The sequence below is a fragment of the Panthera uncia genome (genome assembly GCF_023721935.1).
Source record: "Panthera uncia isolate 11264 chromosome C1 unlocalized genomic scaffold, Puncia_PCG_1.0 HiC_scaffold_4, whole genome shotgun sequence".
NCBI classification, from domain to species: Eukaryota; Metazoa; Chordata; class Mammalia; order Carnivora; family Felidae; genus Panthera; species Panthera uncia.
In genome coordinates this window covers 9,961,607-10,105,785 of record NW_026057585.1, presented here as the reverse complement: position 1 = coordinate 10,105,785, position 144,179 = coordinate 9,961,607, and the positions used below count along the sequence as shown (strand labels likewise).

Genomic DNA, 144,179 nt, shown 5'->3' with positions numbered 1-144,179 from the left:
TCCCTTTCCTTGTGTTCATCTGTTCTGTGTCTTAAAGTCCTCATATGAGTGAAGTCATATGATATTTGTCTTTCTCTGACTAATTTTGCTTAGCATAATAATACCCTCTAGTTCCATCCACATAGTTGCAATATAATAAAAATTATTTACTGCAAGTCAACAGCAATTATAATCCTAACTGGCAAAATATTATAACTCTTTCATTTAAAATCAGGAACTACAATGGGGCAGCTGCATGGCTTAGTCGGTTAAGCGTCTGACTTCAGCTCAGGTCATGATCTCACAGTTTGTAGATTTGAGCCCAACGTACAGCTCTGTACTGAGAGCTCAGAGCCTGAAGCCTGCTTCAGATTCTGTGTCTCCCTCTCTCTCTGCCCCTCCCCTGCTTGTGCTTTGTCCCTGTATCTCAAAAATAGATAATAAATATTTTTTAAAAAGTGTTAAATATACCTGTCAGGTCCTTTTTACCTCAACTTTAAAAGTGTATAATATACATATAAAAATGTGGATAAATCATAACTGCACAGATCAATGAGTTATTGCAAAGTAAACACATTTATACCACCACCTAGGTCAAGAAATAGACACTGGTTCAAGAAATAAACACCTCAAAAGCTTCCTCATGCCCCTCCCATTGCTCTCTTCCTCCTTCCTTAAGAGAACCACAGAATAGTTTTGCCTGATTTTGAAGTATATAGAAATAGAATCATGTAGGACATACTCTTTTTTTTGTGTGTCTGGTTTCTTTCCCTCATCGTTTCCTTAGTGAGGTTCCTCCGTGTGACAGATACCAGTAGTTCACTCATTTTCATTGCTGCACAATAATTCGTTGTATGAATAATATACTACAACTAATAACCTGTTGTGTTGTTGATGGACCTTCAGGTATTTTTGAATCTGAAAGCTGTCATCCAATACATTAACCACCAATACTCCCAGATTTGTACGTCAGAAATTTGGATGATCACACCATTTTTGTCTACAGAAATCATTGACATTTATCCGTTTGACAAGACCAGATAGATTTGTATCAGACAATTAGAGATCTCTCTTCAGGTTAATCTTAATGCAGTAATAAATAGTATTCGGGCGAGTCGTTCAAGTAGCTAACACGGAACTGTCTGTAGTGTCATTTAGCGCGCATTTCTGCACCTCATCTGAATTCAGTTTAACAAATATTTATCGAAGGTATACTATGTTCTAGGTATTGACTGGGGACGAAGCAGTGAACCTACCAGATCAGATCCATACCCTCGTGGAATTTACATTCTAGTTGATGAGACCAATGTAAACAAAAATCAAATACTCTGGATAATGTTAGGTAAGTGCATAAGGAAAGTGAAGCAGGGCAACATCATAGGGAGTGCTGAGGAGGGAGGCAGACAACTTTAGAAAAAGCTAGGAATATAACGTGAAGGCCGGGAATAGAACACTGAGGCAAGTACAAAGACCCTGAAGAGGGGATAAGCTTCAAGAAACAGGCAGGCCAGTGTGCCTAGAGCCAATTGTGAACAGAAGCCAAGTGGAGGAGAGGAGGAGGAGCCAGATCATTCAGGGTTTTGAAGTCCTACATGTCTAAATGCAATGCTGACATGGATAAGAAGATGCAACAACCAGATATCCCTTTAAGGAAGTGCTTGATGCCCAGAAATGGAGAGTGTGGTCAGCAAGGAGCCTTGAGCTGACAGCTCTTTCAGGTCTACCTTAGGTGCCGAGAGCCTTGCTGCCTGAGGACATACCCCGCTTAGAACAGACCGTATCTGTGACTGAGTGGGCGGGGATATAAAGGCTCAATCATTTGGATCATTTGGATCTTGCACCGCACAATTCTGACCGACCGCACTCATTCCTGGGCTCCCTGGTGGGTTAGCCCAAGCTTTATTGGGTGTGTATCACTGATTTCTTCCTCTGCCGAGTCCTGCTTCCTCTTCTTTCCATTCAGAGGTGTTAAACCCTGATATACATCTTGGATCCCAAGCTTGGTCCCCACGTCTGTGGAGAGCCCAACCTGTTACAAATGAGAAGCCACTGAAGGATTTTAAGCAAAGAATTCAAATGGTATAATTTAGTTTTTAGATCACTCCAGCTGCTGTACAGAGAATGGATTGCAAGGGGAGGGGGTAAAAGTGAAAACAGTGGCCCAGGAGAGAGATGGTGGTGGCCTCATCCAGGGAGGAAACAGAAGGTAGGGGAGAAGTGGGTGGATTTTGGACCGAATTTGGTTATAAAACTGGTAACTGTGGTTCTTCCCAAGTGCTTTGATCAAATGGCTTGCTGAAAATAAATTTAGTGTGTCTTTGTATTTCTTTAATCTACTGTCCTGTCATTTCAAAAAAGGAAATAGCCACAGGGCTCCTGGCTGGCTCAGTTGGAAGAGCGTGTTACTCTTGATGTCTGGGTGGTGAATTTGAACCTCGCATGGGGTGTAGAGAGTACTCAAGTAAATAAAAACTTTAAAAAAAAGAAAGAAAGAAAGAAATAGCCTGCGTGGTATGGCCCCTAATTACCTGGATAATCTCATTCTTGCACTCACCTCCTGTTTACTGTTCCAGCCACATCAGCTTTTTCTCCTTCCTCTAGAATGCCAAGTTTATTGCTGCCTCATGCATTTTTCACATGTGGTTTTCAGATTTTCTCTGTAGCACTCCCCACACTTTGCCGATCTAAATTCTATTCATCCTTCAGGGCTCTGATTACATGCTGCCTCCTCACAGAGGATTTCTCTAGCATCACCCTCTCCTGCAATGAGGCCAGTTCCTCTAATTATGTGCTCACATAAATCCCTATGTTTTCTTTCATAGCACTTATCACAAGTTGTAATTATGCCATAATTTTTGTTATCATTTGTCTTCCTCAGTTCCACAAGGGGCAGGAATATACCTGTTTTGTTTTCTGCTTCATCCCGAGTGCCTTGCACAGTAACCAGGACCAGTAAATAGGTGCACAATAAATATTTTTTCAGTCAATGAACTTGCCCTTAGTGGATCCATATTGGTTCCTAGAGTCAATTCCTTTAAGTGCTCATAAAACACCTTTAAAAAAATTTTGTTTAAGTTTATTTATTTACTTTGAGAGAGAGAATAAGCTTGAGCTGCAGAGTGGTAGAGAAAGGGGGAGAGAAAAAAATCCCAAGCAGGTTCCACATTGTCATTGTGGAGCCTGATGTGAGGCTCGAACCCATAAACCTGTGAGATCACAACCTGAGCCAAAATCCAGAGTCGGACACTCAACCAACTGAGCCATGCAGGCACCCCCTCTTTTTTTAAAAAAAAATTTTAACACCTTTTAATAATTCACACCAAAATCTCCCAGGGGTCGCTGAAGATTTTCAGACTATAATTTTTAGGATCTCATTTTTTTACACACACAAAAACCACTTTTTTTCTTTTTTTAAAAAAAAATTTTTTTTTCAACGTTTTTTATTTATTTTTGGGACAGAGAGAGACAGAGCATGAATGGGGGAGGGGCAGAGAGAGAGGGAGACACAGAATCGGAAACAGGCTCCAGGCTCCGAGCCATCAGCCCAGAGCCTGACGCGGGGCTCGAACTCACAGACCGCGAGATCGTGACCTGAGCTGAAGTCAGACGCTTAACCGACTGCGCCACCCAGGCGCCCCCACTTTTTTTCTTTTTAAGATTTTATTTCCAAACAATCCCTACATCCAATGTGGGGCTCAAGCCCACAACCCCAAAATCAAGAATGGCATGCTCCACTGACTAAGCCAGCCAGGCACCCCTGCCAAAAACACTTTTTGAGTGAAGAAGTAGTACCAAATATTTATAATGAAAAGAGTAATACTCTTGAGGTAGGCAGCTACTTCAAACTAAACAGGTTTGACCAATCTTCTATCTTTAAAAGAAGACCTTATTCACCCTTGAAAATCAATACATCTCACCTTCTGACATTTTTCCCACTGTCAAAATAATTTTTATATTTTCATTTGTGGTTTATAATCACACTGGCCTTACAGTATTTGGGACTAGAAATCTTGCTTTGTTAAAAGTGACAGAATACTTCATATTATTTCACCTCTGTGGAATTTCAAATTTCTTACCTATGTTTGTTCTTCCCCTTCCAGCATGAAAATTATCTTTCTTTATTTTCATTGAGTTATAATTCACATACCATAAAATTCACCTTTAAAAAAAAGTGTCTTAAAGACGATAGAAAGAAAACCAGACCTTACCTGGTTTATCAGCAGACATTCTACTGTTTTCTAGAAGCCAAAGCCAAAGTAAGCAGGGAGGGCAATAGTGAAAGCAGAATTAGATGTGGATTTATTCTTTATACAGTTTGGAGTGTTATGCTACCCAGGTCTAATTTAAGAGCCTTTTGTGCTCTAGGCATTTGTAGTATTCTTTGCAGTATCCTATATACATAGAGGAGATCCTGTGTAGTATCCTATATACATATTAAAATATATAATGACATCCAGGGCCACCTGGGTGGTTCAGTTGGTTAAGCATCTGACTTCGGCTCAGGTCATGATCTCGCAGTTTGTGCGTTCGAGCCCCACATCAGGCTGTGTGCTCAGAGCCTGGAGCTGCCTCGGTTTCTGTGTCTCTATCTCTCTCTGCCCCTCTCCCACTGGGGGTCTGTCTGTCTGTCTGTCTCTCTCTCTCTCTCTCAAAAATAAACACTTAAAAAAATTTAAATATATATATAATGACCTCCCAAATCAAATATCAAAATACGCTGTAAAATGTTGACAGAATTTTGTATAATTTTTCTTTTGAAATTTATTAAGCTATGAGCAAGTAACATTTAAATTTTTTTTTTAACGTTTTTTATTTATTTTTGAGACAGAGAGAGAGACAGAGCATGAACAGGGGAGGGGCAGAGAGAGAGGGAGACACAGAATCTGAAGCAGGCTCCAGACTCTGAGCCATCAGCCCAGAGCCTGACGCGGGGCTCGAACCCACGGACTGTGAGATCGTGACCCGAGCTGAAGTCGGCCGCTCAACCGACTGAGCCACCCAGGCGCCCCATGAGCAAGTAACATTTAATGTACGTTTGGTTATCATTTCTCAAAAACTGTTATATAATTTTGTGAACTTGTGCAGAATGAAGTAAAATTTACTTTCAAATACTTGTTAATATACAGTGTTATGTTAGTTTCAGTTGTGAATTTAATGAGTCAACACTTGCATGCAACACTCAGTGGTCATCACAACAAGTGCACTCCTTAATCCCCATCCCCTACTTCACTCATCTCCCTACCCACCCACCCCCTCTGCTAACCCTCATTTGTTCTCTATAGTTAAGAATCTGTTTCTTGGTTTATCTCTCTCTGTCTTTAACCTTCAAATACTTTTCAAATGTAATAAACTTCTTTTGAATATCAACTACATAAGCAATGAACTTCACATGTTGCATGTGTAGACATTTAACTGTTTTATTTATTTCCAAAAAAACTGCACAAACATAACTTTTTTTTAGATGGTAGTTATTTTTTATTTCAATACTAATAAATAAACGTTAAAAAAATTTTAAAAAACGGGGGAGCGCCTGGGTGGCTCAGTCGGTTGAGCATCCCACTTCAGCTCAGGTCATGATCTCACGGTTTGTGAGTTCAAGCCCGGCATCAGGCTCTGTGCTGATGACTCAGAGCCTGGAGCCTGTTTCCGATTCTGTGTCTCCCTCTCTCTCTGCCCCTCCCCTGCTCACACTCTGTCTCTCTCTGTCTTTCAATAATAAATAAACGTTAAAAAAAAATTTTTTTAGATGGTAGTTATTTTTTAAATTACATGGTAAACAAATCACTCAATCCAGGAAAGTATAAAGTAAAATCTTTTTTCATATCAGCTATTCCCTTTTTTTAGAGTCTACAAGTAGTGGCTGTTGAATGTATCTTGTATGTCCTCCCAGAAAATTTGCATACCTATCCCAGCATGAGATATATTTATAAACATACAAAAATAGTATTGCATTATAGATATTGTTATACACCATGCTATTTTCACTTGACAGTTACTATGGGAGTTTTTTCAGATGCATAGATTTATCTCATTGTTTTCAAATGTTGCATAACATTCCACAAGATGAACTATAATGTATTGAGCTAGTGCCTTATAAACATAACTTTTAAAAAATGTTTATTTTTTTAAGGGTAGTGGCATTGTGGGTGACTTTTTCTGCCTTTTATGTAGAACTGTATTAATGTTGCTATACTGATCATGAAATTAAAATTTTTTTAACTTATTGAAAAAAAAAAGACCCATCCTTTAGAGTGTGATTTGCAGTAACAAATTGAGTAAGAGACTCTGGATGCCAGTCAAGACTGAGAAGGGACATTTGAATCCACCTATTCCAGAGTAGATAATGACCCCTAATTACATTCTCAATAGAGACCAAAACTGAATTATTGGAAGTTAAGAGCTGAAAATAAATGTGAGTGCAGATAATTTGTCACAGGAGTTTGGCAAAGAAGGGTAGAAACAGGACAGAACCTTTAGCGGCAGAGTTGGGCAAAGCTTTTGTTCTGAATTGGAAAAACACAGACAAGAGAGGTATAAGCTCTGGGTCTTGACTATTTCAATTGCAAGTCTAAGTCTGAAGAAGACCTGATTAATAGTGGAAAGTTGATAGCATGCAAAGAGAGCTTCTACCCCCCCCCCCTTTTTGTTGTTGTTGTTTTACTTTGAAAAATGGAGAAGACTCTTAAAATAGAGAACAAACTGAGGGCTGCTGGAAGGGAGGTGGGGCAGGGGTGGAATAGGTTAAGTTGATGATGGATATTAAGGACAGCACTTGTGTTGAGCACTAGGTGTTATATGTAAGTGATGAATCTGTAAATTCTTCTCCTGAAGCTAACATTATACTATATGTTAACTAACTAGAATTTAAATTAAAAAATTGAAACAAAAAAAAAGGGGAGCAGAGGGTAAGGGTCTTCATAAATTATGCTCTTGGGAGGTCAGGGTCAGGGCACTGGGAAGGGGAGGAAGCTTTTGATTATACATTCCTCACATTTCACCCATAAGCAAAATCTCATTTGTGTCCAGCTGGCTCTTCTAGAAAATGTGGGGCTGTTGGAAGAATGTATCACATTTAAAATCCTAAAATTAGATCTGCCTTAGTGAGGGCCCCTTAAGGCTTCCTCAGTTGAGTATATGTTTTGAGGATGAGAATGGGGAGAACAAAATCATCAGAGAAAATAATTATTGGGTTGATGAACAGAAAGCTCATTAGGCAAAATTACTGAGTTTGACCATTTCCCTTTTCCTGTGTAGTTCTGGAGGTAATATCCCCATATTTGCTTAAAATTTTTCTTTTAAGTTTCATTTATTTATTTTGAGAGAGAGAGAGAGAGAGAGAGAGCGCGCACATGAGCAGGGGAGGGGCAGAGAGAGAGAGAATCCCAAGCTGCACTGGCAGTGCAGAGCCCAATGCGGGGCTTGAACTGTGAGATCATGACCTGAGCCGAAGTCTCAGGTCACCGACTGAGCCACCCAGGTTCCCCTCCCCATCTATGCTTCAGTGAAAAGTGGGTGATGGGTATTAAGGACACTCACGGGGGCGAATTTCCTACTAGTTTGAAGGGGAAAGTGATACCCGGCTGATGGAGATATATTTCAGACAAGGCATCGGATCTTTCCACACTTATCATCACACCATATGAACAGTTTTCTCTTCTACTACCTGGAACCCTCTGTGTTTAGGCTGAATCAAGGTCTCTGGAGACCCTGTGGTGGTCAAGCTGGCTTGGGGGAATTAGAGGTGGGAGGATGACTTTTCTATCTATTATTATTTTGCATCTTTTGAAAATTGTATTGTGAACATGTATCATTTCATTTGAAAGCTTAAGTTGTTTTAAAGACTTGATTGAGACTGAAGGAAAACTGAAGTCTCTGTTGTCTGGTCAGTATAGCCTCCTGGATTTACTGTAGTAAATCTGTACTTGGATTTACAAGTAGTTTCATATAACCTACTTGTTCATCTGATTCACGACTTTGTTGTGTGATCTTTTAGTTTAAGAACCTCTTCCTGAGAACCACACCCCCAACCTGGGTTATCTAATAGAATCTAAACAGGTCAATTTCTGTGTGACATCTCATTTTCTTCCACCCCACTTTTTGTTTGCCATCAGCAAACAAAACATCTTTTTAAGCACAGATGATCTACCTCAAGTTTGAGATCAGGATTACAGGCAGGTGCCAGCCTTGCTATTTACTAGCTATGTGACCTTCTGCAGGGCACAGAAAATGCTCTGGGATTCGGTTTCCTTGTGTGGGGCTGTGGAAGGTGCACCCACTAGATCAGGGGTCAGAGCAGGTGGGATCAACTTCTGGGTCTGCCACTTGGTTGCTGTGTGACCTCAGATATGCTGCCTGGCCTGTGAGCTTTGGTTTCTATGAAATGGGTGCAACTCTTATTTTTGGGAGTAAGGGAGGTTGTGAAAGAGATCAGGGATACGAGGTGGCTGACAAGCGGCTGACGTCTGAGACACAGGGGCTCTCAAGACATATTAGCATCTTTTTCTTCCTCTTCACTTCCTTCTCTCTGTTTTTGTTGCTGTTGTTTCCTTGTTTGTGTTGCTTTGTAAAACCGGCCTGTTATCCAGATCCCCAGCCTCTCATCGTGTTTTATAAACTGCAAAGCAGAAAGCAGAATATGTGGTTGTTTTGGCACCAGGCAGACAGAAACGGGGCCCCAGGCTGTGAATTTCTCTGACCTCTCTAAACTGTGCTTGAATTCCAGAGGAGAGCTCTGTTTTTCTAGGTGGAAGTTAGGTAAACTTTTCTGGGAGCTTGCCCCAGGCAACAAGCTGGGGGCTGGGGACTACCTTCCTGAAGTCCTTCCCATCATTAGCAGAAGAGACTCAGCAGGGTGGGGCCACCTGGGTGCTGGCTCACTGCCTCCAGGTGAGAAGCTGCTCAGGCTTTCGAATTTCTTTCTTTCTTTCTTTCTTTCTTTCTTTCTTTCTTTCTTTCTTTCTTTCTTTCTTTCTAATTTTTTTTTAAGTTTATTTGTTTTTGAGAGAGAGAGACAGACAGAGACAGAGAGACAGAGTGTGAGCAGCCGAGGGGCACAGAGACAGGGAGGCACAGAATCTGAAACAGGCTCCAGGCTCTGAGCTGTCAGCAAAGAGTCTGATGTGGGGCTCGAACTTACTTACGAACTGGGAGGTCATGACCTGCCCCGAAATAACCGACTGAGCCACCCAGGCGCCCCTGAAGCGCTTTTTTTTAATGAGAGTAATCTTTACACCCAACTCAAAGTCTCAAACTCACGACCCCAAGATCAAGAGTCACATGCTCTACTCACTGAGCCAGCCAGATGCCCCTAATAGTGCATTATTAAAAACCTATTCACATACAGAAGACAGATAAGGATGATGATGTTAATAATGCTAATAATAGTAATAATAAACCACACCTGCTGTTCACTATGTATACTGTGCTCTGGGGGAAGTCAGAATGCCTTCAGCCCAGTACTTGATTATTAAAGATGTTATTGCAGGGGCTCCTAGGTGGCTCAGTCGGTTAAGTGTCTGACTTTTGATTTCAGCTCAGGTCATGATCTCACAGTTTGTGAGATCAGGCCCCATGTCGGCCCCATGTTAGGCTCTGCGCTGACAGCACAGAACCTGCTTGGGATTCTCTTTCTTTCTCTTTCTCTCTCTGGACCTTTCCCCCTTATTCACTAGCTCGCTCTCTCTCTCTCAAAATAAATAAACTTAAAAAAAAAAAAGATGTTATTGCATTTGTATCTCCTCTGAGATTTTACTCCTACAAGCCCATCTAGGTAGGTATAAAATAGAATAAAAGTTCTAAGCCAGACACACTAAGAGAAGGGAAGAGAGAGGACAGTTATTCTAAAAATTGGCAATTTTGTCATTTTAACTAGTTTGGACATGAGCCAGGGGTACAGGTGGAAGTTCAGAAAAGTCATTAAGACGCTTGGCTCTGCCACTTAGTGGATTTGTAGTCTTTATTAAATAAGCAACTCTCCCTGGGTCTCAATTTCCCTGTCTCAAGGTGAGGAAAATCGGTGAAATCCTATCTAACACTTCCTAGCTCTAAGTTTCCTAGGCCAGAGGCTTACACGCTGAAATTCTTTGAAATTCTTCTGTGTCAACTCTGTCCTCTTCTGTGGACAAAGAGGGAGGAGAGAAGCCTTCCCAGTTCTGATAGAGCAGCTAACACATGCCAGGCATTGCGTGAGGGATCTTGTGTACATTAATGTATACATTAACTCGTGGGACAGCAGAGCTGTCTTAATTTGACTAGTGATCTTAAGAAGGGGGTGGGCACACACACGAGTGGTATCACGAGGTTCTCTTATTTATGTATTATTAAGAACACAAGGAAATAGGTAATCGACAGAAATGGATAGATGTAAGTATCTATGCATATAAAATCACTCTAAATGGTTTATACAGACATAAATTACATATATATGTGTGGCACATAATTGAAATTTTACATTAGGAATGTAAAAGTAAAGAAAAGAAAGAGTTGTTATCCTAGACACTGGAAGTAAGAACATCGCAGTTAACCTACCAAATAGATACTTTACTTTGGGGGGAATTGAGAGCTCATAATATGCTTAAACAAAGTATAAATCACAGGTGGGCTATTTCTCAATCCATTATTTCCTTTCTTCCCTGGCTAAAAAAAATTACGCATGCAATTCACTAAATCATTCTCATTGTGAAAGAGTCCAGCCATACAGAGCCAAGAGCCCTGGGGCGTTCACACTGCCCTCCTCCCAGCCCCAGCTGCGCTGACCTCTCACCAGAGGTAACCACAATGATCATTTTGGTGTGTGTTCTGCCCACTTTCAAATTACAGTTTCATTATTGCTATCCTTAAGTTGTTGCCTTAAGGAAAAAGAGCCCGGAAAGAATAAGGGGAAAGTGGGATTCAGTAACCTACAAAATATTTTAGGCAGGACACTTTGCAAAATGCAGCGGGCAGAAGTGGAAGTGGAGCCGTGTGTGGTTTCCAGGGCAGGGCTTCGGGCCACGTCCACCTTGGTAAATACCGCTGGTTGGCTCTGGCTCTGGCCTGCCTGCCAGACAGCCAAACACAGGAAACCTGACAAATCCTCACATCCTTCACTTCTTTATTTTTATTCTTTATACTCATCAGTCTCCTGTACCCCGATAATGGCTGGGCATGGCAGTTTCTCTTACACACAGTAGCAAGGACCTACTTTCTCTCCTTCTCTTTCCTTGCTGAAGGACAATGTCAAGGGCATGTCTAGGCCAGGTCAGAGAATGTTACATCAGAGATACTGCTGCTATATTTACCTCCACTTGTCTTTCAAGCAAAGCAATTTGTATGATGAGAAACAGTAGAGACGGGCTGTCCTGGGTTATCTTCAGAGAAGGAAAACATTGAATTTTAAAGCTGTGTATGATTTTATGTTGCAGTACATTTCTCCATTTCTCAGGGAGCAAAATTTCTTTTCCTCTTTCTTTTTGCCTTTTTAAAATTCTCTTTGAGGATGGAGTTAAAGAGACATTACTTCACCCCAGGCCTAGAGACCAACAGTTGCTAGTCACGGTTTAATCCATTCCAGGCTGTCACCGTAGCCTTGAGACAAGAGAGACTAAACAGAATGACAAGCAAAATCATCACTGGGTTTGTTTTGCTATGGACGTTTCCATATTGGCCTCCGTCGCCCTCACACCCCCAACCCCCTCTGGACCAATTATTTTTATTCTCCAGGCCTCAATTTCCTGCTCAGTAAAGTAGGAAGAATCAATTCTGTTTCCCTTGGAGGAGCGTTGTTAGGAGAATAAATATGAAGAGAGTCTTGAGGGGGAAGGAAGGTTATTCAGCTCTGATCCAATTCAGCAATCCCTTCTTGAGTACATATTAAGTGTCAGCAGAGGGGACCATCCAGTCAGACATCTCACCTATGCTTAAGCAGTCAACAATATGATAACTGGTAGAAAACAAGATTTACAGAGAACCTTCCATCCCCCAAGTTTCAGAGGAGGGAGTGCTGGGGGAATTGGGAGAGGATTAGAGGAAGCTTCTAAGGGAGGAGTGGCGTTTGAGATGGGAGAGAACCAGAGGACATTCCTGAGAGAGAATAAAGAATAAAAGGAAGGGAGAGCCTGGGTGGCTCAGTCCGTGGAGCATGGGACTCTTGATCTAGGGGTTGAAAGTCTGAGCCCCATGTTGGGTGTAGACATTACTGAAAAATAAAGGTCTTTAGAGAGGAGGAGGAGGAAGAGGAGGAGGAGGAGAAGGAAGAAAGGTGCAGAGGAGCCAGAGCTCAGGATGAGCTCAGGGGACAATGAGTACCACAATCTGGCACATGACAGGGAGCACAGGTGATAAGGTGGGTTCACACTGGAGAGGCTACAAAGTCTGTGCTTAATTCCGCAGGTGTCACCAGCATTTAGGTGAAGAGTGACATGATTGACCTAGTACTTTAGGGCGATTACTATAGCAGCTGGTGGGGCGGGGCGGCGGCGGGGGCGGGGGGGGGGGGGGACGGCTTGGAGGGATAAAAGGAGCTTCAGTGAGGTGAGGGCACAGCACTGCAAAGCTTTCCTTGACCAGTTACCCACCATGAACCTCTGAGTCCACTGCTGTTAAAGGAAGGATTTCCCTCCTAGCACTTGCACATTCAACATTTATCCTTACCTGAGTCTGGTTTTGATGGGTCTCTCTCTTTTCCAAGCATGACTCCTGGCTCCCCATCAGACAGTGAGCTTCCTGTAAACAGGACCTTTATTTGTCCTTCACCCTCCTCTTTGTGCCAAGGCCCTCTATGCCATAGCCAGCTGTAGTCATCACTTAGGGCGAAAAGATTGCTGCTTAGCCTTCGGACCCAGACTACACTTTCCTTCTGCTTTTGTTCCAAGAGTTTTCCAACATCAGCCAAAATATCCAATGAGCTCAGGGCTTGAAAAGGAAATAGTCAGTAGGCAGATGGGGGAGGAGGAGATGTCCTGTGGCATAACAGAAGACCAATTTGGGTTATAGTCCTTTGAAAAAAATGTAAGGCAGCATTTCTTAACGGTTATTATAGTGTGAGGCACCTTGCACTCCAAACACGTTATGGCATTGCATCCAGTTGGCAATCCGATGAGATGGTTGCTATTATTTTACAGATGAGAAAACTGATGTACAAAGTTCAATAATTTGGTCAATAACTCCTAACAAGTGACAGAGTCAGGATTTGAACAGTGTCTCTCTGCTGTCAAAGTCCATTACCTTAACCACTGTGGTCTATTGCTTCTTTTGCATTATGGACCTAGATATCCAGGTCAATGTATCTTCAGCCTTTCAACCCATACCCTTCTTCTCCAGCACAATGGCAGTGTTGCTTGAATGTTTTACTAAAGAGTTGATCCATTCGGATTAAGACTGTGTTAGTGGAGATTAAGTTGCAAAGCCCTAACCTTTCACCACTCTACAGCTTTCAGGGGGGATCTCAGTGCTTCAAAAGATTTCAACCTGCCAGACAAATATCCTTTATTGATTAATTCAATTTCCCAACTCAGGCCGACTACACTGAGTTGATGGGACACCAGAAAAAACAAAGGAATCTGAGTAGCCTAAAAAGAATTGACAATTTCTCTTTAGACTCCTTTGAAATGGAGACAACAGCTCTCAGACTCCCTTTGGAGCCTCCAAGGTAGTAGTGTGGGGGCAGGGGTGGGGGATTGGGTTGGGGGAGGTAGTAAAAGTCCTGGACCCCTGTTGGAAAATGCTGCTCTGACCTTTTATGGTAGAATGCATTCTAGAGAGCTCTGTTTGATGGTAAGAGAAGAGAGCAGGACACCTAAGTAATGAGGGAGAGAAGGGAGGGTGAGAGAGACAGAAGTTGAGACAGAGAGGGTCAGAAAGCCCCGTTCCGGTTATTCTCCTGCCTTAAGATAATGCTTCTAGCTTTTAGCTAGTTAGCTAAATTAGAGCCTGCTTTGGTTCAGTTGGGAAGGCAGTATTAGGACAAAAAGATCTTGGATTGTAAAGAGAGGCACATTTGGACTTCAATTATTGCTTTTTCTCACTACCTTGCCTAACTTCTGAATCTCATGGAACAAAACAGTTACTTTTTAGGATGGTTATATATGAGATAGGATTTTTTTTTTTTTTTTTAAATCCTGGTATTAACAGGCATTGAATAAAGGTCACTTAGTGAAAGTCTTGAGAACCATCATTTGGTACTGATCTAAGAGGTTTCAGAATCAGACAACTTGCATAATTCAGGCTTTCTTATGAATTTCAAGCTGTCATCACTAAAAAGTAATGGTTGAAATAAACTAGAAAGACCTCAGACATTTTTAGTAGATGATAGTGGTCAGCCAAACAGAAGAGCAAGACCTTAACAGATTTGCTGATCCTCAGGAAGACAATATGTTGAAGAAGCCACAAAATTGTCAGAATTTTTCATTGAGCTTTTCTAACACCGTCTGGATCAGTTTTAGACTGATAATTGATTATTTTCAACATGAAGATCACTGAGGACGTACTAAGTGGGGTTGTTTCAAGTTAGATCTTGAGACATAATTTTTGTTTATTCCTGTATGTAGAGTCCTCATTCCAACATCTGCTGGGTTGGAGGCTTGATATTTCAAGGGTCTAGTTTTAGCTCCCTAGCTTCTTCCTGACTTTCCTGTTTTGTTTTATTTTGTTGCCTGAGGCCAGATGCTGAACCTTAGTGGCAGGCAGAGTCCTATCTAAACAAATGGCCCTATCTCACAATCTCTCCAGGGAATGCAGGGAGGAAGGGGAGTGGGGAGGCTGTCTCTCTAGCACTACTCTAAGTGCCTCTTAAGCAAGGCTATGAATGGGGAGTAGGGAGGGGGCTGGTTTGTTTTTTTTAAGCATCCCCAAGTAGTGACAACATTTGCATATTCAGTGGATATTCTTAACGGATTTCTGAATTCAAATAATTTTTTTTGGGGGGTTAATGTTTATTTGTTTTTGAGAGAGAGAGAGAGAGAGAGAGAGAGAGAGAGAGAGAGAGAAAGAACATGACAAGGAAGGGGCAAAGAGAGAGGGAGACACAGAATCTGAAGCAGTCTCCAGGCTCTGCGCTGTCAGCACAGAGCCCGATGTGGGGCTTGAACTCACGAACTGTGAGATCATGACCTGAGCCAAAGTCGGACACTCAACTGACTGAACAATCCAGGTGCCCCTGAATTCAAATAATTTCAAAAAGTGTAACAAAATAAAATTCAAAGAATGAGCAGAGTAGGTGTGTGCTATCTCTCTTCCCCGCCCCACGAGAGCTCTGTCCCTTCAGAAACTGGTTTGGGCAGGTAGGGCTCGATGGATACCTTTCTCTCTCCAGTCCAGCTGTATTCAGAGACAGGAGTTGAAAATCAGTGTATATTTAGCAGATTTCCCCCAAGTTAGGAGCGCTACACATCAATGTTATGAAACACCAAGACCGTCCCCTGGTCCAGCAGGATTTCTGCCGGAGACCTCCTTCCCTATGTCTTCACCTGGTTGGAGTCAACTCAGCCATCCCCTTCTCAGGGCAGGCCTTTCTAGTCACTTCTTTCTTCATCAGTCTGGGTTAAATACAGGCTTAAACTTCCTTCTCATAAAGCCTTAACCTCTGTGTGGCATTATAATGGGCTGCTTACAAATTTATTGCTTTGCCAGAGTGTGTTTCCCAAGAGAATTTTTTTCACCCTGTCTATAGAAAGTAGCACAAGACCCGGTAAATAATAGGTATATAATATTGGTTTGCTCATGGAAGGGGGGAAGGAAGGGAGGAGGGGGGGAGGGATGGAGGACGGGAGGAAGGAAGGTCAAGGAAATCCCATCCATCCCCCTCTTCACTCCCCTACCCCACTTCTCCCCCAGCGCCCACCACCTGCCCAGCTCTGTCAGATGAGAGGACCATTCTACCCAGCTACTAGCAGGGAGCAGCGGTAGAGGTCTTTGAGCATTAAAAAAAAAAAATTAAAAAAAAAAAGCAAATGCATTTTTGGTTCCTAATTCACCCAAGTTTCTCCATTTGCTAGGTCTCAGTGTTCTGGCATCAAATAACTGAGCATGGCAGAGAGCCCACACAAAAATAGGCAAGACGTTTATGCACCAACATAGCATTTAAAACAAAAAAAATTTTTTTTTTTAAGTAGGCTCCACACCCAGCATGGAACCCAATGCAGGGCTTGAACTCATGACCCTGAGATCAAGACCTGAGCCGAGATCAAGAGTCCCATGCTCAACCCCCTGAGCCACCCAGGTGCCCCCAAGATAGCATATTTTTAAAATTATCCCTTACCAATCAAAGGTGTTGTTCTGAGTGGAATCTAACTCCTTGCAGGAAAAGTTGGGAGTGCTAGCCCTGGTTTTGACGCTGGTGGTGTGACCTGGGGCCTTTCCTTTTGTTTTAATTTGCTCATCTGTAAAATGAGTCTGGGTTTAAGAATGAATTGTGAGCCATTAATAGCCTGTGTTAATTTAGCCAGTGACACCTGACATTTTAACATTGAAACCATTGAATAGTTGTGGTAAAGCAAGGGCTGTTTCCTGAAACTTGGTTTGGTTGTACTCTATGTGCACAGGTACTAGGTCAGGATATAAAATGCACTTCTTACCGTGTTGCCACGGTCCAAATGTTCAAAGAATTGGGTTGGATGGCAAATGAGGCCCTTCCAATGTTAACGTGTGTGAATGTGGCAGGACTGCAGTGAAGTCACCTAAAACACAAGGGAAAGAGGGACTGGCAAGAGTGAAAGAGAGATCAGTTGGAATAGCGGGGAACCATTGGCCAACTGTAGAACAGGATGAGCTGACAGAAGAGCACCTGAAAGGTACAAAATAGAAATCCTTCAGGGAAGTGTGAGTTTGGCTCTTCCCCACCTTCCTTCCCGACCTTAAATCTCTGACCTGTCTGTTGCCTTTATTTCTGTTAGCTGGGAAGAACATTGGCACAGATTTTTATGAGCCGTTCCCTCCAGCCCCACCCTTACTCTTCTCCTCTGGTTATAGATAATTCCTCTGTGCCCCTCCCCCTGACCCCATCCTGGTTTGCCCACAAATATGCACAGGCACTGGGCCTAATTTGCTGGGTGTCTTGCTCTCACCTCTTTCTGTTCATCTTTGGTGGTCTTGCCACACGTACCCTACACACTCCTGGAGCCAAGAAGTGTGTGTTGGAATGTGGGGTCTAGGAGGTGTAGATAAAGGGGTGGAATGTTTCTCTTGGAGGAATCTTCCCAAGGAGGCAGGATCCTCTGCCCCTTCTCTCCCCCCCCCCCCCCCCCCCCCCGCTCATGCTCTCTCTCTCTCAAGAATAAATAAACATTTTTAAAAAATTCTGTTTTCATTCCAAACATTGTGTCAATTTACATGAAAAAAAGGTATAGGACTTTATTATTATTATGTTTTAGTCAAAGGAGATCATGAGCTTTAAAATTTGGAGAATGGAGGCTCAACAGAGTCAGCAGCAGTAGCAACAGTACCTCCACCAACTCTAGTCACCTGTCTTGGTTTCAAGGTGGCCTGGCGGGCCAGCACAGAGAACACAGGTGGAAATGCTTTTTTGGAACCCTGCTGCAGGGTGACTGATGAGAAAGGTTTGGGCCTCAAAGCTGGGACAATCTGATTTCTTTCTTTCTTTCTTTCTTTCTTTTTTTTTTGAGAGATCTTTTTTACAAGTGTATTTATTTTGAGAGAGAGAGAGAAAACAGAGCACACGAGGAAGGGAGGGGCAGAGAGAGAGAGAGAGAGGAGAGAGAGAGAGAGAGAGAGAGAGAGAGAGAGAGAGAGAGAATTCCAAGCAGGCTGCACACTGTCAGTGCAGAGTCTGATGTGTGGCTCTAATTCACAAACCATGAGATCATGACCTGAGATAAAACCAAGAGTTGGAGGCTTAACCGACACCCAGGGGCCCCAGGGACAATCTGATTTCTAAAGTCCCTTTTAGTTATCAGATTCTTAAAATCTAAGATTTGTATGATTTAATGAACAAATGAGAAGTGATAGAAGATTTTAGCAGTTAACTACTCTTCTGTTATGGGGGGAGGGGCACAGCCTGAAGACTTGGAGACATAAGACCTCAATGTGTAAGCCTAGGCCCCCTACTCTGGTTACAGATGCTTCTGGGCGGGCAGAAATCCATGAAAGAATAGACTGTCCTCAAGGCCCATGTTGGGAAAAGATGTTATGAACCGTGCCTCTAGATTCTTAGATGAGCTCTGAGTCACTGCCAGAAAATAGAGGCCAGTAGGCTAAATGCTACCTTTCTAAGGTTCTAGTGCTTTGCAACTGACCTATCAAATGACCTTTGACATCTGGCTTGACCTCTGTTTCTCATTCTTCCTTTTCTGTTAAGTGAGTATTCAGATAAACAACAGTTGCTTCCACTGCCAAGCATTCTTAAGGTAACATACATAAATTAAAAGTAGTGGAAAAAGAAGTAGAAATAGAAGAAGCAGTAAATATCGCTCCCATTTTATAAATTAGAAAACTGAGGTACAGAGGGGTTAAGTACCATACCCAGGGGTATGGCATTTGTGTACGTGACTGAGTCCGCAGCCTCCAGAGGTTATGTGACTGGGAGGTGAGTAACTGGTGTCAGTTGCTGGGAACAGGGGGTGGAAGTTGCTACAAGGGGAAGACAGGTCTGGCCCTGCCCCAGAGGAGTCTCGAAGTGATGCTGAGTCACAGCCCTGCGAGGTCCCCCTCCGGAAATGACATTGGTTGGAGCTGCGGTCCTCTAACATTTTTGCTCCTGTATCTTTTAAAAGAGTTTTGAAAAATCTTGTACCTCCTCGTACATTTAAAGTTGGCATCTAACATTTTTCATCATTAGCTCGAAGAGTTCTAAAAGTTGTAAAATACTGTTGGCCTTTTGTAAATATCAATAAAAACTGTGAAATCACTCTTTTAAATGCATCTAAAGGATTCAAATAAATACCAGAGTAATTTGATATTACCCTTGTCGATTTAGCTAATTCATGATGAAACTCTTTAAAATGGAAGTTTTATATTGTTTCTTTCTCTCTTTGAAGTCACATTATCACATTTCGATTCCTCTTCCATGTAATCTTAAAATGATTTAGTGATAAAAACATTTTATTGGTCTTTGATTACACATAATTTTCTGCAACAAAAATACATAAATTGAAATCATTTTAAAAGATATTTCCAGTGACAGAAGGTTCTAATTGTTTGAAAATATATGATTAGCAACATTTATCACAACAACAGGTATTACAAATTTTTATAATTAGTAAACACTGGTTCACTTCTTAAGAAGTGAAATTTTATTGGGAATTTGTCTTATAAGGAGATGGAAAGACTGGGGAGGTATTTATGGTTCCTTGATTAGAATAATTGTGGAATTGTCCCTTTGATGTCCCAGAGGTTCTTATACCTTAGAGCAATGCATCAGCTAGCAGGATTAGAGAACAATGAGCAGTAAACTTTTTTTGTGTGTGAAATGGGAGGAGGGCAATTGAGGAAAAAAAGGTAAGGAAAAGAGGGGCCCCTGGCTGGCTCAGTCAGTAAGTGCAGACAACTCTTGATCTTGGGCTTTTAAGTTCAAACCCCAAGTTGGCTGTAGAGATTACTTACAAATAAAATCTTTAAAGTGTGTGTTTTTTTTAAAATTTTTTGATGTTTATTTATTTTTGAGAGAAAGAGAGAGAGACGGCACAAGCCAGGGAGGGGCAGAGAGAGAGATGGGGAGACACAGAATCCAAAGCAGGCTCATCTCTGAGCTGTCAGCGCAGAGCCCAACACGGGGCTCGAATCCGCCCCACAAACCGTGAGATCATGACCTGAGCCAAAGTCAGATGCGCAACCAACTGAGCCACCCAGGCAAAAAAAAAAGAAAAGAAAAATGGCGGTCAAAGGAAATCAGGGCTGCAGATGCCCTCTGAGGCACATCCGTTTAGGGAAGAATATGAATGGAAACTGAAGACCTGCAAATTGATCCCTTTGAAACTGACCAGTGTCCCATACCCTTTGGAAAGTATCTGTGTACCTAAACTACCTGCCTTGTTAACACCCGTGCCCCACACCAGCCTAGCAGAGAAACTGGGTATAGCAGTAACCAAGCAGTATTCTTTATTCTCTATCCACGGGGTTTGCACCACATACAGCCCCTTCAAGGTCTTCCTGAGTCATTCTGGAGCCGTTGGGGTGGCTTTCTTGTGCCCACAAGCTGGTCTTCTTGGTTTTTCTATGGCTTCTGCCCATTTTGATCTATCTTCTGTGCAACAGAGCTGCTCACCCCTTAGCTGCCAGATCTAGTGTAGACAGTTGCACTTGAGGAAATTAAGCTTCAGACCCCACACCCATAGGCTTCTTCTGGCTCAAACAGTGGCCCTTCAGAGGGAGAAGTGTCCCCACCCTCCCCCAGTGTCTCTCCCTGGGATGAGGGGTCTTGGCAGGGGAAGCACCTCCAGCTGACAGTTCTTAGAGGGTACTTACTATCCTGGTACATATCTCTTACATATTTGTTAGTCTTTCTCTCTAAACTGTGGGCTCCTTGAGAGCTAGGTCCAGCTTTATCAGAGACTATGTGTCCCCAGAGTCTGACATGGGGTGTGGACAGAGTAGGTGCTCAAAGGATGTTTGTTGAATTGAATGTCACGCCATTTAGACAAACTTAGAGGGGGGAGAAAGGACAATAATTTCGGCCTATGCCTTAAATGGGGATAAGGCGAGGATAAGCAGTGTCCGTTGATACTTTGTTCTGTTATGTTCTGGTGCATGGACAGAAGTGAGTGGCTCTCTTTCGATCACCCAAAGTGCCTTTGGGTGCTCACCTCTCTTGAGGATAACCAGCTCATCCCACTGAGCCCTGGGATCCAGAGGTTCTAGAGTTTGGAGGGTGCTGAGGAGGGGACAGAGGCCTTTGGACATAAGCTGTTACACACAGCAGGGTTCTGTAGATAGAGTTTCCATCTCCTGCCCAGGGGTGAAGGAGGGGCCTACTGTAATTCTCCTGCCAGTTGGGATGAAAAACAGTCAATGGAGAACCATCTTATTATCTGAACTCAGCCCCCTCCAAACAATGCTCTGGTTGATACATTCTCTGCTCCTTTTCCAAGGGGAGGGAACAGCAGCAGGCTGATCCATGAGATCTTCTGGCCTAGATTTAGAAGGATCTGGACTTACGATTCTAGGGGAAATTCATCTTATCAGGATTTTATCCAAGCAAGCCCCTGACCCAGATTTATAAACTTATTCACTGCATTTGGTGTACAACAGGGCTACTGAAAACGTGGTCCACCAGTGATAGCATTAAAATAGCTTGGGAGTGTTAAGAATGCGAATTCTTGGGCCCCGCTCCAGACCTACTAAATCAGAACTCCTGGGTGAGGCCCAGGAAACTGTGTTTTAACAATCTCTCAAGGTCGTTTTTATGTATACGAAAGTACACACACATACACACCACACACACAGAGCGCTGCCTCTAGCTCCTGCAGCTGCTAATGCCACTTGGTCGTTTCCCTGTGGTTTTCCCCGGCAGGGCCCTGGGATTTGTTTTTCTCCACTGTGGACCTTGTTCATTTCCTGCTGCTTCCAAGAGGTTGGGAGAGGAAAGAGAGTGAGAATGAAGGCAGGAGGGAGGGGCCAGGGGTTAGCTAAGGCAGTGGAGCTTTCAAGAATGAAAAGGAAAATGCTTAGTGACAATGTTCCTTTGTCAAGAGTTAGCTTTATGTTGATGGAGCTGCAAGTCATTAGCAATCCGGGCACATGGCAGGAGTTGACCCGGTCATTCTCCAGAGCCAGATCGCCCTCTGCTGCCTACCAATAAATGACACTCTGGGACTCGGGAACTGCCAGAGAAAAGAGTCTCTGGGGCTGAGGTGGGAGAGAGGACGTGACTAAAGCCAAGAGGTCACAAAGTCACCACTTTGGGCTAGAAGAATCTTGTTAGGATCTTGTTTGCAGGGAAGGAAAATGTTGCCAATTCAGTGGGTGTTTCCAGGATCCATCCAACAGTGGGCTTCTGCCAAGCCCTACACTGGCTCCCATGATTCCAAGCTCCCAGCTTGATTTGGCTCTGCAGACACTCTCCCCCTTCTTCCTCACCCTTCCCTCACCTTGAAAAGAAAGGGTGTTTAAAATCAGAGGAAGACAAAAGAAAGACGGAATTTTTTGCTATGGAGGCATCTAGAGGCAGTTAGTCAAGGCTCAGACTTTTTAAAAAATCTCCTTTTCGGAATCTCTTTGTTTCTTCTGTCTCTAGGTCTCTCTGTCTTTATTCTTTTGCCAGGGAACTCTTACCCCGCAGCTGTAGAGTCAGACCTTCTTTATTGCCCCACTTTATTGCTGTTGGGAATTATGGTTCATGTGGGTCACTGGTGAAGAGAGCAAAGATTTGTTCCCAGAATAAAAGTTCAGGCACAGCAGATGCTCCTGCCAACCGCGGGGCAGTGACCCATTTCCTCCTAGTTCTTGCTTTTGCCCCTTTTCAGCTCTGACTGGGGCTGGCCCCTGGCAGGCAGTCATGCCTGTACCCTCTGTCCTGGGACTTCTGCAGAGTGTAGGACTCCTGCTGGGGAGATACCTTTAGAGCCAGGTCTGGAAAATAACTGCCCCAAAGGGGCTGGGATGGAGTCAAAGAAGGGAGGGGAGGAGAGGGTCGGAGATGGGGGAGATGAAGAGAGAGCGGTAGAGATGAGAGTGGAGGTCAAATTTTTCAGAATGTTCTGGTGTCATGAAATACTCTAGTCTCTTCCCAAAATATCCTCATGTACAGAATAAGTCTATCTGTGATGCCAAGCCCCTCAACCAAAACAGTTGTCTTTAGATAAAAGTTTGGTTGTTTGCTTGGTTTTTTTTTTGGTCTACATGGGACCGAATATCTGGATCTTTAGATAAGCACATTTAGATAATTTTATTTATAAGACCGCAGGTATATACGCCTGTTGTGTATTTGTATTACAATCAAAGTTGGATGGTGCCTGGTCGGCTGAGTGTCTAACTTTGGCTCAGGTCATGATCTTGCGGTTCGTGAGTTTGAGCCCCGCATCGGGGCTTGCGACTGTCAGTGCAGAGCCCTCTCCGGTACTCTGACCTCCTCTCCCTCTGAACCTCCTCCGCTCGTGCTCTCTCTTTCAAAAATAAACCTTAAAAAAATCAAAGCACCCTTATAGTTATAAAATAAATAAGACCTGGAGATACAATGTACAGCATAGAGAATATAGTTAATAATAGGTGATAACTTTGTATGATGACAGATGGTAGCTAGATTTATTGTGGTAATCAGTTCCTAATGTATATAAATGTTGAATTACTAAGTTGCACACATGAGACCAATATAATATTATGTCTCAACTACACTTCAATTAAAAAATTTTTTTTTGAAATCAAAGCACCTTTCCACTGCCTTGTGGTTATGATACTTGAAAGACAATTTCATCTCTTGTAACTCATCTACTTGGTAGCCTTCATTGTGAGCAGGGTTGCATCTCTGGAGCCATTTTGTGCCTGGAGTTGGATCAGAACTCCAAGAAGAAGGGGCATAATCATAGGTACTTAGGCTGCAAACACAGGCAAGCTAAGGGTTAAGGAGAAGGATGGTATTTAATAGAGGGTGTGATTGTGACAAGGTATGGTGGCAGATGTTAATTAGACTTACTGTAGTGTTCATTTTGCAATATATACAAATATCAAATTGTTATGTTGTATACCTGAAACTAATATAATATTGTATGTTGATTATATCTCAATAAAAGAAAAGAGGGTGTGAGTAGCTACTAATTTGCTGTGCTCAATACAAAATGAAAACAGGGGCTTCTTGATAAAAAGTTATTAAGAATTCCAAGATGGCAACAGCAGATTAATAAGTATGGGGCCCTTGTAAGCACAGGGCCTGTGTGATTGCACATGGCCCATGGAGACAGCTCTGGTAGAGGATCCTGTAGGGAGCATGTGGAAAACAAATTTAAGGAGGAGTGATATGTCTCGTCCAGTTTAAGTTTCCCTCCATTTATGCGATCCTCAAGACATCTGGCAGGCTTTTTTCAACACCCACTTGCTGGTCCTAGCTGTACTTTGGGGAGAGGAGGATAGAGCCTGTGCTCAAGTTGGGGGAGACACAGCTGGGGGAGAGCAGCAGTAGTCTGGGAGGAGTGAATCCCCAGATGGCTTCGGGTGGCCCCAGAGCTGTGGAGAAGCACCAAGTGTGGCATATGTACTTAGGGGGAAAACCTCCAAAGGCCAGGATTATGTTGGCTTTCTTCCACAAACAAACAAAAGGGGAAATCCAATGAGAATCACAATGCTTCTCATATTCCAGAGGAGACAACTTGGAGTCATTGAAATGTGTCTATTGAAGAAATGCGACCTGATTTTGTAGTCTTGGGCTAATGAAGTCTTGGGACACTGGGTTGCATATATAATCAGGCATAACTGGTATGACATGCTTTGTGGCTTGGGGTATAAATATAGTCTTATCTTTCAGGTTTTCATTAATCACTTGAGCCAGCCAACTGTCTTCATTATTTTTCCAAAAAATTATTTTGCCCAATGTGGGGCTTGAACTCACAACCCTGAGATCAAGAGTCACATGCTCTACCTACTAAGCCAGCCAGGTGCACTCTTCTCCCCCCACCCCCACCCCACCCCCCTGCAACTGCCTTTAGTAGCAGGAAGCCCAACATCTCCCTGGAGACCTTACCATTATCCTTGTGAGTTGTTCAAGAACAGGGAGGGGGCTTCTGTAGGTCTGGCCAGGTCCTTGTCTGGGAGGAGGAAACAGCCATAACCAGTAGCTCAGAGAGTGGAGGAAGAGATGATACCGAGTGTTAACCGAGGTTGAGAAAGCAGCTCCACTCAAGTTCTACTTTATTTCCTTCCCCTCCCGGGCAGAATCAGTGCTATATTTGTGCATGAATGACCTAAGGACATCCTTCCTGACTTCTTTCTCAGAATTAGGAAACCCTGCTGAGTATTCAAATCTCACTGTTCATAGTGAGTCATTTTATCCAGTCATTAAAATATCAAGACCTAGGCATCACACTGATGAAATTTAATATTAAGGAAGATAATGAAATATATTTAAATATGTTTAAAATGTGTATTTTAAAATGTGTTTAAAATATGTATTTGAAATGTTTGTTTCTTTTTTTTTCCAAAAGGTATATGCAATAATATTTATTTATTATTTATTTTTATTTTTTAAATTTACATCCAAGTTAGTTAGCATATACTGCCATAATGATTTCAGGAGAAGAATCCAGTGGTTCATCCCCTGCATATGACACCCAGTGCTCATCCCAGCATTTAGCCCATTCCTCAATGCCCCTTGACTATTTAGCCCATCCCCCACCCCAACACCTCCAGCAACCAACCCTGTGTTTGTTCTCTATATTTAAGAGTCTCTTATGTTTTGTCCCTCTCCCTGTTTTTATATTATTTTTGCTCCCCTTCCCCTATGTTCATCTGTTTTGTATCTTAACTTCTACATGTAAGTGAAGTCATATGATATTTGTCTTTTTCTGACTAATTTCACTTATCATAATACCCTCTAGTTCAATCCACGTTGTTGCAAATGGCAAGATTTCATTCTTTATGATTGCCGAGTAATACTCCATTATATATATACACCACATCTTCTTACTCCATTCATCTGTCGATGGACATTTGGGCTCTTTCCATACTTTGGCTATTGTTGATAGTGCTGTTATAAACATTGGGGTGCATGTGTCCCTTCAAAACAGCACACCTGTATCCTTTGGTTAAATACCTAGTAATGCAATTGCTGGGTCATAGGGTAGTTCTATTTTTAGTTTTTTGAGGAACTCCATACTGTTTTCCAGAGTGGCTGCACCAGTTTGCATTCCCAGCAGCAGTGCAAAAGAGATCCTTTTTCTCCACATCCTGGCCAACATCTGTTGTTGCCTGAGTTGTTAATGTTAGCCATTCTGACAGGTGTAAGGTGGTATCTCATTGTGGTTTTGATTTGTATTTCCCTGAAGATGAGTGATGTTGAGCATTTTTTCACGTGTCTGTTAGCCATCTGGATGTCTTCTTTGGAAAAGTGTCTATTCATGTCTTTTGCCCATGAAATGTTTATTTCTAAGTTTCAATGATTAAAATTGCCATTTAAGACAAGAATTGATTGTTGCTGTTGCTTCCTGCTTAGGGAGGTGATGGAATGCACTTTGATATGGAAATAAATCTCTCTCTTGGTCCTTAGTCCTCCCAGGAGCTATTGAGGAAGGAGAAAGGAAAAGATTTCCAAGTGGCCCTGAGGAGTTGGCTCTGAGAAAAATGCTTGCAGGTTAGAGGAGGTCAGTCTGCAGAGAAGACCTGGGGTTGAGTAGTGGGTGAAGAGGTCAGTTGTTTTGCATAATAGGGTGAATTTCCCAGAGACCAAAGGAAGGGGACGCCTGAAAATTAGATAAACAAGGAGGCTTTCGGGAAGAAATGATGATCAAATTCAGTTTGTGTTGTTTTTCTGTAAAGTAAATCTCTTCCTGTCCCCAAATCTTCAGTAAAGTGTGTTGCACACACAGGTGCCTTGGGCTAACAATGAACAAACAACACATAATACTTACTATGTATCATATGCTATTGTGAGAACTTTACAGACACAAATTTATTTAATCTTCATAATAAAATTATGAAGTTGGTACTATTGTTCCATTTTTTTAAAATTGAAGTATAGTTGACGTACAAGCTTCAGGTTAAAACATGGTGACTTGACATTTATATACATTACAAAATGGTCTCCATGATAAGTGTAGTTACCATCTGTCACCATACAACGCTATTACAATATTATTGATTATATTCCCTGTGCTGTATTTTTCTTCTCCATGACTTATTTATTTTATAACTGGAAGTTCCTACCCTTTAATCCCCTTCACCTATTTAGTCTGCCACCCTCTCCCACTCCCCTTTCATAAACACGTTTGTTCCCTATTTATGAGTCTGTTTCTGTTTTGTTCATTTGTTTTGTTTTTTAATGTTTATTTATTTGTTTGTTTGCTTATTTATTTATTATTTTTGAGAGAGAGAGAGAGAGAGAGACAGACAGAGCGTGAGCAGGGGAGGGGCAGAGAGAGAGAAGGAGACATAGAATCTGAAGCAGGGTCCAGGCTCTGAGCTGTCAGCACAGAGCCCAACACAGGACTCGACCTAGTGAACTGTGAGATCATGACCTGAGCTAAAGTCAGCCATTTAACCAACTGAGCCACCCTGGTGCCTTTGTTTTGTTTTTTTAGATTCCACATATGAGTGAAGTCATATTATACTTGTCTTTCTCTGACTGACTAATTTCACTTATCATTATACCCTCTAGATCCATCCATGTTGTTGCAAATGGCAAGATTTCATTTTTTTATGGCGGAGTAATATGCCATTGCATATCTATATTTATAGCTACACACACATACACACACACGCACCACATCTTTATCCATTCATCTCTGGATGGATACTTGGGCTGCTTCTATATCTTGGCTATTGTAAATAATGTGGCAATAAACATAAGAGTGCATATATCTTTTCTAATTAGTGTTTTAATTTTCTTTGGGTAAATACTCAGTAGTAGAATTACTGCATCATATGGTAATTCTATAGTAATTTTGAAGAGAACCTCCCTACTGTTTTCCACAGTGGTTGCACCAGCTTCCATTCCCAGCAGCACTACACAAGGGTTCTTTTTATCCACATCCACACCAACACTTCTTATTTCTTGTGATTTTGATTTTAGCTATTCTGACAGGTGTGAGGTGATGTGATATCTCATTGTAGTTTTGACTTACATTTCTCTGATGATGAGTGATGTTGAGCATCTTTTCATGTGTCTGTTGGCCATCTGTATGTCTTCTTTGGAAAAATGTCTGTTCATGTCTTCTGCCCATTTTTAATGGGATTATTTGTGTGGTTTTGGTGTTGAGTCATATAACTTCTTTATATATTTTCGATATGGACCCCTTATCCAATATATCATTTGCAAATATCTTCTCCCACTTGGTAGGTTGCCTTTTGTTTTGTTGATGGTTTCCTTTGCTGTGCAAAAGCTTTTTATTTTGATGAAGTCCCAATAGTTTATTCTCACTTTTGTTTCCTTTCCCAAAGGAGGCATATAGAAAAATGTTTCTATGGCTCACGTTAAAGAGATTACTGCTTGTATTTTCTCTAGGAATTTTATGATTTCAGACCCCACATTTAGGTCTTCAATCCATTTTGAGTTTATTTTTGGATATGCTGTAAGCAGGTAGCCCAGTGTCATTCTTTTGCATGCAGCTGTCCAGTTTTCCCAGCACCATTTGTTGAAAAGATTTTTTTCCCCATTGTATACTCTTGCCTCCTTTGTTGTAGATTAATTGACCATGTAATCCTGGGTTTATTTCTAAGCTGTCTATTCTGTTACATTGATCTATGTGTCTATTTTTGTATATCACATCTTCTTATTCATTCATCTACCGATGAATAGCTGGGTTGCTTCCACATCTTGGCTATTGTAAATAATGCTGCAATAAACAGAGGAGTACATATGTCTCTTTGCATTAGCATTTTTGTTTTCTTCAGGTAAATACTCAGAAGTGGGATTGCTGGATTGTATGGTATTCCTACTCTTAATTTTTTGAGGAGGCTTCATACTGTTTTCCATAGTGGATGAACCAATTTACATTTCTTTTTTTTAATGTTTATTTATTTATTTTGAGAGAGGGAGAGTGAATGAGTAGGAGAGGGGCAGAGAGAGAGAGAGAGAGAGAGGGAGAATGAGAATCTCAAGAAGGCTCTGCCCTATCAGCACAGAGCCCAGTGCAGGGCTCGATCTCACGAACCATGAGATATCACGACCTGAGCTGAGATCAAGAGTTGGACACTTCACCAACTGAGCCACTCAGGCGCCCCCACAACTTACATTTCTACCGATAGTGCGTGAGGGTCATTATTCCATTGTTATGGATGAAGAAACTGAGATAGAGAGAGGGCAAATAATTTTCCTATAGTCACACATGGTTAATATATTTTGAAACATCACTAGATATTAATATGCTATTTTTAATTTAAATTCCAGTTATTCAAAGTTACAAAAAGCTATACATGAAATACCTGGTGAATAAATTTTAAATGATCAAATTTGTTATATAGAGAGATACAACAAAAAGGAATGTGTGCCAGGACTGATTTTTATTTATTTGTTTGTTTTCTATTTTTCTTTTGCAAACTAAAGAAGCCCTGAGGACAAAACTCTGGTCACTGCAGAGTAAAAGGGCATTAACATAGCAAGTAAAAGACTTGAAGGTCAATGCTAAGAAGAAATTGGAGTTGGAGAGAGTAAGGAGATGGTAAATGAACTTTTTAAAAATGCCTCCCAAGGGGCACCAGCCTGGCTCAGTCCATAGGGCATGGGACTCTTGATCTTAGGATAGTGAGTTCAAGCCCCATGTTGGGCATAGAGCCTACTTAAAATAAAAAAAACCACATACATACATACATACATACATACATACATGGGCCCTTCAAATCTCTGGGCCCAGAGAGTTATACTCCATAGTAGTAAAATGATTTGTGGATGGGATCATGAATCTACCAGAAATTTTCTATCTTTAAGCATAAAGATATACGCATTTTAACTTTAAATATTCTTGAGACATCGTGGTGAAAATAAAAGGGTGTCAGGAGGATGGAAAACATCATACATTTCATAAATGGGAGAAGGGCAGATTCCAGAAACTCATACCAGGAAGTAGGATGTTGTTCACAGGAAAAAAAAAAAATCCCAAAATAGTATATTAAATACATTAGTAGTATATTAAATAGTGTATTAAATGTTCTGTGGATACTTCATAAAGAAAGTTGTTGACACTTGGAATGAGTTTGAGTTTTCTCGGAATGTTTCATGTCAAATTATATTTTATTTTATGATAAAATTACCAGATATGTAAATTAAGGAGAAGTAATAGTTAACCTTATCCTGGTTTTAGCAAGATGTTTACAGAGTCAGTTGATGTCACTATAGAAATGATGAAAAATGTGACAAGATTCTAATATGGTTTGCTGGGTTACATGGGTTAAATCACTCATGTCAATGTGAACTGATTCAGGGCCTTTAAAACTGTCCTGCGTGGTGTCGAGGACTTAAGAAAGCATTTTTATTAAATTTCTAGATGACAAATTTGGGAGCAATATTTAATGAGTTAAATAACAGAGTCAAGATTAATAATGATCTTCTTATTTTGGAATCATTACCTCAAACCAACAAGAATATTATTTAATCCTACAATTAAGTCTAGGGCTAGATTGAACAGGTATGAGCTTTTGGATAATGGCTCAAAGGAATATCCTATGAAGAACTATGGGCTGGCAAGGTGGTCTTCATTATTTTTACTATAACTACTAAAAACAAATGAACAAACAAACAAAAACAAAAACTTAAAGAACTCTTCCCTGGGTGGTTACATCTGTATATAATTTGGTGAGCTATGCCATTCTATGGAAGGATCCTTAAAAAACCAGGGGGATATTCAATGATAATAACACTGTTCAAGGGGCTTCAGTATACATTTTCTCAATTATTCTTGAAATAGTCTTGTATGATAGCTATTACTACTCTCATTTCACAAATGGGGAACTGGGACATAATAAGATTTGCCCCAAATCATACAGCTATAATTAAGTTTTGAACACAGTCTGGCAGACTTCTCCACCCTTATGCTTAGCCACTATGGATGCTACCTTGCAGAAGAATGACCAAGTCAGTATGATCCTAACTTAAACTGTGCCTTAACACAAGTGGTTAAAGATTGCGGGTCTGCATTTTCAAATATTTTTTTATTTTGTATGGAAAATGTGATTCTAGAGGGCATAATTAGGACAAAAAGTTTGATCAGTATCTGCTTCACATAAAGAAAGACTTTGTAATCATTAGACTTGTCCAAAATGGAATGAGCTGCTCGAAAGAAAGAAAGAAAAAGTGCGCGCGCACACGTGTGCGTGTGTGTGTGCGTATGTGTGTGTGTGTGTCCGTGGTCTGGGTGCTGGAATATGGCACTGACCAAAGTTTCTGTCCTCAAGAAGTTCTTCTCAGTGTTTCAGATTTTTGCAAAATGTGTTAGAGATAGCTGGTGACTCTCTGGATTCCTGTCCAGAGGTGATGACATTTGAGTTGGGTCTGTACTAGGTGGGAATTTGGACTGGTAAATCTAAGTTTGCAATAAATTCAATGATTCTTATTTGTAAATATTTGGGTGATATGATATTTAAGATTTTATACAACTGTTAGCTACACATACTTGAAAGAAACAGCTCACGTTACCACTATCATTTCTGAGGACAGAAACTTTGGTCACTCCTGTATTCCAGCACCCAGAGCACAGACACATACACATACAGCACCCAGAGCACACACACACATGCACACAGGCACACGCGTGTGCACACTTTCTTTTTTTCTTTTTTTGAGCAGCTCATTCCATTTTGTCCCCCCTCAGTCACTCATAGCTGTTGCTATTGTCTCAATAATTATTCAAATCAGACTGCATGATATGTCTTCACAGACCTGTCTGCAAACATTCAGAGCAGTTTTATTTTTAAAAGATAAAAACTGTAAATGGCTCAAATGTCCAGCAGTAATGAATGGAAAACATAATAACATGGAGTATTACACAGTAATAAAAAAGAATGAAATGTGCATACACACAAAAGCATGATGGTTCTTGAAAGTTGGAAGAAGGTAGACAAAGAAAGAGTCCCTGTTGTGCTATACGCTATTTAATTTATATAAAATTCTAGAATATGTAAACTAATCTCTAGTGACAAGACAGATCAGTGGCTGCCTGTGGATAGGGCTGGAGGGTGGTGGAGGGAGGGGTGGATTACAAAGGAGTGTGTGGAGGCTTTCGGGAGTAATGACATACATTCTCTTCGTCATGGTGGTGGTTGCACACGTGTCACAACTCACCAGCCTATATACATTTTAACATAGGCATTTTGTGATATGTCTGTTATACCTCAATAAAGCTGACATGAAAACAAGAAACTGCGTGGAAGGACATACAGGAAACTGGAAGTGGCAATTAGCTCTAAGGTTAGGATTGGGGAAGGGTTGAGTTTGTTTTTCCTTTGTGTGCTGTTTAAATTTTATGAAAAAAAAGGTAAAACAAAATATTTATTTTTATTTTTTTAAGATTTTTTATTTTCAAGTAATCTCTATACCCAACATGGGGCTCAAAGCCATGACCCCGAGATCAAGAGTCACATGCTCCACCTACTGAGCCAGCCAGGCGCCCCTGAAACAAAACGTGTTAAAGATAAAACTGTTCACACGAACAAAAAAATCCAGGCCATTTTGAGCCTAGAAATTAATGGGTTTGGAAAAACTGCTCAAAATTCTTGCGTACGGAACAAAACAGGCTGCTTTAAGAAGCTGTGCAGGGGTGACCTCGTTACTGAGAACCTTAAAGGCTGAGCTGTAAGTCCTCTCAAGAGCTTTCCTCACGTTCCTCTTTCCTTGGGGTCAAAGTCTTTGGGACTCAGCAGTAATCAGAGAATAACATTCTGCCGCCCTGGGATTAAATGAGAGGTCTTTAGGTTAAGAAATCTGGTTATTGTTCACTGTTAACAACACGTACTTAGTACTTAAAACACGCAAGCCACCAGGATGGGTACTAATCGTCTTTGTTGTCGGTTATAAGCCCCACTGTCTCCGCTAACCTGTGCAAAGCATTCTGCCTGAGGACTTTAGATACAGTATCTCCTTTAGTCCTCACAGCCATCTAGGATACGGATATTATTTTTAACCGTCATTTTATGGGTAAGGACATTGAGTCAAACTGAATCTGTTACCCAAGGTAATAGAGTTAATAAGTAGTAGAGCTAGGATTTTAATCTAGGCAGCCTTCCTCCAGAACCAGTGTACTTAACCATGACTTTATACTGCCTCTCTAAGGATACTGAAATGAAAGAGGTAGAGTCCCTGCTCTTGAAGCGCCCATGATCTGGTGGAGGAGATTGGCACAGAGACCATTGACTCCAGCATGTGAAAAGCACTATAACGAAGGTACATATGAGGTAACATGAAAGGACTAAGGAAGGCTCCCTGCCTTGCCTTGGGGAAAATAGGCAAAGTGGCATTTAAGCTGGACCTTGAGGTATAGGTGGGATCCTCCATGGAGAGAAGGGGGAAAGAGTATGCAGGTAAAGGGAACTGCAGGCACAAAAGGCAATGGAAAATGAAACCTGAAAGCATATCGGGTTTGGAGAAAAGCAATAGTTTGAAATGAGAAAAGGGTGGTGCAGCAGGAGGTGAGAGTGGAAGCAGCTTTGAGAGGCTTTGCCAGGAGCTGAGGTGCCACAGGAGGTGGGTGAGCAGAGTAACAGGGTCAGAGCTATGGCAACCATTCTGGTTTAACTCACCTCAACAAGTTAATGAGGAGAGCCTGAGACTTTTGCCACAGTTTCAAAAACCCCTGAGCTCAAACTGGTTCTGCCTAGCTCTGTTTATCGTTGATTTGTTTTTGCTTGGGCTATTGGTTCTAGAAGGGGCAGGAAGCGGCCCTAGCAAAATACTAGCTATTTTCCTGTGAAATAGAAAGAACACCATGTAGCCTCGCTTGTCCATTGTTATTGCTACCCACATGAGAGGTACTCTGTTGGGATGCCTTTAGCTGCAACTGAGAGAAAAATCGAGTTGCATAAGGAATTTATCAGCTCATGATGTTAGAAAGTCCAGAGGCGGCTAGTTTCAGGTGAGGCTCGATCTAGCAGCAAAAACAATGCCTTCTCTTCTTCCCTGCTCTCTTCTTAAGAAAGCTGACTCCCTTTGGGGTCCCAGGATGACTTAACACAGCTCCCAGGGCTACCTGCTTTCTCATTCACACTCAGCAGGAAAGAGAGCATCTTTGTCTTTGTCTGAGAGTCACCCTGATTACAACAGCTTTGGTCACATGCACCCTTTAAATCAATCATAGTGGCAGTGGACAAAATGCAGTGATTACCTTAGCTTTCAGGGGTCTACTGCTTGACCTCTGAAGTCAGGAAAAGAGTTGTCTTCCCTAGGGCCACACAGACTTCCAAATGTAAATAAAACAGGACTACTGGAAAAGTGAAAAGGGGTCAATGAACAGCCATCTTCGGCAGTCAGGTATTAGAGGTTCAGAGGACTCGCTCAGTTAAAGCCTTGGTTTTCACATAACCTCCTTCATCGTTGTTAGTGCCCCCCCCCCAAACTTCATACTCCCGGCAACCTCTATTTAATCCAGTGATTCCTAACACCCTCAGAGATTCTGAGTTCATTGGCCGAGACATCAGTATTGTGTTTTCAGCTCACCAGATGATTCCAGTGGACAGCCAGAGCTGAGAACCACTGCTTTTATCTTTTATTAATGCCACTTCTCCAGTCTCAGGTTCGGTTTTATGTACAGCTGAAGTGGGCTGAATCTAAACATATAAGAAGAATATAGGCAAACATAATAAAAATTAGTAATAACTAACACTAATTCAGATTTACATGTTCCTTGCACATTGCAAGGTGTTTTACCTGCATTATCTCATTGTATCCACTCAACCATCTTATTGAGATAGAGAATAATATCTCTTTTTCACAGGTGAGAAAACTGAGACCCAGAGAACTTAGCTTAGTTGTCCAAGGTCCTGCATCTAGGATGTGGTTAAAATAGGACTTGAACCCAGGTAGATCGGACTCCACAGTTCCATGCACTTAACCTGTTATACATTGTTTGGAGCCATGAGTATGAGAGATCTCATTTATGGTTCATTTCCCAACCGTTTTTAGGCCCTGATACATTTTTTTGTCAGGCCCTGCCAGGTGACATTTGGGTGGGTTTTATTTTTAAGCCACCTCTTAGTGTCTCTTATGCCACCTACCACATTTTATATACCTTGTATTACACACACACAGATTACACCCAGTGTATATCTGTAGGTATAAAATGGGGTGTGACCTAAATATGTGTTCACAAATTACACACTGTGCATTTGGTGTTTATATCTGTACATACACCTATATTTCATACACATATAAAAGTTGTCGATATTGTGTAAGGGAGAGAACAGGACTAGCACTGTGACCTTAGGCAAATCAACCTAAATTTGTTAATTCCTTTTTCTCATCTCTAAAATGGGAAAATGATGCTTGCTTTTCTTTTCTTAATTTTTTTAATGTTTATTTATTTTTGAGAGAGAGAGAGAGAGAAAGACACAACGTGAGGGGGGAAGGGTCAGAGAGAGAGGGAGACACAGAATCCGAAGCAGGCTCCAGGCTCTGAGCTGTCAGCACAGAGGCGGTCATCGAAGTCACAAACCGTGAGATCATGACCTGAGCCGAAGTCGGACACTTAACTGACGGAGCCACCCAGGTGCCCCAATGCTTGCTTTTTCTAACTGCATGATTATCTGAGGATCAAATGGGATCCCAAATGCAGCAAGGAGTCTTGGGCGTACATATTTTGCTGGCTAATGAGCTGGAAATACATATGATGGGTTGGCATCGTCTTTTACAGAGTAATACTGCGTTTCTGTGTCTCCCAGTGATGAGCCGTGAGGTCCCCCTCCTCTTGCTTTCTCGTCTACTGACAAACCTTTGGATTCTGTATAATATGCATGGATCAGAGGTCGTGAATTTAATAGAAAGCAGAGGAAAGGACAGAGGAAAGGGAAAGAGTGGGAGAGGCATTTTTATGAGTTTTACAATTTACATAGTGCCGTGTTGTTTTACTATAAAAGAAGTCACCGTTGGCTCAGATGGAAGGAAATGGGCCTTTTTATACACGGTTGAGATGTAAATTGCACTAACATTTTGGAGACCTACTCCTTACATTGGAGATCAGTCTAGCAATCCCATTTTTAAAAAATGTTTATTTATTTTGGAGAGAGAGGGAGAGCGAGTGGGGGAGGGGCAGAGAGAGAGGGAGACAGAATCCGAAGCAGGCTCCAGGCTCTGAGCTGTCAGCACAGAGTGCAACTCAGGGCTCAGACTCACAGACTGCCAGATCATGACCTGAGCTGAAGTCAGACGCTTAGCCAACTGAGCCACCAAGGCTCCCCATAGCGATCCCATTTTGTGATAAATACAAAATTTAAAAATGTAAGCTCATATTTATACCAAGATTTAACAGAAAAAGATAGAAAAGATAGATAACGAATAGCAGTGGTTATCCCTGGCAGGTGGCAGTGTCTGGGAGGCGAAGTTTCGCTTTTTACTTTATATTCTTCTGGGTGATTTGAACTTTTGCCTACAGGCATTTTTTGCAAAAAAAAAAAAAAAAAAAAAAGAGAGAGAGAGAGAGAAATGCAGAGGATAGCTAGATGTGCACACATCAGCCATGCTCCTGTGTTCTTAATCCTTGGCTCCTGTCTGCAGGCAGGCCCAGCGGTCCCTGGAGGGTGCTGACCCTTGCCTGGCAGGCCCTCCTCGTGCTGTGCTGCTTCGCAGTCCATTACCAGCTGCTTAACCAGCAGGTTCCTGGTGGCTGGTCAGCTGGAACTGCTTCCTGACGACAAACAGGAAGGATGAAGCAGCCTGTGAAGCAGCTTCCCTCATTGGCCTCATTGACAGAAAAAAAAAAAATTTTAAATCTTACAACATTGAGGAGAACTTCATGCTATTAATAACTCCTCAAGCCTTTTCCTGGAGAGGGGAACGAGCCAGCTTTAGGTTGCCCTGGAGGAACCTTTGCACTTGCCTGCGTTAACAAGCCTTTACAAGCCTCCAGTCCCAGGTCCTGATGACTTGTCCTCCACACTTGCTTACGGCTTTGGCTCTGTAATCTCATGGCAATCCTGACCCCCTCCGTGAAACTGGAGCCTCCTCTACAGCAAAATAAACCTCCCCACCATTCAGGCAGCTTGCCTTCTCTTATGCAGGATGCTGGAAAGAGTTCAGGGAAAAGAGAGATTAAGGCAGGCAAGGAAATAAGGTGAGAGTTCCTGGTAGATGATAGCAAATCCCTGCTCTGACACTTCCTGGCTGTGTGGCTGTAGGGAAATTACTTCACCTCTCTGAACCTAAACTTCCTCATCTGTAAGACAGGGAAAATAAACCTGGTGCCTTATAGGGTTGGAGGCGCTGTGACTTATAAAGGGCTTCGTACTGTCCGTTTGGAAAGAGGAAGGGTCAGTAAGTGTGACCTGTATGGGTCTCATTAGCGCTCACATCCCACAATGGCAGTGGTTCAGAATTTGGGCTCTGTTATTTATTACACGTGTGACTTTGAGCAAACCTCATTGGGCTTCCATTTTCTCCCGGGCAAAATGGATATAAGGATTCCCATCTCATATGGAATCTTGTAAAGATGAGCTGGCATCATGCACACAAAACAGTAAGGTGGCCAGACACAGGCATTCAGGAAATGGGGGCGTTTACAGTTTGCTGATGAAAAATTGGCATATTTCCTGTAAAACATAGGAGTTTTGCAAAACCAGTTCTAAACCCCTGGCTGCCCAGTCCCCAAAGGCTCAGAGAATGAACAGGTTCTAATCCCGTATCTACTCCTGAACTCCTGTCCTGTAAGGTGTTCCGTCTTCATCTCCTTTCTCGCTCTTCCAGCTTCTCCTTGTCTCCCTGCCTAGGCCTCTCATTAGTCCAATTAATAAACTGTTGCTGTCACTTCAGTTCAGCCCCAGGACCAGCGTCCCTTGTGGATGCGCCATTATGCTGGGGAAGTGAATTGTGGGGCACCCTCATTTCCACAGGGGAGTGGAACAAGGACCTGGGGTTGGCAGGAGATGGACCTCCCTGGGCCCCAGTCTCGTAGAACATCAACAGGATAATCAGTGAGAACTTCATTATCCAGAATGAGAGTCTGACTGTTTGGCACATCACCAGGGTCCCATTTATGGGCTGGAAGGTTCTGGCCTGAGGCCTCTGGCTTTCCACGCACTGGCCTTCAGCTCCCCCTTGAACATGTACACACACACACACACACACACACACACACACACACAATGCAGGCACGCACACAATTTCCCTGGGCTTTTAGTAAGCTAAAGAGTTTGTGGGTACATTCCAGGCCTGGAAAGCTGGTGAGCCGAGTGAAGCTGATGCTGGAGGGCCCAGAAACGCATGACTGCTCTTGCTGATTGCTGAGAATAACCAAGCCCTGAGGTTCCCAAGAGCCCATTAAACCATCACAAGTGTCTCATCCCTAGTGAGAGCAGTCCCCCACCTCCCGGCCTTGGAAAGATAAAGGACCAGGCCTGGGGAGTGGCCCAGCTGGCTGAAAACAAGAAGATGGGACTATTGGGTTAGCTCAGAAGCTCCAGCAGCCCGGGGACAGGTTGGTTTGCTAGGTACACAATGGAGTCCGCATTCACAGCCTCCTCCCTGACATCCTATGGTGTGAAACTGGAGTTTATGATGAGGACAGGGGAGGGTAGGGGGCATGGTTTGATGGGGAGTTATTTCCCCAGCCAGTTGTATCATTCATACCTGTTCAGGCATACATTTAGGGGAAATGGGGTTCCTATCAAAGTCATTGTGCTGACACCTGGCTCTCACCTGCTGCCCTGTCAGCACTTCTATTTGCCACCCAGAATTATGAGCTTCCATGCTGGCCTTAGCTCAAGCTGAATGTGGAGAGGGATACGTTTTCTTTCACTTCTTTGTCTAATTCCCCACAACCACAAAAACACACGTGCTGTGTATAATAGACTTCACGGTAGGTCTCCGAGTGTGGTTCTCAAAATATAGTCCATAGGCCAGCTGCATCATCATCACCTGGGAACTTGTTAGAAATACAGATTCTTCAGCATTACCCCAGGCCTACAGAATTAGAAATTCTGGGAGCCAGCCCAACAATTTGTTTATTAACAAGCCCTTCAAGCGATTCTGATACCTGCTGAAATTTAAGGACCATTACTGTATGTTTGAAGATACCTTGAAAAAAATCACAGTATAGGGAAGGAGACTAAATTCAAACAGAATTGTAAATAGGACTGTTTACAAGCCCATAGGAATATAAAAAGTGTCTTTCATGGAGTTTTGCTTCCCTCTCTGGAGGCCCACATGAAGAGGTTGATTTCTTCCCATATAAAAACAATCCTAAGCATGTGCTCACACACATACCACACACACACACACATGCACACACACGCACACACGAGAACCCATTCCCCACCTTTTCTCTACAGAGGCCACAACATTCTTGAATTTTGTGTTTACCATTTACATGCATGCTTTTATTACATATTTACTACATATAATTTTTTGCATATTTTAAACTTTGTGTATTTTGGACACACCAGACATATCTGCTGGCAGTTTGCTTTTTTCATTTGTCATTAAGTTTTGAGATTTATTTTAGGTGCTACTACATCTATTTTTTTGTTGGTGGACTTTTAGATTGATCCAATTTCCTTTTTTCCCCCAAATTTTTATTTGAATTCTAGTTAGTTAAGGGGTGCCTGGGTGGCTCAGTCAACTGAGCATCCGCCTTCAGCTCAGGTCATGATTTCACAGTTTGTGAGAACTGAGCCCTGCATTGGGCTCACTGCTATTGGTGTGGAGCCTGCTTCAGATCCTCTGTCCCCCTCTCTCTTTCCCCCTCCCCCCACTCTCTCTCTTTCAAAAATAGACATTAAAAACTAAATTATAGTTAGTTAACATTCAACTTTCAACTATTATAACTAATCCTGCAATTAACACTCAAGTATGTCGATGTATAAGAGTTTCTCTAGGATAGCAATCCCTATCAAAATAACACCAGCATTCTTCACAGAGCTAGGACGAACAATCCTAAAATTTGTATGGAACCAGAAAAGACCCTGAATAGCCAAAGAAATCTTGAAAAAGAAAACTGAAGCCGGAGGCATCACACTCCCGGACATCAAGACGTAATACAAAGCTGTAATCATCAAGACAGTATGGTACTGGCACAAAAACAGAGACTCAGATCAATGGAACAGAATAGAGAACCCAGAAATGGTCCCACAAACGTATGGCCAACTAATCTTTGACAAAGCAGGAAAGAATGTCCAATGGAATAAAGACAGTCTCTTTAGCAAGTGGTGCTGGGAAAACTGGAGAGCAACATGCAGAAGAATGAACCTGGACCACTTTCTTACATCATACACAAAAATAAACTCAAAATGGATGTAAGACCTAAACGTAAGACAGGAAGCCATCAAAATCCTCCAGGAGAAAGCAAACAAAACCACTTTGACCACTTTGACCACAACAACTTCTTACTCAACACATCTCTGGAGGAAAGGGAAACAAAAGCAAAAATGAACTACTGGGACCTCATCAAAATAAAAAGCTTCTGCACAGCGAAGAAAACAATCAGCAAAACTAAAAGGCAACCAACAGAATGGGAGAAGATATTTGCAAATGACATATCAGATAAAGGGTTAGTATCCAAAATCTATACAGAACTTATCAAACTCAATACCCAAAAACAAATAATCCAGTGAGGAAATGGGCAAAAGACATGAATAAACACTTCTCCAAAGAAGACAGCCAGATGGTGAACACATGAAAAAATGCTCAACATCACTCATCATCAGGGAAATACAAATCAAAACCACATGGAGATACCACCTCACACCAGTCGGAATGGCTAACATTAACAACTCAGGCAACAACCTATGTTGGCGAGGATGTGGAGAAAGAGGATCTTTTTTGCACTGTTGGTGGGAATGCAAACTGGTGCAGTCACTCTGGAAAACAGTATGGAGGTTCCTCAAAAAACTCAAAATAGAACTACCCTATGACCCAGCAAATGCGCTACTAGGTATTTATCCAAGGGATACAGGTGTGCTGTTTCGAAGGGACACATGCACCCCCATGTTTATAGCAGCACTATCGACAATAGCCAAAGTATGGAAAGAGCCCAAATGTCCGTCGACAGATGAATGGATAAAGCTGTGGTGTATATATACAATGGAGTGTTACTCAACAATCAAAAAGAATGAAATCTTGCCATTTCCAACTACATGGATGGAACTGGAGGGTATTATGCTAAGTGAAATTAGAGAAAGACAAATATCATATGACTTTACTCATATGAGGAATTTAAGATACTAAACATATGAGCATAAGGGAAGGGAAGCAAAAAAGTATAAAAACAAGGAGGGAGACAAAACATAAGAGACTCTTAAATATAGAGAACAAACAGAGGGTTGCTGGAGGGGTTGTGGGAGGGGGGATGGGCTAAATGGGTAAGGGACATTAAGGAATCTACTCCTGAAATCATTGTTGTACTATATGCTAACTAACTTGGATGTAAACTAAATAATAAATAAATTAAAAAAGAGTTTCTCTAGGGTATATACCTATGAATGGAATTACTGGATTATAGTAGTGTGAATCTTCAACTTTGCTAGATCCAAGTTATTCTTTGAAGTGGTTATATTAATTTATGCTGCTGCAATAATAAGGTATAAGAGTTCCTGTTGCTCATGGCCAACATTTGGTATTGTTAGACTTTAATATTTATGTTACATTTGTCAATTTTTAGATGTGAATGGTATTTTTTGGGGGGTAGTTTTAATTTGCATTCATCTGATTAATATTAAAGTTGAATATTTTTTATAATGTTTATTTGGCCATTTGGTTAATTCTGTGATTTCATGTTTATTTCTTTCCCTTGTTTTTCTATTGGGTTGTTTATCTTTTCTCTAGTGAAGTGAGGATTTTTTTTTAATGTTTATTTATTTTTAAGATAGAGCACGAGCAGGGAGAGGAAGAGAGAGAGGGAGGGAGAGAAGCCCAAGCAGACTCCATGCTTTTGTCAGTACAGAGCCTAATACGGGGCTCGATCTCAGATCTCACAAACTGTGAGATCACAACCTGAGCCGAAATCAAGAGCTGGATGCTTAACTGACTGAGCCACTCAGGAGCCCTGAGGAATTTTTTACATACTCTGGGTAGGCATTATAAATTTCTTCTTTCATTCGTAGCTACTATTTTCACATTATTTATGGTGTTTTGTGGTTTGGATGTTTTTCATTTTAATATAGTCAGATTTATCGACATTTTTCCATCTAGTTGGTGCTCTTTGAGTCATGGTTACAAAAGATTTCTGTGTCAGTGAAGGCTGAGATGCCATAACAAAGAGACCCCAAAATGCTGTGCATTAAAGAACAGATACATTTATTCTCTCACAAAACAGTCCCGAAGATTGCTGAGGTGGCTTTGCTGAACAGAGACATTCAGGGACCCGGGTTCATGCCATCTGGTGAGTCTGCCATCCCCTTGGGCATATCACCATGGTTATAATCAAAGTTGAATTGCTGCCATATTCAAATTCCAACCAGCAGGAAAAGGAAGGAGGGCGTGGTGGAGGCATACCAATGTCAAGTTCCAGAGCTGTAATTGGCAGTCAGCATTTCTGCTTATATCCCATTGTAAGAAATTGATTTCATTATGAGACCTATCTGCAATGTGATTATTATGGAAGAATAGGAGAGTAGATTTGGTGAGCAAAGAGTAGTTTCTGTCTACCTTCTCTACCCAAGGTCTTTATTCCATTAGGGTTTTATGTTTGTTATAATGTGAGCTAGGGATCTCTTTTATTTTATTTTTTTACATTCCAGCATATTTGTTGTTTGTATTGTGATCTGTGTCTTATATCAATCTCCCTGTGGGCGTGACTTGATTTCTGGACTCTGTATTCTGTTCTTGTTGTTTATCCCTATACCTCTTCCCCACTTTCTTAATCACTAGAGTAGTATTTTATAAGTCTTATTGTTTGGAAGAATCAGCTCCTTGACTTAGCTGTTTTTTTTATAAAGATAGTCTTGGTTCTTCTTGGACCTTTGCTCTTTATAATTTTAGAATCAAGTTGTCGAGTTTCATAAAATTCTTTCTTGGAATTGTGCTGCACTTATGGATTCATTTTGGCAGATTTGTCAGTCTTAACCTTTCTATGACACACTATAACATATGTAAAAGTGTAAAAAAATAGAAATCTACATTTTGGTTGTCAAGCAAAACCGATGTAACCACCTTCCAGGTCAAGAAACAGAATATTGCTGGAACTCCAGAAGTTCCCTGTATGTTGCTTACCAATCACAATCATTCTCCTCCTGCATTAGAGGTCACCACTCTTAGCTTTTCTAGGAATAATTACCTTTTCTTTATAGTTTACTGTCTGTGTATGCATCTCTCAATAACATTTCCTTTGTAAGCTTTATATGAAAAAAGTAATTTGGATCATTGGCTCAATATTATGTTTGGGTTGTTTCCAGTGTTGAGCAATTATAATAAGGCTGCCATCTACATTTTGGTGCATGTGCCCAGGTACATAAGCATGCCTATCTCTAAAGTGTATACCTAAATGTGGAATTGCTGCCTTATGATACATGTACATTTTCAGCTTTATTAGATAATCCCATGCTGTTTTCCGAAGTGATTATGCTAATTCCCATTCCCATTAGCCTTTGATGAGACACCTCATTGCTCTATTTTCTTTTCTGCTTTTTTTTTTTAAATTTAAATGTTTATTTATTTATTGTTGAGAGAGTGAGAGAGAGAGCGAGCAAGCGAGTGCAAGTGGGGGAAGGGAAGTAAGAGGGGTACAGAGGATCCCAAGTGGGCTCTGCTGACAGCAGTGAGCTAGATGTGGGGCTCAAACTTGCGAACCACAAGATCATGACCTGAACCAAAGTCGGTTGCTCAACCAACTGAGCCACCCAGGCTCCTGTCATTGCTCCATTTTCTTACCAACACTTGGGATTGTCAGGTTTTATCATTTTCATCAGTCTGATAAGTGTAATGCTATTTCATTGTGGTTTTAATATTCCACTTCCCTGACACATAAAGAGCTCAGACAGTATTTCACGTGCTTTTTGGCTATTTGTTTGTTTGTTTGGTTTTTTTTGAAGTGCACCTTAAAATTTTACGCCCATTTTTCTTTTGGATTGTTTGCCTTATCTCAGTTATTTTTGCAAATTCAGGATAGTTTGTTGGTTATGTATGTTGTAAATATCTTTTTTATGTATGTTTTGTGAAGTTTATTTTGATGTATTCATATTTATCATTGTTTTCTTTTATGGTGAATGATTTTTGTTTGTTTGTTTTAAGATATCCTTCCCTATTCCAAAATGAAAAAGATAGTCTTTACTGTTCTCTTCTGAAAGCTTCATGGTTTTACTTTTCATTATTAGGTCTTGAATTGATTTTTGTACATGGTGTGAGAAGGAATCCAGTTTCATTTTTTTTCCTGTATGATTATCTAATGACCTCCGTTCCATTTATTAAAAAGTCTATCCTTTCTCCAATGATTTGAAGTTCTACCTGGGTCAAAAAATCAAATGTATGGCTAAGTCTCTGAAATGTACCAAAAATCTACGTAAATTTCCCTGTGGCAGTACTACATACTACCATTATAGTTTTATTTTATTTTCATTAACTTTTTTAAATGTTTATTTATTTTTTAAAGAGAGAGACAGAGTATGAGCAGGGGAAGGACAGAGAGAGAGGGAGACACAGAATCTGAAGCAGGGTCCAGGCCCCCAGCTGTCAGCACAGAGCCTGACATGGGGCTCGAACCCACAAACCATAAGATCATGACCTGAGCCAAAGTCGGACACTTAACTGACTGGGGCACCCAGGTGTCCCCTAATCACTATAGTTTTAATGCTTATCTTTTTTCTTTCTTTCTTTCTTTCTTTCTTTCTTTCTTTCTTTCTTTCTTTCTTTCTTACATTTATTTATTTTTTTAGTAATCTCTACACCCAACGTGGGACTCAAACGCATCACCCCCAGGTAAAGAGTTGCACTTTCTTCTGACTGAGACAGCCAGGTGGCCCCTTAACATCTAACTTGATATCTGGTAAAGCAAATTTTTCTACATTTCCTACTGGTATTTTTCCCTTGAAATACCATGTACATTTGGGATTTTTACTAGGATTGCATTAAGTCTACAATCAATCTGGGAGAATTGATATCTTTATGACAATGACTTTTCCAATCTAAAAGCAGAGTATAACTCTCCAGCTACTTAGGCATTTTAAGAAATACTTTTCAATAATTTTTTTTTTAAATGCTTATTTATTTATTTTTGAGAGAGAGAGAAGGAGGGGAGGGGCAGCGGGAGAAAAAGAGACAGAATCTTAAGCACTGTCAGCACAGGGCCCGACACGCTTGAACTCACAAACCATGAGATCATGACCTGAGCCAAAATCAAGAATTGGGTGCTTAATCGACTGAGCCACCCAAGAGCCCCTCAATAATGTTGTATTATGTTCTCCATAGGCTTTTTCTCTTGCACTTCTTTGTTTGATCGCGGTATCTTTTAGTTCTATCCTAGATGTCTTGTAATTTTTATTGCTATTGCACATGCTGTCTTTTAAAAACTATATTTTATAATTGCTGATTTATTACATTAACAATTGATTTTAGTTTGTGGATCCTGTAGTCAGAGATTTGTTAAGTCTTTTTAATAATTCCAGTAGTTTACTTGAAGATTCTTTTGGATGCTTTTCTTCAATCATATCCTGTATGAGTAAGGGTAGTTTTGTATCTTCTCTTAAAATCCTTAAACCTTTGATAACTTTGCTTGTACTGGTTAGGACCTCCTTCTGCACTCGTTACAACCTCTAGTACTCTGTTGTATGGAAGCAGTAATAGACATCTTTGTCTTTAACCTAAATGTAAAATGAGAATTTTAAGGAATATTTAATTAGTGGGGTGCCTGGGTGGCTCAGTCAGTTAAGTGTCTGGCTCTTGATTTTGGCTCAGGTCATGATCTCATGGTTCATGAGAAGGAGCCTTGTGTGGAGCTCGTGAAGCCTGCTTGGGATTCTGTCTTTCTGCCCCTCCTTGGCTTGTGTGTGCATGTGTGCATACTCTCTCTCAAAATAAATAAGCAAACATTTAAAAAATATTTAATTAGTTTAAAAAGATTTTTTTAATGTTTACTTATTTTTGAGAGAGAGAGAGAGAGAGAGAGCAAGGGAGGGACAGAGAGAGAGGGGTCAGAGGATCTCAAGCGAGCTCTGCACTGACAGCAGAGAGCCCAGTGTGGGGCTGGAACCCATAAACTGTGAGATCATGACCTGATCTGAAGTTTGTTGCTCAATGGACTGAGATACAGCTACCTAGGTACCCCTAATTATCTTTTTTAAAAGTAGACTACACACCCAGCATGGAGCCCAACATGGGGCTTGAACTCATGACCCTGAGATCAAGACCTGAGCAGAGATCTAGAGTCAGATGCTTAACCGACCAAACCACCCAAGTGTCCCAGTATAATGAATATTTTTAATGTTTATATTATATTGCATTTTTTAAATATTGCATTTTTTAAAAGTTTATTTATTTATTTTGAGAGAGCCCAATGCCAGGCTCAAAGTCATGAACTGTGAGATCATGACCTGAGCCCAAATCAAGAGTTGGTCACTCAACTGACTGAGCCTTATTATATTTCATTTTTAAAGAGCTTTTTAAAAAGTATTCTCTACACCTAACATGGGGCTCAAACTCATAACCCCGAAATCAAGAATTGAACACTCTATCGACTGAGTCAGCCAGGCACCCCTAGGATATTGTATTTTGTATTTTTTAAATAAAGTTTATTTATTTATTTTGAGAGAGAGAGAGAGAGAGAGAGAGAGAGAGAGAATCCCAAGCAGGGGGATTCTCACACCATCAACATGGAGCCCAATGTGGGGTTTGAACTCCGGAACTGTGAGATCATGACCTGAACTGAAACTGAGTCAGACACTTAACTGATTGAGCCACCCAGTACCCCAATTATATTTTATTTTTAATGTTAATATTAAGTATGATGTTTGCTGCAGGTTTTGGTAAGTATCTTTTATCAGCTTAAGGAAGTTCATTGTGTCTCAAGTTGGCAAAGAGTATTTATAACATGTCTGTAATATGTCGGGAATATTATGTCTAACACATATGATATATGATATATCTCATATAGTAGGTATTTACATATATCTTACGGCATATGTGATCTATATTATATATCATATAGTGTATATATGTGTTAAAGAAGAAAAACCATACAGGTATTTTAGTAAATGAAAAAATATATGATATACATTATATTTATAATATATATGTAATACATATAACATGTATATACATACATACTATATCTGATAATGTAGTAAGTTGCTGGCACTCTGATTTACTTATTAAGGAGTACATTCATGCTGTTTGCTGTGCAGATGGTTTTGAGGGGAATAAGGTTGGAAAAAAGAGTTCGGTTAGGAGGCTACTGAAGTGGCATAGGTCAGACATGCTTGTGCCTTGAGCTGGTGTGGCGGTAACAGAGATGGAGAGAAGCAGTCAGGTATTTTTTCTTCCAAGATTTTATTTAAATTCAAGTTAGTTAAGAGGTGCCTGGGTGGCTCAGTCGGTTAAGCGTCTGATTTCGTCTCAGGTCATGATCTTGTGGTTCATGAGTTTGAGCCCCACGTTGGGCTCTGCTGACAGCTCAGAGCCTGGAGCCTACTTTGGATTCTGTGTCTTCCTCTCTCTGCCCTTCCCCCACTCACACTGTCTCTCTCTCTCTCAAAAATAAACAAACATTAAAACATTTTTTAAAAAGTTCAAGTTAGTTAACATATAATGTAGTATTGGTTTCAGGAATAGAATTTAGTTATTCATCACTTACATATAACACACAGTGTTCATCAGAACAAGTGCCCTCATTAATGCCCATCACCCATTTAACTCATCCCCCCCACCTCCCCTCCAGCATCCCTCGATTAGTTCTCTATAGTTAAGAGTCTTTTATGGTTTGTCTCCCTCTTTGTTTTTATCTTACTTTATTTTTCCTTCCCTTCCCCTATGTTCATCTGTCTCGTTTCTTATATTCTATATATGGTATTTTTCTTTCTCTGACTTATTTCACTTAGCATAAAACCCTATAGTTCCATCCATGTCATTGCAAATGATAAGATTCATTCTTCGTGAAGGCTGAGTAATACTCCATTGTGTATATATACCACATCTTCTTTACCCATTCATCAGTGGATGGACATTTGGACTCTTCCCATAACTTGTCTATTGTTGATAGTGCTGCTGTAAACATAGGAATGCATGCACTCCTTTGAATCTGTATTGTTGCATCCTTTGTATCAATACTTAGTGGTGCAATTGCTGGGTTGTAGAGTAGTTTTATTTTTAGTTTATTCAGGAATCTCCATACAGTTTTCCAGAGTGGCTATACCAGTTGGCATTCCCACCAACAGTGTAAGAGGATTCCCCTTTCCTCACATCCTCAACAGCGTCTGTTGTTTCCTGAGTTATTAATTTTAGCCATCCTGACAAATGTCAGGTGGTATCTTATTGTGGTTTTGATTTGTATTTCCCTGATGATGAGTGATGTTGAACATTTTTTCATGTGTCTGTTAACCATTTGCATGTCTTCTCTGGAGAAATGTTTGTTAATGTCTTCTGCCCATTTTTTTTTTTCTTTTTGAGAGAGAGAGAGAGAGAGAGAGAGAGAGTGAGCAAGTGGGGGAGGGGCAGAGAGAGAGGAAGACAGAGGATCTGAAGCGAGCTCTGCATGGACAGCAGAGAGCCCAATGTTGAACTTGAACTCACGAACCATGAGACTGTGACCTGAGCTGAAGGCAGACGCTTAACCAACTGAGTCACCCAGGTGCCCCATCTTCTGCCCATTTCTTAATAGGATTATTCATTTTTTTGGGTGTTGAGTTTGATAAGTTCTTTATAGATTTTGGATACTAGCCCTTTATCCAATGTGTCATTTGCAAATATCTTCGTCCATTCCATAGGTTGCCTTTTAGTTTTGTTGATTGTTTCCTTTACTGCACAGAAGTTCCAATAGTTCAGTTTTGCTTTTGTTTCCCTTGTCTCCAGAGGCATGTCTAGTAAGAAGTTACTACAGTTGAGGTCAAAGAGGTTGCTGCCTGTGTTCTCCTCTAGGATTCTGATGGTTTCCTGTGTCACATTTAGGTCTTTCATCTGTTTTGAATTTATTTTTGTATATGGTGTAAGAAAGTGGTCCAGTTTCATTCTTCTGCATGTCGCAGTCCAGTTTTCCCAACACCATTGTTGAAGAGACTGTCTTTTTTCCATTGGATATTCTTTCCTAAGAAGCAGTCAGTTTTAAGGTATATTTTAGATTTGCTGATGGACTGGATATGGGGTAAGAGTTGGGAGCAGATGGACAATAAAGGGAAAGGGAAGACTCAAAGAGAAGTCTTAAATTTCTGGTTTTAGATTAAAAAAAACTGTGGTAAAATATACATAACATAAAATTGACCATTTCAACCATTTTTAAGTCACAGTTCAGTGTCATTAAGTACATTTGTGTTGTTTTGGGACTATCAGCACTACCCATCTCCAGAAGTTTTTCATCATCCCAACTGAAACTTAGTATCTATTAAACAAGAACTCCCTATCTCCTCCTCCCCCCCAGCCTCTGACAACCACCATTTTATTTTCTGTCCCTATGAATTTGACTACTTTAGGTACCTCATGTAAATGGAATTAATGATATTTATTTTTTTTTGTGACTGGTTTTTATTTCACTTAGTATGTCTTCAAGTTTCATCCATGTTGTAGCATGTGTCAGAATTCCCTTCCTTTTCAAGGCTGAAAAATATTGCATTGAGTGTATATAATACATTTTCTTTATCCATTCATCTGTTGATGGTCACTTGGGTTGCTTCCACCTTTTGGTTACTGTGAATAATGCTGCTATGACCATGGGTGTGCAAATATGTCTTCAAGTCCTTGCTTTTTTTGTTTTTTAAAGAATCATCTTTTTTCTTTTAAAAATACTTATTTATTTATTTATTAAAAAAATTTCTTTTAAATGTTTATTTATTTTTGAGAGACAGAGAGCGACAGAGCGTGAGTGGGGGAGGGACAAAGGAAGAGGGAGACACAGAATCCGAAGCAGGCTCCAAGCTCTTAGCTGTTGGCACAGAGCCTGATGCACGGCTCGAACTCCCAAGCCGTGAGATCATGACCTGAGCCGAAGTCAGATGCTTAATTGACTGAGCCACCCAGGCACCCAGAAAAATATTTATTTATTTTTGAGACAGAGAGAGAGAGAGAGAGAGCAGGGAAGGGGCAGAGAGAGAGGGAGACAGAGAATTCCAAGCGGACTCCAAGCTGTTAGCACAGAGCCCATCATGGGGCTTGAACCCATGAATTGCAAGATCATTACCTGAGCTAAAATCAAAAGTCAGATGCTTAACCGACTGAGCCACCCAAGTGCCCCTATTGTTTATATTTTTGAGGAAATGCCATACCATTTTCCATAGTAGCTGCACCATTTTATATTCCCACCAACAGTGCACAAGAGTTCCAATTTCATATCACTCTTTATTTATTTTAATTTAATTTAATTTAATTTTATTTTATGTTATGTTATGTTATTTTATGTTATTTATGTTATTTTATGTTATTTTATGTTATTTATTTTATTTATTATTTACTCTATAATAGCCATCCTGATGGGTATGAGGTGGTATCTCACTGTGTTTTGATTTGCATTTCCTTAATGATTAGGAATGTTGAGCATTTTTTCATGTGCTTATTGACCATTGTATATCTTCTTTAAAAAAAATTTTTTTTTAATGTTTATTTTATTTTTGAGAGAGACAGAGCGTGAGTGTGGGAGGGGCAGAGAGAAAGGGAGACACAGAATCTGAAGCAGGCTCCAGGCTCTCAGCTGTCAGCACAGAGTCCGGACACGGAGCTCAAACCCACGAACTGGTGAGATTATGACCTGAGCTGAAGTTGGATGCACAACCGACTGAGCCACCCAGGTGCTCTGTATATCTTCTTTGGAGAAGTATCTAAGTCCTTTGCCCATTTTTCAAAAAAAATTTTTTTTGCATTATTGCATTGCAGGAGTTCTTTATACATTCTGGATATTAACCCTTTATGAGATACATGATTTACAAATACTTTCTCCCATTCCAAACATTGTCTTTTCACTCTGTTGCTAGGATCCTTTGCTACACAAAAGTTTTTAATGTTGATGAAGCTCAATTTATCTGTTTTTTTCTGGCTTTATATTTTGCATCAATGAGTAATCATTATTATTTCTTCTTTGCTTTTGCAGGAAAAGGAGATAGAGGAAGGAAGAGATGGAAGGAGACAAATGCATTCTAAATAGATTTGTGCTTATTCAGTAAGAGAAGCAGTGAAGTTTTTTATTTCACTTTTTAAAAATTAAGCTTTTAATTTTAATCCCAGTATATTTAACGTACAATGTAATGTTAGTTTTAGGCGTACAATGTAATGATTCAATACTTCCAAGCAACACCCGGTGCTCATCACAGCAAATGCACTCCTTAATCTGCATCATGTATTTAACCCATTCCCCTCCCCCCTCTCCTCTGGTAACCATCAGTTTGTTCTCTGTAGTTAAGAGTCTGCTTCTTGGTTTGCCTTTCTCTCTTTTTTTTTCATTTGCTCATTTGTTTTGTTTCTTAAATTCCACATTTGAATGAAATCATATGGTATTTGTCTTTCTCTGACTTACTTTGCTTAGCATTATACTCTCCAGCTCCATCCATGTTGTTGCAAATGGCAAGATTTCATTCTTTTTTATGGATGAATAACATTATATATGTATATATATGTGTGTGTGTATCATATGACAATATCACATCATATTTTATTCATCCAGTCATCTCCAGATGGACACTTGGGCTGCTTCCATAATTTGGCTATTGTAGATAATGAGAAGTAGTGAAGTTAACAATAATTTATTCAGTAACAAATATTCATTTACAATCTCTTATATTCCTGACACTGCACTTAGCACCAGGGAGATAAAATGAGCATGGGGATTTCTTACTTAGCGGGAGGACAACCAGAAAAAATTTTCAGCACAATGGGATGTAATTAATATATATGAATATATAGAGGAATGCCATGGACTGTGGTTGAAAAATGGAAGTGGAAACCACTAAATGTCTAGAATAGTCAGAGAAATCTTTAAAGAGGGAGAACATAGAAGGAGAGTAAGAAATGTCTGGCCAGAGAAAGTGGGAAAGGACAACCTGTAGAAGGAACAGCATGTACAAGTAAGTATAGACATGCGTGGCCCAATTTATGAAAGGAAAATAATTTCCTGTGGCTGGAATATGGAGAAGATGGTGAGGAGGTAATGGGAAATGTGGAGGTAGTTAGTCTGGGCCCTAACTGTGGAATCTTCAATGGTAGAAACAAGAATTTGGAATTCAATATTACAGTCAATGGGAAGTCATTAATTAAAAAAAATATTTTTTCCTGTTTTCTGAAATAATCCATTTTCATTATAAAACATTGGGGGGAAATATCAAAAACAAAATAAAAACCACTGGGAACATAAAAAAATTTTTTTTAAGATTTTATTTTTAAGTAATCTCTATACCCAATGTGAGGCTTGAACTCACAACCCCAAGATCAGGAGTCACATGCTTTACTGAGCCAGCCAGGCTCAAATGTTTCTATGTAGGGAGAAGCTAACAACATACCTATATCAGTATTCTTTGGAAAAATAGTTCTGACAGAGGGGAGAAATGGAGGACAGGAGATGAGTTCAGAAGTTATTGCATTAATACCCATAGAGAGAGAAAAGTCTGAACAGAGACAAGAGTAGTGTGGATGGAGAGGTGGGGAAAGATCTCAGACACTCCTTAGGAGAAATCAATAGAGCCCAGTGACTGCCTGGATGTGGGAGGAAAGAAAGAGGGGAAAGTGTGAGTAACTTTGGGATCTCTAGTTTAGGAGAACAGAATTGGCCAGATTAGTTAGCTATGACTTAGCAAAGAGCAAAGTCCTGAGATAAGGGGAGATGGGGCAGCTAAATTTTAAGGGATGGTGTTTATACAAAAGTCTGGTGTTTATAGAAACATCTGCAACAAGGGATCCAAAGTGAGCCATTTTCTTTAGGAGTCTGGAGTTGGGGTATTCTTAGCTTATGGGCACACTGAATTCTAAAAACTCTGCTCAGGTACTTGGCACCCAAGGATTAATTAGACAGTTTTAGGACAATAAATATAAAAACTCTTTATTCCATTGTTAATGAGAAACAGGTCATTAAACTTTATTAAAAACATATTTAGTAAAGTTGGGCATATGGGCTTATTCTATGATTCTTTTTATTGCTGTAAAGTAAAAATTCATACTAAAAGCTTTTTTTTAAGTTTATTTATTTTGAAAGAGAGAGAGAGTGGGGAAGGGGAAGAGAGAGAGGGGGAGAAAGAGAATCCCAAGCAGGCTCCACACCATCAGCACAGAGCCTGATGTGGGACTCAAACTCACCAACCATGAGATCATGACCTGAGCAGAAGTCAAGAGTTGGACGCTCACCCAACTGAGCCACCCTGGCGCCTCCATACTAAAAGTTTAAAAAGAAAAAAATTTAGGTCATTTTATCAAGTAGGGAGTAAAATAATGTCATCATCTATTCACATATCATACATTTATTGAGTGTCTATTATATGCCAGGTACTGTGCTAGCCTGTATGGGGAATACAGAGGTATATAAGATGCACATATGTGCTATATAAGAATGGTAAAAAATAATGTGCAGGAGGAATTAAGGGCTGGGAGGGACTCCTGGATGGTGTAACCTGTACAATTTATTGGAGAGGACACAGGATAGAGAGCATGATTTTCTATCATGCCCAAAGAGAAGCTCTGAAACTATAATCCAGAGAGGTACTAAGATACTCCTGCCTATGCCCAATTTCTTAGTGGAGGTTGTGAAGCATGTTCAACAGCCAGGGAAGGGAGACTAAGAGTGAGTTTCACCCTGCTGTCTTGGTTTTAAAAGTTTAGTTTAGATTGGAGCAATGGATATGTCTTTGATTCCAAGAAATATTTCAATTTTAAAAATGGAAAAAGGGTTTTAAAAGCATAGTTGTGACTCCAAACCTGCCATGGAAAGATTGATTTCAGTTACTTTCTAAGGCAACAGTATGACCTAGGCATTCTGCCTTTTTTTTTTTTTTTAACCTGCTCAGTCTTTTAATTCGTAAAAGTCAGAAAACCTATAATAATGCCAGCCTGCCTCTGTCTCCAGATAACTGGTATTGAAATAGAAATAACAAATCCAAAATGGAGTCACTTGTGCTAAGCCCCATATCAGCAAACTAAGATTAAATACCTAGCCTGATTTCAGTTTCAACCTCTCCCAGGACTGTGACTTTTAATCAGTCAGTCTGGAATTACCTGGTCAGCACTAGTGAGGTAATGTGCCTGTTAGATCCCACTTTCCCCCTAAAGGAGGGTGACCTTTTGCTAGAAACTTGCTTTTTCTGCTAACTTCTGCCTACAAAGCCTTCCATTTTGTACAGCTTCTCAGAGCTCTTTTTAACTTCCTAGGTGGGATGCATCCTCGTTCATGAATGTTGTATAAAGCCAACTAGACCTTCAAATTTACTCAGTTGAATTTTTCCTTTTTTTTTTTTTTTTAACATTTATTTATTTTTGAGAGAGAAAGAGAGCAAGCACGAGTGGGGGAGAGGCAGGGAGAGAGACACACACACAGACACACAGACTTGCTTTTCTGAATGTGAGGATATAGGACAGCTTCGCTGAAACAGAAGAGTATTTTCCTTAGAGACATGCCTTGCAGGTGCAGTCCCATCATTTCTTAAACTCCAAGCAAAACAGAAGCTGGAGGTACACAGATGAATAAACAGGGCCTCTGCCTTCAGGAGCTTAGGGGTCCAGCAACCAGTAGTGATAACACGCTTCCAGTTAAAAGGAGTTGCCGCCCACTTGCAGGACTGCAGGAGCTGCAGACAAGCAGGAGCGGGCAGCGGTGGCCCCAGCTGGGCTCTGGAGGCCAATGCCAGGTGGAAGTTCCAGGGCCCTTTCAGTGCTCGCAAGTTGGAAGGTAGCCCTTGTATCATTCCCCTTGGAGTCCAGAAAAAAGATCCTTTTCTATTACTATAGTAGATATCCCTCAAATCAGGACTTGGGACTCGCAGAGCTTTAGCCGCTCTTCCTCTTAAGGAGCCACTGCGCCCTCCAGTGGAGGACCAGCGGCGGAACCCCAGTGAGGCGCTGCAAAGTGATGGACACCTTAAAGTCGTCCTTAAGAAACTCCCAGTCACTGGCTCCACCTCCTCGCGGAGTCCCGCCCCCGACGCGACCTCTTTGTGTGGCACCGATTGGTTGGCTCTTGTGCGTGAAGACGTTGCGTCGCGGGGCGGGGCGGAGGAGCGTTGTCCGTAGGGCTTCAGCCGTGTGTCCTCGGCCGCCGCCCCCACTGCTGCGCCGTATCCGCCCCTCTTTTCCCTTTAGAGGGTACAGGCGACAGCCGGGCCCTGGGGTGGCAGCGTAGCCACCAAACGTCTCCGCCAAGCTGTCTCTTCTAGCTGGCGGTTCTTCTCGGCTGGGTCCAGGTCGGGGGGAAAATGGCGCCGGCGCCCCAAGGCGTCCGGGAGGAGCCGCTGCTGGATTGTCGGTCCGGACCACTTTCCCGGCTCCTCTTCCTCGCCCAGGCTGTCCTCCTTTTGCTGCCGGCCGCTCGGGCAGGTCTCTGCCCCGCGCCCTGCTCCTGCCGCATCCCTCTGCTGGACTGCAGTCGCAGGAAACTACCAGCGCCGAGCTGGAGGGCGCTGTCGAGCCCGCTGCCCCCCGACACTGCCAGCCTGTGAGTAGAGTTGCCGGGCGGGGATCCAAAGGAAAGGGAGCTCCCTCTCCAAGGGGACAGGAGGGAGACACAGTTGGATGAAGGTCGCGGTTGCGAATTGAAGTACTGAAGAAAAATGCCATTATACTGTTGTGAACTTTTTTTGAGGTGGTGTGGGAGCCTAAAAACCCTGGAGTTAAGGTTATGAAAATTAGCACGAAAACCAGGGTTAAGATTCTTGGGGCCAGGGAGTTTGTGATTCCTGCACTGGGGAGGAGTTGGAAAGGGGATATTGTTAAGGGCTCACTGGACCTGGGCACCGACCTTGACTCTGGATGGTTGGGGATCCTCGCCCACTTTGGGCTGCATCATCCAGTGTGTAACTCAACTTGAATGCTCCCCAGGTACGTGATTTGATAACCACGATCGCCAATGACATAAGAATGGTCCTTTTGTCCCTAGTTCGCATTTGCACATTTGGTGCCATAGTTTTGATACTTAACAGGGTTAAAACATCATGGCTTAGGAGATCCAATACTTTGAGCAAATACCTTTATAAGTAGCATTTTTAAAATCTGATTCAGGATTCACTGTAAAGAAGGGAAGGAGTATTCTTTCCCTAATCATGTGTTACTTAAATTGTTTTCAGTGCATTTCTTTGTGGCAAAGAACCTAAAAATCAGTTCTCTTTGTTTATGCGTGACAAACAAGTACAGTGATTGGATTAATTCTTCTGGAGACTCCACTGCTGAGTGCTCATCTTGACAGGCCTGTGTTAGACAGTGGCACCTGGAGAGCTCATTAGTCTGAGTCAGCCTGGTGGCATTAGGAGCAACAGTAGGTATTAAATGCTGCAATTACGGGGTTTCTTAACCACTAACATACAGTTATTTCTCTGCTGCTAACTGAGCACCGAATTTATTAATTGACAGACTTCTAATAGAGTCTAAAATAGTCTCTAAAAGGAGTGTTACAAAAAAATATAGTTAGAGGTGCAATTAAAATATGAGGGACTATTTGGATTTTCCTTGGAAGTAGAATACAAATAGATATCTCTGCTGCTGTTTAGACTAATTAGACATTTACAAATAGGTTAAGATAGATAGGAAGGAAAGCTATTTCAGGAATTCTTTGAGAAAACTAAGGTAACTTAAATAACCAAATGTCGTAGTAGCATAGACCTGTCATAAAATAAGATGTTTCTGTTGTTTTTATGATAGTGGCATCTGTAGCTAATTCTGGTTCTGTTGACCCAGATTAAATTTAAAAATTGATATTGGTGAGCAGCATAATCTGAATTGAACCTAGCACAGCATTTTTGTAATGCAGCAAGTGCCTCTTTCTAAGAAATTCTTGGAACAGCTACCTGATTATCTGGTGCAGGTTTGAAACCAACACAACTTTATTTAGCTGTAATTGAAAAAAATGTGGCTTACTTTTAAGATTCTCCATTGGTAGGTAAACAATAATTAGGAATAGTTTTATGTAAGGTACAATTAGTTTGTGTTTGGGTTTGATTTCTGTGTAATCTAGACAAATTTGCTAAAGCCAAATGACATCCCCAAATTTTAAATGTCCTATAATGAAATTGACATTTTCAGTTGAAGTAAAATGCCTTGGAGAGCAATTCTGTTGTAGAAGTGTAATTGGATGGAAGTCTTACATTAGCAGAACAGCTCTTGGAATATTAAAAGATGGCATTGTGCTGTTTTAAACTGAGAAATGTAACATCTTCAGTAATTGCTTTCAGCTATAAAACCACCAGGTACACATGGGTTTTTTTTTAATGTAATTTTGAATGTTCAAAGTAGACATAATGCTGTAAATACATAAGTGATTCAGACTCAAATGCTGAAACTTGTGGCCATCATCAAAAAGATTATAGATGAAATCCATTAATCTTGGTTTTTGAAATATGCATGTATCTGTCCCTGGTTCCTAGTACAGAGTTCCTGAAACTCTTGTAATTTGCTAAATGACAAGAGCTCTACAAGCATCTTCTGTTCTAACCCTTAGGTTTTTGACTAATTCCTGACACAGGGCTCCTAAATCCCTTGGTATTTCCTGGGTGATAGGAGTGTCTTTTGGCTTAATGAGGTGACTCTTGGTAAGTTCCTGGATAGATGGGGTCAGTCCCCAGAAAGACCAAGCCATGATTAGAAGCTTGGAACTTTCAGCCCTGTCCCCATTCTCCTGGAAGGGGAGAGGGGCTTAATAATTGCTTGTGCATGTATGATTAAGCCTTCGTAAAATCCCAAAAGTGTGGACTTTGAAGAGCTTCTAGGATGGTGAACATGTCTACATGCTGAGAGAGTGGCACACCCCAACTTTACAGGGACAGAAACTCCTGTGCCAGACCCTTCCAGATCTCACCTTATGTATCTCGTCTGGCTGTTCATCTGTGTTCTTTACCATATCCTTTCTTATGTAATAAACCAGTAAACGTAAGTAAGTGTTTTCCTAAGTTCTGTGAACTGTTCTAGCAAGTGATTCAATCAGTGAGGGGGTCTTGGGAACCTCCCAATTGTAACCAAGTCAGACAAGTTGTAGGTAACATGGAGACCCACTTCTTGTGATTGGTGTCTGAAGTGGGGGACAGTCTTATGAGACTGAGCTCTTAGGTCATGAGGTCTGTAACTCTGGTTAGTGTCAGAATTGAACTGAATTGCAGCTGGTGTCTAGAATTGGTTGGTGTGGAAGAAAAAAACCCCACATGTCTGGTGTCAGGAGTATTATATGTGGAATAAAAGGAAGAAACAGGTGACAAAAGCTCTTCACTTGAGGCTTTAGTCAGGCTTCTGAACCTTTCCTAGGCCATATGTATACATCCTTGTAAAATGTGGTTTTAGCAAGAACCTTGCTAAGTCAGTTTAGCAAGAAGCACTCCCTCTTGATACCTAATTGGGTTCCTCCTTCTACACCATCGTAAAGGTGATGTCTGAATGCCCTGGCCTATCTTCAGCAAGAATCCTGTTGGAGCCCCCCGGCCCCTCATGTTTCCTCTTAATAGTTTTCCATTCATTGACTCCACCCTTCACCTTAGCTATAAGATTCCTCTTGCCCATGCAGTGTTCAGGGTTGAGTCCAATCTCCTTCCCCTACTACAAAATTTCATAGCCTCATCATCCCCCAAAGTCTTCCTTACCATGTTTCAACAAGTATCATTGAATATTTTTTTCCTTTTAACAGTTTTGGTGCCACAAACTGGATAGGATCAGATTCATCATTGGACCCCCAGACCTCTCACCCAGGACCCTAAGTGTGTACCTTTGAAAGCTTTATCTTCACTCCTGACTGATTGATCGGGGATCCATTGGTGAGTCCGACTCCTGAACCATTGCTCCGGACAAATGTCCGTGGAAGCTGGTAAGGACAGATTTTGATTCTTAACAGTCTGAGTATACCCTAGAAAATGGGATAGAGTCCCAGATAAACACAGGCTGGAGACTGGGTTAGAGTCCCATGTTTGTCCCCTGTAAGAGGCTCAGTTAGAGTACCAGGCAAACAGCTGTTTGTAAGAAGCTAGGTTAGAGTCCTAGGCTTCTTCGTTTGAAAGCTGCCTATCAGTCTGTAAATCTCTTATTCCTGGCTCTTTTTTCCCTGAATGAGGATTATTCTCTGATTCTCTAGACTGGAAATCTTTTTTTTCTTTTCCTTAACTCCTTGCACTGGAAGTCTGTCTTCCTGGCTCTCTATAACACCTCATAATTTTCTTTGTTGGATCCTGCCTCTTTTGTGGGAACTTCTCAGTTGACTCAAATACTCTTCTTGAACCCCTACTAACTATGTTTTCTGCCAGTGCTGTCTACTTCCATTCCTGTTGGCATGCTTTTGCTGAGAATAATACAGAACTTCATTGGCCTCTTTTGAGCCCCAGAATGGCTTTTCTCTTTTTTTTTTGAATTTTTTTTTTAATGTTTTATTTATTTTTGAGAGAGAGAGACACAGCGTGAGCAGGGAAGGGGCAGAGAGAGAGGGAGACACAGAATGTGAAGCAGGCTCCAGGCTCTGAGCTGTCAGCACAGAGCCCAACGTGGGGCTCGAACTCACGAACTGTGAGATCATGACCTGAGCCGAAGTCGGACGCTTAACCAACTGAGCCACCCAGGCGCCCCCAGAATGGCTTTTCAAAGAGCTCTCCCTTCCCATTGTTGCTCCTCCTTCTTCCTTTTACCACCTTCAGTCTTCCCTCCAGTTCCGTTGAATCCTTTCTTAGATCCCCTTCCAAATTCCTTCCTCCTCTCTACGCCCGTCAGAACTTTTTCCACTTCAGTCTTTATAGTCACTTGAACTTTGGGCCCCTTGCCCTCCACTGGGGACTCTCAGGGGACTTAGGGGCCCCCAAAAGCAACTACTTGAGCTGAAAAGGAAAAAGACTAATTGGAAATAGACTGGAAATTGGCCAGTTGGATGGGTTTTGGAGATATCCAGACAGCTGCCGGACGTCTTCCTTGGTCACCCACTTGAAATTTGGTCCACAGCCGCCATAAAATTACATATCAGTGCAAGGGAAGGTCTTTTTTTTTTTTTTTTCTTTTAAAATGTTTATTTATTTTTGAGAGAGAGCACGCACTTGCGGGGGTAGGGCAGAGAGAGAGAGAGAGAGAGAGACAGAAAGTCCAAAGTAGGCTCCGAGCTTCAGCGCAGAGCCTGATGAGGGGCTTAAACTCACAAACATGAGGTCATGACTTGAGCTGAAGTTGGATGTTTAACTCACTGAGCCACCCAGGTGCCTGCAAGGGAAAATGTTAAAGGTGGTCTTTACACAATTGGTAAACAAGTAACATTAATATGGCCTGACATTTTCCAGAAACACAATTTGTATTAAAATAGAAAGTGGTGGGCACCTGAGTTGCTCAGTTGGTTAAGCATCTGAGCATGGCTTAGGTCATGATCTCACGGTTTATGAGTTCGAGCCCTGCGTCAGGCTCTGTGCTGACGGCGCAGAGCCTAGAGCCTGCTTCGGATCCTGTGTCTCCCTCTCTCTCTGGCCCTCACTCCCGCATGAGTGCGCTCTCTCTCCCTCTCTCTCTCAAAAATAAATAAACAAAAAAATTAAAAAATAGTGGAGAAAAGGCAAGAACTAATTATTTTATATAAACCAGTGAATTTGTATTACTATGTTTTACTAACACATGGCTAAAATTTTAGATTGAAAACAATAGCTCTCTATTTGTGTCTGTATGTATGTGTGTTTACGTGTATATATGTATGTATCTTGTAGATGTGTTGTATTTTTTACACCTTTGGATGGTATTACCAAATTACTTTATAAAATCCCTTAAAAAGGAGCTCTATTCAAGCTGCCTTAGAGATAAGTGGGCAGTTATACAAATTAAGTATTCCTGAATTAAGTTCACATGATTTGGGATAATTTTTTTTTTTGTAAATAAAGCTATTTTGAAAATCGTTGGTAAAATAAAAACAGGCATGTCTTCAGAGTTGTCAGCATTAAATATAATACAGAAAATAATTTGTCTTCTACCTAAGCTTACTAGTGAAGCTTATGTAATCTCTACTAGGTATTTAAGATTATAAAATTATAATTCCAAACTAAGAATAAAACATAAAATAAAAATGAACTGCTTGATATATGTTAAGCACTGCAGTTAAAAAAAAAAAAAAAGGTGGGGGGACAGACCGTGTATTTAATCTTTCTCGGTTTTTTACTTTTGTGATGCTTGCCTTCCATGCATATGTTATAAAAATAGTTAATAGGGAAATAGCTTGAGATGATGGCTAGTTTAGTTTGGTGTTACTATCTGCCTAAAATAAATGTAGGTCATTTCTAAGTAAGATAAACTGTTGAGACATTCATTACTGAACCTAAGTTTGGGTTTGTATTTTTGGTATCTTGTTTCTATGTGGTATAGAAACTAAGATACTTGGATCTCTAAGTAAACCTGTTGCTTGCCACATTGAAAAATTATATTTTGAGGAATCATGCTTCTAACAATTGCGAAATTGTATATTCATAAATTTTCTAATCTACAGAATACTGATATATGACTGTACTTGTCTACTTCATAGTTTTCTCTGTAAAAGAAAGATTATTAATGGTTAAAACTTGTGATCAGTACATGTAGGTAGAACTACTAGAAACTGTAAGAATAAAGCAAAACAACTTTGTATGCAGGGTATGCAAGGTATGAAGAATGTGTTTTTGTTTAGGGAAAAAAAGTAATTTTATTCTAAGGCAGACTGGTTGTTCCACAGTAAGAAAAAAGCAAAAATATAGAACAAAAGCTGAATGGATATTAGAAAAATGGTTATAGATTTGCAGAACAGGAATTTTATGTGTGCTCAAGTTGCTAAGGTTAAATAAAATAGGTTTATTACTGATATAAAGCTAGAATGTCAAAGTTTTCTTGGATTATTGATCTACTCTTATTAAGAAACTATAAAAAGATTTTCCTTCACCTGTTATGTAATTTGCCTAGGAAACAAAGATTTTAATTAAAAATCCAATTAAAGTCCAATTAAAATGATTTTCTGTGCTTCTTGTGCTTATCAGGTTTTTGATTACTTTAAAAAATTGAGGGGCGCCTGGGTGGCGCAGTCGGTTAAGCGTCCGACTTCAGCCAGGTCACGATCTCGCGGTCCGTGAGTTCGAGCCCCGCATCAGGCTCTGGGCTGATGGCTCGGAGCCTGGAGCCTGTTTCCGATTCTGTGTTTCCCTCTCTCTCTGCCCCTCCCCCGTTCATGCTCTGTCTCTCTCTGTCCCAAAAATAAATAAAAAACGTTGAAAAAATTAAAAAAAAAAAAAAGTTTAAAAAAAAAAATTGAGACTTATCAGTATTACAAAAACCAGAAATTTTTTTCCAACTATGTAGCTTCCTATATTTGCCTTTGAAATCTTTTAATTGCCACTTTAAGTGAATAAGTATTATTCACAGTGACCTGTTATCTAAAGTGTTTAAAACATTTGACATTTTTTGACATCTTCCCAAATCAAATTCTAAATGGAATTTAAAAAAATATTTGTTTATTTTTGAGAGAGACAGAGAGAGAGAGAGACAGGGAGAGACAGGGGAGGGGCATAGAGAAAGGGAGAAAGAGGATCTGAAGCATGGTCCATGCCGACAGCAGAGAGCCTGATGTGGGTCTCGAACTCCTGAAACTGTGAGATCATGACCTGAGCCGAAGTCGGACTCTCAACCGACTGAGCCACCCACGAGCCCCCTAAATGGACTTTTCTTTGATCTCAAACTAACCTTGAGATATTCCAGAGGTCTCTGAAAATTTTCAAGGGATTTGTTGCTCACCCTATAAAAGAGAGATTTAAACTAATTAGGTTTATTTGCAATGTTAGATGATTACATGGGAAACATTGTCAAATAAGAAATGATGACAAACCTTCTTAGGTTATTTGTGTATGGATCCATGTTACTAATATTGGCATACCAGGAATGTTTGAGGTTCACAGTTGGTGTCCAGTTAGTATGTTAAAATACTGTGTGACAAGTTGTTGTTTTACTCTCCTTCCTCTCTGAGAGCACTTCCAGTAGGCGACAGGCAAGAATGCTCCATAATGGTATTGGTTGAATAATTTTAAGATCATGTATTGGACTGAGTTTCCAGAACCAGTGAAGAAGCTGATGGAGTCATAAAACTGCTAACCCAAGATCAAGCAGAATAAGAATTACGTGGGACTGAATGACCTGATGAAGATGGTTATTATGACTCTTTGAAACAGTACTACTTCTGTAATGTTTTTCAGATTTAAAGAACTTTTTTTCCTCTTAAGCTGTCTGCAGCTTACAACAATCTGATTATACCTTTGTGAACAAGATGAAACAATTACTTTTTCTCCTTATTCCTCTGGAATTTGGAAACTTGTAGTGAATACTCTTACTTTCACGATACTGTAGTTACTTGTGTAAGGTGAATAAGAATTTGTTCTTGTAACAAGATATAATTGGAAACATTGGTTTTATTACCAAGGTTTTGACTGGAATATTATATTTGAGAGTCACATGGATAGAATCTGGTTTAAGGGACTAAGGTTGTCTTCATGGAGCCAGTGCTCTTGGGAAGACTGGCCTGGTACCTGGCTTACAGGGTGCCCAGCCTTACAGGTAAGAATGGTCACTTCCTTGCAGGCCGAGGAGTCTCAGGATATCTTGGGGACCTCAAGGAAAGAGGAATTTACTCCTGTCTATAGGTATGGGAAGATAAAGTCTGGTGGCTACTTCCTGGATTGGCTTCCTAACCTCGAGAGGCTTTTAAATGTTTAATCTGAGATTTCCTTATGAAAAGTTCCAGCAAAGCAAACTCAGAAAGAGGTTGTGTGGTCAGTCACTATTCTTGGTGCACCTATGTAAAATAATCAGGACAAATCTAACGAGACCGGAATTCTTAGGTAAGGAAGAATTAAAAGGTTGACCATAGAAATTTTTTTTTTTTTTTTTTTTTGATTCAGTGCAAAACCCCTTGTGGGTTCTGTCTTGCACATTTTGCAAGTCCTTACCAAATACTCAACTCTGGTTTCCTGCAGTATCTGGCTATAATTTTCCAAACTAATGTTTCCAGTTTTTCTCCCACCCTCCTGACTTGGTATCACTGAGAACTAAAACTGCCCTTTTCCTGAAATCCTGCAAGCTGAAGCTGGGTCCTTGAAATAAACTTAAAAAAAAAAAAAATTACTACCGCATATCATACATGGGCACTTCTGTGCCTCCTGCTGTACGGACCATTCAAAGGTTCACCGGAACACCAAATGCCATCATCAGAGACATTCAGACTGCAAACTAGGAAAATTCTTCAGATGGTTATTGCCACCTTCACTCTTCCATTTAAAGTTGCTTCGAGCTCAAGTGGGAAAATCTCAACTCGCTAACCTCTGGACTCAGAAACTAGGTTTCTAATCTATTATTTTTTTGTTTTTCTGTGTTTTCGTAGAAGACTCCCCTCGTTAAATGCCTGACTACTAGCATCATTGAGCAGATAGATACCCTCTAATTCCAGGTCCCAACAGAAACTTCACTTGTTCCTTAATGAACAAAAGGCTACTGAATAAAAAAATAGACTTCTGTTGTTCAGAGGAAAGAGAGAATGCCTCTTTCCTTGAACAAGAGAGGGGACAGAGATTCTTTGCTTGGCCAAATTTTAGACTCCTGAACCATCTTCTGGGCTCATTTGTTTATGTCCTTGTAAAATGCAGTTTTAGCAAGAGCCCTGCTAAGTCATTTTAGCAAGAAGCCCTCACCCTTGATACCTGATTATCCTTGATACGTGATAAGGTTCCTTGTCTTCTGACATCCTCCAGGTGATGTCTCATCTCTCTGGCTTATCTTCAGCAATAAGCAGTTAGGTCTATTTATCCAGCACCTACCTTATCCCTGTTTTTCCTCTTAGTGATTTTCCATCCACTGATAATGGCTGACTACCCTGCTCCTTAGCTATAAATTCCCACTTGCCCATGCAGTATTTGGAGTTGAGCCCAGTCTCCTGTCACTGTAAAATGTCATTGCAGTAGTCCCTGTACCTGAAGAGATAACCTGCACTACCTTGAATAAAGTCTTCCTCACGAGGTGTTAACAAGTGTTGTTGAATATTTTTCCTTTTAACACAGTGAGTTCTTCTTAGACATTGGTGTCACAGAAGTGAGATTTACTAGAATGGCCCTGGCTTATGGAAATCTGGTTTGGGAAGAGAAAGGGCAAAAGGATGGGGAATGTAGAACCGTTGATTCCCAGGTGGCTTTGTGTCCACCTGTGGTATGGAGCAGAGGTTGTGGTGCTCCCAGATACTCAAAGTAAAAGTTACAAATGGAATTTAGAGATAGATCCGTTTCCCAGTACTTTGGTTCACTGGATATGTAAGGAAATAGATGCTAATAAGGAAAAAGTGAAATGTTTAGTCCTTTGGTTATGGTTATTTGTAATAGCTAAAATGAAATTAGAATTCTGGGTCAGACCTTGATGCTAAACCGAGGTCAGATTTCAGCGAGTCTGAGTTTTGGTTACTAGCCTCAAAGCTGTCCCCCAGGGGAAAAATTATGCAAAGACAACAAAAAGTACCTCTAAGACCTCTGGTCACCAAGAAGGCTGTTGGTGTAGGGGGAGGTCAAAGCCAGGAAACTATTGAAACCGGGGAATATTGTATGAGGAGTTGTTTTTATTTTGTGGATCAGTAACACTAGCTTCCTGAAGAACCTTTATTAAAGTGGATTGTGAGTGTAATTAACTTAGGTGTAGTTTCTGATTTTAAATGCTGCAGTGTGGAAGACCATGTTTGGGTTCAGGACAGGATCTACAGCTCACTATGGAACAATCACAGATAGGTATTTGTGATCCAGACACAAAGGAGGTTATTCCCGAGGGAACAGCCAGCTTGGTGGAGTGGATAAAAGCCAGTGTAATGTCTTATTTATCCTGAGAATGGGGACTGCCCACCTTGCCTTGTAAATGCCAAGTGGAACATCCCCTATGAAGCAGATGGTATGTTTCATATACAAGCTATGTGGGATTATCTTTATAATAATTGGGATAATTCATCTGCTGAATATGTCTGTCACTCAGTTGATAGTGAATGTTGTGGCTAAGGGAAAGTCTCTCTCTCTCTCTCTTTTTTTTTTTTTTTTTTTTTTTTTTGAGAGAGCAAGCACGTGAGTGGGTGAGAGGGGCAGAGGGAGAGAGAGAATCTTAAGCAGGCGTCATGCTCAGTGTGGAGCCCAGTGCGGGCCTATATCCCACAATCCTGGCATCATGACCTGAGCTGAAGTCAGCAGTTAGAAACTCAGCTGACAATCACCTAGGCGCCCTGGAGAACTCTTACATGAATACCCCATATCACCTTAACTGCTGCAAAACCTAGGAACACTTGAGGAAGCCTTGTGTATTTGCTCTTTCAGCTTCCCCTCTCAGGTTTTATAGATGTTAAAAAACCATTAGGTTAATTAACAAAAGAACGAGGAAAGGCAAAGGAGAGAGCTGAGGGACTGACTGGTCTTAGCAAGGTGGAAAATTTTATCTTATTGCTAAGTAGACCCCATGGTCCTCATGGAGCTCAGTGCAGGGCTTGAACTCATGATCCTGAGATTGAAACCTGAGCTGAGATTGAGAGTTGGACGTTTAACTGACTGAGCCATCCACACACCCCCAAGGTGGAAAATTTTAAATAGTTTTTAAGAAAGAAGGCGAATAAAGCAAATACCATTTGGAGCAAAACAAAGGAAAAAGAAAGGGAAGAATCACAGACTCAATCCATCAGAATGGAAAGCTTTAGATGGTTATTAAGAAATGGGATGGGGGTGCCTGGCTGGCTCAGTAGAAAGAGTGTGCAATTCTTGATCTCAGGATTGTGAGTTTGAGCCCCATGTTGGGTGTAGAAATTAGTTAAATAAATCTTTAAAAAAGTGGGATTAATAAAACAGACAACTGATGGGGTTAAAACAAAGTTTTTAGTACAATACTACCTAAAGTCCTAAAGGGACATCTTTCTGGTCTCCCCAACATTTAAGGGCCCCAAACAAGTCTTTTCTGTTTTCCCCAGTTTGGAGAAATTTAAAAATCTGAATGCAGAGATTATAGTGAGTAATGTGACCAGCAATTGCTTGGGGCATTGGTTAGATAGATTAAATTGACAAAGGGTCAGGGTCCTTTGGCTTAACCCCTGGGCAAGACCCAACGCCTTTTGCACAAGAGTGAGTAAAATGATCAGGAGGTGGGGAAGAAAAGTTCCCAGGATACCTTGATACCTTGATACGGGAACTTATTGTACTGTGGTACCAAATACCAAAACCCATTGATAAAGCCTTGATGCTGTTGAGAGAACAAAACCATGCAAGGGTTGATAGGATTATGGAAGTTGGGAAGTTTAAACAAGGCTTTTTGTAAAGAAGTTGTGTCTCCTTTACCTGAATGTTTTATGGGAATGAGTTATTTCTGGCTTGGGAAACACTTTTCCTAGTATTGTAAAACCAAAACCCATTAATAAGGTCCTAACGGAGACTATAGGTAGGAATGTCAGGTAAAAGTTTGTGAGAGAATTGATTGGTGTGTTTGAACAGGCTTTTTCCTGATTGTATTAGGGAGATATGCCTGGCAGATGTTTCTTCTATCTATTACTGTAAAACAAGTTGTGTAAATCCACCCTTCAATATTAATTTGGATATGTTAAATGGGAGCCAGTAAGATTGCCCAAGGCCACACAATGTAGAATAGAAGTTGAAGTGCTGGTATGGGCAAATTCTCTGTGTATAGTGTTTTGTAGTGTACCATAGACTGGGGCTTATGGCAAAAGCCTGTGAGTGCCTCCCAGCAGTGACTTACTGGACTTTGGACTAGAAAATTCACACTTTAAGGGCAATTATTGGCTTACCATTGGACAATAATTGAAACAGCCACTGTGACTAGAAGTCATAAAAATAATCTTGAAAACTGAAATACTCATGATGTCTTGCATAATGTTGGGTAAACACTTCAGTAGGTAAGGCAGTGCTCAGAAGAGTTCTGTAACAAAATGGAAATGCAAGGAGGAGATACTCAAGAGTAGGGAGCCTCTTTCCCCCTAGGACTGATTGTGGAACTGTGTGAGGAGCTGCTGGATTTTATTGTCACTTGGGCAAGTGTCCTATAAGCTTATAACTGACCAACAAAGAGCTGCTTGGTTTGTGGGTGGTATTTCCAAGGTGAACAGACACCATCCTGTTTGGAAGGCCACCACTCTGATTGGAAAAGGTAAAGACAAATTAGCTTGGTGGGCTGAATTGCATCCTGTTTTCTTAGCAGTAATGGAAAAATTGAACAGTGGCAAAAGCCCCTATGTTTGGGTTTTTACTGACAGGCAGTAGCCAAAGGCTTGGTCATATGGCTAGGCAGAAGAACAATAGAAACCTGGCCTCTTAAAGGACTGCCCATATGGGGCACAGCCTTCTGGAAATCTCTGTGGGAATTTGAAGCGTGCATTAAAGTAGGACATGTCGATGCTCATCAGAAGAACCCTCTTTCAGGTTTGTAAGGCGACTGGAATCAACAAGCAAATATCCCTGTGCGCTAGCTTGAGGTGACCACCTGGGGCCATGACATAAGTGGATATGGGGTATGCAGTAATGCAAAGACAAATGAATCTAGACCTAATCCCCTTGTACCTTCTGAGGCACAAAATGCCGGTAAGAACTTTATACCTGCAAGCACAATAGAGACTGTTAGATGGCTAGGTGGCAGATTTCCTGTTGGGAAGGCCTTGAATATAGCCAGAAAATGAGACTGATGCTGTAACCCAGGAGTAGAACAGACTCTGGACTGGGCTTGGCTTCTCTGACAGTAGATGCAAATGCTCACGATACTATAAAAGAACAGGAACAGAAGATAATTGTAACAGTTTGGATGGCTAACCATGATTTATTCAGACCGAGGAATGCACAACCCATAATGTCCAACAAATGGGCAGAGAGAGATCCTTTTCAGAGTACTACTTTAATAGAGAATTGAATGGTCAGTTAAAACATTGGTTGTTTAAAATGGGAGATAAAGACCTGAATGTATGGCTTACATAAGTTTCTGAGATTGTGCTTTCGCTCAACATGAGGTAGGGCTGATGGAGCGGCACCACTGGATCGAGTCCTCTTTTTCTGGTAGATCTGAAGGGATGAGAGGGTGGTGAAGGATGCCAGGATGAGTATGCAGTTCTTACCGACAGAGGAGTGTCCTCGTGTAATGTCTCTACTTTTCCTTTCTTCCTCACATCACCTCAGCTTTTTTCTTTTGTGCATGATACACTGGTCATAGGACCAGTGTTACAGATACAAAGTTCTGAAAATAAGTGATGATTCCTAAGCAAGAAACTGTATTCTTAAACTTGGGTTAGAATTCCTGAGGGCCTGGTAGGGTGTGTTGTGCCTTCGCCTCATCTGGCAAAATTGAGGTTAACGGTGAATGCCACTATATTGCTTGGTGGTAAAAATAGCCCAATGGTTCTACATCTGTGTAACCTTTCATAACTGAATGCGTCGACTGAGGGGGAGGTACCTGCTAGAATATTATTGCTCTTGGCAATCTAGATCAGCACAGTAGCTGAACCTCATGTCCCTTCCAAAGGTAGAAGAGTTTGAGTATAAATGGAGAGAAGGGGCAGTAGTATCTGAGGGTGAAGGAATGAATCAGTGGATTGTATAATGAGGAAAATCCAATGTTAACACCTCAGAAGGGGCTCAGAGTGAGAGACAATATCATCTCTTAGCTCAGTTATACCAGATGCCTGAAAGGGTGAAACTGTGTTTGCCTAACACCACTGCTGCTTTTGTTACCTGACAAGATTGGAAGCTTGCAAGCCAGAGTGGCCTTGCCTGGAAAGCATTTTCATATGATAATGATGTTGGACTAGTGCAATTATTAATGACTAAACGGGATTCTAATGTGTCTCAATCTTTTGAGATGTATATCTTTTTGCTTGTAAGGTGGTCTGTGGCCAGAGACCAAGGTGGGCTGTGAAATAATAGAAAATATATATATATTGGTCTCTCACTCTGGTTGGTGGCACAGAGCTCCTGAAAACCTTTCCTAAGTGATGAGAGCACTGGGAGCATCTTGTGTTCTAATACGTGGTCTTTGACCCTGATTCTGGACACAGAGCTCGTTAATCCCTTAGAATTTCCTGGGTGATATGAGTATCTTTTGATCGAGAGGCAGCTCTTGGTGGGCTCTTGGATAGCTTCAGTATGGGTTATCCCCCATACTGAAGACCAAGAAGCCATGATTAGAAGCTTGGAACTTTCAGCCCCACTCCCATTCTCCTAGAAAGGAAGAAGGGCTAGAGGTTGAGTTAATAATTGGTGATACCCATGTGATGAATATTCCATAAAAATTCTAAAAGTATGAGCTTTGAAGAGCTTCTAGGGTGGTGAACATATATATCTATGTGCCGGGAGGGTGCCAGACCTCAGCTCCACAGGGACAGAAGCTCCTGCACCAGACCGACCCTTCCGGATCTCACCCTATGGATCTCTTTATCTGGCTGTTAATCTGTGTTCTTTACTACATTCTGTATTGTATAATAAATCAGTAAACCTGCTTCCTTGAGTTCTGTAAGCTGTTCTAGCAGATGGTTGTATCCAAAGATGGGATCATGGGAGCCTTGGATTTGTAGTCAAACTGGATAGAAGTTATGGGGATCTACTACTTGTACTTAGAGTTTGTATCTGTGATATTTTCACTACACTTCTTACAGAGAAGTAAGATTGGCTGTGGGGTTGAAGTAGGGGGCAGTCTTGTGGGACTGAACTTTTGTAGGGTCTTCTCTAACTCCCATGAATGTCAGAACTGAATTGTGGGACATCCAGTTGGTGTTGGAAAATTGGTTGGTGTGGGGAAAAAAATCCTACATCTGGTGTCAGGAGTATTGTGTGTGTGACAAAGATAGAAAAGGAATGGAGTTTTTCTGAGACAGAAACCTATTTAGATACTGTCTTTATGCTTCTCTATATCAGAAACTCTTAAAAAAAAAAACTCTTTCAAATTTTATTTGGTTAATATAAAATTTGACTGGATTGTCCATGGGTGCTCAGCTCTGTATTACATTGTTCCGATTTTACACACACACACACACACACACACACACACACACACACACACACTGGAGGACCAGATGTATTAGTCAACTTCTGTTTTGCCAAGTGACACCATTAGAACCCCTTTCCTGTGGGTGCCTGGGTGGCTCAGTCAGCTGAGCATCTGACTCTTGATTTCGGCTCAGGTCATGATCTCACAGTTGTGAGATCAAGCTCCGCATTGGGCTCTGTACTGGGCGTGAAGCCTGATTAAAGATTCCCTCTCCCTGTCCCTTGCCCCTCACCCTTCGCCCTTGACCTCCCCCTCTGCCCTTCCCCTGCTCGTGGGTGCACAGTCTCAAAAAAAACAAAAAAACAAAAAAAACCCAAAAAACAACAAAGTACAAAAAAAAATCCTCCTTTCCTCCAGTTATTTGTTGTCATGGTCATTTCATGACAGCCCCCCAAAATTAGGGATCACATAATTTTAGAAATAAGGACAAGTCTGTACATTAAATATATTTAGCTTTATGGAAAACTTGTAACCTTGTCCTTACAGTTTTCATTTCACTGTGGACTGGTAAAAACTTTTATCATGTATTAGGGAATTAGGGAATCACTGCTGTATTAGATTAATGAGTTTTCATACGTATTTAGTTAATTATAGTTTCTTTCTTGTCTCTTCTGTTCTCATTATAGCAACTTTAAGATTTGTGTGTGGGGCGCCTGGGTGGCTCAGTTGGTTGAGCATCCGACTTCAGCTCAGGTCGTGATCTCAGTTCATGAGTCGAGCCCTACATTGGGCTCACTGCTGTCAGTGCAGATCCAGCTTCAAATCCTCTGTTCCCCCCCCCGACCCCCCCCCCCCAGTTGCACTGGTGTCAGTGCTCTCTCTCTCTCTCTCTCTCAAAAATAAACGTTAAAAAAAAAAAAAGATTTGTTTGCATTTGTTCTTTGAGAATAGTTGTGAATTGATGAGTTCTTTAGCATACAAAGAGGACATTAACTTATGTAGAATAATTCTAGGAAGTCCAAATTTACACAAAGGTCAGTGTCTTGCTGTTAAGTGACATTGGCAAAATGTTTTCACTGTTAGTTAACAGGTGGAGCCATCCTTTATCCCTTCAAAGGTCCTGAGCTCACTATCAGTAACTTGTGTGATGTCAAGGAAAAACTGCATAGCTTTGTCTGTACTTCATACTTCCTTTCTAAAGGGGCAGGTAATCTGTAATATGCTTCTGTTCTGCATTTATAGTGATACTGGTAAGGATTAAGATACTCTTTGGAAAACATTTTTAGGTTTTAGAAAGTGATATGTTAGGGGAGTTGATTTGAGGGCCTCCTAAGCTCATTTCAGATGTACATATGTTTTCTGAAAATGAACTATCAGCCTTTCATTGTATGTTATGAAGAAAACTATGAGAGGCAGGACCATAACTTTGACGTAACTTGATACTCTTTGGTTGTATAATCTAGCTGAAATGTGAAAAGAACTTTAATTGCTTTAAACCACAAGGTGGTGAACTGAAAATGAGTCCTTTTAAAAAGTACAGATGTGATTTCCTTTCTTCTGAAGTCCTTCATTTACCTCATTTATTACAATCATCCATTATTTTCCACTTCCTCCATCCATTTTGTTGTGTCCATGATACTTTTCACCATACTATTTTTTTCTTAATTTTTTAATGTTTATTTCTGAGAGAGAGAGAGAGAGTGAGCGAGCAAGCAAGCAGGGGAGGGGCAGAGATAGGGAGGCACAGAATCTGAAGCAGGCTGCAGGCTCTGAGCTGTCAGCACAGAGACTGATGCGGGGCTCCAACCCCATACTGTGAGATCATGACCTGAGCCAAAGTCAGACTCTCAACTGACTGAGCCACCCAGGCGCCCCTCACCATACTTCTTACACAGAGGTCATGAAACTGAGCTTGCAGTGGTTTAATTTTTTTTTAATGTTTATTTATTTTTGGGAGAGAGACAGAATGTAAGTGGGGGAGAATCCAAAGTAGGCTCCAGGCTCTGAGCTGTCAGCACAGAGCCCGACATGGGGCTTGAGATCACAACCTGAGCCGAAATGGGATGCCTGACCGAGGCACCCAGGCGCCCCGCCTGCAGTGGTTTAAGAAGCCTGGTTTGCTCTGATCAAACCCAGATAGAACTTCCTTCTCTTGGCCTCTAGGCTTCCGTAGGTCAGAAATCAGAGGAAACTCTTTTTGCTGTGGATAATATCACTCTGTTCCAAGTCTACACTTCGGAGTAAAGAACTGGAAAGATTCCCTACCCCATCATTCCCCTTATCTGTCACATTCTCACCACAGCTAGTGTCTGCCAGGAGACCATCACCACCAGTCTCATTGTGCCCTTGATTCTTGTTTACACCAGTCTCCACAATCTCAGGACCTTCAGGTTATCTCTCCTCTCCCAGAGACAGCCCCAACTCCCTTGGCCCTCTTTTTGCCTTTAGCAGGCATCATCTTCTGACATGCTACATATTTTACTTTGTCTTCTTTTCAGTAGATTGTAAATATTATGAGGGTGTGGATTTTTGTTCGTTGCTGTAGATGAACAGTGATCAGCAGTAGTAGGTACTCAAAAACATTTGTTGAAGGAATGTAGTAAGTACTTGAATTAAAGTGTGTGATTTTGCCCTCTGAGGAGGTAGATCAGGATAAATTCAAAGCAGTCTACTCATTTGCTTCTCTAGTCTTTTATATATCTTATTAGATGATTTCTTTTTAAGGCATCTCATTTTCTATAGGAAACATTGTGAATGAATCAGGGTATTAGCTAATTATTTGTATTTTAACATCATCTTTTTTTTTCTTTCTTTCTTTTCTTTTCTTTTCTTTTTTTTTTTTTTTTACCAAAAGAGAAAAATTCTAAATATAGGCACATTAAGTTACTACTGACTGTAGCTCCCATCCTACTCTGTCTGAGGTGTTTTGTGTAAGTGTACTAAAATTCAGAAAAACTTTTTCCATGCACAAATAATTTTTGTTTTTATAGGACTTTGTAGCATCTATTAGATATTTACTAAATATTAATGAATAATCAGTAGCACATAGAGTGTCATGGTTTACAGCTGTGGTTTGAGGAGTTTTTAATAGCCTGTACAACCTCATTCCTACCTGTACAGCAGCCATCTGTTTCTAGAGTTGGGGTACTTCAAAAGGCATTTTGTCTTTCACATGCCCTGTCTTTCTAGGCGCTAGGAGAAACACCAGTTTTATTCTTCAAAAGAAACAGACCTGCTGGAAAATTCCTAAAGTACGTTTTGGGGGGATGGGAATATACTACTATAGTGTTTCCAGAATCAAGTATATATTGTCCTTGGCTTGCATACTACTGTTATAATGAATTGTTTGACTTCCAGAAATCATTTCAAAGCTTATACAATATGCTTTTCTTTCATTGTACTAAAGATTTAACATATTTCATTTTTATCTTGGTCTGTCTGGGGAAGTGGCAAACAGATGTGATCCCATGAAATCTTTTGCGATCTTCAAGACATTTTTATTAGTTCAGAAGATACCCAAGTGAGAAAGCCTACAATGAGAGAACCTTATGTCTGAACTAATATATATCTGATACAGATCATTTAGGACTGGTTGTTAACACAGGTCTACCCTGAATTATCTTGATATTTTACATTGAGCCCAGCATAATTTAAACTTGTTTTGGCACTATGAAAGTGCCTGTCTTTTTTTTTTTTTTTTTTTTTAACATTTATTATTTAGAGACAGACACAGAGCAAGCATGAGCATGGGAGGGGCAGAGAGAGGGGGAGACACAGAATCCAAAGCAGGCTCCAGGCTCTGTGCTGTCAGCACAGAGCCCGATGCAGGACTCAAACTCACAAACCACGAGATCACGACCTGAGCCGAAGTCAGACACTTAACCGACTGAGCCGCCCAGGTCCCCCTGAAAGTGCCTTAACACACTTTATCCAGCATTGATTATTATTAAAAGTTTTGTTTTTGATAACTTGGTAGGGGGAAAGTGGTATTGCTTTAATTAGTTTTCTTTGTGCAGTCTGTTTGTTTCTCTTAATTAACTTTGCCTCCAGTGCTTGCCTTGCCCTGAGTGGCACTTAATTTTAGATGTCAGAACCACTTGGAAAGAAGAGTGATAGCGTGCTTAGTAAACCCCTAAGGATTTTTACCTTCAACCTTTGCCCTTTCAGATAAGATCTTGCTGGGCATGGAAACAATAGTTAAGGGATTTACTTCTTTACTGCAAAAAGGAAAGAAACCTAGGGGTCATTAGCTTTGCTATGGGCTCTCATACCCAAGCCCAAATCCCAGTCCTCCCCAGTGAAATTATGTAGCCAAGGATTATCCAAGAATTAACTAATATTTCTTGCTGCATGTAACTACAAATTGATTTTGAAAATCCTGGTTTGGGTGGGGGTGGGGCACCTGGATGGCTTAGTCTGTTGAACATCTGGCTCTTGGTTTTGGCTCAGGACATCATCTCACGATTCATGAGTTTGAGCCCAGCATTGAGTTCGGGCTCTGCCCTGATGGTGCAAAACCTGCTTGGGATTCTCTCTCTCTCTCTCTATCTCTCCTGCTTGTGCTCATGCGTGTGTGCTCTCTCCAAATAAGTGAATAAATTTAAAATCTTATTTGGGGTACCTGGCTGGCTCAGTTGGTGGAGCTTGTGACTCTTGATCTTAGGGTTGTAAGTTTGAGCCCCATGTTGGGTGTAGAGATTACCTAAAAGTAAAATCTTGAAAAAAAAAAATCTTATTTTAAAAAGCTTACATAGGGGCTTCTGGGTCGCTCATTCAGTTGAGTGTCTGACTCTTGATTTCGGCTCAGGCCATGATCTCAGTTCAGGATCATGGGATTGAGCCCCGCATCAGGCTCAGTGCTGAGCATGGAGCCTCTCTTCCTCTGCCCCCTCCCCCTGGCCCTTCTCCCCTGTTCACGCACGTTCTCGCTTTCTTTCTCGCTCTCTCAAAATAAAAAATTTTTTAAAAGCATACATAAATTATAAAAGGGCATATATACTCATTTTTTAAAAAGCAAAACAAATGTGCAGTCCCTATGAAAATAACACCAGCATTCTTCACAGAGCTAGAACAAACAATTATAAAATTTGTATGGGACCAGAAAAGACCCAAAATAGCCAAAGCAATCCTGAAAAAGAAAACCTGGAGGCATTACAATTCCAGACTTCAGGCTGTATTACAAAGCCGTAATCATCAAAACAGTGTGGTACTGGCACAAAAACAGACACTTATGTCAATGGAACAGAATAGAGAACTCAGAAATAGACCCACAAATGTATAGCCAACTAATCTTTGACAAAGCAGGAAAGAATATCCAGGAAAAAAGAGTCTCTTCAGCAAATGGTGCTGAGAAAACTGGACAGCGACATGCAGAAGAATGAACCTGGACCACTCTCTTACACCATACACAAAAGTAAACTCAATGGATGAAAGACCTAAACGTAAGACAGGAAGCCATCAAAATCCTTAAGGAGAAAGCAGGCAACAACCTCTTTGACCTCAGCTGCAGCAATTTCTTACTTGACATGTCTCTGGAGGCAAGAGAAACAAAAGCAAAAATGAACTATTGGGATTGAGGTAAAATCTTCTGCACAGAGAGGGAAACAGTCAGCAAAACTAAAACGCAACCAATGGGATAGGAGAAGTTATTTGCAAGTGACATATCAAGAAAAGGGCTAGTATCCAAAATCTGTAAAGACCTTATCAAACTAAACACTCAAAAAACAAATAATCCAGTGAGGAAATGGGTGAAAGACATGAATAGACACTTTTCCAAAGAAGACATCCAGATGGCTAACACACACATGAAAAGAAGCTCCACATCACTCATCATCAGGGAAATACAAATCAAAACCACAATGAGATACCACCTCACACTTGTCAGAATGGCTAACATTAACAACTCAGGCAACAACAGATAATGGTAAGGATGCAGAGAAAGAGGATCTCTTTGGCACTGCTGATGGGGATGTAAACTGGAAAACACTGCAGCCACTTTGGAAAACAGTATGGAGGTTCCTCAAAAAGTTAAAAATAGAACTACCCTACAACCCAGAAATTGCACTACTGGGTATTTGTCCAAAGGATACAAAAATGCTGATTTGAAGGGACATATGCACCCCATTGTTTATAGCAGTGCTGTCGACAATAGCCAAAGTATAAAAAGAGCCCAAATGTCCATCGACTGATGACTGGATGAAGAAGATGTGATGTGTGTGTGTGTGTGTGCGCGCGCGCACACACGCGTGTCTACACACACACATTGGAATATTACTTGGCAATCAAAAAGAATGAATACTTGCGATTTGCAACAATGTGGTTGGAACTAGAGGGTGTTATGCCAAGCAAAATAAGTCAGAGAAAGACTAATATGACTTCACTCATATGTGGAATTTAAGAAACAAAATAGATGAACATAGGGAAGGGAAGCAAAAATAAGATAAAAACAAGAGGGAGACAAACCATGAGAGACTCTTAAATATGGAGAACAACCTGAGGGTTGCTGGTGGCGTGTTGGGTGGGGGGGATGGGTTAAATGGGCTAGGGGCATTAAGGAGTACGCTTGTTGGGATTAGCTCTGGGTGATGTGTTAAGTCATGAATCACTAAGTTCTATTCCTGAAATTGTTATTACACTATATGTTAACTAACTTGGATTTCAATTTAAAAAAAAAAAGCAAAACAAATGTATTAAATAGAAATAAAAGCATCCATAACTTCCTTTACCCCTTTTATCCTTCCTTCCTGTGTTACAAATAGGAATTTATTTTATAGGAATTTCATCTTGATAGTAAATACAATTTAGTGGTATCTGGGTGTCAGTGAGACTTCAAGGTGATCCTGTAAACTCCAAGAGGGATCATATAAACTCCCAAAATGTCTGTTTTGTTCATGTTTGCTTAGCGTGTTGCCTGGCAAATGGTGGGTGTCAAATCTTTGTTGACAGGTTTATTATAGGCTCAAGAAAAGGGAAAGAATTGAAAGAATCTCAACAGAGCATCCTCTGGCCACAGATTTTGGTGTATTAGATTTCTGGATGAGTGCAATCATTCTCAGGGCTGACTGTCACTTGGAGAGCTTTTACAAAATACTGTTACTTGAGCCCCACACCCCAGTGATTCTGATTTGATTGGTCTGGGGTGAGACCCTAGCATCAGTATGTTAGGGTCTTTGATGATGCTGCAGCAGTGGTAGAGAAGTACTGAACCATGGGCAGTTGTTGCTTATTGAATGTTAATTGAGATCTGTGCTTAATTCTTTAGAAGTCCTTTATGCTTTGGAGGACACTTACATTTTAATAGGGAATATTGTCCTGCTTATGTTTTAATATATTAAAAATATTTTGCTTTTCTTAATACACAACATATATAGTCTGCACATGGATATTCAAAGAATCCTGATGCTAGAAAATACATTTCCCTCATCTTTGGTCCATGACATTTTATATGGTACATTTTAGGTTTTAAAGGTCCTTAAATACTAATGGAAAACTGGCATTTAGCAGAGAAAACACATCCTATTAAAAGTGTAACAAAAATATTTTTTAAAAAATCTGGAATCTTATGCAGCATTCTTATGCACTATTTTCTTTTCCTTGCCAAAGTAAGTGACTTACCTGGTTTATTCTGTAATATTCCAGTCATCAAAAATGTTAAGATGTTCAGCTCATGCAAATAAAAAATCAATTTAAGTAACTAGATCCCATCTAAATTTTTAATTTTATGTTTGGGACAAAAACCAGAGGAGCAGAATAGTTAATACAAGTTTTACCTTGCTATAAGCCTTTTTTTTATTTTTTTAAAGTGCGTGCATTTTTTTTTTTTTTTTTTACCTTTCTCCTTTCCTTGTCCTTCCCCAGTTTTTCCCCCAGAAAGAACTTATGTCATTTTAACAAACAACTGTAGAAATAACTATCAGAATAACTAATGGTGATTAGCAGTTTTAAAGTTAAATCATAAATAGTGCAACATCAGTGAAGTGTGGCATAAATAAATGTGTAACAATACTTCTTAGCTTTGGGTTTCTCTTACATTTTTATTTTTCACACATCTGTTTGCAAAATCACTATTATGTCTTGCTTATATAATCAAAATCTTGTCAGGTTGCTGCAAGAAAAGCATAACCAACCCAGAGCATCGATATGCTTATTTGAGGAGATACTAGACTTTGTGCCAGGTTAAGCTAGGTGGATGTTAAGGAACGATGGATTACATTAATAATGAAAAACCCAGCCAATGCTTGGCTTTGGTTAGACCTTCCTTTTCTATCAATGATGTAAATGATAAGATAACTTGTTTTAATATCCATTCACTCCTAAAAATCTTTATAACACCAATAATGCATAAATAATCTGATATAAAGATGTGAACCCAGTTGATACCCAGAAAATGCTTACTAATGATGATGGAAAATGCATAGCTTTCTATATATTTTCATGTCTAAGCAACAGCATTTGTTCTTCAATTGCTGAATTATTATTTTATTAGTATGCAATGGTTTTGTGCTGCTTGCTTAAATTTTACCTGCTCACTGGGTTCTGCAGTGGAGTTTAGTGTTTCATAAATCAGTCCAAAAACTAAGTCTAGTGTGTTTGCATTTTCCACTATCTTTCTGAGGTATATTACTGATTAGGAATACAAGAAAACATCTAGTTTTTGTTTTTTTTTTTCCTTTTGTCCAGTTTGTAATTAGCCTAATTTGGTCAATTTAGGGTGTTATTCTGAAAAACATTCTGTAGGAAGAATTCTAATTTCTTAGAAGAGTAACAATTAAAATCTTTCCTAGTTACATTCTTGGTTGAAGATAGATTTTTTTTAAAAAAAATTATTAATGTTTTTATTTTATTTTTGAGAGAGAGAGAGAGCACGTGGGAGAGGGGCAGAGAGAGAGGGAGACACAGAATAAGCGGGTTTAAGGCTCCACATTGTTAGCACAGAGCTTGACTTGGGGCTCAAACTCAACTGTGAGATCATGACCTGAGCCGAAGTCGTACACTTAACTGACTGAGCCACCCAGGCACCGCGGTTGAAGATAGATTTTGTGAGTTTAATTTTAGACAATATTTTCCCACAGTAAACTGTTAAAGCATATAAAGTGGAAAAATAACAGTTCCTTTGTCCCACCTAAGGAAAACCCACTGTCAACTGTTTCTTGGGTATACTTCTCAAAGTTCTACGCATATATATATCTTTTTTCTTTTTTTTTTTAAATGTGTGCACATATGTATGCACACACATGAAGGAAGCCATATAGTGTACCATGCATAAATAAATGTGTTATTGCTGCAGAAATATCTGTTGTATGGAACTTTCATAAGTTATTTTAGTGATCCCATTTTGATAAATATTTAGGTTTCTTTTTATTTTATGATTTTGCTTTTCTAATAAGTTCCTGGTAGATATCTCTTCATAATTATGTGTCTATATATAGAATAGATCCAAAGATCACTGGGTTATTCTAAAACATCAAATCTTGTGATATAGGTATGTATTTCAATAATTTGACCAAACCTTTGGTGGACTGCCTTGTTATTGGAATCTTTCTCATAAAATTTGAGTTAGGTGCCTGGGTGGTTCAGTGTCCGACTTTGGCTCAGGTCATGATCTCACGGTTCCTGAGTTCAAACCCCACATCAGGCTCTATGCTGACAGCTCAGATCCTGGAACCTGCTTTGGAATCTGTGTCTCCCTCTCTCTCTGCCCCCCCCTGCTCATGCTCTCTCTCTCTCTCAAAAATAAACATTTAAAAAAAAGTTTAAAATTGGAGCTCATAAGCAATATTTAGTTTACTACTTTTAAGTTAATGTAGGGGAGTAGTTCCAATTAATTAATTGGCTTGGTAAGTGGATTATATCTGTGTATAAAATACATAAATACTCAGAAAAAGTGATAATGCTGGACCATCCAGTAGTAGCTTACTATATACATGCTCATTTGTCTTCTAAGCATTTTATATATATAATTTTTTTTTAAAATCTGAGCAGTTGGGTGAGTTTGGTACAGTTAAATGTAGAAGAGACTGAAGATTAGACAGGTTGAATTTTTCTGCCTTGCCCAGGGGCCCAGAACTGGGCACATGGAAACTCTATTCCTAAGTGTAACTGTAGAATTCATATTTCCTGGTTTTTTGTTGTATTCCTTCCAATGGGTGCTTGCTTCGGTAGCACATATACTAAAATTGTATTCCTTCCAGTGAAGCGACATTTTCAGTCATTAAGAATCCAGCAAAAGATAATGGAAGAAAACAAAACATGCCTCTGATTCTTGAAATGAATGCTGCCATCTTCTTACCACCTCCAACTTTTTGGATTCATATACATTATATTACGAATAAGTGATGTAAGTGAAGGATAGACTATTTAATTTGGAATTGCATTATGCTTCATGCTATAATAAAATCTCATTTATGCTAAAGATAATTTACCCAACATCTCTAGCCATCTCTGGTTCAACCAAAAAACCAAAATGCTTCCAGGAAGCATTTCTTCATAAACGGAGCTGCTCAGACTCTCACTCGGATCTCATTTACTCCCATTTCAGATAGTTCTAACATGCATTGGGGTTTCCTACCTATGACAGTTGATTAGAAGCAATGAATTAGAAAAACCACAGGTAGCACCGTTACAGACAAGAAAGCCGACAGTTCCAAGAAGGAATAGCTTTTGGTGTAACGCTGGTAGTAGTAGAAGAAAAACCTACAAGCAGACAGAATTTTAAGAGTTGTTTTGGAATCCTTGTCTTTCGTATACTCCAGGAGTACTCAAGGCCATCAACTTGTTTAAAACCAGTATGGTGATTGATTGTAATGTCAATCCTGAGTATTATTTTTAAAAATAAATTATGCTAGATATACTTTAATTAACAAGACAGTGATTTCCATTCACAAAAGGGCAAATTTTGCTGGATAAAATCCGTGTAGCATTGTCATACCCAAACTAGTGGATATGATGTATCCTTTTAATTTCAGTGAAGGGCCCTTTTCACTTTTAAAGCATTGTTGTTGCTGAAGTTCACAGCATAGCCTATTAGTGCTGCAGATTCTCAAAAACAAAAAAGATTGATGATGACTCAGAAGTGTACACATGTGACTGGGCAGAAGAGAACCTGTGCATCTCTGATGCTGCAGGATTTTTTTGCAATTGCCTTGCAGACCTTAATTTCCTCCTCAGAGCATTGTGATTGCTCTGTACATTCTATAAATTATTTACACCCTGATGGTACTAAACGACTACATTAATGGCACCTCTGGCTCCACATGATATCAAGAACTTTAATAATTCATCACTTATTACAGCTACATCCCTGTAAATTGGCATGAGTGGGAGCTGAGTTGACAACATTGAGATAAGGCCTTCTGTGAGACCTTTACTCTCCAAACATCGTATCCATAAATATTCAGATATTAGTGGTGTTTAAAAATAAAGGAAAGATAATTGGCTATTACAAAGCTAGACTCTTTAGGTTATATTTATCAAGCATTAGATTACTTCAGGTTCATCTTAGGGATATTCAAAGTGAAAATTTTTGAAAGATACTTCTTCATTTCAGGACTACCACTTAAAAAAAAAAAGCCTAACACTAGCATTAGCTTATTATCCAGACTAAATGGAATTAATGATTGGCCACTGGGAATGATGATGAGAAACTTTAAAAAATCATTCAAATTCATAATCTAGGAGTTTTATATCTGATAATAGAAGTCTTTCAATTTTAGTCTTCAGCTGTTTTGGAGTACTTTATTATTTTTTTTAATTTTTAAAAAGCATTTATTTTTGAGACAGAGACAGAGCTTGAGTGGGGGAGGGCAGAGAGAGAGAGGGAGACACAGAATCCGAAGCAGGGTCCAGGCTCTGAGCTGTCAGCACAGAGCCCGACCTGGGGCTCGAACCCATGAACCGTGAGATCATGACCTGAGCTGAAGTTGGACACATAACCACCTGAACCACCCAAGCGCCCCTGGAGTACTTTACAAAAAGAAATAGGAAAGGCATGGTTATGGAAAGCATGTGTCTATGCATTCCCATATTCACATGTCATGATTAAATTCCAGAGTGAAATTTAGGTATAAAAGAATTTGCCCATTTCCAGGGAAGAGGGGGAAGGGTTAAGTTGATGTTGAATCTATCTTTAGTTCTCCAGTGACTGCACCTGAGTACTATCAATGTTGCTTTCAAAAAAGACAAAAAGGTTGCTAAAGTTGACAGCTTGTAACCCTAGCATTTAGCACAGTGCCTGGCACATGGTACCTGATGAGCAGATCAATCCATATAATTCTAGTCAGACAGCTGGTATTTTGATAACTTAAAGTTATACTGATTCACACTATAGTAGTCCCCCTCCCCCCTTATTCATGGGAGATACATTCCAAGACCCCCAGTGGTTGCCTGAAACTATGGATAGCACTGAACCCTATATATATTACCATGTTTTTTCTTACACATACACACCTATGGTAAAATTTATAAATTAGGCACAGTAAGGCATTAACAGCAATAATAACAAAACAGTTATAACAATATACTATAATAAGAGTTAAATGAATGCAGTCTCTCTCAAAACACTGTGCTGTACTCACCCTTCTTATGATGCTATGGGATGATAAAATGCCTGCATGATGAAATGAAGTGAGGTGAACGATGCAGGCATTTGCAGCATAGTGTTAGGATCATCTGCTTCCAGATCCTGGGTGACTGTGAACACCTGAAGTCACAGAAAGCCACACCGTGGATAAGGGGGTTGGGGGAACTACTGTAGTTGTTTTCAATGCTAGCACTATTTTAGGAGTGTATTGTAGTTCACTGTTAGTGTTTTTAAACTTCCACCTAATGTGGATTTGTCACAGAAGGGGTCCACAGAGCCTCATTATGGGGTTCTGACCTCTGAGGCATATATTCTTTTTTTTTATCCATAATCAAAACTTTATTGAAAAACTGACACCAAAATAGGATATCACTAGTGTATATCTCACAGAATTAAAACACTATTTTGGTAGATTAACTGGAAATACTGAACTGATTAGGCTTTTGGCGATATAACACAAGTTCCGGAGGTTTTGTGGATCATTAGTGTTGCTTTCTTCTAAATGAACACCCTTCTGTGAGTCTGGCCTTTCCTCCTGTTGGCTGGCACAACACAGTTGAACAGCCTACACAAAGAACCACGGTCTGAACATGGCTCAGACATCCATAAAATAGGAGTTTGGGTTTTGAATTAGCTGTTTCTTTTTTCTTTTCCTCCATTGAGGGCCAGTGTTGTAAATCTCTAGCCAAAGAAAGGCATATTAATCCTTTTGCGGGCCCAGGCAATCTGTTCTGCAAGGCAACACCCCTAGCGAGCGCCATGCCAGTGCACTTGTGGCATCTGAGGTGTATATTCTTAAGATAGCATTGTCCTCTAGGGAGGCTCCAGAGTATTTCAGGTATCCTTTGGATTCTTTCAAAAAGCCTTTAGAGGTTGGGGCACCTGGGTGGCCCAGTCGGTTGACTGATCGACTTTGGCTCAGATCATGATCTCACGGTTGGTGGGTTTGAGCCCCGCATCAGGCTCTGTGCTGGCAGCTCGGAGCCTAAAGACTGCTTTGAATTCTGTGTCTCCCTTTCTCTCTGCCCCTCCCTGTCTCGTGCTCGCTCTCTCTCTCTCTCAAAAACAAATAAAACATTAAAAAAAAAATTTAAAAGCCTTTAGAAGTTCTTCAAAAGGATAGAGAAAATTAATCTTTCCCCCATTAGAGACACTGGACAGTTTTCACTGATACTTAATACAAAATAGTTTATGCCATCTGTAAGTTGGGTTAACTCGATTGCTTTAGATTTTTTAAATTATGGTTTCCTTTAAAAGCGATTATCTGGTTGTCATTGACTTCCATGAGAGAACTGCAGGAGATGAATACAGTCAAGAGTTACATTGCCAGAGAGATTAGGGTTTGGGAAGGCCTTGGAAGCACGGGTATGGTTAAAATGAAAGCTCTTGGGGCACTTGGGTGGCTCAGTCGGTTGAGCGTCCGACCTCAGCTCAGGTCGTGATCTCGCGGTCTGTGAGTTAAAGCCCCGTGTCAGGCTCTGTGCTGACATTTTGGAGCCTGGAGCCTGCTTCGGATTCTGTGTCTCCCTCTCTCTCTGCCTCTCCCCTGCTCATTCTCTGCCTCTCTCTCTGTCAAAAATGAATAAACATTAAAAAAAAAATAAAATGAAAGCTCTTAATCTATGAAAGGGAAAAAATTAAATTTCAGCAAGCATGAGATGTGGAACTAAATCACACTGTGCTAGCCTGCTACACAGATGGTACTCGCTCTCTACTTGCCAGACCAACCATGTTGAAGCAGAAAGTGGACTATCTAACTTAAATTAGAAGAGCTGAATTTCTTCTTTAGTTGAAATGCCACAGTAAATATCTTTTGTGTAAAATTCAGTGTTTGTTGTTCAGTCGCAAGTGTGAATTGGATGAAAGTATCCAAATACAAGGTTTTTATGTGGAGCAAATTCCTATTTTTCTCTCACGTTTCCCAGCACACACCTCTAGTCATGAGTGTCCTTGAGCTGATACCTGATGCCAGCCAGTTACCTTGGAATAAAGGTTTTAGAACTGTTGTGGAAAAGTGATGGCTTCATCTAGGCTTAGTTATGTTATGTGTGAATTAAGCTCCTAAGTGAAAGTGGCTGAAACTTTACATATGGACAGACACGGATCTAGCTGTGAACCAATTGTTCTGCTGTGATAGAGACATCATTCAAACCTGCATGCATCTGTCAACTCCCTGTGGTGGCACAGTGAGATAAAGTGATCTGTAATGTTTCTCTAGTGTGTCCCTATTGCTAGCCATATTGTAATGTATAATACATCTCTTGGGCAGACAGCTTGAGTGGGCTGGATTCCACTTCAGCCCTGTAAAGATGCCAGGAAGCATCAAGGTGAATTTTTAAAGCCTATTTAAATATTTAGACTCCTAATTTCAGCGAAATCTCCGCTATATCTAACAAACCACGTGCTAGAAGTGAGATGGAATCTCAAGTTTATGGCTTCCTCACTGATTAGTTGTATGACCTTGGATTGACAAATTATTTATCTGCCTGTTTCTGTCTAGGGCAAGTGAGAATTGTAAAAGGATTTGCCTCATAAGGTTGTTGTGTGGATTTTTAGGCAGTTAATATGTATAAAATACATAGGAGAGTGCCTACCACTTAATAAATGTTAGCCACTGCCACCACTAACAGTCATCGTCATCAACATAATTTAGAGATGAATTTTTATTCCCTGAAGTTAGATTGCTTTTTTTAGGAAGACCGTATCTCTGTCAAGGATATGACCAACCTCAGTTCTCATATAGAAGCTCACTATCTTGTTTGTAAAGTCAGTCTTCTTTTATTTACACCTAAAGTATAATGTAGTATATTATTACATATTATAATATTTATTATGCAAATTATATATTCATATTATGTTACTTTACAGAAAGTATATTTTTTCTTTCAAAAATATATAAAGTATAGTCCATTATAAGAAAGTAGAAGATAATCACTAAAAGGGATGAAGGGACTCTATAATACTGCTGTGGAATGATCTGTCTACAAGATACATTGTTATGTGAAAAAAGTAAGGGCACATTACTGTGTAAATTATTCCACCAGTTTTATAAAATTTTGCTAGTACGTGCATAGAATATTTGACAGGCTGCACAAGAAATGGTATATTTTCATTTGTTGCTGTTGGGGAGGAAAATTGTATGGCCGATGACAGGGTGGGAGACTTACTGTATTTCCTTTTATACTTTTTGATTATTGAACCATGTGAATGTATTCCCTAGTTACTTATTAAAAAACTCATAAAAATGACAGTTGGGCATCCAGCTTTGGCTCAGGTCATGATCTCACGGTTCATGAGTTCGAGCCCCATGTCAGGCTCTGTGCTGACAGCTCAGAGGCTGGAGCCTGCTTCAGATTCTGTGTGTGTGTGTGTGTGTGTGTGTGTGTGTGTGTGTCTCTTTCTGCCCCTCTCCCATTCATACTCTGTCTCTCTAAATAAACTTTAAAAAATAAAATAAATAAAAAGCTCATAAAAGTGAAATGTAAAATAGCTGTTTTGAAATCTAGATATTTATTCATCCCTTAGAACCATTTTTTCTTTTTTTGCGTATTAAAATTCACATTTGATAGGGCTTTTAGATTGTTTTAGTCCCCGCCCCTTGAAGTCTGTTTTCCAACACTAAACTAAGAATGATCTTTTGTCCTCCATTAGGGATTTGAGTCATAATCGGTTGTCTAACTGGAACATCAGCTTGGAGTCTCAAACATTACAAGAAGTGTAAGTTATTTTTATTTGTTTAAATATTTATTAAACTCTTAAATTTGATGGTGAATTATGCATTTGAGGATGTTCAATCCAGAAATGCTATCAAAAAATTGAGGGAAAAAATTTAAAAGACGTTGTTTAAAAACCTAAACTGTTGTCTTTGGCTTTGCTACTATTTCTGACTCTGGACATCGTGCCAGAGGTTGGTGATTAGTTGCAAACTGTGTAGAAATATTATTCTATCTACTTTCTTGGGACCAAAAATAAGATTTTTTTCCCCTCTTCAGAGTAAATATGTTTTGCTTGTTTTTTTGCCAATTTGAGCTAGTGAAACGCTCTATTGTGTAAACTTTTTTATGTCTTGACTTGTCCAAGATGGAGGCATCATGTCTAAAGTAGATTTACGTGAAATACAGTATTTTTTTTTGTTGTCTGTAATGTGGTGGTTAATATAGTTTCATTTTCTTTTTTTAAAATATAATTTATTGACAGATTGGTTTCCATACAACATCCATTGCTCATCCCAACAGGTGCCCTCCTCAATGCCCATCACCCACTTTCCCCTCTCTCCCACCCACATCCACCCTCAGTTTGTTCCTCAGTATCCAAGAGTCTCTTAATGATAGTTTCATTTTCTACTTCACTGAAGTTTTTCCTTTAATATTGAAATGTATTATTATGTATTTTTTGGAGGGAATTTTCTAAAATGATATTACCAGTTTAATTTGTTTCTGACTGGGATAACTTGTTCATGCTGTCATTGTCCTTGCATTCTCTGCTTCCCCGCCCCGTTCACTGGTTCTGATCTGCTGTGCACGGAATAAACAGTTGACAAGCTTATGAGCTGAAAGAATAGGCCCTGAAGAAAGTCCTGAAAACGCGTCAATGGGAAATGCATGAGCTTTATTACATGGACTTTGTAACTTCACCTTGTTTCTTGGAGGCCTTTTACTTCTGGTTTCTTTGTATTCTAGATTATTGAGGTTGTTCAGTGACTGAAAACCAGATTAATGTAACGTGATTATATTAGATGTGTACTAAAACATGGGAGACCATATGTTTAAAGAGCTGCTAGGATCAGATCGTGACATGTCACGTCATCTGTAAAATTAATGAATGATAGGGTCCATATCTCAGTGGGCAGATTCATCCATGGTCCCAAGCAACCCTCTCTAACTGTGAGTAATATCAAGAAACGTGTGTGTGTATTTTAAAAATTTACTTAATTAAAGCTTTTATCTTATAAATAGATGTATAAAAAGATATGGATGGTTTAGTTATTTCTTCTTTAAGGAAGACTGAAATTAGCTGTCAGAAATGTAATTCAAGGATGTTGCTGGGATTAAAAATACTTCATGTGCAAAATATTGGTATCAATCATAGATCTACACCATGAAAAAGCATTTCTTATTAAAATCTTTAGTTTCTCAGCATAATGCATTTAATCTATCTCATTCTGAGTCATAGGCCTTTTTAAATTTGGCACCTATCCTGAAGAATAATTATTAGCCAGAAACCAGAACTCAACAGGCAACATTTCCCTCTCTAAACTTTTAAATCTGTTTTTCCCCCTTGCCTAGGAAAATGAATTATAATGAGCTAACAGAAATCCCATATTTTGGAGAACCAACCTCTAATATTACTCAACTCTCATTGTAAGTAAGATTTCAGATCTTTTAAATTATGAATAGTACAGTTTTAGAATGTTTGTTTTAGGTAGCTTTTTTGTCGATCCTGATTATTTAACATCCTTGTGGTCTGGGGTAGGTCTCTGTCAGTTGCTTCATTACAGTCTTTTTTTTTTTTGTCTTTTTTTTTTTTTCTTTTTTTTTTTTTAATAGAATCCATAATTTAATCCCAGAAATAAATGCAGAGGCGTTTCAGTTTTACCCTGCTCTCGAGAATTTAGATCTCAGTTCAAATATAATATCAGAAATCAAGACATCTTCATTTCCTCGAATGCAGCTTAAATACCTGTAAGTAGATTTATTTTAAAGTGCATGTTTATGTATTGATAGTTATCTTCCCAGAGATGTCTGTTATTTGTTGTGATTTTGATATGCTTATGTGAAACAAACCTAGGGGCAGTTTTTTGAGGTTGTTGTTATTTCTCTTATCAGGAAATATTAAGTATGCAGGTTAATTTTTGAGATTTAATTCTGGATTGTGTTTTACTAAACAGTTTTATAAAAGGTAAATAGCAGTGGTTTGTTAAATAGTGGTTTATCCTATACAATGATAATTAACGTGTGCGATAGTGTTTTACACTTTACAAAGCGTGTTCATACATACCATTTGAACCTAAATGAAGTTGGTATTCTTATTTTGCACTTGCATAAACAAAGCAGTTAAATGATTTGTAAAGTTGTGTATAGTTGCTAAGTGGTAGAGCTGGGTGTCGTCATAGACTTCAGGTAGCTGTCAGGTGGTAGAATGTTCCATTGCACTAAATTTTTTTGTTCTTTTGTTTATTTTAGGAATTTGAGTAATAATAGGATAACCATCTTGGAGGCTGGTTGCTTTGATAATTTATCTAGTTCCTTACTAGTGGTAAAGTTAAACAGGAACAGAATCAGTATGATTCCACCCAAGATCTTCAAGCTACCTCACCTCCAGTTCTTGTGAGTAACTAAACAGATGGGTTTTAAGAAGGTTGTCTTTTCTTTTAAATTATTTTAATTATTATTAGAGCAAATCAGCAAACCAAAGGTCTGACTGTTACACAATTTTTATTAAAGGGAACTTAAAAGAAACAAGATTAAGGTGATAGAAGGTCTGACATTCCAAGGGCTTGACTCCTTAAGGTCTTTGAAGATGCAGCGGAATGGTATTAGCAAACTTAAGGATGGAGCTTTTTTTGGCTTGGATAACATGGAAGAATTGTAAGTACTGTGAACTGGAATAGAATCTTGTTAGGAAAGGAGTCTGACTGGGACTTGTCAGTGCCCAATGACTAAGATCGTTGCTTTAATTACACCCAGGTACATTAGTTCTTTCTCGCTTCTCTGATGTGAAGTAAGTATACACAGAGCTCTTTAAGCTTCGTTGTTGTTGTTTTTAGTATTTATTTTTGGGAGACAGAGAGAGTCCAAGCAGGGGAGGGACAGAGAGAGAGGGAGACACAGAATCTGAAGCAGGCTCCAGGCTCCGAGCTGTCAGCACAGAGCCCGGTGCAGGGCTCGAACCCACGAAGGGTGGGATCATGACCTGAGCCAAAGTCAGATGCTTAACTGACTGAGCCACTCGGGCGCCCCCTTTAAGCTTTGTTATATAGAACTGGTATTTTTTTCGTCATTCTTACAAGCATTTTGTCTAACAAGTTTTTATTTTCTTAATGTTGGGGCCAATGAAAATTACCAGAATTTACCTCAAACAGGTATATCAAACCCCTTAGTGGGTTGATTTTATAGATTTGGTATTTTAGACAGTCTTACTACCTCCTAGCGATAAATCTTAAGTAAAATCTAAATATTTACCAAGTAGAATTGGTTGGCTTACTTGGGTTTAGCAAAAATAGAGGCCTCACGGAGCAGGACCTCTTGAAGAGTTTTGGAATCTTCTCATTGCAGTGTCTTGTTCTGAACCATATTTTCTCCTTTCTTTCTCTAATTCTGCAGAGAACTAGAGCATAATAACCTTACAGAAGTGAACAAGGGGTGGTTGTATGGCTTGCGAATGTTACAACAGCTCTATGTGAGCCAGAATGCTGTTGAGAGAATCAGCCCTGACGCATGGGAGTTCTGCCAAAGACTGTCTGAACTGTGAGTGCTGGATGGCATTTGGCTGGAGGCTGTGAGACTAGAGTAGGTTGGGATAAGTCACTCCCATGGCCAATAATGAGATGGAACATCCTGCTTTATTAGAAGTTTGTTGAAAGCTCTAAATTTATCATGTAAATAGAATGAGAATAGGAAAATTGAATTAAAATACAATGAATTCCTTACCTTCCATGTTTCTGGTTTTTAGTGATTTGTCCTATAACCAGTTGACCCGCCTGGATGAATCTGCCTTTGTGGGTCTGAGCTTACTGGAGAAACTGAATTTAGGGGACAACAGAGTCACTCACATTGCTGATGGTGTATTTAGGTTTCTTTCCAATCTTCAGACACTGTAAGTACATCTGTCTTTTCTTTTTTTCCAGTTTTTATAAAACAGTAAAGCAAATTAAAATAACTAATCATAAGCTGCACATTTATGTTTATGTTAACATTTTGCAGTTCTTCTATCTTAGACTTAGGAGCAAGACAGTCTTATTTGTCTCTGTCCTCACACATAAATCTTACTTGTCTCTAGCCAGTTCAGTTTGTACTTTAATTTCGAATTTAATCAACTGAACAACGGAGCATCTCTTGTTTCAGTTACCACGGAATAAAACACGGTTGCTAGTCAAGAATGCACATTTTCTTGTTCCTCCGACCTTGAACTACTTTCAAAACTGCTACTCGTTCAGAAGGATGCAGGCTGTGTAGTGGGAACAGCTATGGCAGGAACCCTGTTCAGTGCTGCTAATTTCCTGTATGACTTTGGACAAAAAACCTTAAATTTATCAATGAGCTCATGTGTGCTAGGTGCTTTCAGAATAACAGGATATTATTGCTCTTTTCCATATTAGGAGGCTGAGGTTCAGAGAGGTTAAAATGATTTGCTTAAAGTTATACAACTTGTGTTCCCAAGTGGTCTTTCATCCAAGTACTAAGCAGGCCTGACCCTGCTTAGTTTCAGACACCAGACAGAATCAGGTGCGTTCAGGGGAAAGTCACACAGCTTGTCAATGAGCCAGGTCTGTTTGACACTGGCTTTTTACCATACTGCCTGAAAAACAAAATCACTTAACCTTCTGTGAGTGTCATTTTCTTTTTGTCTTCCTCCAGTGGAGGAGGGGCATAGGAGTAAGTGGTTGCTATAGGCAATTTCCACTCTAAAATTCTGGGTTTCTGTAAGTTGGATGTTTTACTCTGTCATGAAATGTAATTGAAAGAAGAGGTATTTTAACGAAATACAGTGATTTCAAACAGAGCAGAATAAGAGAAAAAGGCTAATTAGTAGAATTTGTAGATTGTAAAGTTCCTGAATAGGGGACTTTTTGGTCATCATATTCAGGGTTGATAAATGGTCTCAGAAAAGAGGCAGGCTCCCAAATTGGAGACCTAGCCATCAGCGAGAAAGTTAGCATGATAGTTTTGTGAAGGTGTGTATATACCTGCACAAGTTTATTGGAATTTTTTTTTTTTTTTTTAGCTTAATGAGGTATTTTTTCCTTCAGATTTGGCCCTGGAAAGTTAAAAGTGATTTTTTGTTGTTGTTCTTTTTTCTACATTATTAGAGGTGAACCTAGACCAGCTTAAACCCAGGAACTTAGATGCAGCTGCAGCCTTTTGGCATTTCAAAGACTGGCAGTCAGGTTCTTTCAGTACCACAGATTATTACTTTTAATATTAAAGTTTAGGAAAATAATTGCAGAAGTAAATGATTGTCTAATGCCACAGAGACGGTTAAGGCAGAATTAGAATAAGATCTGAGAAATTTTGGCTTTAGATCAATACTCCTGCTGGAGTACTTACTGATTTTGGCCAGTGAGTTGTATTTATGCTGTGCTATGGAGGAAAGTCTTGAAGAGTTGAGTCGTCAGTTGTTTCAGTGTTTATCGCTTAGTAAAATAAAATGAACCCGTTAGCTTTCACTTTAAGTAAAGATATAGCTAAATAGGAAGCGTGATCTCCTATCTCCTGTTACTCACACAACTTTAAATGTCTCATTAAGAAAAGAGCTTTGTGTTTATTATGAGATGACTTAAGGAAGCAAAAGCGATTATCTATAACTGGTACTTCTTCCAGCGGGGCATCGTGTAGTACAATTGCATTTCTTCTGAGGACGCAACAGTGGATTTTAAAAGATCCATACTTTTCCTTTTAAAAATAACAGTGATCACTCTAGCGCATGGGTGTATCAGTGTCGCTTCCCAGAGGGCATGTTTAATTGCTGTCAAGCTATGAAGCTCTCTACTGACATAATTCTTTGTCAGCCATTTTAGGTTTAAGGGCCTGCGGGAAGGATTGGGTCACCCAGAAATCCCATTAGTCTAAAATCACATTTGTAAGGCATATCCCCTGCATCTTGAAATCCTCCTGCTTTTTGCAGGACCCGGACTATAATTTTACATATGCTAACACAATCAGGGGCTGTTAGCTGGGAAGATTAATACTCTTACCAGGTTGCTTAATTTATTTATCAAGGCCAGCTTAATTCTTTGCTTATGAGAATCAGTTCTTGCTTGCTTATTGCAGACATTCTTTAAAAACTGTAGTCAAATCTTTGTCGTAAATAACTGTTAAAATAAGGATGAAAATTAGCATCGCCATGCCAGGATGATGCCCGGTGCTATAATGGTCATGTTAACTAACCTAATCTGTCTTTCCCTAACATTTTTGTAGAAACTTAAGAAACAATGAAATTTCATGGGCCATAGAAGATGCTAGTGAAGCATTTGCAGGACTCACAAGTCTCACTAAATTGTATGTATTTATACTATTTATGTATGTTTACAAAGGTGTGTTTTTAAGAAGCAGTTGTATATGTGATTGGATTGTCTTTTTGCTGTGTCTGGAAAGTCAGCCTTTTGACTCATCCACTAAAGGAAGAAACTGTTGTTTATCAAGTTTTTTGTTTATCAGTGGTTTTAAATTTTATTTATTTAGTGGCAAGACACTTTTTTTTTTAAGTTTATTTATTTTAGCGAGAGCATGCATGTGCATGCATGAGCTGGAGGAGGGGGCAGAGAGAGAGAGGGAGAGAGGATCCCAGGCAGGCTCCCACACTGTCAGCCCAGAGCCCAGTGCAGAGCTCAAACCCATGAACTGTGAGATCTTGACCTGGGCCAAAATCAAGAGTCGGACACTCAACTGATTGAGCCACCCAGGTGCTCCTTGGTGGGACACTTTCTACTGAAAGAGCTTTCTTATGGGCACTCAAAGAGAAGTTATTCATGGAACTAGAATTGTTCTTCCAGAGTTGAACCAGTATTCTTCTTCTTCTTTTATTTTTTTTAAATATTTATTTTTGAGAGAGGGAGAGAGACAGAAGGAAGAGGCAGAGAGGGGGGAGACAGAGGATCTGAAGTAGGCTCTGCACTGACAGCCGTGAGCCTGATGTGGGGCTTGAACTCATGAACCGTAAGATCATGACCTGAGCACAAGTCGGATGCTTAACCGACTGAGCCACCCAGGCACCCCTATATTCTTAATCGTAAGAGATTTATGGGTAATTTATCTAGCGAGAGAGGAATTCTCTCAAGAGAATTCAGGATTTTAGATCTTCTCTCCTGAGAATTTCTCCAAGGCTTTACACTTGTCTGAATTTCTTTGACCTGATCTTTTGCTAAGAAGGGAGAAACTGGGACTATAATCCAGTTTATTATAGGAAAACTAGCAGCCCATCAGTGGTCCAGATGGCTGTTCACAGGCACCTCGTTGAGTTCCAACCTATTAATAGAAGCCTTCATTCTGTGTTTTGCATTGGTTGGTAATAAAGGTTTACAATTTTCTTAAAAATGTATGTTAAACTTATTTTCACTTTTTATAGGTAAATGTTTGCTTTAATGAATTAAATTTTGCTTCGTGGAGGCTTTATTAGAAAGGTCTGTTTGTATTTCAGAATCTTACAAGGAAATCAAATTAAGTCAATTACAAAGAAAGCATTCATTGGTCTTGAATCCCTTGAGCATCTGTAAGTATTTTGCATCCATTTTGCTCCGTATATAAATAATCTTTGCTATTAGCAGAGGTTCTCATGACCATTTAAAGTGTTTATATAACTTAATTGTAGAAATGTGACCGGTAATGTTTCATTTCTCTTCATTTCAGAGATTTGAACAACAATGCTATAATGTCTATCCAAGAAAATGCTTTCTCTCAGACTCGCTTGAAAGAACTGTACGTAACTTCAGTCTTTTTGTCACCAATCATTAGATCATTATCCATGCTTGTTTCTAAACATGATGAATGTGACCTATATGTTTCCAAAAGCACACGATTCAGGCAGGAAAAAAAAAAAAAAGAGAAAGTGTTAATATTCAGTTACTGTAGTGGCTGGATATAATTTTTAAATAACCCAATATTGAAAAGCCCAGAGTTTGTGGCACCAAGACCTTCTGTTTTGCCTGTGCTGCTAATGCTTATAGTTAAAGAGACCTTAGCACTGCTCCTTGTGCTTGTTGTATATCTTCCTGTTCCTTATCCGCCCTGACCTCCCATTTATTTTTGGATTATTGGAAAAATGTGTTCCCAGTCCCCTTAGGGTGGATCACAGTTCAGGTATTAGGTAATTTGTTGCATATAATCTAGCACTTTCAGTATAATGGTCAGAGGGGATGTTTCTGATATGGGTGTTCAAGCTACTAAAATGGTCAAACACTGTTAAATAGTTGTAGTGGAAAAACACACTTTATACCCTTTTTCATTCATGGTTTTTAAAAAAATTATGTTTAGGGTTTTCCCAGGGGGAGGGGCGGTTAGTTGGGCATTGATATTCATTTTAACCTTTGGTGATTTGAATATTCAGCCAATGTTAAGAATCAGTAGACTAAAGCAATTTATCTTGCCTTGCCTGAAAGCTACTCAGAGGAAGGACTGTGGTCCCAAACTGGTACATGATGAGATAAGGCTAGAAGTTCATAGGAAGCATTCAGAAGCTTTTAGAGCAGTTTGACATTACTGTGATACTTTTGTTGAATTTTATAGAAGTATTAATCTACAACAGATGGGAAATTTTAAAAAGTGGTTCTTCATCACAGGTAGTTTGAGATGCACTGGAAGTGTGTGAGTTCAAACTGCCTAGATTTCAAATTCTGCCCCATTCTTTACAGCTATGGGACATTGGGAACATTTAACCTAAAACTCAATTTCCCTTTTGAGAATGGGCCTTGTACCTCTCTTAGAGTTATTTGAGGATAAAATGAGGTAATTTGTTCATTCAAGAAATATGTATTGTCATCTGCTATGTAAGGTACTGTTTTAGGTGGTAAAAACACAGTGGTGAACAAGACAAAGTCTCTGTTCTCATAGCATAGTACGATAAATTCTGGTAAGGAAGTCAAAGAATAAATCAGTAGATACATAATATCTCTCATCAAGTAATAAGAGTTCTGAAGGAAAATAAAGGCGGGTCAGAGTTATGGAGAGTGATGGGGATTGCTATTTTAGTTTTTATTTTTTTTAAATGTTTGTTTATTTTTGAGAGAGAGTACAAGCGGGGGATGGGCAGAGAGAGCCGGAGACAGAATCCAAAATGCTCTCTGTGCTGACAGCAGCAAGCCCAATGTGGGGCTCAAATTCATGAACCACAAGATTATGACCTGAGCCGAGGTCAGACGCTCAACCAACTGAGCCACCCAGGTGCCCCTGGGATTGTTATTTAGATAAAGTAGTGATGGAAGGCCATTTTGAAGATAACAGAATTTGAGTTAGTGAGTGGCAAAGCATTGAATACTAGTTGAAGAGCATTCTGCACAGAGAACAGCAAGTGCAAAGGTCCTGAGGTAGAATCTTGTTTCTTATGCTTGAAGAACAGCAGAGACGCTAGTGTGGTTGGAAGAGAGCGAGAGGAAGAGTGCTTAGGAGATGAGGTCAGAGAGTTAAGCAGGAACCAGACCAAGTAGGGCTCAATGAGTTATGAGAAGTTTGGATTTTTTTTCCTCTAAATGTCTCAGGAAACTTTGGAGGGTTTTGAGAAGATGCTCAGTACAGAGCCTGGCACACAGTAAAAGTTGAATAATATTAATAATAAAAATAAAAATGTTATGGAAATAATCATTAGTTATTTTCTGCCAGACTTTCAGGTGGCTCTTTTTTTTGAGGGGGTGGGGTCTGTTGAGATATTTGAGATCTTTCTCCTAGGCTTAATTTTTAAGGGTACAACCTAGTGCATATATTAGAATTACCTTTTTTTTTGCCCTTGAGAATCTGAGGGCCACCAATGAAGTTTTAACTCTTGTCATGAGAACTCAGTGTAAAATGTAATTTAGACAGTAGGCGAGAGCAAATAGTGTAGTTTCATTCTTTAGTCATTTGGTAGTTTGAGAATTGGTTTGAACAAAATGCTAGTGGAGGAGACTCTAATGTACCTTTTTTACTGAGACATTTTGTTTGCTTTTGGTTGATTTAAATCTAAGTCATATTTACAATACTGTTACATCAACATTTATTAAAATATATCTGTATGCTTCTTGGTATCCTTCAGTGCTTTGCATAAATATTAGGTGGAGATGGGAGAGTTGTATGTAAATTAAAAATATTTTGCATTAAACTTCTGTAGTCATGGTAGAAACATTAGAAAGTACAGTTAAACCAAGGAGAGCCAAGTCCCCAGATGCCCACTACTTAAAGACAACCACTATTAATATTTTGGTGTGTATCTTTTTGAGAGGTTTTAACAGGGTACTCTGTTAGGTGCTTGGGGGCAGGTTGGTTAGTGTGTGAGGGGGGAAAGATGCAAAAGAAACAGAAGTAAAGGGAAGTAATGTGAATTCAGTGGTATCTGTGTCCAGGCACTATGGTAAATGCTATATTTAAATTTTTTTTTGAGGTAGGCATTCTCAAACCCATTTTCCAGAAATAGAAACTGAGATTTTGGAGACATTAAGTATTTTGCCTAAGGTAAGTAGCAGAATTAGGATTGAGTCCAGGTCTCATGAGCCCAGCTTATACCTAAGAAAGCATAGATCAGACCATGTGACTTCTCTATTCTTAACCTTCCATTGGCTTCCCATCACATATAGGGAGAAAACACCTTAAGTTCTTTTCTTTTCTCAGTTTGCAAAGCACTTGCATGGCTTGGTCCTCCTTGCCCTGCTCTCTGACCTTGTTCCTGTCGCTGTCCCCTCCCTCACTGTGCTCTAGGCTCAGTGTCCTCCTTGCTTTGCCTTGAGCACCCTAGGCATGTCTGCCCCAAAGCCTTTGCACACAATTTCCTGTATCTGCGACACTCTTAACCTCAGGTCTTCGTGTGATTTGCTGTCTCGCTCCTTTCAGGTCTTTGCCCAAATGCCCTCTCTTCAAAGAATCTTACCCTGACAACCTTATCTAAACCACTAGCTACTGTGTCTGTATCTTTGCCTTAGCTTTGTTTTTCTTGCTGGCACTTACTTTCTGACACTGTACTTTGCCTTTATTTGTTTATTGCTTGGCGCTAATGAATAATGTAAGTTCTGTGAGGCGTATATCCCCACAGCGCAGAACAGTGCCTCACATATAGTAGACTCAAGTATTTCTGTGTCAGTGAATGAATATAACCTAAGAATCCTATTACATTTGAAAGGTAACTTTTGGCCTGATTAAGTAAAATTACCCTTAGTTAAATAAGGCTTTTGAGATACCATTGAAGACTGTTTGAAACTTCTTTGGAATCAAATCTTAGATACTTTAAAACTAGATGAGGATCTTGGTGATGCACACAAAGCAAGTTACAGTGTTCTCAAAATCATTTGCTCTCACTGCTGCCAAGTGGATGGGACATTCATGGGTCAGTAAGAGAAAAGCTATCTGATTTTTCAGATGTGTTTTATAGGCCTATTATATACAGACAACAAACAAAATTTCACTGCCTCTTAGTTTGAGTTGCAGTACACATTGTCACAGGGTGAAGTGTTTTCAGTCTTGATGAAATAATTTGAAAAGAGTTCTGTCCTCTCCACAACAGACATGGTCTGTGCTCCAGTGTGTATGGTAAACTTTTCTCCAAACTTTTCTGGGAAAAAGTTTAAACCTCAAAAATTGAAAAGAAGGTACAGTTAACAGCCATATTCCCTTTTTACCACTTGTTAACTTTTTGCTAAATTTGTGATCTGTTTCTCTCTTTCCCTGCTCCCTTCCCTCTCTCCCTCTCCATCTCTTTCTATCTTTGTCTCTCTCTCCTCTTCACACACACTGTTGTTTTACTTAGCCATTTGATAGTAAGTTGCAGATATCGTAATTTACCCCTAAATATCTCAGTATGTATTTCCCAAGAACAAGGGTGTTTTCCTATATATAGCCACAGCACTGTTAGTGAAATTAACATTGATAAAGTAATATTAATTGACCTGCAGTCCATACTCAGATTTACCCAATGTCAAAAAGTGTTCTTATAGATATTTTTTCCAATCAAGAATCATGTACCATATTTGGTTGTAATGACTTGTTAGTCTCCTTTAATCTAACATAGGTCCTTTACCCTTGTTTTACCTTTTCTTAATGTCTTTCATGACACTGACGTATTTGAGGAATCAAGGCCGACAGTTTGAGTTTTTCTTGTGGTTCAATTCAGGTTAAACATTTTTTGGTGAGAAAAATGCATAGGTGCGCAGTAAGCTCTCAGTAGTCAAGAAACTGAGAATGAAAAGTAAAGAGTACTTGTTTTCCTCTTTGTTTCTGCAGGATTCTGAACACAAGCAGCTTACTCTGTGACTGTCATTTGAAGTGGTTGCTTCAGTGGCTGGTTGATAATAACTTCCAACATTCTGTGAATGTAAGCTGTGCACACCCTGAATGGCTAGCAGGGCAGAGCATCCTGAATGTGGATCTGAAAGATTTTGTCTGCGGTTTGTATTTTTGTTTTAAAATTTTGTATACTGTACATCTACTGTCTTTTTTATTTTTTTATTTTATTATTGTTATATTTTCATCATGATAGGTATACTCTTTAATCCCCATCCCCTATTTCCCCTATCTCCCCTACCTCTCCCCCCACCTCTGGTAACCATCAGTTTGTTCTCTATAGCTAAGAATCTGTTTCTTGGTTTCTCTCTCTCTCTCTTTTATTTTTTAAACTTTGCTCGCTTGTTGTGTTTCTTAAATTCCACATATGAGTGAAATCATATGGTAATCGTCTTTCTCTGACTGACTTATTTCACTTAGCATTATACTCTCTAGCTCCATCCATGTCATTGCAGATGGCAAGATTTCATTGTTTTTCATGGTTGAATAATACCCCATTGTGTATATGTATCACATCTTCTTTATTCATTCATTATAAATGGACACTTGTGCTACTTCCATAATTTGGCTGTGGTAAATAATGCTGCAGTAAACATAGGGGTGCATGTATCCCTTTCAGTTAGTGTTTTTGTATTCTTTGGGTAGATACCTAGTAGTGTGATTTCTGGATCGTAGAGTAGTTCTGTTTTTAATATTTTGAGGAAGCTCCATGCTGTCTTCTTCCACAATGGCTGCACCAGTTTGCACTTCCTCAACAGTGTAACAGTGCAATTCCCACATCCTTGCCAACATTTGTTATTTCTTGTATTTTTGATTTTGGCCATTCTGACATGTGTAGGGGTGATATCTCATTGTGGTTTTGGTTTGCATTTACCTGATGATGACTGCTGTTGAGCATCTTTTCATGTGTCTGTTGGCCATCTGTGTGTCTTTGGAGAAATGTCTTTTCATGTCTTCTGCCCATTTTTTAATTGGATTATTTGTTTTGGGAGTATGCCCTTGTATCAATTCTTTATATATTTTGGATATTAACCCTTTGTCAGATATGTCATTTGCAAATATCTTCTCCCATTCAGTAGGTTGCCTTTTAGTTTTGTTGATGGTTTCCTTTGCTCTGCAAAAATTTTTTATTTTGATGTAGTCCCAATAGTTTATTTTTGCTTTTGTTTCCCTTGCCTCAGGAGACATATCTAGAAAAAATATTGCTGTGGCCAGTGTCAAAGAGGTTACTGCCTGTGCTCTATTCAAGGATTTTTATGGTTTCAGGTCTCACATTTTAGGTCTTTAATCCATTTTGAGTTTATGTTTGTGTATGGTATCAGAAAGTGATTCGATTTTCAATTTCATTCTTTTGTATGTAGCTGTCCAGTTTTTCCAACACCATTGGTTGAATAGACTGTTTCCCATGGTATATTCATTCCTCCTTTGTCAAAGATTAATTGACCATATATTTGTGGGGTTGTTTCTAGGTTTTCTGTTCTATTCCATTGATTTATATGTCTGTTTTTATGTCAGTACCATATTAATTGCTACCACTGTGTAATATAACTTGAACTCTGCAGTGTGATACTCCAGTTTTGTTTCTCTTTAAGATTGCTTTGGCTACTTGAGGTCTTTTGCAGTCCCATTCGAATTTCAGGATTGTTTGTTCTAGTTCTGTGAAAGGTGCTCTTGGTATTTTCATAGGAATTGCATTAAATGTGTAGATTGCTTTGGGTAGTATAGATATTTTAACAATATTTTTCTAACACATGAGCATGGAATGTCTTTCCATTTCTTTGAATATCTTTCACCAGTGTTTTACACTTTTCAAAGTACGGGTCTTTCACCTCTTTGGTTAAGTTTATTCCTAGATGTTGTATTATTTTTGGTACAATAGTAAATGAGATTGTTTTCTTAATTTCACTTTCTGCTGCTTCATTATTAGTGTATAGGAATGGAACAGATATCTGTACATTGGTTTTGTATCCTGCAAACTTACTGAATTCATTTTTCAGTTCTAGTAGTTTTTTGGTTGAGTCCTTAGGGTTTTCTATGTGTAGTATCATGTCATCCACAAATAGTGAAAGTTTTACTTCTTCCTTACCAATTTGGATGCCTTTTACTTCTCTATATTGTCTGATTACCGTGGCTAGGACTTCCAGTAGTCTGTTGAATAAAAGTGGTGAGAGTGGACGTCCGTGTCTTGTTCCTGACCTTGGGGGAAAAGCTTCTACTTTTTCACCATTGAGTATGATGCTGAGTGGGGTTTTTCATATAAGGTTTTTATTATGTTGAGATATATTCCCTCTAAACCTACTTTACAGAGGGTTTTTTTCATGAATGGATGTTGTACTTTGTCAAATGGTTTTTCTGCATCTATTAAAATGATCATATGATTGCTTTCCTTTCTCTTATTGATGTCATGCATCACATTGATTGTTTTGTGAATATTAAACCATCCTTGCATCCCAGGAATAAATCCCTCTTGGTTGTGGTATATGATTTTTTAAAATATATTCTTGGATTTGGTTTGCTAATATTCTGTTGAGGATTTCTACATCTATATTCATGAGAGATAGTGGTCTGTAGTTCTCTTTTTTTATAGTGTCTTTACTTGGTATCAGGGTGATACTGGCCTTGTAGAATGAATTTGGAAGTTTTCCTTCCTCTTGTATTTTTTGGAATAGTTTGAGAAAGATAGGTATTAACCCCTCTTTAAATGCTTGCTACAATTCATCTGTGAGGCTGTCTAGTCCTGCACTTTTGTTTTTGGGGAGGTTTTTGATTATTGATTCAATTTCATTGCTGATAATTAGTCTGTACAAATTTTGTATTTCTTCCTGCTTTGGTTTTGGTAGATTGTATATTTCTGGAAATTTATCTATTTCTTCTAAGTTATCTAATTTGTTGGTATACGGGTTTTCATAATACTCTTTTACAGTTATTTGTATTTCTGTGGTGTTGATTGTTATTTCTCCTATTTAATTAGTAATTTTGTTTATTTGGGTCTTCTTTTTTTTAATGAGTCTTGCCTAGAGGTTTATCAATTTATTGGTTTTCAAAGAACCAGCTCCTGGTTTCATTGATCTGTTCTATTGTTTTTTTAGTTTGTATGTCATTTATTTCTGCTCTAATCGGCACTGTTTCCTTCCTTTTGCTAGGTTTTGGTTTTCTTCTTTTTCTAGTTCCTTTAGATGTAAGGTTAGGTTGTTTGTTTGAAATTTTTCTTGCTTCTTGAGGTAGGCTTGTATTGCTATAAACTTCCCTCTTAGAACCACTTTTGCTGCATCCCAAAGATTTTGGACGCTTGTGTTTTCATTTTCATTTGTTTTCATGTAATTTTTTATTTCTTCGTTAACTCATTCATTCATTCATTCATTCATTTATTTGTTGAAAGATTTTATTTTTAAGTAATCTCTACATGCAGGGTGGGGCTAAAACTTAACGACCCTGAGACCAAGAGTTGCATGCTCTACAACTGAGCCAGCCATGTGGCCTGACACATTCATTGTTTTTGTTTTGTTTTGTCTTTGTTTCTTTTAATTTTAGAGAAAGCACAAGTGGGAGACAGGGGGAGAGGGACAGAGAGAAGGGGGGAGAGAGAGAGAGATTGATTCCTAAGCAGGCTCCATGCTCAGCGTGGAGCCTGGCACGGGGCTCAATCCCATGACCCTGGGATCATGACCTGAGCTGAAATCTGGAGTTGGATGCTCAACCGACTGAGCCACCCAGGTGCCCCCCATTCGTTGTTTTAATGGCATGTTATTTAACCCCCATGTATTGTGCTCTTTCCAGATTTTTTCTTGTGGTTGATTTCTAATTTCATAGCGTTGTGGTCAGAAAAGATGCATAGTACACACTATCTTAATAACAAAAGTAAAAAAAAAGAAATTAAACCAGAATGCTTTCTCACTAGCATATCCATTTCCATTTCTCTGTGTTCTTCTCTAAAATTTTTATATTGTTGTTAATCGTAGGTTAAATTTTGTGTTCTTTGACTTAGTATATCATAAGTAGTTTTTTTCCTTTCTTGTGTTCTTCAGTGATCATTTTTAATGTCAGTATAATAGCATCTTTATGAATGTAGGCCTTCACTTTTAGGGAGTTGTTAACCTTAAAATAAATTTCCAGTAGTAAGATTCCTGAAACAAAAAAGTAATGATTTTTTTTAAAGTAGATCTTAAAAAGTGCTACCAGGTATTTTACAGAAAGATAGCACTTGTTTAGGTTGTCACCAGCAATGTATGAATATACCAGGTTCATGTTGTTCCTGTTTTTCATGTAGTTTCTTAAGACTAAGGTGTTGGCATTTTTTGGAGGGGAAAGGCGGACAGTCATGGAAAAGTTGTCATGATTCTGACACTCATAATTTCAAGTATATATCTATATTGTTCTTTTCTCAAGCTTGGACATTTTTCCTTTACACTTACATTTCGTTTAAAGTGGAATAACTGATTCTTAGCCTTGGCAGCAGAACTTTTAGATCAGTGTGTTTGTGTTGCATGTCTCTAGTATCTGATCATTTAGATACCCATGTATGGCCAGATCTGTTTTTATAATCTCCTTAAAGATACTGAGGACACTTGGAAGTTCAGGCCCACAAAATGCTTATTTTTTTTTTACATATTAATGACATATTATTTATGAATCGTAGTATATTAGCCAGTCCTAAGCCAGTCTTCAGTTGGACATTTAACATGTTTGATATTTCTCACTATTTTAGGTGAGAGTTACCCACATACAAAGTATATTATGGTTGTTACTCCCCATAAAATATAATAGAATCATAATCCCTATTTTCTGTATTGGCACGGAAAAGAATGAGTGTTGTTATATACATATTTTTATATGTAAGCTCTGTGTACACACAAGAGCTAATAGGATTAGAACTTGTCTTGAAATTTGAATCTGGGTTTTTCTTTTTTCCCTGTAACTGGTAATACTTAAGGAAGGACATTCTAAGCATACGTGACTGTAAGGGATAGTAGAAAGTGGTGCTAAACCCTAAAGTCTGAAAACCTGGGTTCCGGTTCAGCACATGTCTCTGAATAAGTTGTTTGACCCTCTGGGCCTCATTTTCCTCATCCTTAAACCAAAGAATTGGATGCTAGCTCTGTAGTCTCTGTCTTAATATGCCATTTTGTAAACAGAACGCACAATTTTACATTATTTGTTTCAAAAGCTGTGGAAGCAAAAATAAATAAGTGACTTGGCTCCTGCCCCATTTTTTTTCTCTTAGATGATTTTCTCAAGCCACAAATAAGAATGCATCCTGAAACTACAGTTGCTCTAAGAGGCACGAATGCGACTCTGACATGCACTGCAGTGAGCAGCAGCGATTCGCCCACGTCTACTGTGTGGCGCAAAGACAGTGAAATCTTGTATGATGTCGATGTTGAGAATTTTGTTCGTTATCAGCAGCAAGCTGGAGAAGCTCTGGAGTATACGAGTGTCCTACATCTTTTCAACGTGAATTTCACAGATGAAGGAAAATATCAGTGCATTGTTACTAACCACTTTGGTTCTAATTATTCTCTTAAAGCCAAGCTGACTGTGAATGGTAAGGAATTCTGCTCCCTGATAGTTTTATAGTTAGAAGGGTTTTTCATGTTCAGTTTTTGAACCACCTAACCAAGAAAATGAGGCTAAACCTGACACTTAAGGGGGGTATTTTACTGTTTTGTCTTTAGGGTTGTGATAATATATAAACTGGATTACCATTTTGCCTACTTACTGTCCCTAACTGCTCTTTGGTTGAGGATAAGGGGCAATTCCATGGCCCCAGGAAATAGGCTACATTTATTGTTATTTACGCTTTTGAAAAAATTCTTTGGAAATTCTCTATTCTTTCTAGAACCATAATTTGGCTCTGAAAATTATGAAATTTATTCCTGACACTGTTCACAGGGCTTTCTAATAATTGGGAGTATTTAGGGCATTTCTAGGTACAGTATCATTATCATTGTCTGAGTATAGTCACACAGAATCATTTTTTAAATTAATGCTCTTTTTCACTGTGGTTTTAAAAATAAATAAATTAATTAATTAATTAAAGAAAATAAAACCTCTCCAAAATAGTTTAATCTATCCCCTATCAGATTGAATAATTAAAATATTTTGGGTTTTGTACAACCAAAAGATGTATTTGTGTCTTTCTCTTTTTTTTTTTTCCTAAAGATTTAAAAAAAATTTTTTTTTAAAGTTTGATTTTGAGAGAGAGAGACAGAATGCGAGCCGGGGAGGGGCAGAGAGAGAGGGAGACACAGAATCCATCTGAAGCAGGTTCCAGGCTCTGAGCTGTTAGCACAGAGCTTGACGTGAGGCTCGAACTCACAAACTGTGAGATCGTGACCTGAGCCAAAGTTGAACACTTAACCACCTGAGGTGCCCCAGGATGTATTTGTGTGTTACTTCTGTGTTGTTTTATGAGATTTTTGAAAGCATAAATTTTTTTTTATCATGCATTTGCCATGCCAGCTTTGTAGATGTTAGTTTGGAAAGCACCATTTAGTATCTTAAGTAAGCGTAGCAAATAGTGAGTTCTAAAATATGGAGCCCAGAAAGGTTTGTGGCCTTCTGCCTTCCTTGTCCCCATCAGAGACATCAGGTGGATGTGGCATGCATTCTGGAAGAATTTAGTCATCACTGTACTCCAAGTATTCTGAGGTTTTGGGAGAAGAGATACCCTCTGAACTTGTATTTACTGTTCATCCAGAGAGCATGTCTTCTCAAAGAAATAGAGTATTTACAACAGTTGATATTGTGCCTAACAGATTGTCTCATTTATGTGTGTATGTAAATATGTGTATGTGTATTTCCCCACCCACCCACTTTTTTCGGTAATCTTTTCTTGGAACAGAGATGCCATCTTTCCTAAAAACTCCAATGGATCTAACCATTCGCACTGGTGCCATGGCCAGATTAGAGTGTGCTGCAGAGGGGCACCCTGCACCTCAGATTTCCTGGCAGAAAGATGGTGGTACTGATTTTCCTGCGGCTCGAGAAAGGCGCATGCATGTCATGCCCGAAGATGACGTCTTCTTCATTGCCAACGTGAAAATAGAAGACATGGGAATCTATAGCTGCATGGCACAAAACAGAGCAGGAGGCCTCTCAGCAAATGCCTCACTCACAGTATTGGGTATGTGTGCTGCCCTGTGGTTCCCTGCTTTGCTTGGAACCTTTTTATAGGGGGCCTGCTCTGATCTTAATGGTGAAAAAAAGTCTAAGTTTCAGATTTTAATTGTGATCCTTGTATCTCTGTCACTGTATTTTGCCAATACACATGGGGTTATGTCAGCCTAGGATATCTGTGGATCAGATAACTGAAATCTGCGAAAGTAATGAGGGCAGAATTAGAGATCTTCATCACATGAATTGAAAATTCAGATCCCTTTATCCTGTCCCTCTGGAAGGTTTCTACTTCATGTATATGTTTTTTTACCTGTTCAGCAGTGAGTTGGCAGTTGTTTTATACTGCTTCATAGTGAACTCAGGGCAATGTAATTGTTTTTCCCATATTTTATTATTTTTTAATATAATGTCAAGTTAGCTAACATACAATGCATCCCTTAGTTCATTTTTTTTTTTTTTTAATTAAATGCACCAAAAATGACCTGTCTTTTGGTTAGATGTCCTGTTTTCCTTCCATTGTGTCCCTCTTCTTCCTGTGTTCTGGTAAAGTGTCTTTTCCCTAAAGAGTTCCCTTGACAAGCCTGTTTTTTTTTTTCCTCATGAGAATACTTTTCTTCATGGGACTCAAATCAAAGGCAGAGTCTGCTTTCTAGTTCTCTATTCCCCTAGATGTTAGTTTTTTTTTAAGTTTGTTGCTTTGTGTTATTTACTTGCATAATCAGAAAAATAAGTTTGTTGTTTTAAAAATTTAGAATATACAGAAGATTAGAAAAAGGGAAAGTCACCAAAACACTGTTAAAGATTTTGGCGTGTTCTGGACCTTTTTTTTTTTTTTTTTTTTTAAATACATTTTCACGTAGTTATGTATACCTACTTCTTTCCTCTTAAATATTGTGTCAGAAGGGTTACTCTGTCATTAAGTCTTGAAAAAATACCATGTGGCTGTACTATACTCACTCATTTTCCCGCTAGATTTAAAGATCTTTTTCTTTTGGGGCACCTGGGTGGCTCAGTCGGTTGAGCGTCCGACCTTGGCTCGGATCATGATCTCACAGTTTGTGAGTTCAAGCCCCACATCAGGCTCTGTGCTGACAGCTCAGAGCCTGCATGGAGCCTGCTTCAGATTCTGTGTCTCCCTGTCTCTCTGCCCCTCCCCAGCTCACACTCTGTCTCTCTCTCTCTCTCAAAAATAAACATTAAAAAAAAATTTTTTTTTTTAAAAAGATCTCTTTCTTTTATGTTTAAAAATTGCACCAATTTCATAATAAACATCTTTGTGTATAAATCTTTGACTTCCTTGCTTAGGATAGCTTGCCCAAGGTAGAATTAGTGATTTTTGAGGCTTTTGCTTTTCTGGAACACAAACTTCAATCCTCCTACGGGCATATGAAAGTGCTTACTTACTTCATTAACACCTCATTTGTCTAATTCAGTAGAAATCAATAAATAAAATTGTTTAACATGATTCTTTTGTACATCTTTCTGTAAGAGACACCCTCATTTATCAGACCCCTGGAGGACAAGACAGTAACCCGAGGTGAAACTGCGGTATTACAGTGCATAGCGGGAGGAAGTCCTGCTCCTCGCCTCAACTGGACCAAAGATGATGGGCCACTGCTGGTGACAGAACGGCACTTCTTTGCTGCAGCCAACCAGCTTCTCATCATTGTAGATGCTGGCCTGGAAGATGCTGGAAAATATACCTGCATCATGTCTAACACCCTTGGAACAGAACGTGGTCACATTTACCTCAATGTCATTTCATCCCCCAATTGCGACTCTTCCCAGAGTAGCATTGGGCATGAAGATGATGGCTGGACCACAGTTGGCATTGTCATCATTGTTGTGGTCTGCTGTGTTGTGGGCACCTCTTTGATCTGGGTCATTGTTATTTACCACATGAGAAGGAAGAATGAAGACTATAGTATCACAAACACAGGTGAGTGGTACCAGTTAACACCAATGGCTTGTACTTGAGTCAGGAACATAATGTAGGATTTGTCGTAAAATATAAAAAGCTATGGAGCTTTGATACTTTACATGTGGTAGAAGGAAGAGTTTCTTTCTTAAAGTGTCCTACTTCCTCCATATAATAGAACCTTTCTGATTAATAATTTTAAGAATTTGTAGATACTCCCCCAAGACTTTGCTCTCATAAACACATTACAGGTACACCTTCTTTCTTTAATGCCAAGGGCTCATTTCCATCATAGCTTCCCTTTGGGAAAGAGTGGAGCTCTTATGACTGGGATCAGCCTTTCATAGCCCTCCCCCGGAAATCCTGAAAGAGAACAGGTCAGTCAGATAGATGGTGAGAGTTTGCCTATGGATAAGATTTCAGACTTCAGGTTCTGCTTCTTTTAGTAATACTTTTTTTTTTTTAATGTTTATTTATTTTGAGAGAGAGAACGCATGCACACATGAGCGGGGAAGGGGCAGAGAGAGAGAATCCCATGCAGGCTCTGCACTCTCAGTGCATAGCCCAACGTAGGGCTCAATCCCACGAACTGTGATCTCATGACTTGAGCTGAAATCAGGAGTAGGATGCTTAATTGACTGAGCCACCAAGGCACCCCTTAAAATGAAGCTTTGAAAAGAATTTTAGTGAGAAATAGTTTAGGGGAAAATTCTAAGAGCTGTCGAGTTCCTAGGTACATAGCATTTTCTTGGCCAAGAGTATCAAAGTAGAACACATTTGCACAATGTCTTCTGAGTGTTGGCTTTAGTCACCTAACTTTATTTGAGAGTTATAGATGTCTCTTTTACAGAGGAGCTTAATCTGCCTGCAGACATTCCCAGCTACTTGTCTTCCCAAGGAACACTGTCGGAGCCACAGGAAGGCTACAGTAACTCTGAGGCAGGCAGTCATCAGCAACTTATGCCTCCCACCAATGGATATTTACACAAAGGCACTGATGGTAATGACACTTTGTTGTATATGCTTACAATTTCAGCTTATTCTGTTGAGTTTAGTTTTCAGTGTACCGTTTTCCCCATTAACCTGAGGCAACATTTTAAAAGTAAGATACTCACGGAAAACATTTGGCTGCATGCAAAATAGGATGGAAATTGACTGGAAATTGATTGGATGGAAATCTTAACAGAGAAGAAAACCATCTGACAGAAAGGAGAAACACATCCCAAATCAAGGGATTGGTGCACACAGCAAAGGCTCCCAAACCAAAGTAGGAGATGCTCTAGAAACTTTTCTCGGGTGTCTGATCCTTTAAGGCATGAGCACTCTTCAGACCATATCCAGGGAGGTTTGGGTCTCCTGCTGGCAGGTTGATACTAAAGTTTGAAGGGCAGTGATGATTATCAGCATATGTTGGAGAACAGCAGAGAGATACAACATGTTCCCTAGTTAAATGAATCCCACTTCTCAATACTACTACTCTCCCTCGCTCCACCCTTCCTGCAGGGAGTGACAGAGCTCAGGGAGATGAATTAAGGGATAGAGGAATTGGGTTTGATTCCTAGTTTCTCTTTCCAGCTCTGGGACCACAAACAAGTTACTTAAATCTGAGCTTTGTAACTTTCTCATTTTTAAAATAAATGAGCAATGTCTTATAAAGCACTTCTCTCAAGATTTTCATAGATCCTTTCAACAAATCTGTGTAGTTCTTCAAGTATTGTTCAAATGAAAGGCCTATTCTATTTGTACAGAGATTGTTTAGGCCAAGGGTTAACAGAATTTCTCGGTTTAATCGATAAATTGGATTTTATTTTGGCTTTCCATGGAAAGGGGGCTACTGCTAGCACTTAAAAGCATCTTTAAATGTCTCTACTCTTTGAAATTGGTGGGCAATAACACTGCTTTCTGGGCTAAACTAAATTACTTCTAGGTCTCTTCCAGTTCTAACACTGTTGCCTGGTCAAGAACAATTACTTGTTCTTTATTTCTCTCTCTCTTTCCTGTCTTTCATCAGTTTTCAAAACACATAACTGGCCAGGGAGCTCATTATTAAACTTTACTTCTGCCAAACACGTGTGTATCAGGCAGGACTCTTGACCATCAGAGGCCTTCTCGAGGGGTACTTTTAGTAATGAGTGTTGCTTAACTCCCTGATGGCACAAAAGGGATGCGGGTTTTTGTGAAGTTATCATAACTCCTTGTTCTCTGCTTTAGTTTGCTTAACTCAAACATGTGACTTATAGCACAGTGCTGCCTTATCTTGGCCCTTGATTTGGGCCTGACCTGTACAGGCTGGACAGAGATGGTTTAACCTAGCATTCAAGAGCATGGGCTCTGGAGCCAGAGTGCCTGAGTTCAGATTTCACCTCCTTACCATAACAAGGTGGAGGCATCTATGAGCAAGTTACCTCATTTCTCTGTGTTACAGTTACCCCATCTGTTAAATGGGGATAACCATAGTACCTACCTCATAGGGAGGTTGTGAGGATTAAATTAGTTAATTCACAGAAAGACCGTGAAACGGTTTATTGAATAAGTGCTGAATCAGTGCCAACTATGATGATAATGATGGCGGCTGGTGAAGGAAACTGGTAATTGGCAAAGCTGATTCCTTAACTGAAGGATTCTTTCCTTTGTTGTCATCAGGTGGCACTGGCACCCGGGTTATTTGCTCTGATTGTTACGACAATGCCAACATCTACTCCAGGACCCGAGAATACTGTCCGTACACCTATATTGCCGAGGAGGATGTTCTGGATCACACGCTGTCCGGCCTCATGGTCCAGATGCCCAAAGAAACATATTTGGCACATGCTCCCCAAGATGCCCCTATCTTGGAGAGCCTGGTGTCATCAGCAGACAGAGAGTTGGCCGCCTTTCCCGCCAACCATGAGAGGATAAATGAGAAGAAACTTCCCTCCACACAGACGAACAGTGGTAAAGGGCACAGCGTTTTTTGTTTATTTTGCTTTGTTTTTACCCTCCCCTACTTGATTTTTCCTTCTGATTTGACAGGAAGCAAGCCAATTGGTATAATGTAGTAATGAGCTACTATTAGCTGGTGTAAACTGGAGCCAGAGATTTTTAGAGATAAGGGTTACAAAGAAGTCTGTATCTGTAGGGTGGAAACAGCTTTTGTGGGAGTATCAAGGTCACACTCCTAAAGCTTCAGAAGCCGTACAGAGAAAGCTTCTAAAAGGTGTCATATGGGTGTTAATTGTTTCTTCCATCCTTATGTAAATAATGGAGATTGGAAATGCTAAGGATATAATCTGGGCATAGTTCGGTGGAGGTTTTTATGGAGAAGATTTAAAAATGTTTTGGTCACTGTTCTCTCAGGTAAACATCGAATGCCAGGATCACTTAGCTGGTGCTGTGGGGTGTTACGATCCAGGGCCATAAGTGAGGAGGCAGTTTTGGGATAGTGTCTGCTGGCCCACATGGCCTGGGAAAAGAAGTATATGTTACATTGTGCAGATGAGGCATTTGCTGACAACTCTTTCTAGACCATGAAGGGCACTCCTTAGCATGTCTTCCTGTCCCTCCAGGCTTTTCATCAGCTGTCACCCTCTTGTCAACCTGAAATGGAAGGGCACAGGAAATTGGGGAGGGGGAGGACTATAGGTGCATCCTGGGGTGGTGGGTCTGGTGGGAGTAAATGATCTGACATGGGACTTCTAAGATACATGCTCTGTTCTTTTTTTTTTTTTTTATTTAAGTTCTTATTTTTAGCAGTACATTTTTTCTTAAGTTTGTTTATTTATTTTGAGAGGGAAGGGCGTGGCAGAGAGAGGGAGAGAAAGAATCTCAAGCAGGCTCTGCATTGTCAGCACAGAGCCTGAAGCAAGTCTCGATCTCACAAACCAGGAGATCATGACCTGAGCCAAAGTCAAGAGTAGGACGCTTAACCGACTGAGCCACCCAGGAGCCCCTGAATTTTGAATAAATATATAATAATTAATTAAGAAACCCTCTCCAAAGATTTCTAAAGAGAATACAAGTCAGAGAAAAGTATATTGTCACTGAAGTTCAGTGCCCATGTTAGAAGTGTGCCAACAGTAAATCCATGTTCCTGTGTCTTGAAAGAGGTACACACATACGAAAAAATTTTAGTAAAAGCAAAAATGCAGTGCATCTTTTTCCTAACTTTGGGGACATCTTATTGTTAAGCTGGTCTGTAAGTGAGGAAGTGTGCAAATGAATGCTCTGGTGCCCTGCTCATTCCTAAGTGGGGTGTTCTAGCTCCTTCCCACTCAAAGTGTGGTGTCAGCTTCGGCATCACCTAGGAGCTTTTAGAAATGCAGACCGAGGTTCCCACCCCAGACCCAGTGAACCAGAGTCTTTATTTTAACAAGATCCCCAGGTTATTTGTATGCATATTAAAGCTTAAAAACCCCTGTGCTGGTCTACTTTTCCGTTGGGGTTTGTTTTTATTTCTGAGTGTTTGTTTACAGAATGTTTGGCTAACTTTTTCCAAAATGCATCCCCATGAAGTTAATATAACTTTCAGCAACTGATATTTGGGGAAAGAGTTCACCACTGCAGTAGATAAGGTGAATGAGAAATGCGTATTTTTGAAACCACAAAGTACAGATAATCTGATTTAAAATTGCTGCTTTGGGTTATTATTTTGTTGTTAGAATTATTGGCATGCTAGAAGCTGGAGGGAAGTGGTTGTTTATTTTTAAAAGAATTTTTTTTAACATGGACATTTGTTATTTAAAGATGTAATGGCTGCATTGAATGAGCGATTTTTGTCTGTGTGTCATGCAACTTTCACGACAATATGGATGCTATTTTAGTCTGTTTCCATGTGTCTAAAGCATTTTATTTTTAAATTTTTGTAGCAGCAGAACCACTAATAATAGATGAAAGGAGAGGACATAGCTCCTGGTTTCAGTAAATAATTGGTGAAGTTTGTTGGGTAGAAGGGCTTGAAAGACCATGGTTCCCGTTTCTATTTTGTTTTCTTTTATTAATTGTTGCCAAGAAGACGGCAAGTATACATTTGCTCTCAGTGTCCTTATTCAGGAATATTGAGCATCTTTTTTTGGAGGATTTGGATAGAAGAAAATTAAGTTTTAGACCATTCGTTTTGAACTTCCATTTGCCACTGATTATTGTCTTTCATTGTCAGAAACATTGCAGCGGCCTCTGTGGAGCGCAAGCAAAGAACGAGGCCTGCCTCATCCTCCCTTTTCCCAGCAGCTGGTAATTGAGTCACCGCAACTCCATCAGAGCGAGGGTCTGGCGGAGAGTGGTCCAGATTGTTCCACATCCTCCATGCCCTGTCACAGGTTGCACGACCACGCTTTTGACTTTAGTAGGACTCGGAACATTCAAGACGGTTGTGAGGGCACATGAAACCCACTCCAGGATGAAATCTGGGCAAAGACTCAAGGTAATTAATTTTGTATTTACTACCTCAGAGTTCAGAAGAAACCCCGAAGTCAGCATTTGCTTTCCCTATCTGCAGTTACATCTGACCACACCAAGGTGGGCCGGGCATTTGTTTGGGCTTATACCTGATGAAGAAGGGGTAATGGCTGACAGAAATGGGTACATCTAATAAAACACATGCAGCACGGGCAGAGGAAAATACAGGACAGATGTGCCTCCTGATGGTTCCACAGGGATGTGCCCAGCTGTGCATTGCCTATTAGGAAGAGTCTCATTGCTGCTTAACATGCTGGATTGTCTCAACCTGCGGAATGATTCTAAGAAAACATCACTGTTCTGTTTTGTCTTCCAAGGAATACAAATAACTTTGGAGCCCTCTGGGAAGTGTGTCTGGGATTCTTCAGTGGTTTTAAGCATATAGTTGAGATTGGGCTTTGATATTCAAGGTCTTTGATAAGAATCCCAGGCATGACCAACTGTTACCATGTCAGTGGGTGTTGTATTCTTGTGAATCTTTTTTTTTTTTTTTTTTTTGTCCCTATCGCCCAGGGATCTTATTGTAAATACATGTGCATTTATAAATAATTTTTGTATTCATTGACCATATGTGTTGGCTGTATTGTAAATATTTTTGATATGCCAAAATTATATATAATATCCAGTTATAATATTGACAGCAGCTTCTCAGACCACAGATTTTGTATAACTCGGTTTAGTGAACCTAAAGACTTTGCTTAAAGTTTTAAAACTGTATTTGTTAAGAAGTATATGTACAGAGGCAGGGTACCTAGTGATTGCATACACACAAACACAATCTTGGTGTAATTAACCACTTTCTTCATACCTAAAAGTTCATACGTCTAGTCATTTGCCATCTATTTACGAGTGCCGGGTAATACTACCTTTCTAAGCATAAAAAGACTCAAAAGACTAGCAGTCTTGTTATAGCTGTGTGCACATAGACAAAGGAAATTTTCTTTTGGGAATATCTTCTTTCAGCAAAGTACGTTGTTGACGAGGAAACCAAAGATTGCTTCTTTTCTATTTGTTTGTTTTTTTTAAATAATATCTCTTCTACCAATGCACAGTATATCTTAAGAAGGGAAGAGTGCTTTTGGGAGTCATTGAATGTGCACAGATTCTTATACTATAAAGCTTTAGAGTGGTCCTTGTTTTGTACAAGTGATTATTTAAGCCAAAAAGTTCTCTTGAATTTCTGTGATAGCAAAAAACTTTCTGTGAACAAAGGTCTTCACACTCTAATGGAATGTAATGGACCAAAGTTCTTTTTTTGTCTGTGCTTTCAGATTTTCTTACCTAGGCTGTCAGATCCTGTCCTCTAAACCTAGTGAGCACTAGTTACATCCTGGATAACTTCCATCACTGAAATGCAAATCTCTGTTTCTAAGTTACTGCGCATTTCAAGGGTTCTAAACTCACATAATATCTTCGCTTTTTGCCAGAAAGTTGAATTGCACACTGGTTTTCAATCCTCAGTTTTTTTCTCCCATAGACAGCAGCACCTCTTTAGCTGTTTCTCCTGCCAAGCCTTTCTCTCTTTCCTTTTTAAACTGTCAACCTCTGTTCATTTTTACTTTGAACTTCTTAAATATCACCATTTTTCTCTCCTTCCAGTTTGTGACTCCTCTTCTTCCTTACCAGCGTGCACTGTGGTCTGTACGGGACTGACTTAGAGTCAGGACCTGGATTTTGTTCCCAGCTCTGCTCCTTACTGGCTGTGCAGTCGGAGGCGAGTCTCTTCACTTCCAGCCTGATTTTCTTGCTTATGAAATGAGGGCATTCTGCTAGCTAGTCCAAAGCCCTTTCCAGCTGTAACGTCCTGTGAATCTGTGATCCCTCCAGGAGCCAAGGAGGATTAGGCTACTCCAATAAAAAGCTGCTTTCATGGGACGTTTGTTAGAGTAACGGGTGGTGCTGCTTCCTCTGACTTGAGCCAGACTCCCTTCCTCCATAGCAGGGGTGACAGCGTAAGAAATACTCACAACTAGAGGAATCACTCTGCTTTGAACCAGTCTCAGCAAACAAAGAGTCTTGACTCGATGGAAGCCACCAACTGCCCTCTCGAGCAGCAGCTCTGAAGGCTAGTGCCCCAGCACACCACAGCATCAGAGTCCGTTGAGGCCGCACTGTGGCTGATTTGTGGCTAGTTCGTGACTCCCTCACCTTTCCAGTGTATTCAAGGTTACCCTGTCACTACCCTGAACTCCCACTCAGAATCTGGCAGACTTTCTTGAGTGTAAAGGTGTAGTTATAGCAAGACTGTTAAGGGTGATAGGGCCAACAAACAGGCTGCAAACCAGTGTTCTAGAAAACTTCGAAGACAAGAGCGCTGCCTCTGCCCTGGCAGTGGTCCTACTACTTCTAGGACTGGTCTGGTCTCCTGAACGGCCAGGTTCACCCTTACATCACCTCAAACAGCTGAGATGTCCTCCTAGATACTCCTAGCTTGCCTAAATAACCAAAAAAAAAAAAAATGAGTCAAGAATTTGTTTAAATATCAAGAGCCTTACCCATGGTCTTAAAAAATAATAATAAATTTAATAAATTCTAATCTTAGGAAAAGAAATTCCTGAAATTTTTCATTACTACATATGCTTTTGACCAAGAAATGATTTAACCCTTACCCGTAGACAGGGTTAGTGGCTCATCAGTGTTTCCTCCCAGCATGTAAGGTCTGCCTAATGCCTCTTGAATCAGGGATGTTGCAAAGCCAAGCAAGTCAAAATGCGGAGAGAAATACTCTCTTGCCCCTCACCCAGTTATCACCCTGTATCAGTAGGGATGCCTAAGTCCTCTTAATTTGTGCCCCTCTTAGACTGATTCTTTAAGTCTATCTGGAAGAAGAAATAGCATCTTTAACTCCATGCCTTCCTGGCACATGGTCTACACCTAAGCCATTGGCTTTCTGTCATTCAGCAGCTTCTAAAGTGCTTTCCCTAGTGTGCAAGTTACTCTATGGGATACAAAGTATCAGAAACCCTCTAATGTGCCATCTCAGAGTGTTTTATGTGTATTTTTCTGAAAGGTAACTTTAATATTTAAAAAGAGTTGCCTTCACACTGCCTGTTGGTGGGTTGTAAAAGGAACATTAAGATATTAAGCAACTTAGACTCTTACCCATTTTCCTAAGAGATGGGAGATGCGATAAGTCTTTAATTACTTAAAGTTTTGCCATGAAATAGGATTAAATTCACTATTTTTATTCCTGAGGACTGGGGTCGTATCTGCCGCCATTCTGTGGGGCAGAAGTTACAGGGAAGTACAGTATACACTTGCCAGTAATTCTATATTAACTAATTCTCTAACAAATTCATCCAGTAATTGGAATAATCAGCGTTTTGTGGGAAAAGTACACTCAGAAGCCAAATGATCATCAGTTCGTAGCATTGAAGAAATTTCTACATTGAGAATGGGAATATGGGCGAGATGACTGTTAGATCTCTCTCAATTTTATCATTGGAAATTTCCAGAAGCAATCTGACAGTCTTAAAACTTTTTCCTTCAAAGTCTTTTATATACAGTAAGTATAGAGCACTAAAGACATTTTTTTCAACTAAAGAGTTTTGGTTTTGGGTTGACATAAGGAGCCTGTTCTGTGCTAATGGCTGAAATCATGAAACTCTGGGCTTATTCTTCTGCAGAAATCTATAACTAGTTACTAACACAAATGGCATTACCATAATAAAAACTTTAAAAGTCTATATAATATTATAACCGTCCTTTTTACTCTTTAATTTTATTCCTGTTTCTTCTTACCAGCAGGACTCCGATTGGAATGGGGTTGGAATTGTGGTGTTCACACCCAGTATTTTACCCAAGTGTGTTATGGCCTTTTCCAAAATAATTTTAATATCCACAGAAATGCTAGAAGGTAATGGAGCCACAGAGGTAAATTTACTGCCATTTCATGCCACGTGCTCCATTTCTGAGTTTGCTCCTCAGTGCAGATTACAGGGGTAATTGTGAAGCAGTTGGGCCTTACGAGGTTGTGCTGAGATTTTTGGCAACCTGTAAGGAATGTCTCATTCTTCTGTGACATGGCCTCTTTCCAGTCTGGCAGATGTTTTTCCCTCCTGCTTCTAACTTAGAACTTTTTTGTTTAGAGTGCAGTCTAAACCACCATCAGTTAGCCTTAATTTTTTTTTTTTCTTTTTTGGACAACTGCCTGGTTTGTTGACAAAAATAACAGGTTCTGAATTAAGAGATGTATTATAAGCTGCTCTTTACAAAACAACACCCTTGAGCCCATGAATCATCTGGAGATTCTGTGAGTGATAAGAGGTCAGTGTGTGTGTGTGTGTGTGTGTGTGTGTGTGTGTGTGTGTGTGTGTGTGTAGTAATCTTTGGACCTGCTCCCTCAAGGTTGTGTGTTGAGTGTGTCTTAGCAATCCTAATAATCTCCACCAATGAGTGGGGTGAAGGTGAAAAATCATCTTGATTTGAGCCTGTTTTTAGATACAAAGAGTAAAGTGATCTTTTATCAACTGTAACTGTCTTGAAAGAGAAATTGATCATCAGGTGGTCAAGTGCTCTTGGAGTATCTCTTGGCTGCTTAAAGTGGCCTCTTGATCCATAGAAAGACTATTTCTACCCTCTCCTTTTCCCCCTTTATCCCACCGAAGGACATTGGTCCAAGTAGCCCTGGTACTAGATGTACCTAAAGAGAGTTAAAAACCAAGTTGGTGTTCAGTGTGATCCTTTCCTAGTATCTATTTATATTTTCTCACACATGAGAATGTATATTTTATAAAGCATGTGTTTGTTTGTCTACCTGTTTGTCTACTGTAACATGTCTTCAATAAAGCTAAAATACATTATCATTTTCTGGTCTTCTCTTGCCTGAAGTATAGGAGGGAAATGGTGCATTTTTCAGTTTGTGGTCCTTTGAGAGGGTCTCCAAATAGATGTGCAAGTTATTGCCCCTCTCTAATTTCTGCTGTGTTTGAGTCACAGACTTTCTTGAGCCTGCCTCTGGAACACTCTGCACCCATGAGCTGCCCAAGGGCCGGGGCTCTCTGCCTCCCTCCTGTTGTACACCCTGGCATCTAGCGATGCCTGGCAGAATGGAAACACACTTCATAGTTCATTAAAAAATAAGAATGGTTCCTACACAAGGAAGGATTTGAAGGCAGCATTTTCGAATTCAAAATTAGCAAAATACTTGAAGAAGCTCTGTTTTCTGGTCAGCTTCCTCACTGTACTGTGTTAGGGGCTATTTCTTTTGAGACTGTCAGAAGCCCCTCATTTATTCCTTGAGGGCTGGACCCATCGTGCACTTCTGCTGCACTTTATGGGGCATGCTCCACCGACATCATCTGTTCAAATCTCACAAAGCTTCTCTAAAATGTAGGTTGGATAGATCATTTTAATTGCCATTTTTTTGTAGTTAAGGAAATTGGCTTGAGATGATCACTTACACACGTCAAAACGCTTTTGGGCAGTAAAGCCAGGACTTGAATCCAGATTTTCTGATACACATTCAGCATTTGCCCCACTGATACCTTCTAGCTCGGGACAGATACTGTTGTGTCTGTAGTCTTCAGAACTATTTGAATACAAAGCCCTCTGGACATCGATAATTTCCAATATGGTGAAGTTTGGACTGGGATGTATACTGGAAGCTGATTTTTACAATATTCCTGATTAAGAAAACACTCAATTTCTTCTCTGACAAGGTGGAATGAAGGAAAATGCTATAGTTTCTTCAGTATTTTTTGTTTTGGAAGGGGATGTACTGGAGCCCAAGTAGCCGCATCCTGCTGAGTTATGCAAGAGACTTGTTCACACTCGGCTGTTTAGAAGCTTCTAACCCAGTGCTTAAGCTGCCTGTGCTGCTGGGCTAGTGGCCATGGACCAACACTTGTGTAAAGTACAGTAAGAATGAATTTCTAGAAAAATGAAACAAGACAAAAGACAACCATAAAATTTTTATTATATTATTTTATTAATGTTATTAATAATTTTATTAAATTACAGATTTAATGGACATAAAATCACTCTGTCAAACTGCTGTTAAAGTTTCTAAATGTTACTCTTGATTTCTGTGCTTTGTCATGGACCAGTAGCAAATAGTTTATGGATAGGCACTGATCTGCAGACCACTTTTACAGGAACAGTGCTGTAACCACGTAATGACATGGTTATGAGTCATGATGGGGATTGGTCTCCCTCATTTCTGGAGATTCCTTTTATTCTTACTAGTTTGAAACTGAGGACTGGGCTTCTGTCCCTTGAGGCCTTCCTGACTGGAAGCAGCGATTTAAAACACCTTTTCAGCTCAGCCAGCAACCCCTGCCCTAAAGCTGCTTGCTTGCATGATGGAGTGTTTTGTTTGTTTTGCTTTTTAATTTTTTTTTTTTAATGTTTATTTTTGAGAGGCAGCGCAAGCAGGGGAGGGGCAGAGAGAGAGAGGGAGACCATGGAATCTGAAGCAGGCTCCAGGCTCTGAGCTGTCAGCACAAAGCCCGACGTGGGGCTCGAACTCAACGAACAGTGAGATCATGACCTGAGCCAAAGTCAGGATGCTTAACCAACTGAGCCACCCAGGCACCCTGCATGGTGGAGTTTTTGGTAGCATCCTGCTTGTTTTCCAGTCCTGCTGTCTTTCTGGCCAATGCACTCCGGCTGGGCTGCTTGTGACTTTTGTTATAAGGGAAACTGTCACAAGATAGGTTAAGGGGAAAAGGAAGTGCATGGGTCATCATAAGGCTAAGGGAAGAGGAAGTACATCATGCTGGGAGGGACATGGTCCGACACAGGGGATCTGATGTGGACTTGGGTAATCGCTGCTGTGATTGCCTTCGGTAAGGCTCCACTGGGGAAGTTTCAGCTGCTATTGGAGGTGTTCAGCCAACCAAGAAATATTTCTTGAAATCCCCAGGACAGAAGGTTCTCACTTTATTTAGTTCACCGACCATCACCAAGACTAGTTGCTCTTCGACAAAAAGAGGCAAATAGGAAGCATTGATCACAATTATTGCCAGCAGGAAATAATGCAATAATAGCAAATGCATTCTGCTACCCTTTCCAGATACTGTTAAGTGCTTTGGCCCTTGATCTTCACAACTGTCCCTTTGAGGGAGATATTCTGACTCCCATTTTACAACTTGTCCAACAAGCAACTTGTCCAAATTTATCTAATTAGCAAGCAACAGAACCAGGAGCTGAAATTAACACTACATGATTCCAAAGCACACATTTTTTCCTTATGCCAAAGACAGGGAAAATGTGAGCTTTTATCACCTTTGTCATTTAGTCTTTGTTAGAGGCTAAACTGTGTGTCCCCCAAATTCATATGTTGCAGCCCTCATCTCTAGTACCTCAGAATATGACTGGACAATCTCTTAAAGAGGTAATGAGGTTAAGATGAGACCTTTAGGGTCGGTGCTAATCCAGTACGACTGGTGTCCTTCTAAGAAGAAATGTAGGGGCGCCTGAGTTGGTTAAGTGTCCGGCTATTGATTTTGGCTGAGATCATGATCTCATGGTTTGTGCTGACAGCATGGAGCCTGCTTGGGATTCTCTCCCTCTCTCTCTGCATCCCCCCATCAAAAATAAGTAAACATTAAAGGAAAATAAGAGGGAAAAAATGTAATCACCAGACATGCATGTTCACCGAGGAAAGACCATGTGAGGACGTAGCAAGAAGGCAGCCATCCACAGGCCAACAAGAGAACTCAGAAGAAATCAAAGCTGCTGACACACTGATCTTGAACTTCTAGCCCCTAGAACTGTGAAAAAAATCAACTGTTGTTTCAACCACCAAGTGTGGGGTACCCTGTTATGCCAGCCCGAGCAAACTAATAGTCTTCAGTAACCCAAGCAGGTCAGCAGAATTTTGTTGTAACTCAGGCTATGTGATTTGCCTGTGGTCACGTACTCCAGAGCCCAGATTTTTTGTTTTTTTAATGTTTATTTTTGAGAGAGAGAGAGAGAGCAGGAGAGGGGCAGAGAGAGAGGGAGACACAGAATCTGAAGTAGGCTCCAGGCTCTGAGCTGTCAGCACAGAACCCGACGCAGGGCTCAAATCTATGAACTGTGACATCATGACCTGAACCAAAGTTGGACACTTAACCAAGTGAGCCACCCAGGCTTCCCAAGAGCCCATGTTCTTTATACTGGACCACATTGTCCTCTGACCCCAGTTGGTGCTTTATATACTGAAAAGCCCTGTAGAGAAACTGGAAATGAAACCGAGGAACACTGGTTGGCGTGCTTGTAGTTCTGACGCAATGCAACGTGCACACATCACTAGCCTCACCGAAATTCAAACAAAAGGCGACTGCAGCTCCGAACAGTGCTTGCCAGAATGCTGGAAACGGACGTGTGTTTACAGCGTAAGTGCAAGTAGAGTGCATCTGGGAACAAAGAGGCAGGTATTTGAAGCATTCAAGAGTAAGTGCCTTTAAGCTCCTATTTTATTCTTCTCTCACAAGAAACCAGGTTTTTAAATCAATAAGTAGAATCCCGTGTGTGGGATGACCAGCTGCTCTTGAGTTCTTTGCCAGCTCAAGTAGTTTAATTCCATGTCCCTTTTAAATGCTCCATCAAAACCAGTGCGAATTCCTCCGTCTCAGAAACAATAGGCTTGCGGTTAAGGTTAGCAGTGATTGAGGCTAGCGCGAATTATTTATTCTTTTGGGCAAGCTCCAGAGACAAGTGCACGAGTGTATGTTCTATGCCAGAAACCGTGTAGAGAGGCAGTACAATTGTCAAACAGTGAATTACTGTTGCTTCTGGGACCCTGTTCTTTATACATGGAACCTGAGGGTGGCTCAGGGACCATGCATGTATGCTTTCACTGGAAAGGAACTTCAAGGTTAAGATTCAAGTGTGCAGTGCTGAGAATTTTGGAGAAGCGCAAAATAACAATAAACAGCAGACCCGGAGAAAAAGCAATGCATCGTGCTGGCAGGACTTTTGCCTCCTGGACCCCACTCCTCCTAAGCACCAGTTTTTTCTCACAGCTTGTCTAGACCTTAGTTGCCTGTCTCACCTGCCAAATGTGTGCTATTTCCTAAAGGTCCCTTGAGCTTGAAAGACTAATACCCAGCGAGGTAAGAAGTTTGAAAAGCACCTCTTGATCTTCCCTTGTGGAAAGTCTCAGTGTTTCTTCCTTTGGGCAGCCTTAATTTAGAGAAGACCCTAGGAGCTGGCTGGGCACATTACTTTCTTCCCTCCGGGGAAGGGATTTTTTATAAAGGGAAATTCCAATTGAAAGAGGACTGATTCATTTTGCCCTGAAGTCCTTTTTTGTGTCCTCTAAGTTTTAGTGGATGCCAAGACCTATTGAAATGGTTCCTGAGGGTGGCGGGAGAATTTACGAATGGCGAATTTACGAATGGCGTAGAATTTCTTGTGTAGCCCTTGAAGGCAGGGTGTGGCTTTAGGATACCTTTGCTTTAGAAAACAAACCTGTCTGTTTTCTTTCTGTCTCTACTAAAACCTCCAGTTCTGAATGCTTCCTCCCTTATTTCTGGTCTTACCCTTCCCCCACTCCCAGTGAGAGAGTCTGGGCAGAAGAAGCTAGAAACTGAAGTCTGGAAGCTGCCACTGTGGGGGAAATCCCCTCTTTTAGCTAGGCAGGGGCTGCAGTTTTCTGCTGGGACAGCTGGCCAGGGCATGAGGATTCCCTGTGGTCAGCCAAAATTTAGTTTGAGTTTCCCTGGGCGCTCCTGCATTTACCATATGGTTTTAGAAGTCAGTGGTTAGGAGCACTGGCTTTGATGTAGAACAGAGTTGGACTACAATCCTCCAATCCCTACCACTCTGACCACTTGTGGGAGCTTAAGTGAGTTCCTTAGGTTGTTTGTGAAACCAGTTTCTCCTTATCTGTAAAGTAGAAATAATCACGCCTACCTGATACCATTGTTGAGAGGATTAGATGAGTTAATACATATAAAGTACTAAGCACAGTGCCCAGCACTGCACTCAGTAAGTTTTGGCGGCTGTTAGCTATTGTTATGGGGACTTGGGATGGAGAGCTCCATTTTCCCTTCCTTCCTTTCCCTATCCAGAACAGCACAACAGTTTCCTCAAAGAGTCATGTCAGGGGTAGCCCTGGAGATGTGGATTGCTAGCTGGATTTTATTTAGAAACCAGACACAGTCTCCTCAAACGATGATCAAGTGAAAAGTGCCCTGAGCCAGGAGTCCATTGGACCGGGATTCTGACTGGCTCTGCCACTCGCTGATCACATGATCTTGGGAAGTCACTTGACTGCTGGGTCTTAATGTCATCCACCAAAACAGAATTTGGACTGTTACCAGGTGCTCTCAAGAGGCCCCGGCCTTTTGGCTAAGATCAAGTGAAGAGGCCCCTTCCAGCTCTTGAGTTTTACTGTAGTTTTTCCAGGTGCATAAACCCACCCTCACCACTGTCCCCATTGTGTATTTGTTTCTTCCAATTGTTAGTGGTTCTTCTTAACTCTTCCAAGAGGGAACTTACTTTATCTGAAGAATAATAATCACAAACACTTGCATGGGACTTTATAGGGGACAAAGTGCCCGTGTGGTTTAAATGAAGGAAGTGGGAAACAAATGAGAAATCTTTTTGTTTAATCGAGAAGTTTTGAGCCTCCCAGAAAGTCTATTGTGTGAACTGATCTCCAATGAACATTATTCCTCAATCAGAGTCTTCCTCGGGTCACAGATTCCACCCTGTAACGTAATTCTAATGATTATGTAAGAATTCTCTCCCAACAATCTGTGGCAAACTGAATTGCTTTTCAGAATATTCTCTTCGCTACTTAATATGTTGGCCTCATGCCAAGGTAGATGATGCCATTGGGAAAACTAGAAGCAGAACCCTTGGTTCAAATCTTGGCTACTTTGCTTACAGGAAAATCACTCAATTTCTTTAGGTCTCCGCTTCCTTCTCTGCAAGACAGCAGTGATAATAATACTCACCTCAAGATCTCACATCAAGACTGTTGTGAGCACCAAGTGGAATCGTTTCTACTGTGGAGAAGCAAACACTTCAGTTTCAGTCAGTCTGACTTATTTTGGAGTATGGCTTCTTCTGAGCCCTTTGGCCACAGTGGACTGCACTTGTTCCATGAGGGACAGATGTAGCTTTTTTAATAGATTCAAACACCATTCTAGTTTACCGAAGGCTCCTCAAGGTTGACTCTAAAGGGTGCCCCTTGTTTGAATGGTCTTTGGTCTGAAGAGGGCCCAGCAACAGCTTGTAGGCAAAGACTTGTTGTCCTCTGAGGGCCCTCCCTGGATACTGCACGCAGCTGCTGCCCCCAGTAGCATGAACTGTGGCTTTGTCGACAATGAGAGCTTGAAAACTTTATGTATCTTGTTTTCCAGTGATACTCAAGAATTCAACAAACCCAGTTGGTAGGAAGCTAAGTTACTGGTCTGGCAAAGGATTGAGCAGAAAAACCTAAAGTAAGAGGATTTAAAAAAAAAAAAAACAAAAAACTCCTTGCTCAGTTTGGGAGCTTGGCTTACTTTTCCTGATACTCTGCTACCATCTGGCTTGGATTTTCTTCAGGCAAAAATAACTCCATGCTGATTTTGAACCATTGGTTTATTATTGATGTCTTTATAGACTCATCCAGCTACTACTGAATAAGTATTTTTTTTAATGTTTATTTTTGAGAGAGAGAGAGCATTAGCCAAGGCGGGGAGGGGGGGGGTGTGGCGCAGAGGGAGAGGAGGACAGAGGATCTGAAGTGGGCTCTGTGCTGATAGCAGAGATCCCGACATAGGGCTCAAACCCATGAACCATGAGATCATGGTTCATGACCTGAGCCAAAGTCAGAGGCTTAACTGGCTGAGTCACCCAGGCACCCCAGCTATGACTGAATAAATGGCTCACAATGAAATGTGTGTCCTTGCTTGGTGTAGGGCAGCTCATTTCAGAAATGTAAGGAGAATCAGCAAACTCTCCCCAGAAGGAAGCTTTATCCACCGAAAATCCCCTTTCCCAAGCTAGCCAGAGAGTCTGAGGTTTGGGATAGGAGAAGAGGATCAAATGGGTTGGGGGCTGGGCTGCAGGGAAAACTGGAGGGGTTTCTTGCATGTTTGCTCTTGAGATCCAGATTTGAGAATATGTCAGGAACAGCGGCGTCACACGGGTCCCTGGCCACAGAGGAAATCCCCTCCTAGTGACAAGCCAAGACATCTCAGCCCTTGACTGTCTCATCAGTAAACCATGGGAGGCTGGTAAAGGGACTGATGGGGTCCTCTCCAGGGTCCGCTGCCATTTCTTGCCTTTTAATCCTTTGAGCATCTTTTTTTCCCTTTATCCTGCTGAGGCAGATTGTGAAACACCTACACATTCGTTTGAACCAGAACTGGCCTCCAGGGGGCGCTTCAGTACAGCGAACGGCAGTACGGCTGCTGGCAGCACCTCCGGCGATATCCTTATATAAGGGGGATTCACGGAAATCAGGCTTCTCTAGCTGCACGATACAGGGAAGATCTGGCCTTTGTCACTGTTCAAGCTAGGACCCTGAAGAGGTCAGGGGGCGCAGGGGGCTGCAAAAGCTCCTGGCTCCAAGCAAAGGAACATACATAGGTTTAGGCTCTGGCCGGGACGGATCCCGGAGCAGCTTGGCCAGGGCAGCAAGGTTTGGGCTTGGCCTGCTGGGACAACGAGCCCAGAGCTTCAGGCTGCGTCTTCTTACATCCAGGAGGCCTTGCCCAGGCTCACAGCCCCAGACGAGGCGCTTGGATTGGCCGGCAGCCTGCCCAAGATCTGCAGACATGGTAGATAGCACCTGGGTTTAAATCCTCTCCCTCTGCTCCCCCACACACCTCATTCTCGCCCTCTCCTATTTACAAAGCACTTTTTCTTGTGTGATCTCATTTGCTGCTCACAAATTCCCCGGGAGGAGGGACAGGGTGGGGCCCTCCCTTGCTCTCAGGAGCCCTGAGAGGACACAGTGCATCATGAAGATCCCCTTCCTGGTCTGTCTCTCCCAGCAAATCTCAAGTTCCCTGGGGGCAACTACTGAATTCAATGTGGTGGTTTCAGGGCTTAGTGCTAGGTTCTTGGCACGCTGGAGGTGTTCAAAATTGTTTACTGAATGAATAAATATATATTTTTAATTTTTTTAATGTTTGTTTATTTCTGAGAGAGAGACAGAGTGTGAGCAGGGGAGGGGCAGAGAGAGAGGGAGACAGAATCTGAAGCAGGCTCCGGACTCCAAGCTGTCAGCACAGAGCCCGATGCGGGGCTTGAACCCACACAAAGTCAGACGCTTAACCAACTGAGCCACTCAGGCGCCCCTGAATGAATAAATATTTGCGGATGAAAAAAACCTAATCCAGGGACAGTACGTGGTAGAGTCCAGTGTAGAAGTCAGAGCTTCAGGCTTCTGGGACCAGAGATACGGTTGTACTCGGTGCTAATGACATTGTGTGGTTTTTCAGTCAGCCGTAGAGTTTGCTAGTACATAAAGGGACCCATGCAGACCTGTCTTCATGTCTGGCACTCAAGAACATGAGAGCTGTACACTGGGTCAGGCGCCAGGGCTCCAGTTTGCTGTCCGTCAGATGGACTTGGGATGTGAGCGGGTCTGGGGGTGGGGCCAGCCTTTAAGAAGCCTTCCTCAAAAGTATGGGGGAGGGATGTAGGTACCCCGTGCTCCCAGCTATCAAAACCTTGCTGTCTTTAACTGCTAGACAGTCTGGGGGGTAAAAAGCTCATCCAGATGTCCACTCTACCTGACTCCAACCCATGAATTAGCACTCGGTTGTTTATTTAAATGTACATATTTCAGGTAGCTTAGGACTCTGCAAGGAGACTACATAGATTTAAATCCTAGATCCCCCACTTTTTAGCTGTTGGCCTTGGGCAAGACAGTAACCTCTTTGTCCCTCCATTTCTCATCTTTTAAGTGATGATAGTAAGAGTATTTTTTTTAACCTTTTAAAAGATGTTTATTTATTTTTGAGAGAGAGAGAGAGAGAGCAGGTAAGGGGCAGAGAGAGAGGGAGACACAGAATCTGAAGCAGGATCCAGGCTCTGAGCTATCAGCACAGAGCCCGATGCGGGGCTCAAACCCACGAACTACAAGATCATGACCTGAGCTTAAGTCAGGCATTAAACCGACTCAGCCACTCAGGCGCCCCTAAGAGTATTTGATTCATACAGCTACTTTAGGGATTTAGGGAATTGATATGTATTATAACAATTAAAACAGTACCTGGCAATAATTAAAGGCTCTAGGAAGTGTTCCACTGATCTCTCTATAGCATCCTGGGTTTGAGAACTGGCTTGTGTTCACCCTCTGGGAGCTCTTCATGATTTTGTAGCATTCCTTGGAATTCCTGCTTTTTAGCTTCCAGGCTCTCAATTTTCTCCCACACAGTTACAGCTCTTTGGAGGTCTAAAGAAGAGAGGAAACAACTTGAAATGCATTTTTCTGCTGATTGGAGCAGTGGCATTATCTTTGTTTAATGTACAGACTCTCCTGGTGGCTCCAGTCAGAGTTCAAGTGCTTTCTTTTCTGTAGCAGTGCTCACCACATAGCACATAGTAGGTGTTTCATAAATGCTTATGGCAGGAAGGAAGGAAGGAAGATACAGAGAATAATATTCGCACAGAGTGCTTTATACAGACAAGGTCCCTATGGAATTCACACTTGTCCCCTAAGACCTACTGACTAAGCATGAAAATCACCAAAGAAATGTGATCAGCTTGGCAGAGAAGGAGGGCGGGGGACGAGAGAGGAGAAACTGGAGCGGCCTGTTATCTGACCGAAGATACCAGTCTTTCCACTGTACATGGTTCCATTGCTGATGGTTGCATCAGCTGAGGCCAAGATGAAACCCTTTCTGCCGCTCTGGGACATGGAGGGCATCTCCAATTGCTGTCTGCCCCAGAGAGTTGTTTTTCTAGGGGTAGTTTGTCCTTTGTCTTGTAGCCTAGCCTCTCTGGTGCCCTTCTTTATGTCTAGAGACCAGCCAGCTCACCAGACACCTCTGTGGGGTTTGGCAAGAGAAAGAAATGGGAGGTGGACAATGCTTCAGGACAATTCTTCAGTGGAAGGCTTTCTGACCTTGGCAATCTTATTCCAAGTCTTAGGCCAAATTAGACTCCTAATAGATCCTCACCCACAACACAGATCCTCTAGCCTGAAAGGCTTAGAGTAGATGGAGTGTAACTAGAGACTACTCTAGTTTGAGGTTCCGTGAGGGACTTGAAATTGAAACTCAACAGAGCTTTTCTAGTAAACACCCTCACTATTTAATCAGCTAGGTCATTGATGGTAAGTAGGACTGTCTCAACTGGCATGCCAACTCTGATTGATGGATGATATCTGCCTGGGGAATTGCGTTGGAGAGGGATTCTGAATCTACACCATCACACCTGGGGCTTAGGACCAAGTGCTGTGATCAATCAACAATGTCTGTCAGAGATGCAGGAAAGGGAGTGGCCCCAGGAGAGGTAGATATTTACCTGCTTGGGTTGCTAATGAGAAGCGGAGGCTGTTTATTTGGAAGTTGGGAAAACAAAGATGGTTGAATGGTCAAATATGCTCATTTAAGTAAATCAAGACAGACGTCGAGCAATTCAACTTTTGGGGGGAAATGTGGTACCATCTCAGGAAGGAAGGCAAAGAAGGAATAAGGGTGGGGACAGACTAGTGTTCTGGTTTCCCTGCCTCTGTAGAACCTGACAGTATTCAAAAACGGTCAGGTGGAGAGATAACTGGCATGACAACATTAGATGGTTGTTCTGAGTTGGAGTTCAAGACCTGAGCAGATTCTAGACTAGAGAGTCAAGTCATTGACAAGCAGATGGAAAAGCATAGAGAGTGTTTCTCAAATGGAGGACCATGAATCACTTACTGTCCATGAGCTGTTATGGGTCTTTTGCCTTGAAAAATAAGCAGGGGTACAGAGAGAGAGTTCCACGGTATACAAGTTTGGGGAACCCCTATCAAGAAAATTTTAAGGAGTTAACTGTAGCCCAAGGTGGCTCTTGGCCAGAGGAGGTTATAGAAGAGAAATGTAATAAGCTATGAAAGCAAAAATGTCTGTTGGTTTCGCTCTGAAAGGCCTTGAGACAGTCTGAGGCATTAGGTTTTTGTTGGAGATGTGGACGGTTGTGTGCTAGAGACATAATGCAATCAAAGTTGGGGTTAGGAAATAACTGCTGATACTGTGAAGAAAAGATTGAAGAAAGGAGAGCTAAGAAACTGTTACATGGTCCAAACAAGAGGTTTTAACACGCTGACCGAGGGCAGTAGCGATGGGAATGGAAAGGGAGGGCCAGAGTCAAGAGCCATCTCACCGGTGGTATTGGCAGGACCAGGCTGACTTCAAGTAGCCCTCAAGTTCATGAGGCGTTGTGCTCAAAGACACCGACCAGAACTTTCCTATAATCGTGAGAGTGAACCCCACAGAGTGGGAGGTAGAATGCTGACATGGAGTGTTTGATTAGGCAGAAAGTAAAACTTCTTGCTGCTAGAGCCGGTTAAACCCTGGAAGAGCCCCAAGGGCACTAGCTTGACTCTTGTGGAGCTCTCTCACCGGCCCCATCCTGCTCCAGGAGAGTCTGTAATTACTATTAGCACGTGAATGTCTGAGGGGCCTTAGAGCTCAGCTAGTCAGAGGCTTTCAAATCTGACTGAACCTCAAGATCCTCCAAAGAGGGGCGCCTCGGGGGCTCAGTGAGTTGAGCGTCTGACTCTTGGTTTCGGCTCAGGTCATGATCTGTTTGTGGGTTTGAGACCCATGTGGGGCTCTGAGCTGATGGTGCAGAGCCTGCTTGGGATTCTCTCTCCCTCTCTCTCTCTCTCAGAATAAGTAAATAAACTTGAAAAAAAATTTAAAAAAAGATCCTCCAAAGAACTTATTGAAATTCAGATTCTCATTCACCATTTCTAGAGACTTGGATTCAATTGGTAGAGCCCGGGAATCTGCATTTTACGATGTCCTGAAGTGGTTCTGATATCAAATTTAGGAAATATTTAGTCCCGTCCCTCCATTTGACAGGTGAGTGAACTGAGGCCCACATTGGAGCCAGGGTTTGCCCAAGGCCCTTGCACAAGGGCACCAGTTAGTGGCAGGGCTGGGACTAGTCCCCAGGCTCAGGCCTCCTCTGGCACATCATGGACCAGTACTTGGTCCCATTGCTTGGCTCTAGGCTGAGAGCTATATAGCGATTAAAAGGTTCACACGGTTCTCCTATCGCCCACACTGTGCGGTCCTCCAGGAGACATGTTGCTTAGGTCTAGGACATACACAGAAGCATGTTGAGGGTAATAACCATAATAATGATAATAGCAGCTAACATTTACTGTGTGCCAGGCATTGCTCCAAGCACTTTACATGTCGAACTCTTTTAATCCTCACATTAACCCATGAGGTGAATATTTTCCCTATTTTAGAGAAGAGGAAACCGAGGCACAGGGAGGCTAAGAGGGCAAGGAGCTACTTTGACCATGTCACGTTCAGGTGATTGTTTTCCTTCCTTGGGCCACTCTGAGCCTCTACTTCCTTTATTCCACACATTTAGAGCTGGTTCCTTCCCCTCCACACCGCCCTCATCGTCAGCCCAGGGAGCCACTCAGAACTGAGCCGGGGGAGGTGGGTGATTTGGCCACAGCGTCTCCCCCGGTGCCAAGCTCCACTATAGACCTCCCTTTACTGAGGCCAGTGAGCCTGGAGGGGCCTGCAGCTCAGCCAGGCAGGTAGGAGAGAGAGGCCGCTTCTCCTGCCGGCCCCCCCTTGCTGCCACATTCCCTTGTCAGGGAATCCATTCTTCGGTGGGGAGTGGCTGGGTAGGGGCACATTCTTGGCCAGAGCAGAGGGGAGTTGTGTGTGGCGCTTTAGATAAGCTTTATTACAGCTGAGGCACATGTTATATCACTGTTGAGACCTTGTCTAATTCTGTGAGTCATGTCCCTGTGTTAGAACTCACATGTTTCCTTTTGGGCCTAGTGAACACAATTTCTCTCTCCTGGAGGTGCCGGTGGTGAGTTCTCTTAGCTGTGTTCTTATTTTTGCAGTGGCTGCTAGGAAGTTCAGGATTCTCTTTGTTGCTTAAGTGAACGCTCCATCTGATTTTGAGTTGGTGACAAAATTAGCTTCCTCCCTATAGTTTTTCCTCCAGTTTTAATGGTTATTTAACCTCTGAACTAATTTTAATTTGCCATGTTTCTTTTTCTTTCAATTTTACTTATTTATTTTGATGGAGAGAAAGTGTGCACACATGCATGCAAGTGGGCTAAGGGCAGAAGGAGAGAGAGAGAATCCCAAGCAATCTCCATGATCAGCCCGACATGGGCCCAGTCCCACGACTGTGAGATCATGGCCTGAGCCGATATCAAGAGTCAGTCATTCAACCGAGTGAGCCACACAAGTCACCCAGATGCCCCTAATTTGCCATGTTTCTAACTGTAACATATGAGAGCGTCTGTTTCATTGCCCTCTTATCTGCTAATCTGACATTTTTAATAGGTTGTTTTTGGTGGCTATTTAAATTCTTACGTCTTTGTTGGGCATTTTTCCATGTTAAGCTATTTTCTCCTATAAACTTTTGTGTTTATCTCCTGTCTTTCTAATCTAGGTGAAATTAGTGGTTCACTAATGTGTATGAATTCTTCAAGTATTAAAATCATTTACCTTTGTGTTGTAAATTTTTTTTTAAAAATTTCCCATTAGTGTATGTGCTTATATTTTAAGTTGCCTCAAATAGTTTACCAGAAATAAGCAGGGCAGAAAACAACACAACAATCTTATGAGGTGATTATTATTATCATCCCCACTTTACAGATAGGAAAACTGAGGCACAGATTAAACAACTTGCTGTGCTCACATAGCTAACAAATGGTAGAGCCAGGATGCAAACTCAAAGACAGTACACCAGTGTTCCTTTTTTTTTTTAAGTTTATTTATATATTTTGAGAGAGAGAGTGAGAGTGGGAGGGGCAAAGAGAGAGGGAGAGAGAGAACCCCAAGCAGGCTCCACACTGCAAAGAGCCTGATGTAGAACTTGGACTCAAAACTGTGAGATCGTGACCTGAACCGAAATCAAGAGTTGGACACTTAACCGACTGAACCAGCCAGGTGCCCCACTACTCCAGTGGTTCTTAACAAGGGATAACTTTTACCTCCAGGGAACATAGGAAATGTCTGGAGACATTTAAAAACAATTTTTTTTTAATGTTTATTTATTTTTGAGAGAGAGAGAGCATGAGAGGAGGAAGGGCAGAGAGAGAGGGAGACACAGAAGCTGAAGCAGGCTCCAGGCTCTGAGCTGTCAGCACAGAGCCCGACGCGGGGCTCGAACTCACAGATGGCGAGATCATGACCTGAGCCAAAGTGGGACGCTTAACCAACTGAGCCACTCAGGTGCCCCTGGAGACATTTTTGATTGTCACAACTGGAGAGTGGCTTATATTATGTAGTGAGTAGAGCCCGGGGACCCTGTGAAACATCCTCCAGTGCACAGGCCAGCCCCCACAACAAAGAATGGTCTGGTGCAAAAGTTAATAGTGCTGAGGCTGAGAAACCCTGTGTAGAGCAACCATTAGTGTATATCATCTCCTTGGGCTTCTGCAAAGCGCTTTAGCCTTGTTCTCTGTCCTTGATCTGGCTGTTTAACTGAAAATGCCTCAGGATAGGGTGGGCGAATGTAGCCAGAGCAACACATGCTGACAGGTCAGGGAGTGCAGGCATTCCAGGGGAGGCATGCTGGTGTTCACGTAGCCCAAAGAGCGCAGACCTCACAGGAAACGATTTCTGAAGGCAGGAAGCGAAACCCGGAAAGCCTTCATGTCCATTGTTATTGCGGGTCCAAAGAGGGGCAGGGGCTGCAGAAGGAGCTGCTGGGCTTGTTACATGGGGAGCAGCGCCCCATCCCATGACAAGGGCCGGCCAGAGAACCCCAGGTTACTGATGCCCCACACAGAGTGCTCTGTGTGCCCCTGCACACCTGGTCTTCGCCCCTGCGCTCTGCCTGTGGCTTCCTTTCTCCCAGCATTCCAGGCACTGAACCCCACATCTGCCTGGCAGGTCTCCGGGAGCAGATCCCTCTTACCCCCGCATCTCATCTAGATACTGAAGCTCCCTGAAGCAGGAGGAGTCCTGTTTCTTTTGTGCGCATACGGAAATCTCCCTTGCAGCCTCCTGCTAGGAGAGCACACTGCTAGAAGAAAGCTCCTAATTCTGGCAGCTAGGGCATCTCTTTTGGAAGGCGGTGCTCTTGTGGAAAGAACACTGCACAAGGAATTGGCAGGCCGAGGCTGCTGGTTTGTGTACTCAGAAGCCCTGCGTGGGGCTCACTGCAGGCCTGAGTTACATTTGTCTCCTCTGTGGTGCCTGGCACGGGGCTTTGCACGGGGCTGGTTGTCAATAGTTACTTGTTGGATGGAATAAATGCATCACTGCTCTCCGCTCTGCTCCCCTGTCTGGACAGATCGAAGCCATCTCCACAGATGGACTCAGGTGGTGGCAGCAGCCTGCTCCAGGCCAGAGGATGCGGGATACATGTTGATTGTATGGGGTACGTGGCTGACGGCTTACCAGTGTCTTCCTGCCTGCTGTGCGGGCAGCTGGACACAGTGCCGAGTCCTGCCCCTTGTCTGCGGGCTTGAGTCCGCCTACCCCATTCCACCTCCCTGGGCTAGAGGATCTTGGAGGCCAGGGGCTATTAGTGAATTACACTCAGAGTTATTAGGGACCTGCTCTGTGCCAAATACTGGGCTGAGTGTTGCAGACACAGCAATTAATGAGAAAGACATGGTCCCTGACTAGCGGGAGTAGAGATTTTGCACTAGCAACTACAAGGGGGATGCGTGTAATGAAAGAAGAAGTACAGGGGAGATTGTCACTGTTTGCTGCTGATACATAGAAATACTAGAAATTCAATGGATACAATTTTTTTAAATGCTTATTTATTTTATTTTTGAGAAAGAGAGAGAGAGGCAGAGAGGGAAAGAGAAAGAGAATCCCAAGCAGTCTCCACACCATGATGTGGGGCTTGAACTCACACGCTGTGAGATCATGACCTGAGGTGAAATCAAGAGTCAGACGCTTAATCTACTGAGACCCAGTCGCCCCCAATGGATACAATTTTTATCTTAGAAGCCACACTTGTGTCCCATTCCTCAATGCTGAGGTCGCCCATAGGCAAAGGTGGGAGTTAATGTGCATGGCCTGATTTCATGGAGACTACAAATGCATCCACCCCAAAACTTCCAGGTCCAGGGCCTAGTAGGATACAGTTACAAAACTACGGGAATTTAGAAAAGATCTGGTTTTGAATTCTGCCTCTTCCTCTTCCGGTATGTTAATGTCTCTGAGAGAAACTTCCCCGTCTGTAAAATTTGAATAACAATAACCATCCCCAGCAAGGTCGACTCTGTTTAGTGACTCAGCTGGTACCTCTTGGGACTGGAAGTTGAGTTACTAAACAGAGTCAGCCTTGGGACAGCCCTCCTCTTCTATGAGACCAGAAAGCCCCACAGCCAGAGAAAGGTTAGGCCACAGACAAGGCTGTGTCCTAAGAAGCAATGATTAAATGTCCATGTTGGTTGAGGGACAAGCAAAGGCAGAAGCTTGTCCTCTCCCTGATGGGCTAGTTTGTAGACAAGCCTTAGCGACCCTAGGTCAGGGTTCCCATATGGTAGGGGTAACACTGGTGACATGGGGAGTGGATGAACATTTCTGATTTTGCAATCTATCAGTGATTTTGATGTGTTTTGGGAAAATACAAGTAGCATAGCAAACTCAAGATTGTATGAACATTTTTGTTTAGAATGATGTTAGGATTTTAAAAAGAATTTTGTTGTTTTTAATTTTTATTTTAAAAATTTTGCTACTGTTTATTTATTTTTGAGAGAGAGAGAGGGAGAGCATGAGCGGGGGAGAGGCGGGGAGAGAGGGAGACACAGAATCCAAAGCAGGCTCCAGGCTCTGAGCCATCAGCACAGAGCCCGACGCGGGGCTTGAGCCCACAAACCGTGACATCATGACCTGAACCAAAATCGGATGCTCAACCGACTGAGCCACCCAGGTGCCCCAAAAGGTGAGTTAATTTTAAAAAATAGGTAAATGCTTGTTCATCTGGCACAGTGATAGAAGAAAAATCATAAAGGGGGTTCACAAATGACTAAAATTTGAGGAACATTGATCTAATAAGCCTCTTTATATTAGTAGCGAAGAAACTGAGGTCAAGAAACAGACCTGGGACTTGAACCAGATCCTCGGAGCTCCAGGGGGTGTTCCTCTGAGCAGCCAGGGCTCTCTCCCTTCGTTGGGCAACCTACACTAGAAGGTACTTTGCTTAGGGTTCTTTTTTTTGTTGTTATTATTAAAAGTTTTATTGAGATGGAACTCACATACCATAAAATGCAACCTTTTAAAAGTGGGTTTTAGGAAGTTCACAGGGTTGTGCAACCAACAGCGCAATCCAATTTTAGAACTTTCCATTGTCACCTTGAGAATCTGGGTAGCTGCTGAGTAGCCACCAGTCCAAGAAAAATGAGGAGGTTCATGGAGTCAACCCAAACCCAACCTGTACCTGGAGCCCAACCCGAAAGAGCCACAGATGATCCACAGAACTGTGAGGCAGAAACATCAGTGTATAAACGTGTAAGTGACTTTGGAGTCAAACATGCCTCGTTTGAATTCCAGCTTTTTAATTCTATCATCTTGTTACTTAATGTCTCGGGTCTGTTTCCACATCTTTAAGGTGGGATAGAGTTGCTTGAGGGTGAACATGGTTAGGCGCAGAGCCTCTCACACAGCAGGGCTTGGTAACATTGTTGGCTGCCCACAAAGCATCGATTCTCCCGTTTATTACACCAGTTTTTATTTAGGTTTCCCATATGTCCTCCTGTGCTCCCCGGGAAGCTGACCGCACCCTGAACTTCAGAGCCAGTCGTGACTGGCGTAAGGGAAATCCCAAGTCTCTTGCCACCCATTGGCTCAGGAACTCAGGTGTAAGCCGGTCAGCAGAGGGCACAGGGCTGGCCCCAGCCATGTGCTCAGGAACGGGTATGTGCATCAATCAGGTTCTTAGCTGCAATAACAGAAGCCCATCTGGGTGATTCAGCACTTGGAAAGTTTATAGAAAGGACAGTGGGTGGCTCACAAGATCATAGGGAGAGCTGGAAAGCCAGGCTGCTGGGAAAACTGGCCCAAACCATTCCACAGGTCACAGCTGACAGGTGCCACCAACACCAAGCTCTGTCTGGATGAAGGCGCTACAGACTATTCTAGATGCTTCTGTGCCAGGAGCTTGACTTTACTCTGCAGCCACAAATGCCTCTGCTGTGTGTGTGTGTGTGTGTGTGTGTGTGTGTGTGTGTGTGTGGCAGGCTGTAGCGGGAGAGCAGAATCATCTAGTTTCTACTTTGGGGAGGTGGGACTTATAATTTCAAACTTGTCCTAACAAAGGGAGAACAAAATCTGGCTTCTACCTTGGAGAGGTGGAACTTATAATTTTGAACTTGTCGTAACAAAGGATGAGTGTTCAAAAGAGCCAGGGTGACCGCAAGCATGACAGATGCCTACCACAAGATTTGTTCCAGTTTGAGAAAATGAGGCACAAGGGGGTTGTTTGTTGGGACTTCTTATAAAGGATCCTCTTTATTCATAAAAGGGACACAAGAGGAGACTCTTTTCTCCGGACATTGTGATGTGTTGATGTGGAGTCTGGAGAGCAATAAATCATTTTGGCATGAGGGAAGCCAGCCTGAAAATGAAGCCAATACACAGAGGACGGGGTGGGGGGGGGGGAAGCAAGAGGGGAGCAGAGAAAGAGTGCCAAGCCACTGTCCTAAGCTGATTCTGAAGCTATCCATGTGCCTGATTTCCAGGTACATGAGCGAGAGTTACTTGGATGGTCTGTTGCTGGAAGCCAAAGGCACCCTAACTGAGGCAGAAACAATTACATATGGAGACAGTGAAAGGTGAGGAAATCAGAGGGAAGACCTGGGTTCTAGCCCCGTTTCTGCCTTGTGCCTCCTACCGAAGCATTAACCTCTGAACCACAGTTTGGCTTTTTCTCACAAGAACTGTTGTGGAGTGAAACGAAGGGTGTACGAGTACCGCGTAGACAAAAGTGCAAAGGATTCTTCTTCCCCACAGGCCCTTGTAATCAAACAAGACAGGGCCAAAAACAGGGCAATAAATGAACAAACAAACAGCTGTTTTCTCAAAGGCTTTAACATTCCAGGTTCCCATTTGGCCTAAGTTTTCATGTGTTCTCTATACTTGGCAGCTGGGTGGGAGGTAGTGGGAGGTAGGAAGGAGACGGAAACGCTTTGAAGTAGAATTAGGTCAAAGCTGATCATTAAACAGTGTGTAGATTTGGGGAGTTTGCTTTTTCCTTGTCTCTGTGTTCTTAAAGAAGCCCAGGGAAATGGTAGGCTCTCCTTCAGGAGGAGAAGGAAGGAGGGCGCCAGAGGCGCCAGATGTTTTACTCTCTCCTCTTCGATTGTCCTCACAGCAGGTAGGTAGGGAGGTTTGCCTCCATTTCTCAGATGCAGAAATGGTTCCAAGAGGTGAAGTCACCTCTGGGTATGAACTTGAACTTAGTGCCATGAGATTCCAGACCCCATGCTCTTTTCAGTACACCCCCAACCCCTGCCAGCTCCCAGAAAAACGTAAAAAGATATTTACTCCAGGGGCGCTGGGTGGCTCAGTTGGTTAAGCGTCCGACTTCAGCTCAGGTCACGATCTCACAGTCTGTGAGTTTGAGCCCCGCGTCGGGCTCTGTGCTGACAGCTCAGAGCCTGGAGCCTGCTTCGGACTGTGACTCCTTCTCTCTCTGCCCCTCCGCCTCTCACACTCTGTCTCTCTCTGTCTCTCTCAAAAATAAATAAACATTAAAAAAAGAGGATATTTACTCCTTCGGTATTTCAGCTCTAAAAGTTTAAACAGAAGCTTACCAGGAAGGCTGAGGGAAGGCACTGTCTCCTCAGGTTAACTTCAAATGTTCTTTTTCCCCGAGGGAGGCAACTGTGGTGTCAGAGGAACATGGTCATATTTGTAAATACCAAGTATATCTTTGAAGGACACTGGTCATAGATGGTGATCTGAGGGTGCCAGGGAAGGGAGGCTGGCCACTGAGGGGGAGGAAGAAACAGACACTTTTCACTGCTGGCTCTTTCCTTGCTAAACATCGTAGTATGTGTGTGTATTACCTACTCAGAAAGTAAATAAACTAAATGATTGTTGGCATTTAGGTCATGCGTCTGCTGCTTCCCAACAGTGACCTGGGCTAGCCACTCTTTAATGTTTCCTCATTTGTAAAATGAGGATAAAAATGTCTGCCTCTCAGCCTACTCAGAAGATTAGATCACATCATGCACATGAAAAGAGCTTGGCATTTATTAAATGCTCAGTAAACAGAAGGCAGTTTTCCAGACTGCAAAGCTCTAGCCATATGAAAACTACAATCAGTAAGTTATTATTGCTTTTTGGCCATGGCATTTATACAAATAATTTTTCAATCTGGACTACCTCCTAGGCCTGAAATAGTTTGGTAAGTCCACCATGAGAATAAGCCATATGTTAGAGGGAGGAACATAGGTGTGGAGTCAGACAGATCTGACTTCAGAACCTAAGGCTGTGTAACCCTGAGCAGGGCACTCGATGTTTCTGAGCTTCAGCTCCTAATCAGCCTTGGGATGATTGGATCCTCGTGAGTGGTCTTTGTTTCTTATCTGATGCCCATCTCCCAAACCGGATCCAATTCCATAATGTATTAACCAGAAATCTTTTTGGGCAGATACAGGGGAGAAGATACAGATCATACCACACAATAAAAATTAAGTCAAATTCTCCATCAGATTTCCCAAATTCCTCTTCCCTACCAGTGGTTTTCTCTTTTCTTCCCTTCACCTCTATGACTTCTTTAAACTCCTTCTGTCATCCAGAGCAGTTCATCTCTACCCTCAGCTGGTGTGCCCCACTCAGCAAAACAAAGACTGAGCAGAAGTTCCTCTCCTTGACTATGTCTCTCCACAGGTGGGATGAGGTGATCTCTGTCCAACCTGCCACACGTAAATGGGGGATGATAATACTTACTGTGCAAATGGATTGTGAGGATGGGTAGAGCTGGAATTCAGGTCCAAGCTTTCTGACCTCAAGTGCAACATGCCTGCCCATGGGTATTTCAAGACAACAGAATATTGTAGAATCTTGATTCCTAGTTCTGTTGTTACATTCAATTTTTAGAAGAGACAAAGACAGTCTTCAGAGTATATGCTGGGGTCAGTACAAATTCACGCCAAAGTCTTGCTCTCTGTGTATCTGTGATGCCAGCCAGGGAGACCTGAATTTAGAGTGATGACCCCTGAGGCAGAGTGACATCCTCCATCATCAAAGAGCCATCTTATTATGTACGCTGACTTCTGCTCAGGCAAGAACGTAGACTGAGATGTTTCAAAACTCATCTGCAAGATGTGGGACGTGATAAGGTTTTCTTCTTGGCCTGATGTCCCACTTCCTAAGCCTCCCAGCAAGTTGGGACTTCATTGTAGATAAAGGGAAGGTAAGGGAATCAGAATGAGCAAGCCTATCCATGGGGTTGGCAGAGAGGCAAGCCAGGGAAGATGGTCAACAGTAGGACCCGGAGGAGAGTGTATATTAGTTTCCTAGATCTGCTGCAGCAAAGTACCACGGATGTGGTGCCTTAAAGCAACACACGTTCCTCTTCGCGTTTCTAGAGGCTGGAAGTAAAAAAAACCAAGGCACTGCCAGGGCCGTGCTCTCTCTGAAGGTGCTGGGGGAGGATCCTTCCTTGCCTCTTCCTAGTTTCCGGTGTTGCCAGGAATCCTTGGCGTCCCTCGTCTGGTAGACACATCGCTTCAACCTCTGCCTCTAATGTCACATGGTGGTCTCCCTGTGTGTCTCTGTATCTCTGTTATCTCTTCTTATAAGGACACCGATCATTGGATCAGGCCCACCAAGCTAGGATGACCTCACCTTAAGTAATCACACCTGCAAAGATTCTATTTTCTTTCTTTCTTTCTTCTTCTTCTTCTTCTTCTTCTTCTTCTTCTTCTTCTTCTTTTTAATGTTTATTCATTTTTGAGAGAGAAAGAAAGCGCGTGTGCACACGTGCATGTGAGTGGGAGAGGAGCAGAGAGAGAGGGAGGCAGAGGATCTGAAGCAGGCTCTACGCTGTCAGCTTAGAGTCTGACTCAGGGCTCGAACTCATGAAACTTGAGATCATGACCCGAGCCAAAGTCAGACTCTTGACTGACTGAGCCCCAAAGGTCACATTCACAGGTCTTGGGGATTAGGACTTCAACTTACTGTTTCGAGAGACACAATTGAACCCACAACAGAGTGCTCTTCCTTATTTAATTTTTTTTAATGCTTATTTATTTTTGAGAGAGAGAAAGACAGAGAGTGAGTGGGGGAAAGGTAGAGAGAGGGAGACACAGAATCTGAAGCAGGCTCCAGGCTCCGAGCTGTCGGCACAGAGCCCAATGCGGGGCTCAAACCCACGAACCGTGAGATCGTGACCCGAGCCGAAGTCAGACTCTTAACGTACTGAGCTACCCAGGTGCCCCAGCAGGGTGCTGTTCCAAGTTTCCTGGCAAAGGTGTTTGCTGAAGTGATTCAGTAGGTAGTACCTAGCTAACAGTGATGGAAGGAAGGGATGGGGGTGGGAAGGTGAACTTGTGGGGAGCAGCTTCTGCATTTTCAAAAATAGGGCAATGGAAGGTTGAGTGCCAGCTCAGTCTTTCCTATCCTCCCCTCTTCCTGGCAAAGGCAGATTTTCAAAACTAACATCTGAAGTGCTAGTCTTAACCTGACCTGTAACTTCAAAATTCATCTGGCAAATTGACCTGTTCATCATTTATAAGGCACAGTTTCGCAGGATGGCTAACATCCCCTTCAAAGGTGGATGTGCGTGTAATTCATTCCAGTTTTTAAGAGAGATCTCCCAGAATTCTGCTCAGATTTATTGTCGAATAACAGTTCTGAAAAATTGCATCTGATGCTGACTCAGGCCTGGCAGGGAGAGTTGTCACAGGCACTGGGTTTTGGCATCGATCTGTGCCTTCCCAGTGAGAGAACCTCAGGGGTGGAAGCCCACAGGCCCGATTGCCCTTTCAGATTAATATTTAATAGGATGACCGCCCCCCTCCCAGCTTGCCAGCCCAGATCGGTGCCACAAGCCAAGATTCAGCCTTGCTGTGCACAGGGGCTGCGAGGAAGACTTGGCAAAATTTTAATTAACTGAAGATAAACATACAGAGGGAGCGTGAGTCCATTAGCCAGCACCACCACCCAGCAAGAAAAGGCCTTGCTAATCACACGCCACAGCAGGTGAAATGACCTGCAGACCAGCAGCGTCCATTTGCTTTCAAATTAAAAAAACGTATTTTCAAAATAAATACGTGTGGGGTCTCCGTTTGTCGTGTGGTTTCTCCCGAAAAGCGGGAAAGCTGGGATGTTAATGAACAACCATTTTCAATATTTTTCTTGCCCAGGAAAGCCGAACCCCCGAGTGCCAGTGCAGCAAAACAAGGCTGGAGTTGCCCTTCCCCTGGAGGAGAGGGACGCTTTTGGGAAGCCAAACAAAGGCAGTGAGGGACTGAGGACCGTCCCGGAGGAGAAGTACAAATAACACGGTTAGCCTGGGCCGGATCCGCTGAAACCAAAAGTGGGGGAAAAGGCAGGTGTGGCATATGCTGTTTGCTCACCACCACGGAGACAATTGACCGACCTTGGTTTGGATTACGAGATGGCCAAGTGACAGGGCTGGAGCTTAAGCTTTCGATATCCTAAAGAGAGGATTTTATATGGTTTTAGAACATGGTCCGAAAGGGGGTACTTTATTCACTCACTGTAGTATATATTCATCACTTATTATGGAATGAGTGCCGGCCAGGTGTATCTGGAGACACAGCAGTGAGGGAGGTTTCACAGTCTCTGTTCTCATGCATTCTAGTTGGGGGAGGTGGAGGACAAGATCAGGTGGCAACTAAACGCAGAGACCTGGGTGGTGAGAAAGAGCTGGTTGTGCAAAGACCTGGAGGACAGTCGGGGTTGGTGGGGTCGGGGGTGGGGGGGGAGGGGGACAGCAAGTGCAAAGTCCCGAGGGAGGGAGGAGCTTAATCTGTTGGAGGAATGGAGAACAGGTTAAGTGGTTGGAGCTCAGTGAAAAAGGAGATGAGTAGTAGAAGAAAAGAATGGAGAAAGGTAAGGTTAAGGAGATAGGATTTTATTCCAAGTGCAATTCTGCATGTGAAACCTGTCATTCCCAGTAGATTCCAAGCGTCCAGAGGGCAGAGTCTGTATCGATCTTGCTCACTCAATACCTAGGTTGCATTCCAGGACGTGTGCTGTCTGCCTTGTCATTATTACTCTTCTTTTCTTTAATCCCTTTAGTATTATAGGTATAAGTATGTAAGTTTTCTCCCCGCAAATAAGTTGCAAACTACTTAATGGCTCAAACAGGGATCCCTCTTCTTCTGACCCTTCTGTCGTGTGGTGGGACAGCCTCCAAAGACCCTTGCCTTCTTGTGTCATGTCCTTTCACATCGAGTCAGGGCTTGCCCTGTGTGACCAGTAAAATGAAGTAGAAGGCGTAATGTATGAGCCTCAAGATAGGCCCTAAAGTCATCACAGCACCTGGCTTGGCCTCTTGGCTTCCAAGAGAAGCCAGCTGCCATGCCACGGGGACTCTCAAGCAGCGATGTGGCGAGGCCCACGTGGACAGGATCTCAGGTCCCCCAACAAGAGCCAGCGACAATTTGCCAGTCCTGTCAGTGAGCCACCTTGGAAGTAGATCCTCCTGTCCCTGCTAACACATGACTGCAAACTGACCCTGGGCTGGAATTACCCAGCTGAGTCCTTCCCAGATTCCTAACCAACAGGAACCATGCGAGATAATAGAGGCTGGTTTTTTTGAGCCATTGAGTGTTGGGTGATCTGTTAGGCGGTGACAGATAACCAGAACGCCTCGCAGAAGGTCAGGCACGCGGTAGCTACTGCGGGTGGGAGCACAGCCATGAGGAAGTGCTCAACTGTGGCCCTGCCATGTGGAACGGAGGGCAAGGGACACCTGAGGTAAGGGGAGGGCAAATGCTCTGCCCTGCGGGCATCTAGGAGCAGGTCGGTAAGAAGA

At 41.1% G+C, this 144,179-nt stretch overlaps 1 protein-coding gene across 3 annotated transcripts; it reads left to right on the top strand.

Moving 5' to 3' along the window:
- The first annotated feature begins 54,966 nt into the window (after positions 1-54,966).
- LRIG2 (leucine rich repeats and immunoglobulin like domains 2) lies at positions 54,967-118,930 on the top strand. Of its 3 annotated transcripts, none has more exons than XM_049618393.1 (19): positions 55,345-55,427; positions 58,596-58,722; positions 87,138-87,203; positions 88,772-88,846; positions 89,033-89,167; positions 89,669-89,812; positions 89,930-90,073; positions 90,809-90,952; positions 91,158-91,301; positions 93,623-93,703; positions 94,842-94,913; positions 95,051-95,119; positions 99,599-99,762; positions 104,880-105,200; positions 106,500-106,781; positions 108,264-108,713; positions 109,543-109,692; positions 111,336-111,626; positions 113,827-118,930. In XM_049618393.1, exons 4-19 carry the CDS (start codon positions 88,776-88,778, stop codon positions 114,051-114,053), a joined length of 2,889 nt encoding a protein of 962 aa, XP_049474350.1. In that variant the 5' UTR covers positions 55,345-55,427; positions 58,596-58,722; positions 87,138-87,203; positions 88,772-88,775; the 3' UTR covers positions 114,054-118,930. The 3 variants fall into 3 exon arrangements, with proteins under 3 accessions (XP_049474348.1, XP_049474350.1, XP_049474349.1); XM_049618392.1 differs by having other exon boundaries at positions 58,596-58,772; XM_049618391.1 differs by lacking the exon at positions 58,596-58,722 and having other exon boundaries at positions 54,967-55,427.
- Positions 118,931-144,179: the final 25,249 nt, after the last annotated feature.

Coding starts and splice junctions, on each gene's coding strand:
- LRIG2 (XM_049618391.1), top strand. CDS start 55,189: ATGGCGCCGGCGCCCCAAGGCGTCCGGGAGGAGCCGCTGCTGGATTGT. Junction 89,813..89,929: donor CTACCTCACCTCCAGTTCTT/GTGAGTAACTAA, acceptor TTTTTATTAAAG/GGAACTTAAAAGAAACAAGA. Junction 90,953..91,157: donor TGCCAAAGACTGTCTGAACT/GTGAGTGCTGGA, acceptor TCTGGTTTTTAG/TGATTTGTCCTATAACCAGT.